The 144,179-nt window shown below is 43.7% G+C and overlaps 1 long non-coding RNA gene across 1 annotated transcript; it reads right to left on the bottom strand.

Annotated features, from left to right (window-relative positions):
- Positions 1–51,190: 51,190 nt before the first annotated feature.
- On the bottom strand, positions 51,191–141,857 carry LOC143982683 (uncharacterized). The gene is made up of 3 exons (XR_013274498.1): positions 141,781–141,857; positions 130,902–131,010; positions 51,191–51,258 (listed from the first exon to the last, which is right to left on the bottom strand). It is a non-coding gene; the product is annotated as an uncharacterized LOC143982683 (long non-coding RNA).
- Between the last annotated feature and the right edge of the window lie 2,322 nt (positions 141,858–144,179).

Here is a 144,179-nt window from a genome sequence, read left to right as displayed (position 1 = left end):
ATACCACCAGTGGGGGGGGGTTATATAGGGAGTGCACTTTTTTTTTTCCAACTCAGTTTAGTAAATAAGCATTAAATCATAAGGGTATACAATGTGGGTGCAATGGGTTTCCAAAGGTTTAACAAGTAGTCAAATAGTATATAACAATCAAGTCAATATCAGCTTACGTGGATGAAAGTTATAATAACCTTGTATTAATATAAATTAATTTTCCCTATGAACAGTATATACCACAGTTGCAATAGTGTGAGACTCACTGCGAGTAACCATGTTCGAGCAACGCTAATAGCCTTAAGTCGGGACAATTGTTGTTGGATGTCAAATATCAAATAGCTCCCCTTTTAAAGGATTACCGTGCTTTGTCTTTGATGAGTAGAGGGTCGGGGGAGGTTCAGGTTACTCATTAAGGCGGTTTATATTGTGTGGACGGGAATGGGTGTAGACAGGGGCTAAATGTACATCACACTAGGCCTGCCCAAGGACCATCCACCCCGTAAAGGATCTCACTGTGAATGGGAGGGGGCCAATGGGATGTAGGGATGTTTGTTTTGTGCAGCCGATATCGAGCCAGGCCTCAATCAACTGTTGGGTCAGGTTCGTTGACCGAGCGAGATTTGTTGCCCGTGATAGCGAGGCTTTTGATTAGTGGGTCTTTACTAAACAGGTGGGATATTGGGATTGTAATGTTAAATTCCAGTATGTCTTAAGTTGGAGAAGGAAAAGGAGACTGAAAGTGAGTGTGGTGGAGGGTTAGGAATAGTTTTCAGGAGTAACCTATCGTCAAGGGCTGATTCAACATTGTCTTTATGCTTTCGTATCAGCGGGGTCAGAGAAGCGAGGAACTATCCGTGTAGGATGGTTATGCCTAAAATCTAAAACCGGTGTGGTTGTATGCAGAAATACTTCCTTTGTTATTAGCCTAGGATGTTGGGTTGAGGAGTTGTTATGGGAGCTAGGTCAATTATCGCCAAAGGAAATGCGATAATGATGTTGCAAAAAAAACGCCAAGATAGAAAAAAGTTCCAAGGAATGTAGAAGCAGGCTGTGCAGGAGGTATGTGTTCACTAATGTAGCAACTTCCCGGTGCGTGTGACAAGTAATGATATTGCCCTCACCAGATTTCTTACCCCTGCTGGGGTGAGATAGCCTCCACAGTGTGAGCCCCTGTGTCGCTGTCTGTAGACTTCCTGGGGGGTTCGTTTGTCATCCGCCATGGGACGTCATGGCCATAGGACGCACACTCTCTGCAATCAGCTGTAACAGCCGGCAGATGTATCTTTATACTGGCGTTGTCATTTTTATGTGAGTAGGAATTTTCCTAATATAATAAAAGCCTTTTAATAAAACGGGTAGCACTATGGACATTCCTCTTTTCCAATGAGAGCCTAGTGACTTTTCCCCAGCGGATGACAAACGAACCCCCCAGGAAGTCTACAGACAGTGACACAGGGGCTCACACTTTGGAGGCTATCTCACCCCAGCAGGGGTAAAAAATCTGGTGAGGGCAATATCATTCCTTGTCACACACCCCGGGAAGTTGCTGCACAGTTCGCATTGTGCGCTATACAAGTATTTCATTCATTAGTGAACACATACCTCCTGCACAGCCTGCTTCTACATTCCTTGGAACTTTTTTCTATCTTAGCGTTTGTTTTGCAACATCATTATCGCATGTCCTTTGGCGATTTATGGACTGACTTTACCTTTCTTTTTACTATTTGGTTTTTATTAGCACTTAAGTTCAAGACTTTTTCATAGTATGGTTGTAAAGATAATATACGTACATTAATATTATATTATACTTTTTTTTTATTATTATATTAGGGGATTTTTTATTGGGGTCACACCCTTTATTTTTTCACTTTATATATTTTTTCACTTTATATATATATATATATATATATTTTATATATTTTTTAACATTTATTACCAATATTTTGTTCACTGGTTATTGATGAAATATTTTGGGTTTTTCCCCTCATAAGCAATAATATTTGGTTATATCACTATATTAAAAGGTATAGCGCCCGATCTACTTTCTTCCTTTTTTCACTAGTCTATTTTCACTCATTGGGTGATAATATTAGGTAGAGGCAGCTCATACCATTAATACATCTGTTACACCATAGAGCAATCTCTTCTTTTTATTTTGATTTTGGTGATGAGGGGATGTACTTCTTTGCAGAATGGTTGGATTATTGGACATGCCCACCATATGTGTAGGTGAGTCCCTATTTCTTCAGAGCATCACCAACACGTAGGTGGTATATTGGGATCAAACTTATGTAGTTTGGAGGGAGTTTTGTACCATTTGGCGAAAATCTTAAAACCATTTTCTTGTACTGACACCTTGGTGGATCCCTTGTGGATGCAAGTGTAAATGTTTTCCCATTCTTCCTCTGTTAGAGATACTGATAGTTCTCTTTTCCAGCTAAGTGATGCTATATTAGATTTAGGATTATGCTCTGAGAAGAGGAGAGAGTATATACTAGAGATCACATGTCTTTGTGGTTCTGTCTTGTCGCATGTCGTTTTGAACAGGATGGGATGTCTGGTGTAATTGGATTGGAGTTGGTGATGGGTCAAGAAATGCCTAATTTGAAAATAAATCCATTGCGGGAAGGGGCGTCCAGATTCTGCAAGGAATGCATCTGATTGACCGGCCGGGAAGTCCAGATTGTTACGAATTGGAGTCAGGGGGCTGTGGGTAGAAGAGATGTGCTGCGTTCGGCATGTCATTTGAACAGCTTGTAATGTACTGCTTATTAATGGGTGTTTTTTACATGCTTGGGGGACATATTTGGGGTCCATCCAGTGTAATTGCTGTGTTGGTATCGGGGGGATTGTGTTTTCTAGTTGTGCCCAGGCTTTCATGTGTGTGTGTGTGTGTGTGTGTACATTCCAATCAACTATTCTAGGTGACAGGCCCAATAGTATTTCTTAATATCCGGGAGTCCAATGCCTCCTTTCATTTTAGGCAGGGTCAGTTTGTCAAAACTGAGCCTAGGCAGTTTATCTCCCCAGAGAAAGTTGTTACAAATGCTACGATAAGAGGTAAAGAGGGGTTGAGGGAGTTTATGGGGATTGTTTGTAACACATACAATAGTCTTGGGAGGATATTAATTTTAATTATAGACGTCCTGGCAAACCAGGAGAACATTCCTGATGACCAGGCTTTGAGGTCTCTTTGAATGTTAAGGAGGAATGGGAGATGATTGTTGCAATATAAATCTTTACTATTGGAGGTTAGTTTAATTCCTAGGTACGTGATGGCTGTGCAATTCCAGCGGAACGGGAAATTAGTTTGACACAAATCTGTTTCTTTCCGTAGAGAAATATTTGGGGCTTCGGATTTGGTGAAATTAATTTGCAAGTTGGTGAGGGTGTTGAACGTGGTGAAGTCTTTAAGGAGGTTGGGTAGCGTAATATGTGGTTGGGGTGTCATCTGCAAAAGCAGATACTTTGTAGGTTGTCTTTGCTATCGACACATCTTTTATGTCCGGGTTTGCTTTCAGTCGTCTAAGGAGGGGCTCTAGGGTGAGAACACAAATCAGAGGAGATAGAGGGCATCCCTGGTGGGTCCCATTGGATATGGAGAAGGCGCTCGACAGTTGGCCATTAACCCTAACCTGGGCTGTGGGAGAGGCGTAAATGGCCATGATGTAGTTTAACATGCATCCTTGTATGCCAATATGCTTGAGAACTTCAAACATATAATCCCAGGCCACCCTGTCAAACACCTCCAAGGAGAGGAAGAATCCCTGTTGACTGGATGAAGACAACCAATTGTGTATGTTGATAGCTTTTATTGTATTGTCTCTTGCCTCTCTCCCTGGAATAAAGCCTACCCGGTCAAGCAAAAGGAGAGTGGGCAACAGAGGCAAGAGGCGGTTGGCTAGGATCTTGACGTAAACCTTTAAATCGACATTTAGCAGGGAAATAGGTTTATAGTTGGATACCAGGGATTCGTCTTTATTTGGTTTCGGAATTACCGCAATATGGGCTTTTAGTAGATTTGGCCATTGCTGGAGACAATGGGGTTGGTCCATATTCTTTAAAGAAGTTTGTTATGAGCTGAAGACAATGAGAGTTGTCTTCCTGTGGATTCTTGGGGTGTAGGTTGTATAAACCGGTATAATATTGGACGAATTGTTCAGCGATTTGATTGTTTGTTACCACCTTGTGGCCTGAAGGGTTCGTTAAGACGTGAAAAGATTTGGAGGTCTGTTGTTTGCAAAGGGCTCTGGCTAATAACTTGCCTGATTCATTACCGAATTCGTAGAAGATTTTACGAGATAGAATGTAATTTCTTGTGATTTGTTTATTCAGTAATTCTAGTAGGTCCTGTCTGGCTTGAATGAGTTCAGGAAAAGTGTCCCATGTTCGTGAGATTTTATGTGCATGCTCTAGTGTTCGAATGTGGTTGGTAAGTTGTGTGATATGAGCGTTCCTTTCTTTCTTTCGTTTGCCTGCTGCTGCAAGTTCCCCATGGACCATGCTTTTATGTTCTTCCCACAAAAGCATAGGTGAGACCTCTGGGGATTCGTTTTCTTTGAAGTATAGTGTTAGGCGGTCTTTTATTGTAGAGGCTATGATGGGATCTGTTAGGAGAGATGGGTCTAGACGCCAAATTGGGGGTTTGGATGGGTTGTCTGCGAATTTTAAAGTCATGGATATGGGGTGATAGTCTGACAGATACATGGGATCTATGGAGGCCTCGCCACAAGAGAGGTCCCTTTGTGATAGGAACAGGTAGTCTAGTCTAGAGTGTCTATTGAGTGGGGTTGAGAAGAACCTGTAGTCTTTCCCCTGTGGATGGAGTGTGCGCCATGAGTCATGAAGAGAAAGCTCTTGTAAGTGCATTTTGATAGCGCGTAATGCTTTATACGGTAAGGCAAAGGAGCCTGTAGAAGTGTCTTGCAGTGGGTTGAGGGGAACGTTAAAATCTCCGCCGAGTATAAGGAGTTCTTCTTGGAAGGAGGAAAGTTTTAGTAATGTGGAATTAAAGAATGCTACTTGCCCTGTCTTGGGGGCGTATATATTGGCAAGCGTGACACGTTTACCTAGTAATGCTCCTTTGACAAAAATGAATCGTGCATCCTTGTCGATAAGGGTGTCATCTATTTGAAGTTGGCAGTTCTTTGCCAAGAGGATCGAGACTCCTTTCGATTTTGCTTCATGGTTGGTGGCATGTAAGGCTGTGGGGAATCTGTGGTTCGAGAATTTCGGAACAGAACTGGATTTGAAGTGCGTTTCTAGGAGGAAGATAATATGGGCTTTGCTTTTATGAAGCGAAAGCAACACCTGAGAATGTTTTTCGGGGACGCTGAGTCCGCGTGTGTTTAAGGAAAGCATTGATGGATCTGTGGGTCCGGGTGGGATATTTAGGTGGCATTGTGTGAGGATAAGGGGCAGTGGACATCTTGCATTAATGTAGGGCTAGCTGGTGTAGATTGCACTTATTGACTCAGGTGTGTTAAGGACTGGAGATTGGGTTTTGTGACTATGTTGGTAGTGATCGGATATTGTGGGAAGACAGGGAGGAACTTGGACTAGGCGGAATAAAATGGGGGAGCGTATTAAAAGTCTAAAGTGTACACATTGGGGACTGTCCAAGTAGTTCAATGCAAGGTTATGTTTGTGTCTCTAATTACTATACCGAAGAAAAGCAAGAACTAGCTTGCAATTCCAGTTATTGTAAATAGGTTTGTCTGAGTAAAGCGTGTCCGGAAAATTCCAGTGGTAGGAGGAGAATTGTATGATATCTCTGAAGATTTTGCTCTGAGTCGCCACTGTGTGAGGGGGGGACTCGAGTCGGCTGGGGTGGTGAAAGATCTAAACATCTCACTACCCGCCGATCAAAGAGATACAGTGAGAAATTTATGATTGTGCACTCGAAGAGGCTGAGAGGGTTCAACCAGGCTTGACCAAGGGTATTGCGAATGGTTGAATTTGCTGGGTGAGGTTTGATAATCATGGCGTTTAAAGCCATGATCAGATGGGAAAAGTCACGTTAGGGACGAAGTGTTTACTCTCTGATGGGATAAATCTGGGACAAGTAGCCACTCGTCTATATGTATAAATATCGTTGGGGTAACTTGTAGTCTCTGGATTAGACCGACTTTGTCAGTCAAAATGGGACCCTGTGTCTGTGATATATGTCACCATTTTAACTGTAAAGTCTTGGTAAACTGAACTAAACCCAAATAAAACTGAACGGTTCAAGTTAAGGAAAAATTAGGTACTCAAGTTTACAAATGCCATGCAAAGGTTTGCTAAACTTATAGATTGAAGCGGTAGTCTGTTTAGGTCATGCTCCCCCAGTTAGGGTGTTTCTTATGTGCTTCAAGGAGAGAGTAGTTTCCTTAGTGATTGGGGCATGGGTTCTAATGGACATAGATGTCTGCCTAAGGAGGAACCAAGCTTAAGGCTGAATCCAGCCTAAGGGTGCATGGTTTCGAGAATCAGTGCTCCTGGGGTCGAATGTGTATTCATTTACTCTTTGGTACTGTAACTATTACATGACCTAAATGTCTCTAGAGAGGGGTTGAGCCTCTTTGCTTGTGTGGTTGTGTTAGTGAGAGAGAAATAGGTCATGCAATTCCAAAAAGATACCCCAGGTGGCAAATGTAACTTTAGCGTAGGACTGTTCCATATCTTCCTTGTCTTTTGGGAGTATTTTGGGGCAATTTATGGTCTAACCAGATGCTAATCCACTCAAAGAGTGTAATTTTGTCATCTCGAAGGGGGAAGAGAGTTCTATAAACCCTGGATAATGCGAGATATTATTATAGACCATAGTCTATAGTCTAGTAAAGTCTCCTGATCAAACCAGCGTGCAGTGATGTACACCCTAATACATTGGTATCAGGTATCGGTAACGGATAATCATGCTGATTTTGAGGCAATATGCTGTACATCTAAAATACATTATGTGGGTGTGTGGGCTTATCCTTATAGATCGTTCATCCGTAATGGAGGCATAGTAAGTAGGTTGCTAGGATTAATTCATGGGAAGCATAGAGACGAGGGGGGTATCTCTGCTAGGAATCGGAGTGGTTTCTAAGCCTAATTCCCTGGGGCTGATACTTTGGAGACGGATGGCAGTACTTCTATGGATCCTCAAGGATTCCTCCCCTCCCTATCCTGGTATCTTGAAGGGTCACCTCAAGTTTCAGGGGGTGGAATAGGTGGAAGTGGGATGAATGCTCATCACCCAATATGGTTTTTCATACTGAGTGTATGAAGGCTGAAGATTCCGTTCACCTAGATTGTGGGGATAGTGTGGTCGGTGTATCGGGGGTGTATAACCCCGCATGATTGGGAACTCTCTTCCATCCATTCTCCGCTGCATCCCCCCCAAGAACATGCATATAACTAATAGCAGAGATAATTAGGTGGCTATATGCCTAGGCTTTATATTGGCAATCTGAATGTACTGTGTTATGGTACTATATATCGCATTCATGGACTCACATACAGTCAAGTCTAGTAAGGATCACCACTGTCTGATAGGCTGTTGTTACCGTGTCGCCAGTGATGAAGTTCAGGGTAATGCTGGAGAGCAGGAGTGTCAAGAGTGTCACAAGAAGCACGGAATCTTACTTTTAATGTGGAGTGACCTTGTCTTTTTATAGTTCCATTATGAGACATGGGTCGTCCTGCATGGCTTAAAACGGTAACATGGGATAAAATCTGGGGTAAAACATAAGTTCTGGGTGAAAAACAAACCTTTTAGTCACATTCTTAGGCGTACCTCCTTGACCAGCGAGAATAACATAACAGGTTAGTGGGTGAGTTCAGTATATTGGGAAAACAGAGATAGAGAGCTTAAAGGTGGATAGTGGTGAAGGGAAGAGGACTTAGCTGGTGGAGGCGAACATGAAGTTGAACGCTCCGATCAACGATCGCGGCGTGCTCTCCTGGAATGTGGAGCTTTTGAAGGGCTAACTCCGTGAACTAGCCTGTGCGGAGCATGTTGAGCCCTGGGTTCAGATGGTGAGCATCGTTGTCTGGATCGGTGCTCCTGGTAATCCATTGGTTCGTTGCTGGCAGGATAGGCTCTGGACAGAGGTGGGCGAAGTTAAGCGTGCCAATCTGGCACCTCGGTATAAGGCATTTCCAGCATTTCACAGAAATGGTGCAAATCTTCTGGAACCCTAAGCAGTGCAGTTCTGCCTCTTGTGGCAATGCGACAATGCGAAGGGGAACTTCCACCGATATGGAATTCCCTTGGAGCGCAGGACTTCCAGAAGGGGGCGGATTTCTGTTCGCCGCTGTAATGTGATGGTGGACAGGTCCTGAAAGAGGTGGATTTCAGCGCTATTGTGTGTTATAGGGGTGGTGGCAGAACGTGCCCTGCGCAGTATTTCTTCTTTTAGGTTGTAGTCAAACACACAACACACCACATCCCGAGGGGGTCCGAGTATTTGCCTCTGGAGCTCCGGGAGTGGTGTATGCGCTCCATGCCTATCAGTGTGGTCTGCTGCCTTTCAAGTAGGGAGTTGAATAGGCTGGCTACTTCTGCCAATAGATGTTCAGCGTCGATCGATTCCGGTAGGCCTCGCAGGCGAATGTTATATCGCCTACCCCAGTTGTTGAGGTCTTCCATAAGACGATTGAGATCTCGCAGTTGCATTGTGTGTGTGTCCACGATCTGGCAGGACCGACGCAGTATGGAAGAGTGTGTTGCTGTGGTTTTTTCTACCTCCTGGACTCTCCCCGCGATTGCCTAAAGATCGATTTTGAGGTCTGAAATGGCAGTTGTGAGGGCTGCCATTAAAGTCTCCTTTATATCTGCCGCCACAGATCTGAGGTCTTGTAGGCTTGGTTGGAGCTGTGGGGTGAGTACAATGTCCTCTCCCATCGGGTTCCACTGTTGTGTCCCGGAATATCGGCCTGTTGATTGTGACTAGCCTCGTGAGGAGGCCATGTTGCCTGTGTGCGCTCGGAACATCTCCGGGATATTCTGGGAGAGTCTACCGGCTTCGTCCCTCAGGGACCTGGATCGAGATGCTGAGGAACTGCGGGATGAGGTTCCCATGTTTCTCGGGAGGTTTAGAGTGAGTGGAGTCTCTGTAAATAGCTGTGTATTCTCTTTGTCGGCGGCAGCTCTCAAATTATGCTGCCATCTTCAGCCGAGGTCAGTGGGAGTGCATACCAGTGTACATCACCTGAAGGTGGCCCATAACCCACATAGTAACTACTATGGCTCTGTGTCCTGTGATGTACTTCAAAGAAAATAATTTTACAGGTAAGCTGTTATAAAAATCCTATTTTTCCCCTCCTTGGGTCGAGAACTCTCCCTCACCTCTATTGATATTGAAGTGGTTCAAAAGACCTCTTGGCATGTAAATTAAATTTTTTATTACCTGCAGTGCCTTCTCGTTCCCCAGAACCATATCAATTCTAGAAAGAGTGGAGTGTGTCATGGAAAAACACGAGTACTGTCAGACCGCCGGATTCCGCGCTCTCTATATATCTATTAGTCCTGCCTCTCTTAAAAATAGGGACAATCGTTTGTCAACTGTAGCACCCTTCTGTGTCCCATGGGGAAACCTATCCACCTTCCGGTCCAAAACCGTGTTAAAATCACCAATGACAATAATTTAGTTTCAATGTAGGGCTCAATAAATTTGGTCTGTTCAAGGATCTTGACAAATTAATTTATTCGCTTACATTGAAACGACATTATGCTAGGAATGACATGATCCAAAGCAGGGACAAACCACCACCTGAAGGGGGTAATTACTCTATATCAACCCAATCTCAGGACGACATTTTGCACATTCTGGAAGATCTTTGGGCAGAAGGAAACATAGTGAGTCAAACACAGGAACCCTTTTTGGACCCTGAGGTTAGACACACTACCTTCAGACCACCTTCCACATGCAATCCCACACAATCCAAAGGTCCATACATAGAGACATTCTATCAGGCGGAATATAGGGACTTTGTGTAGCTGTGTGACACTTCGTTTAGACAGAGTTCTACCAATTTAAGTGCACCCGAGCGTTCAGCCCTTAAGGACCTTACCAGTAAAAAGGATATTATTGTAAAACAGGCGGACAAAGGGGGTAGCCTGCTGGTGCAAAACAAATCAGACTACCTTAGGGAGACCCATCGGATATTGGCTGATAACAATACCTATTTAAAACTTCCTTCTGATCCTCTTCCTGGCTATCAGTCGGAACCTGTCAAGTTACTTGAAGCTGCTTGGAATGGGGGGATACTTAACAAAAGAGAGAAATGCTTTTTGTTAATGACAATTTCCAGGACCCCCTATTTTTACCATCTTTCGAAGGTGCATAAAGCAGTAATCGATCCTCCGGGCAGACCAATTGTGGCTTGCACCAACAGCTTCACCAGTGGTTTATCGGTCTATATAGCTTTTCTGCTCCAACCCATAGTCTGTCAACTGTTATCCTATATTAGCAATTCTATTCATGTCATTGAAGTTTTAAAAGAATACTCTTGGCAGGAGGGCTATTTGTGGGCGTCTCATTATATACGTCTATACCTCATGAGGTTGGCCTTACTGCTGTCCAATATTTTCTCACAAAGAACGGACAGATGAACTCCCTACAATCCAAGTTTGTTTTAAATAGTATAGACTTTTGCCTACGGCATAACTATTTAACTTTTTTGGATCAGTTCTACCTCTAGTGTAAAGGGACAGCTATGGGAAAAAATTTTGCTACAGCATACGCCAACCTGACTATGGGCTATTGGGAGGAGTGACATGTCTGGGTTAATAATCCCTACTCAAAGCACATCGTCTTTTACGGATGCTATATTGACAACATCTTGCTCATTTGTAGTGGTGGCCAGGACCTGTTCACTTCTTTTGTTATCCACCGTAACACCAACGATCTGGGACTTTCCTTCACACATGTGTTGGATCCCACGGAGTTGGTGTTTTTGGATTTGGTTCTGTCCCATAACCAGCACAACATCATTACCTGCAATCATGCTAAACCCACTAGCGGTAACTCCACTATGACAGTTACATAGTTACATCGTTAACCAGGTTGAAAAAAGACACAAGTCCATCCAGTTCAACATTAAAAACATTAAATAAATAAAAATAAAATATCCTACAATCCAATATACCCAATTTTATCACCACAGTTAATCCAGAGGAAGGCAAAAAACCAGCAGAGCATGCTCCAATTTGCTACAGCAGGGGAAAAAAAATTCCTTCCTGATCCCCCAAGAGGCAATCGGACTTTCCCTGGATCAACTTTACCTATAAATGTTAGTAACTAGTTATATTATGTACATTCCGGAAAGTATCCAGGCTTTTTTTAAAGCAATCTACTGAGCTGGCTAGAACCACCTCTGGTGGGAGTCTATTCCACATTTTCATAGCTCTTACTGGGAAGAAACCTTTCCGAATAAGGGTATCTTTTAAGCCGCGTACACGAGCGGACTTTTCGACGAACTAGGTCCGACGGTCTTTCGGCGGAGTTCCGACTGACTTTCCGAATGAACGGACTTGGCCACACACAATCACACCAAAGTCCGACGGATTCAAATGTGATGACGTACGACCGACATACGGAAGTTCATAGCCAGTAGCCAATATAAGCCCCCAGCCAACCAACAGCCAGGGTTGTCGGGAAGAGGCCCTTGTCCTCATCAACATGGGGACAAGGTGCTTTGGGGTGGGGGGGCCGTGCACCCCCCCTTCCCCAAGGCACCCTCATATTGAGGGCACGCAGCCTGGTACGGCTCAGGAGGGGGGGGGCGCTCGCTCGCCCCTCCTTTCATGGCTGGCTGGGTAGCGTGCTCGGACAAGGGTCTGTTGTGGACTTAGGGGGGACCCCCACGCCAATTTTTTTCGGCGTTGGGGTTCCCCTTTAAGTCCATACCAGGTGGCGGGGCCAGCGGCGTCTCCTTCGCGGGCCCCGCCTACCTGGAGACGCGCTCGAAATGAGCGGACTTTCCTCCGCGTGTGTGGGCGAGTCCGTTCATTTCAAAAGTAGGGCGGATAGTACGGCGGACTTAGTACGCCGTATCAGTCCGGTGAAAAAGTGCCGTGTGTGGGCAAGTAGACCGTTCGGAAAGTCCGACGGACAGTCTGGCGGGAAGTCCGCCTGTCTAAGTCCGTCGGATAGTCGGCTACGTGTGTACGCGGCATAAGATTCACTAATCACTACTCTCTGAATTCTGTCTTTTAGCCAGTTTTCTATCCAGTTGTCATCACCCGACGTGGAAAAACAATATCCCCAATGGGTAGTTTCATAGACTAAGGAGAAACTGCACAAGGTTCGAAGATTAACATCTACAAGGTGAACATATGTAAAAAAAAAATGTTCATAGAACCAAGTCCAAGATGCTTTTCATTCCCACATTCACAAATCACCAAAAAACAAAAGTAAAGACAATTACACTAGGGACTTGGGTAACACTGTTAGATTTGTTTCTACATTCAATACTAAATATAGGACCATTTCGAAAATAATTCATAAACACTAATATTTTAACCACTAGGCGTCTGCGCTATAGCCGAAAGACGGCTGCAGAGTGGACGCCAATTCCCGGGAGGACGTCCCTGGACGTCCTCCTCTTTACTTCCGCAATGTACGCTCCCGCAGGCGCGCATCAGGGAAGTTCTGTGCTGGCTGTGTCCCTTGGACACAACCAGTCACAGATCGCTGTAAATGGCCAATCACAGCAGCCGTTTACAGCGCGATCGGCGTGTCCAATGAGAGATGATCTCATATGTAAACACATGAGATCATCTCTCATCGCCGGCTCTCCCTCCTCACACAGAGACAGCGTGTGAGAAGGGAGAGATGAACCGCTGCAGTGGTTAGTGAAAAATTTTTAAAAATAAAGTGTTATCTATCCCCACTGCCACCTGTCCCCAGTGCCACCTGTCCCCAATGCCACGTATAAGTGCCACGTGACCTCAGTGCCACATAGTGCCATCTGTCATCACTGCCAGATCAGTGCCACATATTAGTGCAATCTGTCATCAGTGCCACATATCAGTGTCACGTGCCATCTGTTATCAGTGTTACGTGTCATCAGTGCCGTGTATCAGTGCCATCTGTCAGTGTCACGTGTCATCAGTGCCACGTATTAGTGCCATCTGTCAGTGCCATGTATTAGTGCCATCTGTCATCAGTGCCACGTATTAGTGCCACGTGTCATCAGTGCCGTGTATCAGTGTCATCTGTCAGTGTCACGTGTCATCAGTGCCACGTATTAGTGCCATCTGTCAGTGCCACGTATTAGTGCCATCTGTCATCAGTGCCACGTATTAGTGTCACGTGTCATCAGTGCCACGTATAAGTGCCATCTGTCATCAGTGCCATGTGTCATCAGTGCCACATATTAGTGCCGTCTGTCATCAGTGCCACGTATTAGTGTCATCTGTCATCAGTGCCACATCAGTGTCACGTGTCATTGTCCTGGTGCTCCAGGGCCTTCAAAAGTGTAATAGGTAGTCAACAAGTTAGATGCTAGATGTTAGATGGTGATGGTGCTCCCTGCATGTTGGGCCTCTCTATGTGGCCAGGCTGTGGAAAAGTCCCACACATGTGGTATCGTAATACTCAGGAGGAGTAGCAAAATGTATTTTGGGGCATTATTTGTGGTATACAGATGCCATGTGAGAGAAATAACCTATTATAATGACAATTTTGTGGGAAAAAAATCTTCATTTTGCAAAGAATTGTGGGAAAAATTACAACATCAAAAAGCTCACCATGCCTCTTATGCCGCGTACACATGATCGCACTATCCGGTGGACTTAGTCCGGCGGACAAACCTCCGGACTTTGAAGCGGAGGTCCGCCGGACTTCAAAACAAGTGGACCTGCCCACACATGACCGGACTTTTCCGGCGGACTAGGTGCAGCGGACAAACCGCCGGACTATTGCCGGACTTTTGAAATGAAAGGACTTGCCCACACAGAGGAAAGTCCGTTAATTTTGAGCGCGGCTCCAGGTAGACGGGCCTAGCGATTGACACCTCGCCGGCCCCGTCACCTGGTATGGACTTAAAGGGGAAGCGCTACGCCAAAAAAACGGTGTGGGGGCCCCCCCAAGGTCCATATCAGACCCTTATCCGAGCACGCAGCCTGGCCAATCAGGAAAGGGGTGTGGACGAGCGAGCGCCCTGCGGCCCCCCCACCCCAAAGCACCTTGTCCCTATGTTGATAAGGACAAGGGCCTCTTCCCAACAACCCTGGCCATTGGTTGTCGGGGTCTGCGGGCGGGGGGCTTATCGGAATCCGGGAGCCCCCTTTAATAAGGGGGTCCCCAGATACCGGCCCCCCATCCTATGTGAATGAGTATGGGGTACAATGTATTCCCCGATTCCGATAAGCCCCCCGCCCGCAGACCCCGACAATGGCCAGGGTTGTCGGAAAGTGGCCCTTGTCCTCATCAACATCGGGACAAGGTGCTTTGGGGTGGGGGGGCCTCAGGGCCCCCCTTCCCCAAAGCACCCCCCATGTTGAGGGCACGCGGCCTGGTACGGCTCGGGGGCGCTCGCTCATCCCTACCCCCTTTCCTGTCCGGCCGGGCTGCGTGCTCGGATAAGGGTCTGATATGGACCTTGGGGAGGACCCCCACGCCGTTTTTTCAAGTCCGTTCATTTCAAAAGTCAGACAGACTAGCGCACAGATGGCCGGATTGTCCGCTGACTGCCGAGTCCGGTGGACAATTTTGAGTCAAAACTTCTTTCTAACTCTGCCGGACTTTTGGAGGAAAAAAGTCCGCCGGAGCCGACACACGGACAGATTGTCCGGCGGACTCTGGTCTGACGGACCAAGTCCGCCAGATAGTCCGATTGTGTGTACGCGGCATTACTAAATATCTTGGAATGTCTACTTTCAAAAAAGGGGTCATTTGGAGGGTATTTGTACGTTCCTGGCTTGGTCGGGTCACAAGAAATAAGATAGGCCACCAGTACATCAGGTGTGATCAATTTTTTATGATTTGCACCACAGCTTGTAGACTCTCCAACTTTCACAAAAACCAAATAATATCCACTAATTTGGGTGATTTTTACCAAAGATATGTAGCAGTATAAACTGTGGCCAAAATTTATGAAGAAAAAATCATTTGCAAAATGTTATCACAGAAACAAAGAGAAATGTGTTTTTTTTTTCAAAATTTCAGCCTTTTTTCATTGATAGCGCAAAAAATAAAAAACCCAGAGGTGATCAAATGCCACCAAAAGAAAGCTCTATGTGTATGATAAAAAGACAAAAAAATAATTTGGATACAGTGTTGCATGATTGAGTAATTGTCATTCAAAGTATGAGAGCGCTGAAAGCTGAAAATTGGTCTGGTCATGAGGGGGGGGGGGGGGGGTTTAAGTGCCCTGTTGTCAAGTGGTTAAACTTGGACCAAAGTTTGGCCCCTCGTTTACCTCCCATACCACAAATTACATTTAGAAAAGCATGCACCATTAAAAACATCATTGCCCCTAGTAAGTTGGAAAAACCCACAGTAGACCCCTTTCTGGCCAAAGAGGCTGCCTTACATGTAAATTTATCACTCACAGATGCTCTAAGATCGTCACAAATAAAGGTATCTCTTAGCTAGCACTTTATTACTTGCTGTACAGAATTTGTTGTTTACATCCTGCAGTGTCCAGGTAATTTACTATATGTTGGTCATACTATACGTACCCTCCGTACGAGAGTGTGCCAACATCGTAGATTTATCAATAAGGGTTTTGACAAGCATAGCGTTCCATGCCATTTTCTCAAAGCACATAACAAAGATTCTTGTTGCTTGAAAGTCTTTTTAATTGAGAGTATCCCAAAGGGTACCCTAACCGAGAACGAAAGGTTTTCACTCTTTTGCAAGAGAGAAACCTCTGGATCTATACGATGGGTTCTCTCACGCTGGGGGACCTGGAAATTCATAGCCTCATGTGACGCCCTTCATGCCCATTTTAGTACATTATAGACTAATACAGCAAACACTGGATGAGCCACACATATGGGTATAATAACTGGTTGATAGTTCTTTCCAATTGCAAATGGGCTCATCTTCTTTCATACAGGTACACCTTTCAGTATGTTGCCTCTTTTTTCCTTCATTCCAATACCACCGATTTTACAGTTCATGATATGTCTTTCTTATATTTTTATTTGAATTTGTATTTATTTTTATATTTTTGAATTGCCCTGTACGTGATTCAGTTCTGCACGCACGTCTGTCACCTTCCATTGTGGTACCGCTTGGGTGCATGAGTGCACTCAAGGTTCTTCGTAAAAGAAAAAAAAAAAAAAAAATTATATATATATATATATGTATATATATATATATGTATATATGTATATATATGTATATATATGTATATATATGTATATATATATATATATATATATATATATATATATATATATATATGAATAATTTTTGCTTGCTATATTTATTTATTTATATTTTTTTTATTGATTCATTACTTATAATTTATTATTTAAATAATTCTTTATTCATTTTCTATTTTTTTATTTACAATTTTTTTAGGATATTTATTTTATTCAATCTGTTACACATCATTTTATTATTTTTTATTACTTTCTTTGAGCATAAACAGGAGCTGTATGTGTATGTCATATAACTATCTGCAGCCTCTGTTAACATATGCCATGGGCCTGTGAGGACGAGGCGTTAACATCACTCGGTAGGTTTTTTCCCCCTCCTTTCCCCTCCCACTCCTTAGCCCAACATCCTAAAAATTACCTTCTTGTTGTTGCCTCCGTAACGTTGATAAAGCGAAGGCGTGTGAAACATGTCAGGTACGGCAACTCTTCAGCTTGTGGTCCACCTTCACTGACCAGGTTCCCTTTTGCTGGAGAAGCGCCGACATCACACACATGTCTTCACGCATTCCTCATTCCATCTGACACCTCCGTCTCTCTTGGCTCAGCTACACTGCAGTGACGGACACCCACACTCCACCAGAGTTAGGCCGCGTACACATGGGCGGACTGTTCGCCCAACCTTGTCCGCTGAACAGTGTTTGGGCGGACAGTCCGCTCGTGTGTGGGCTTTCAGCGGACAGTTTCAGCGGACAGTTGGACGGACAAAGTCTTTCGGAAATTCCGAAAAACTGTCCGCTGAAACTGTGTTTGAGCGAACAGTCCGCCCGTGTGTGGGCCTGTCCGCTGTACTTTCGAAATGAGCGGACTGTTCCCGCTCGGAAAGTCCGCCCATTTCGAGCGCGTGTACAGGTAGGCGGGGCCCGCGAAGGAGACGTCGCGGGCTCCGCCGCCTGGAATGGGCTTAAAGGGGAACCCCAACGCCGAAAAAAATCGGCGTGGGGGTTCCCCCAAAGTCCACACCAGACCCTTGTCCGAGCACGCTACCCGGCCGGCCAGGAAAGGGGGGCGAGCGAGCGCGCCCCCCCTCCTGAGCCGTACCAGGCCGCGTGCCCTCAACATGGGGGGGTGCCTTGGGGAAGGGGGGGCCGCGCGGCCCCCCCACCCCAAAGCACCTTGTCCCCATGTTGATGAGGACAAGGGCCTCTTCCCGACAACCCTGGCCGTTGGTTGTCGGGGTCTGCGGGCGGGGGGCTTATCGGAATCCGGGAGCCCCCTTTAAGAAGGGGGCCCCCGGATACCGGCCCCCCACCCTATGTGAATGAGTATGGGGTACAATGTACCCCTACCCATTCACCTGTGAAATAAAGTACAAAAAAAAACACAACACAGGGAAAAAATATTTTATTGCACAGCTCCGGGGGGTCTTCCGTCTTCGGGGGTCTTCTCGCCGGACTCCTCCGCTATCTGTGTGTAGCTCTTTTACTAGCGGAGGAGTCCGGCTTTCTTCCTCCCCGCCGCCGGCCTCTTCTCCTGACTTCGGGGGTCTTGTCCCCCTCTTCGGTTCTTCTGCCGGGCCACCGCGACTTCTTGTAGCTCTTTTACAGGCGGTGGCCCGGTCTTCTGTCGCCGCTGTCGTCGCCGCCGCCGCCTTCCGTTCTTGTTCTTCTTCTTGTTCTTCTTCTTCTTCTCCTGGAGATGTTGACTCGACGAGCTCTCCGGCCGGAATGCCAGGGCCGCGCTGTGCGGTCACTTATATAGTGACAATGGGGCGGTGTCACATGGTATATGTCACATGGGTTGGTCACATGGGTTGATGTCACATGGGGACTATGACATCGTAAGGGGGCGGGGTCACCATGTGACCAACCCATGTGACATATACCATGTGACACCGCCCCATTGTCACTATATAAGTGACCGCACAGCGCGGCCCTGGCATTCCGGCCGGAGAGCTCGTCGAGTCAACATCTCCAGGAGAAGAAGAACAAGAAGAAGAACAAGAACGGAAGGCGGCGGCGGCGACGACAGCGGCGACAGAAGACCGGGCCACCGCCTGTAAAAGAGCTACAAGAAGGCGCGGTGGCCCGGCAGAAGAACCGAAGAGGGGGACAAGACCCCCGAAGTCGGGAGAAGAGGCCGGCGGCGGGGAGGAAGAAAGCCGGACTCCTCCGCTAGTAAAAGAGCTACACACAGATAGCGGAGGAGTCCGGCGAGAAGACCCCCGAAGACGGAAGACCCCCCGGAGCTGTGCAATAAAATATTTTTTTCCTGTGTTGTGTTTTTTTTTGTACTTTATTTCACAGGTGAATGGGTAGGGGTACATTGTACCCCATACTCATTCACATAGGGTGGGGGGCCGGTATCCGGGGGCCCCCTTCTTAAAGGGGGCTCCCGGATTCCGATAAGCCCCCCGCCCGCAGACCCCGACAACCAACGGCCAGGGTTGTCGGGAAGAGGCCCTTGTCCTCATCAACATGGGGACAAGGTGCTTTGGGGTGGGGGGGCCGCGCGGCCTCCCCTTCCCCAAGGCACCCCCCCATGTTGAGGGCACGCGGCCTGGTACGGCTCAGGAGGGGGGGCGCGCTCGCTCGCCCCCCTTTCCTGGCCGGCCGGGTAGCGTGCTCGGACAAGGGTCTGGTGTGGACTTTGGGGGAACCCCCACGCCGATTTTTTTCGGCGTTGGGGTTCCCCTTTAAGCCCATTCCAGGCGGCGGAGCCCGCGACGTCTCCTTCGCGGGCCCCGCCTACCTGTACACGCGCTCGAAATGGGCGGATTTGCCTCCTCCTTACGTGGGCGAGTCCGTTCATTTCAAAAGTTGAGCGAACTGTTTGGCAAACAGTTTGCTGAAACAGTCCGCTCGTGTGTGGGCAAGTCCGCTCATGCAAATTTTGAGCGGACTGTTTGCCGAAACTGTTTGACGAACAAGGTTGGGCAAACAGTCCGCGCGTGTGTACGCGGCCTTAGACACTGTGCTTGGGGACCATAGGTGAGCTCCGACCACCACTGTGGCCAGCGGGAGTTCCCTCCACTTTCCATCTGCACACTCATCGGTCCTGTGTCAGCAGGCGGAGTTCTCTGTTACACCACACTTTCAGATTGGAGCCAGATTGTCCTACATACACCTTAGGATGACTTCTTTCCATCAATGAATGGCAAACCTCCCGAGAGCAGTTAACCCCTCTTTTTGAAGATGATATGATATGGTGGTACTGTTTTTAAAATTTTCTTTGTATAGTTATAATTTTTTTCTTCTGCTGTCCACACTAACATCTATAGCCCTATGGACATTTTTGGGCTTTAACCACTTCCCGACCGGCGCACGACCATGTACGTCGGCAGAATGGCACGTGCAGGCAAATTGGCGTACATGCAGTCCGGTCGCGGGTCCCGTGGACTCGATCGCCACGGGGATAGCCGCAATCATCTCACGGAGAGGCTGAACAGGGAGTTGCAGAAGTAAACAGCATCTCCCCTTTCTGCATAGCAACAAGTGACACTGATCTCTGCTCCCTGTGATTGGAGCAGAGATCAGTGTTCACTAACACACAGCCACACCTCCCACAGTTAGTATCACGCCCCTAGGACACACTTAACCCCTACACTGCTAATCCCTGGTTAACTCTTTCAATGCCAGTGCCATTTACACAGCAATCAGTGCATTTGTATAGCACTGATTGCTGTATGGTCCCAAAAATGTGTCAAAAATGTCCGATGTGTCTGCCATAATGTCCGCCATATTAAAATTTATTTAATATTAATAAATATTCCATAAAATTATCCCCTATTTTGTAAACGCTATAAATTTTGCGCAAACCAATCAATAATCTCTTATTGCGTTTTTTTTACCAAACATATGTAGAAGAATACGTATAGGCCTAAACTGAGGAAACATTTTTTTTTTTGATATTTTTGGGGGATATTTATTATAGCAAAAAGTAAAAAATAATGTGTTTTTTTTTCAAAATTGTTGCTTTTTTTGTTTATAGCACAAAAAATAAAAACCGCAGAGGTGATCAAATACCACCAAAAGAAAGCTCTATTTGTGGGCAAAAAAAGGACATCAATTTTGTTTGGCAGCCACATTGCACGACCGTCCAATTGTCAGTTAAAGCGATGCAGTGTTGAATCGAAAAAGTGGTCTGGTCTTAAGCCAGCAAAATGGTCCAGTCTGAAAGTGGTTAATTCAAGTGCAATAAATTGTTTTTTAATTGAATCCAAGGTGTATACAATTTAATATATTAATACATATATGGAGATATAAATAATAAAAAAAAAATAATATATATATATATATATATATATATATATATATATATATATACATATACATATACATATACAGTGCCTTGCGAAAGTATTCGGCCCCCTTGAACTTTTCAACCTTTTGCCACATTTCAGGCTTCAAACATAAAGATATAAAATTTAAATTTTTTGTGAAGAATCACCAACAAGTGGGACACAATTGTGAAGTGGAACGAAATCTATTGGATAATTTAAACTTTTTTAGCAAATAAAAAACTGAAAAGTGGTGCATGCAAAATTATTCGGCCCCATTACTTTCAATGCAGCAAACTCACTCCAGAAGTTCAGCGAGGATCTCTGAATGATCCAATGTTGTCCTAAATGACTGATGGTGATAAATAGAATCCACCTGTGTGTAATCAAGTCTCTGTATAAATGCACCTGCTCTGTGATAGTCTCAGGGTTCTGTTGAAAGCGCAGAGAGCATCATGAAGACCAAGGAACACACCAGGCAGGTCCGTAATACTGTTGTGGAAAAGTTTAAAGCCAGATATGGATACAAAAAGATTTCCCAAGCTTTAAACATCCCAAGGAGCACTGTGCAAGCGATCATTTTGAAATGGAAGGAGTATCAGACCACTGCAAATCTACTAGGACCTGGCCGTCCCTCTAAACTTTCAGCTCAGACAAGGAGAAGACTGATCAGAGATGCAGCCAAGAGGCCCATGATCACTCTGGATGAACTGCAGAGAACTACAGCTGAGGTGGGAGAGTCTGTCCATAGGACAACAATCAGTCGTACACTGCACAAATCTGGCCTTTATGGAAGAGTGGCAAGAAGAAAGCCATTTCTCAAAGATATCCATAAAAAGTCTCGTCTAAAGTTTGCCACAAGCCACCTGGGAGACACACCAAACATGTGGAAGAAGGTGCTCTGGTCAGATGAAACCAAAATCAAACTTTTTGCCCACAATGCAAAATGATATGTTTGGCGTAAAAGCAACCCAGCTTATCACCCTCAACACACCATCCCCACTGTCAAACATGATGGTGGCAGCATCATGGTTTGGGCCTGCTTTTCTTCAGCAGGGACAGGGAAGGTGGTTAAAATTGAGGGGAAGATGGATGCAGCCAAATACAGGACCATTCTGGATGAAAACCTGTTGGAGTCTGCAAAAGACCTGAAACTGGGACGGAGATTTATCTTCCAACAAGACAATGATCCCAAACATACAGCAAAATCTACAAAGGAATGGTTCACAAATAAACGTAACCAGGTGTTAGAATGGCCAAGACCTGAATCCAATCGAGAACCTGTGGAAAGAGCTGAAAACTGCTGTTCACAAACGCTCTCCATCCAACCTCACTGAGCTCGAGCTGTTTTGCAAGGAAGAATGGGCAAGAATTTCAGTCTCTCGATGTGCAAAACTGATAGAAACATACCCCAAGCGACTTGCAGCTGTAATCGCAGCAAAAGGTGGCTCTACAAAGTATTAACGCAAGGGGGCCGAATAATTTTGCACGCCCCACTTTTCATTTTTTTATTAGTTAAAAAAGTTTCAAAAATCCAATAGATTTCGTTCCACTTCACAATTGTGTCCCACTTGTTGGTGATTCTTCACAAAAAATAAAAATTTTATATCTTTATGTTTGAAGCCTGAAATGTGTCAAAAGGTTGAAAAGTTCAAGGGGGCCGAATACTTTCGCAAGGCACTGTATATATATATATATATTATTTTTTTTTAAACTTTTTCCCATAGAGTGCTGCCTTCATTTTTGTATATATGTTTTCTATTTACCAGTGGTCGGTTTTCCAAAATTGGGTCATTTGGGGATGGGGGGGGGGGGGGGGTTGTGTGCTACCCTGCCATTTTAGCACCTCAAGAAATGAGATAGGCAGTCATAAAATTCCAGAAAATGTACCCTAGTTTGTAGACGCTATAACGTTTGCGCATAAATATACGCTTATTGATATATTTTTTTTACCAAAAACATGTGGCTGAATACATTTTGGACCAAATGTATGACTAAAATTGTGTTTACTGCATTTTTTTTATAACAAAAATAATAAAATTTTATTTTTCAAAAAAAAATTCTGTTTATATCGCAAAAAATAAAAATTGCAGAGGCAAACAAATACCATCAAAAGGAAGCTCTATTTGTTGGAAAAAAGGATGCAAATTTTGTTTGGGTACAGCATAGCATGACCGTGCAAATACCAGTTAAAGCAGCCCAGTGCCAAATTGTAAAAAGTGCTCTGGTCATTCAGCAGCCAAATCTTCCAGGGCTGAATTGGTTAAAGGCAGTGTAGATTTATGCAGTTTTTCTTTTATTTTATTGTAATTAATATACAGTAAATCACTTTCCGGAGATCTGATTTCACTTTGGCTTTTTTTTTTATCAGAGTACAAAATAGTATTTTTGCACTTAACCACTACAGCTCTGGAAGGTTTAACCCCCCCCCCCTCCCCTTCCTGACCAGGCAATTTTTTGCCATACTGCACTGTGTTGCTTTAACTGACAATTGTGTGGTCGTGCAACACTGAACCCAAATAAAATGGATGTCCTTTTTTTCCCACAAGTAGAGCTTTCTTTTGGTGCCATTTGATCACCTACATGGTTTTTATTTTTTGTGCTAAAAAAACAACAGACTGACAATTTTGAAAAAATAAAAATAAAATAATATTTCTTACTTTCTGCTATAAAACAAATCCAATGAAAAAAATAAAATTTCTTTATCAATTTAGGCCAATATTATGTACTCTGAAACATATTTTTGGTAAAAAAAAATCCCAATAAGTATATATTGATTGGTTTGCACAAAAGTTATCGCGTCTACAAACTATGGAATAGATGTATGGACTTTTTATTTTTTTACTAGTAATGGTGGTAATCAGCAATTTTTAGCGGGACTGTAACATTGCGGTCGACAAATCTGAAACCAAGTGAAACTTTCTCCGGACCAATGACACCAATACAGTGATCAGTGCTAAAAAAAAACTGTCACTGTACTAATGACACTGGCAGGCAAGGGGTTAACATCAGGGGATATCAAAGGGTTAAATGTGTTCCCTGGGAGTGTTTTCTAACAGGGGGGGGACGCTTTCACTGTTTGTAAACAGATCTGTGTTTCTGCTTAGCAGAAACACAAGATCTTCTTCTTTCCCTCTGACAGAACAGCGATCTGCCTTGTTTATATAATATATATATATCAGCCCCCTCCTCACACCTGTATATATATGTCAGCCTCACTCTCCCCCCACACCTGTATATACTGTATGTCAGCCCCCTCACTCCTGTTTATATGTCAGCCCACCTCACACCTTTATATATGCCAGCCCACCTCACACCTGTATATATATCAGCCCACCTCACACCTGTGTATATATGTCAGCCCACTCTCATCTGTATATATATATATATATATATATATATATATATATATATATATATATGTGTCAGCCCCACACAAATCTGTAAACACACAAGCCTCTGGCCCCTCCCTAAAAACAAACAGCCCCCCTCCCTTTCCTTCACAGCCCCTACTTGTAAAGGAAATCTTCCTACCTAGTCCCAGCTGGTTTTTACAAAGCTGACATGTTGCTGATACAGGGGAACACAATACAGGTAGCTCACACGAGGGATGCACATGCACATAATAGCCAGAGGTGGCAGTAAAGAGCTCAATGTCTGAGCTGAATGACACAGAGAGCAGCAGAAGCTGCAAGATTGTTTCTATAGTGTACAACACTGCTCCCCTTCCCCTGTCCAACCCTCTTCTGGCCCAGGCAGGCCCCTCGGGCCCCTTACAATTGTGTTGGCTGTAGCCCACTGATGGTGGCCCTGGAGGCAGCTCATCCCCTACCTCCTCCACTTTGCCCCCATAAACAGCTCTTCTCTGTCTTTGTGACAAGCACAGCTCCTCCTCCTCTCCCTCCACCCTCTGCATAGCAGACACAGCTCCTCCTTCTCATCACCTTCCCTCCTCCTCTTGTATGAGGCAAAGTTCTTCTAACCATTCCTATCCTTCCTCACCCTCTACTGACACATGGTACTTGCAGGGCACAGTGTGTGTGACTCAGAGACATGACGTTGAACATGCTGCACTCTATTTACATCTGAAGAATAGGAATGTAGGAGATTGAAATAGGATGTAAAGAAAAACTGGTAATGACCTGGCAACTGGAGCTAAATTCCCGTATTGCTGGGTCATTTATGGCAAGTTTCCAGTTATGAAAATGTAGTATTCTTCTAAATTCATACAACTACTGTAGTAATCAGAGACTTTACTCCTGTAGGAAATAAGTTCCAATGAGAATTTATATTGTGGATATTTAAATGCTGTACTTACCAAATCATATCTAAGTTGTTTATTTTCATTCTTAGCATTCTCATTTGCCTTTGTAGTTTCCTCTAAAAATAAATCAAAATTGATAAAACATAAATGTCTCCAAAATTTTTATTAAGAATAACCTGCAAACAGCAACAGCATCACAAGAACAATGGGAGTTATAAAGTCGTAACCATTTACTGTACATAGGGAGGCCTGGTTGAAGCTACAAAGCAAAACCTCAGGTTACATGAGTATCTCATGAAACAATGTTCCTTGCCTTACACAAAGTTCTTTAAAATAACTATTGCTTTATGAGTGTGTTTGTATAATGTAAATGTGTTCTAACAGCTCTCTTTGCTTTATCTCAACGTCTACAGTTAGCACAATCACAAGAGGTAGAACCAAGAGGGCCACCACATAGAGCTAAGGAGGTGATTTCCTATTAGGATTGTATATCTGCGTTTTATTTATAATAAAACAAAAATAAAAAATAAAACATTCTATACTTTCTTCTAGTTGTCACCCAAAACCCTCCTGGCCGATGTAATGGCCACTAGGAAGACCACTTTCTGGGAAAGAGTCAACAAGGGAATTTCCCTGATGTTCTCAAACGGAGGTTGCTGAAGCGCCAATAGCACCAGGTTAAGATCCCACGGGAGCAAGGGTGGACGCTCCGGAGGGGCTACATGCAGGACCCACTAGAGTAAAACGCCAGTGGTCGTTGGAAAAAAACAGTCAAAGCTGATATTTGTCCCTTAATGGTGCTTAAAGCCAATTTCTGGTCTACTCCTCGCTGTAGGAACACCAGGATCCTGGAAACGGAATAGGTGCCACCCTTTCTCCTCACACATGGAGATGTAAGCTTTCCAGGTATAATGGTATATCTTCCAAGAAGATTTTCGTGCCCTCAACATAGTTGAAATCACAGAGTCTGACAGGCCCCGGTTCCTTAGCACCTGGCTCTCAACAGCCATGCCGTTAAAACCAGCGATGGTAAAGCAGGATGGAGAATCGGACCTTGACACAGAAGGTCTTTTTGCAACGGTAGTCGCCAGGGAGCATCCGCAACCAGGCGTACTAGGTCGGGGTACTAGGGATGCCGACGCCAATCTGGGGCAATCAGTATCATTGGAATCCCCTCGGCCTCCGCTTTGCGGAGCAGATGTGGTAACAGTTTTAGCGGAGGAAAGGCGTAGATCAGTCGGTACTGACCCCATGGATCCACCAGCACACTGACGCGTTTGCCCAAGGATCTCTTGTCCCTGGATACGAACCTTGACACCTTCCAATTGAGACAGGAGGCCAGGAGAGCCACGTCTGGTGTGCCCCACCGCAGGCACAGCAGCCTGAACACCTCCGGATGCAACACCATTCTCCTGAATCCAGCATCTGGCGACTTAGGTAGTCTGACTGCCAGTTTTCTACTCCTGGGATGCAAATGGCCGACAAGGCCGGTACATGTCACTCTGCCTACTGAAGACTGTGAGCAACCTCCTGTGCTGCAGCCGAGCTTCTTGTTCCTCCTTGATGGTTGACATATGCCATGGCGTTGTCTGACAGGATCCTGATCGGTCACCCTCTTAGTCTTGTCAACCATGTGGAGAGGCATAGACTGATCGCTCTGAGCTTGAGCACATTGATCGGCAACTTAGATTCCTCCCCTGACCAGAGGCATTGGGTCGACTGTACTCCCAGTACTTCACCCCAGCTGGCCAGACTGGTGTCCATTGCGATCACTGTCCAATGCAGAGGTAGGAACGACTTCCCGGACCGAAGTGCCGGGGACCTCAGCCACCAGAGCAGGGAGTCCCTGACTGACCGGCTCACCCGAATGTGCAGATCTAGGGATAACAGGGATTTGTCCCATTTTGGCAATATTTCCTTCTGCAAGACTCTAGTGTGAAACTGGGCGTACGGTACCACCTCGAAGGAGGCCACCATGAAGTTCAGGACTCACATGCAGAAGCGAAGCGATGACCACTTGCGGTTCATCAGCAGATTTACTGCGGTTCTGAGAGTCTGCAGTTGATCAATAGTCTGCAATTTGTCTGAAGGGAGAAAAACGTTCGCTTCCACGGAGTGCAGCAGTAAGCCTAGGTACTCCAAGCGTTGAGTCGGTATAAGCACCGATGTTTTGAGGTTCAACAGCACCTAAATTCCTGCAGGGTTTGCATGGTGATCGCCACATCCTCCTTTAATTCTGAGGCGGAAGCTGCTCTCAGGAGGAGGTTGTCTAGGTAACCTACGATTGCGATCCCACGTTGTCGCAACAATGCCAAAATTGGAGCCAATACCTTGGTAAAGACTCGGGGCGCTGATGCCAAGCCAAAAGGGAGAGCCACAAACTGGTAGTGGGCTTCCCCTTACTGCAAATCGCAGAAACCTCTGATGCCTGAGGCATATGGGTATGTACAGGTATGCACCCTGGATGTCCAAAGATGCCAGGGAATCCCCTTGATGGAGTGCAGCGGCTACTGAGCAAACTGATTCCAATCTGAACCTTTGTACTTTTACAAAGCAATTGAGGGCTTTCAGGTCCAAGATTGCAGTCCCCAAAAAGGAAGGGGTACGTCCACAGAGATTGGAGTAGAACCCCTGGAACCTTACCGAGTCCAGAAAAGGCACTATCACCCATGGCTTAGCAGTTCCCTTACTGCTGCCAATAGGGCCTCCCGGCGAGCCGGGAGTAAGGGTATGCTGGAAGGGAAGAATCTGTTTGGTGGCCAAGAGAGAAACTATCTTGTAGCCAGAGGAAATCAGTTCGAAGACCCATTGGTCGGACAACCAAGTGGCTCACCGGGCTGCAAACTGCCGAAGGCGACCCCCTACCTGAGAGACGGACGGGGGCAAACCTTCATGCGGTAGCACTTTTGCTCGCAGTCTTCTTAGGCTTGTGGTTCCAGGGACGCTTTTGTGCCTCAGAGGTCGGCCTGTTGGACTGGGAGCGTTGAGCCGAAGTCCCGGATGGACAAAAAAGCCTCTTTTGAGCGGAAAATGAGGGCCCTTGCCTGCGGCGTGGCTCTTTAGTATTCCTGGCTTGTGAGAGCAAGGTACTCTCCCCACCTGTGACATTCTTAATAATGTCATCCAACGAGGCTCCAAAGAGCTGCTCACCAAGGAAGGGTAGATCCGTCAAGGCTTTTTTAGATGCCTGGTCTGTTGACCAGCATTATAGCCTAATCAGGCGCCGCAGCACCACTGCTGACACTGAAGGCCTGGAGAGCAAAGGAAGCGTATCCAGGGCCGCTTCACAAACATACTTAAGGCCGTGCACTAACTGGTCTGCTAGTTTCACACAGATAGAAGTAGCCTGCTGCTTCTCTAAGTTGCGGTGCAAAAGTTTTGCCCATTCAGTAAGTGTCTGCGACACAAGTGCTGTGGCCAGTACTGGTCGTATTGCTGACCCCACAACCATAAACAAGGAATGGGCCACTGCCTCGGCCTTCCTTTCGTTAGGGTCCTTAAATGCAGGAATCCCTTCTACCGGGATCGTGGTTACTTTGTTTAACCTGGATACTGGGGGGTCCACGACCGGAGGAGCCAACCATTTTTTAAGAAGGCTCTCCTCAAAGGAGTGGCGCCCCTCCATTCTTTTAGGGGCCTAGAAGGTCCGTTGCAGGCTTCCCCATCCCTTGCATATGAACTTATCAAAATAAGTCAGATACGGAAACAATAGGTGTACGGGCTGGCTTACGGGACCCAAAAGGGGCTGCTGTATCCTGAATTTTCAGGGTATTACGCACAACTATGATAAGTGCTCCAACCAGCGCTTTGTCTTGCGCGGACCCGGACGGGGACTCACTGTTCAATCGGTTCTGGTCAGCATCATCTGAAAAAGAGCAGGGGCCGCCAGTCTTAGCGGGGCCCGAGTCTGCGTCAGAGCTCTCCCCAGAGGACGGAGGGGCAAGGGGTGCATTTTTATCACCTTTGTGCCCGCACACCACCTCCACCCTGGCAACAAACCAAAGGACCGCCAACAAAGCGTCCAAAGGCACTGCACTTTTTGCAGACGAGCCGGTTGCAATTGCAGGGAGTTCTGGGGAAGAAACAACAGTTTCTGAAGCCATGCTGACCCACCCTGTCTGCCACCCTTGGGGACTTAGGACAGGTGCACAATCCCACCCTCCTAGCTGCTGCAGACTGAGGGGCCCCACCGTAGGACTCACCACGCTAACTGAGTGCTGCGCCGTTCAGTTAAGGTGTCTGCATCCAGTATCAGCTCCCAGGTGTCCTGAGCAAAAAAAAAAGTGCTGTTCTGAGCAGCAGGGACAAGCGCTGAGGATAAAAACCACGCTGGGCTACATCAAAATGGCCACCGGCCACTCTTTATAAGGGACATAATCACAAAGAAAATCGCAGCTGAGCTACGGAAAAATTGCCCCTGACTAGGCTTTCCACTGAGGCACACCAAAAATGGCCGTTAAACAACTGTACACAGTGAATGAACAGAGATAATGGCAGCAGAACAGCGCTATGGTGATCAGCACATGCAGACCTCCAGACACCCAGCGGGGAGACCACAGACACCTCGGAACACAGACACCCAGCGAAGCCCCCAATCTAAGGTCAGAGCCCCCCCGGAGGACCCCTGGCTAGGTACACACACCACTCAGCAACCCGTCATGCAGCATCCCACACGGGGGGAGGGAAAATATGGACAGGGAGAGAAGAGAGGGAGGAGAGGGACCCCCTAATCGACCTCCCAGGGAATGCCCAGTTGCTCAATCCCGCCGAGGCAAGAAGAGCTGTACTTACCATCCGAAAGAGCTGGGGACATCCCATCCCAGACCCACTCCCGAGCAGTACGAGGTGGCTTCTGGCCACGGCACACTGTGACAAGTACATCAGTAGTCTGGTCATATGTGTGCCCCAGAGCATTGCACTCACCAGCCGCCCCTGGAGCCTGAGGGGCATGATGTGGCTGACCCAACACGTAGCTAGGGTCTGCACACACTTGATAGCCAGGTTGGGGAGACTACAAGGATCTAGATTATCCAGCCTGTCACCCAGCCGGCTGTTGATAGCAGATCACAGGATCTTAAAATCTTGTGCAAAAGGCAAACATTCAGCAAAAAAATCTCAGGGCCGATGGTCCCGCAGAGAGCCTAGGTCCGTCTCCTTCACTAGGCAGAACAAAACTGAGCTGCAGGAAGCGGGCTGAGGGGTTATTACCAGATGGACCGCCCCCTGGGCGGAACTGTAAAGTTCTGTTTTTTTCACATGTATTACATTATCTGCCTAGTCCTCTCCTGAAGGTGGCGTAATAACCCTACGGTCAAGATTACTGGAGCTGTGTCCGCCAATGAACGAAAGAGAACATTTCTTTTGTTTTGTTTTGTTTTTTACAAAAAATTGTCAGCCTTTTTTTTTTTATAGCGCAAAAAATCAAAACCGCAGAGGTTTTCATATACCACCAAATGAAAGCTGCATTTGTGAGAAAAAAAAGGACATACATTTTATTTGTGTACAGCATCGCACAACCACGTAATTGTCAGTTAAAATGATGCACGTAAACACATCATGATGTACTAGCCAATGCACTTTATCATGCATGTTCACATTCAATACAAAGTGCAATACAATGCGCATTAAAAATGCATGACAAATCACATTGATATGTAATTATTGATTTCAATATAAAACGAGGGGGAAAAACACATTGCTGTGAATCTAGCCAAGTCTGCAGATCCCACACTTACAGTATCCCTTTCTTGCCAACGTCAACCCAAATACAGTATCTTGTGCACCTGCATCATACTGAAATTGGATAGTCAATATATTTTTGGGCTTTTGTCTTTCACACGCAGATGGTCTTCAAAGGTTATCAGCTATACTGAGCTAGGCCTCATTCACACAGGTGCTGAGGCCAGTACACTATGAACAGGCTATTTGTTTATGAGTGCCTAGCTGGCAGGTGCTGCTTGCGTGCAACCCATTTAGGTGTTTGGCCCCAAATGCAGACAGTGTGTGTTTGAGATTACACACCCGTGTGCCTGTCGCATTAGGATGAGGAGGTGCGTACATGCAGCAGCTGCGCCCTCAGAGACATGAATAGCATTGCTGGCTAGAGACACAAACAGCCTGTTCACAAGTGTACTGGCCTCAGTGCCTGTGTGAATGAGGACTTCTACTCCACAGACTGCCTGGTTATTGTTTGAATACACTGAAACTGCAAATAGCAAAGCATGGAAACTGATACAGAAATGTTTTGTGTTAGTATATTACTCTATATCAATTTTGTTAAAAAATGTCAGTGAACTATATCTAACAATGCTGCAATTAATTTTACCAAGTTGAAGAGACTTCTTTTGTGTTTCCAGAGCTGCACGTGCCAATTCACTGACTTTTTCTTCTAATCTGAAAGAACAGATTTTTAAATTTTTTTTAACTGTAGACAAGCAAACTGAAATCTAAAATATGTACTACAATATTCATCTATATGGGAAACTATTATAGAAATAACTTTATATGGAGATAAATGTATGTGGCTAATACATGTAATTCTAGTATTCAATGTAAGAACTTGTTTTTTTATTTTTCATACCGGTTCCAGACATTGTCTATCTGCCAGTGTACCACCTAAAGCTGGCCATAAATGAATTTCAGCAGGGACCAGTTGAAATTCAATCCATATATGGGCAGGCTGTTTGTACTAAAGCCAATCCATCGATCAACTTCAGTACAACCAACCTGTCAGATTTTTGCATGCAATCACTGCCACCGGCTATAGTTATGAGCAGTGATCATTGTGTTCCTCCCCGCCAGCAGAACACAATAGTGCTGCAGGAGGGATAACTCCATCGATACTGACTGACTGATAGGTGGAAGGAAAGAAAATTGTATAATCTATGGCATGCTGCCACAACACTTCTGGTGCCCTCCAAGTGAGTGATGTATGCCACTGCTGTGGCATTGTCCAGTTGTATTCTGACCAGATGACTGGCCAGAGGGTGGTCCAGTGAAGCAATGATAGATGAGTTGCCAGTAACTTAAGCAGGTTGATTGGAAGCTTCAATTCTTTCTGAAACCAACAATCCTGAACAGACAGATGGTGCAGAACTCCAGCCAACCCATGACAATCTTCCAATGTAGGGGAAGAAAAAATCTGCCCATTAGTAAAACACCAGAAACAGAAGCCATGATTACTAAGACATCTTTGTTCAAGGATGTAACTGGATCATCTTGTCCAGAGAAAGACTGGATTTGTCCCATGCCATGGGTATACAGGTTGCAGAGTTTTGCAATAGAATTGGGCAAATGGAACCACTTTAAACAAGTTGGATACCTACATTCCCAGTACTCACATGCAGCTCAGCAGGGAAGACCGATGTTGGGACTAAAGTTGCAGAACCTGATTCTGCAGTTTTTAGAACGTCTTCTGCGGCAGGAAAACCTTGGTCTGAAAGTTATCCAAAAGACCCAAGTACTCCAAACAATGTGGTGGGATCAGAGATGACTTTTCCATGTTCAGGATCAAGTCCCTCAAGGTCCGTATTGTAATAGAATCCAAGGTCAGGGAGGTCGGCTTTCACAGCAGCAGATTGTCTAGGTATCTGATAACTAGAATAACCCTAACATAAAGATGACCCGAAGACCTAAAAGCAAGGCCAAAAGGAATGCCACAGACTGATAGTGGTTGTTGTCCACAGTAAAGCAAGGAATTCATTAATGTTAATGGATGCCAAGTCTCCACAAAAAAGGGAGGCAATAACTGACAGAATATATGTCATCTGAAACTTTTAAAGATGTACAAAAGAATTAAGAGCATTTACAACTAAAGTGGGATGAAAACCACCTTTGGGTATCAGAACTGTACACAGATTTGAGTAAAAACCTTGAAACCTTTCTGTTAGAAAAATGCAAATGATAATGCTCTTGGTCATAAATAAATGAGCGGCCGAAAGGAGGTTCATCTGAAATTGCCAAAACAAACACATAAAGCGAAGAAACAAAGAAGGATGAAGGCAAAACTATTTTGTAACCTCTTCCGTACCCATGCATTGGCTTTGCAAGCTTCCCAAATCTCCGCAAGGGCCATCACACATTCTCAACCTCTGATAGAGCTAGTTGGAGAGGGCCTTCATATGGTGGCTGATTTATCTGCAAGTTTACATTTTTTAGATTGCCAAAAATGTTTAGAACCACCTGAGCTTGAGGGAGGAGAATAACACATGTGGGCCCTGCGGAACTTGACATGGAAGAACAAAAGGAACGTTTTGATGCAGGATAGGAAGGCGCTGACCTAAATCAATCTCTGGGGAATCAAGGGAATTGTAGTCCAACAACGTATCCTCGGGAAGGACTCCGACAGAATCAGAGATATGAGGTTTTTTTGGTTTCTGCTGGAGATGGCAGCAGGTGAGAGGACAATCAAAAGGAACTATGATTTGCAACATTCTTACATAACTAGAGAATTAAAGAAAAATCTTCTACTGTTAAACAGGAAGGAGAATGAAGTCAAACCTCTGGTAGCCTCTTCAGCTAGCATACCACAAAGGGGGTTTCCCACACATACTACAGCACACCACAGGGCCTCAGTTACACATCACAACTACAGGCAGTCCCCGGGTTACAAACAAGATAAGGTCTGTAGGTTTGTTCTTCAGTTGAATTTGAATTTAAATCGGAACAGGTAAATTTTGTGTAGCTCCAGCAAAAACAATATTTTTTATGTTTTTTTAGATAGCATAGGAAAGGGTTAACACCTCTTTACATTTGTTTTGCTGTATGTACCACTGTCGAGAAGATTTCACCTCACTTTCTGTCCCTATGAAAATTTGATTTTGAAAATGGTGGGTTGTTGTGGAGACAAGGATTGTGATAAAGCTTCAGTGTAGGCACCTTTTTCCCATCATAAGTCTTACAAGAGTGAAATTCCCTTCCTAGTGGTAGATTTCCTCTCACTTCCTGTTGTCTCCCTCTGTTTGTAAGTAGGAGTTGTTTGCAAGTCAGATGTTTGTAACCCGACTGCCTGTAAAAGCCTGCTGCAGCCACTCATTGAAATGAGTCTTCAGAGATGGAGACCGTGTAAACATGGCATGACCCTGACCCCAATACTTAGCAAGGAATCCCAAGGTGTATGGGGTTGATCTTAAAGTCCTGTACTAACCAAACAACGCAGGGGTTTCATTGCAGAAAAGTACAGAACTGTAGTAGAGAGAACACCGGTATATATAGTCATATGGGAAAACCTGCACTTGTTGGCTAACTGGAGAGACTTCAAGGAATTTCAAATATGTGAATCTGAATCTAACATCAGCTGTTGATAGAAGAAAAAAATCTTTCAATTCAAGAAAAGTATAGCAGAAAGAAATAACGTATCTATTTGTCTGGGGACACTAAGCCCCAGGGGGGCTGGAAGGGGTTAAAGCCCCAAGGGGGGCTGACCTATAATTTTCTATGTGCTCAATGTCCATTTCTCCTGTTGGCCGCAGTATAACCTTTGATTATTTATTGCCAAACTGTGTCCCTCAATGGACAATAGAGAAATATAAATGATGATTTTTCTGTATTAAAGCAGCTCTGCTTGCATTAAAATTTTGAAATGCAACAAAGCCCTGCCACAAAGGAGGTTAGCACATATCTCACTCTGTTAATACATTGCACAGAGGTTTTCTACGATGATATTTAAAGTACAACTAAAGGCAAAGCGTTTTTTTCCCGTTTTGGACAGAGTGGAGATGGATTTAAACACATGTCAGTTTTTATTGCTGTCTTTGTTCCCGTTAAGGAAATACCCCCGGGGGTGTGTCCAAGATGGCGGAGCGACCAGACGCACATCCCGGAGCTCTGCTCGAAAGATCTCCTTCTCTTCCGTGTACCTGGGAGTAAAGTCGCCCTACACAGCACTGCTAGCCAGAGGATGCCGTTCAGAACACCGGGCTGAGGCAAGGGTGGTAAGAAGCTCCGTTTTCCCCCCAGTACTCCAGAGGACAGTGGCCCAGATCTGCGGCCGAGGCCTGTACCCATAACACGTGTTAATATGGCATCGCAGACTGACTCCGCTGCACAGACCCCAGCTAATCCCCCTGGGATACCGGAGGTTATGGAAGCCATCGCATCCTGTCACACTGCTATTGCCGGCTGCCAGACGGCCCTCACTAGCAAGATAGAGGCAGTGCAGTTGGACATGGGACTTATCCGACAGGACATGGATAAGGTCCGGTCCCGTCTGACTAATGCAGAGGGGAGAGTGAGTCATGTGGAGGACATGGTGGCGGAGCACGATGGGGCCCTTCGTACTCCGCAATCCAAGCTAAAAACCCTAGAATACAGAGCAGAAGATGCTGAGAATCGTTGCAGACGCAACAATATCCGCATCATAGGTCTGGTGGAGGACGCTGAGGGGAAGAATCCAACACTCTTTACTGAAGAGCTCCTGTGCTCACTCCTGCCTGAAGCCCAGCTATCCCCATACTTTACTGTGGAGAGGGCTCATTGTGTGCCGCCACAGCCTGGCCCTCAGGGAGCCCCCCCTCGCACATTCATCCTACGGCTGCTGAATTTTAGAGACCGAGATAAACTGCTCCGTGCTGCAAAACCACCGGCTCATGCTGTTTCCGGATTATTCTGTGGAGACACAAAAGCTCCGCAGGTCCTTTGATGCAGTGAAGGCCACCCTCAGAGAAAGGAGAATGAAATACAGTGTGCTTTTTCCGGCCAAACTGTGTGTCATGAATAGAGAAGCAACACACTGGCTGGAATCCCTTCCACTGCATGGCTGATTTCTCAGACTGTGAATACATCCTGACTGAGGCTCTACGTGCAGTATTTTGTTGGCCCGCTGGGCCCTTGTTTCACATGCCAAATCCATTAGTTGTAAAATGGAGGTCAGGGGGAAGTCCCTGCATATGTGGATCCTGACTGTTGATGATCCTACTATGTGCCAACAAATAGGGGAGGAGATTTTCAGAAAACCCTGGATGGATTCAGTTTCACTGATCGTAGAGGGTGGGTAACCACCCCAAGCATCGTGCCCCTGGTTTATGCCAGATGAACTACTTGACTCAGGTACCCTTTTATCCTGCTTCCAGCACCTCCTGTTGGGAACTATATTCTGCAAAACTTGCTGTTTACTTCTCAGGCCGCGTACACACGGGCGGACTATCCGTCCAACTAAGTCCGTCAGACAATCCGACAGACAGTCCGTCCTACTTTTGAATGAACGGACTTGACCACACACGACGAACAGACAGTCCGCTGAAAGCTTGCGCGGGACACGTACGACGGGACTAGAAATACGACGTCCAATACACTGCAATGCAACCTTCGGCCGTGTAAATCCTTTCTGAGCATGCGCCATACTTAGTCCGTCGAACTAGCCTACTCACGAGCGGACTGTCCGCTGAAACCAAGTTTGGACGGACAATATTACGGAAATTCCGAAAGACTTAGTCCGCCAGACTGTCCGCTGAAAAAGTCCGCTGAAGCCCACACACGAGCGGATTGTCCGCTGAAACACGTTTCAGCGGACCAAGTCCGTCAGACAGTCCGCCCGTGTGTACGCGGCCTCAGGATAACGGTACAAGAGTTGTCACTATGGATTAACTTTTACTCCATGCTTACTACACGTCTCCCAAGGGATTTGCGGGGGGGGGGGGGGGAGGCTATGAGAGTTTGTAAGTTTTGTTATTTGAGTTACTGTTCTTTTATAATGATTAATGTTCTTTTACAACATGAAGTATCTGCTTATGATAAGTCATATGTGGGAATATGGAGAGGAGGGTGTGCGGATGGCACTGGTACATCCCCTAGGTATTATGCACCTTCTCATGCTGCCCCCTGGAGTGCTGGAGATCTTGTTTGCCCTACCTCCCTGAGTAAAATCCTTTTGACACTTAAGCGATGTCTATGCACAATATAATTTCCTGGAACGTGCAGGGACTCAACTCTGCCACTAAACGATCCCTGGTCTTTAACTATCTTAAAAAATACTCCCCTCAGCTTGTAGTGCTTCAAGAGACCAACCTGGTGGGCTCTCGGATCCTGGGCCTCAAAAGAGCATGGGTGGGAGCTCACTATCATGCCACATACTCCAGAGGGGTCAGTATCCTAGTAAACAGGAAGCTTCCCTTTCAGCTCATTCCCTGATGGTCGCTTTATAATAATGCACACTCTCATTTCTAATGCTCCCTTGGTCTTGGTGGGGATGTATCTCGTATCTCGCCCCCCCCCCCCCCCCCCCCGCTGATACCTCATTACTTAATACAGTTATGCAGAGTGTGCTTACATACAGTGTTGATGATGTTTTGTTTATAGGAGACTTTAATATGACCCCTTCCTCTGATCTGGATAGACTCCCCTCTGCCTCTTGGTGGACCACTGGCTTGGCCCAGTGGATGGGCACGTTCAACCTGGTGGATGTTTGGCATCATTATCATCCTACAGACAAGGGTTTCTCTTGTCACTCAGCATTCTTCAGTTCGTTCTCACGTATTGATCTGGCCATAGCATCCAAATCCATGATGCAGCGAATATCCGAGGCTAGTATCCTCCCTAGGGGGTCTCGGATGACACTCCGCTGAGGATTGGGCTGACTGCCGGGCCGTCGGGGGTGCAGATGTGGCATCTGTCCAGATTCTGGATAGAGGACCTTGCTATACAGGAACACATTCAAGAGGAGGTCTGCCACTATTGGCTTGTTAATGCAGACTCTACATCTCCCAAGGTTGCCTGAGATGCCTTTAAAGCCTGGACCTGTGGAGCCTACATTTCCCGCATAGCTGCTGCGCAAAACATCTGCACAATCGTTAGCTGACAGGGAGAGGGAAGTTGACCTCAAAGAAGCAGCATATGTGGCCAACCCTAACCCCATTGTCTATGGGGCTTGGCAATTTTCTCTGCAGCAGCTATCCATTTTAAGGATAGACATGACACACAAATCCTGTCTACACTTAGCCCAGAGAATTTACGAATTCGGAAATAAAATGGCAAGATGCTGGCCTGGCTGGCTAAGGGCCAGTTTGCAGTAACCACTATTAGTGTGGTTAGAGATCACACTGGTAATGTGCTACACACGCCATCTGAAATTAGTGACCGTTTCTTTTCTTACTATAAGCAGCTCTATTCTACCAAAGTGTCCTATACCGCCACAGACCTACACTCCTACCTTGACAGAGTTAGCCTCCCCAGGATCGATGACAAGACTCGCACTGACCTGGACCAGGACATAACCCTGGAAGAGGTTCAGAAGGCAATGACCCAACTTAAGCCGGGAAAAACGCCTGGAGTTGACAGATTACCCGTGGAATTCTATACGCAACACCTGGACCTACTTGCCCCAAGGCTTACCTCTCTATTCAAACAATTTCTGCTTTCGGGGGAGCTTCCGGACTCCATGTCAGAGGCTCTAGTGGTGTTGGTGCCCAATTATTTAAATCAAGAAAAAGACAATCAGCGCTCACATATATAAAACAAATTATTGCAAGCTGAATACCAAAAAGGGCAATACAAAAACACCTTAATAACACACTAAATAATACAAAAGGTGCAGCGCAAAATATAAAAAATATATAAAAAAGTCCACACGGATTGGTCAAATATGACAGCAGGAGAGCATGTAGAGAGGAGACACCACGTGGGAAGACAGCTGTTTTGCTTGTATGTGACCCTCCTTCCACTAATAGGACTAAACTCTTACCAGCTTTGATGGACCTCTGATATTTCAGATGGTCGGATTCGCACTCAGGGTGTGCAGGAGCCTTATCGCTTAGTTACCAGGTATGGATGAGGCAATTTTCTAGGTCGCTTGGTCAGGTGCAGCTGACTCCAAATAAAAGCCCAGCAACTTCACTCCAGGTATAAATGGGCAGATGTACGTGCACAGGACTTTTTTTATATATTTTTTTATATTTTGCGCTGCACCTTTTGTATTATTTAGTGTTGGTGCCCAAACCTGGTCGGAATCCTGAGGATTGCTCCTCGTATAGACCAATCTATCTTCTCAATGTTGACGCCAAGATCCTGGCCAAGATATTGGCTAACCAACATCAATCTCCGACGCCTCTTTCTTAACCTCTCATGTCAACAGTAGTAGTAGGGTCATAGCCTCCCTTGACGCCGAGAAGGCTTTTGATTCCGTTGAGTGGGATTTCCTATGGGAGGTAATGGGTAGGTTTGGGTTTGGCCCACACTTCCTGCATTGGCTTAAAATGTTATACAGCTCTCCCAGGGCCAGAAAACGAATGATAGACTATCTGAATCATTCCCGTTAAAGAGAGGCACACGGCAGAGTTGCCTGCTTTCTCCTTCCCTTTTTGCCCTAGCTTTGGAACCACTGGCGATACTCATCAGGGAATCTGCACAAGTTAAGGGTCTTAGGATAGGCCCACTGGAAGAGAAGCTCTCGTTATACGCGGACGATGCTCTGCTTTATCTACAAGACGCAAATAGTTCTCTCAGGGTGGCCCTGGACCTGTTTAACGAATTTGGCCACTATTCTGAGGTGTGGCTTAACTGGGAGAAGTCGATTCTCTTCCCCCTTAACTCCAATGCACGGCCACAGCCCCAGACACCCAGCTGGTGTGGGTGGAGCAATTTAAGTACTTGGGCATCCAGGTTAGGAGAGACCCGGCCAGCTACTCTGACCTCAATATCATACCTATAGTCACCCAACTTAAGGAGAAATGTGCCACTTGGACATCCTTACCTCTGAATCTTATGGGCAGAATTAGCCTCCCTAAAATAATTTTTCTGTCCAAGTTCCTCTATGTGTTCCGGAACTGCCTCGTGTGGATGCCCAACTCCCTTTTTAAAGAGGTGGAAAAGTGTATGAACGGTTTCATTTGGGGAGGGAAGCTATCTAGAATAGCCAGGGCTACCCTGATTCTACCAGTACATTGCGGAGGCCTGGCACTCCCAGACCTGCGTGTCTACTGCTAGGCGGCAATGCTGGTCACTGTCCGATGGTGGTTCATGCGGTCTCGAACCAACGCAGCAGTTTGTCTTGAAGCAGCTATTTTGGGCTTGCTACAGGAACTGGGGAATCTAATTTACCGGGGGGCCCAAAGCATAAGTTACGTTGCCTCAGTCTACAAAATACACACTCAGGGTGTGGGCGGCGGCGAGAACAAGGTTTACCTATCATAACATGTGGTCTCCCTTTACTCCTCTGTGGGGGAACCCCAATCTCCCCATCTCTGTACCATCCCTGATCCCCAACTATGGGCCAAGTATGAGAAAAGACCCTAGGTGACATCCTAATGGCAGACAGACTACTCTCCCTGACAGAACATAAGTATCGATTCCATCTCCCCGGACGGATGGCATTTAGATATTTCCAACTCCGGCTTGCTATGCAAGCCCAGTTCCCTACCATCCCACAGCTACACATGGACCCGATAGAAGGTAGACTGGCCCTGCAACAGCTCTCTAAGCCCTTGTATACACTGTACTTTGACCTGCTAAGTTACAAATCACCCAGAATGGAACGAATATGGGAGAAGTGGAGGATGGACATACCAGACCTGGAGAGGGAAGACTGGGACTGTCTGGGAGAAAGTGCCCAAACACTAATTTCATCTAGGGATAGGCTGATCTGAGTCAAATTCCTACATACAGTTTCCTTCACACCTCAGAGGTTACACATCTACCCAGAAAGATCTGCCGACTGTACTAGATGTGGTGGGGAGGAGGGCACTTACATGCATATGTTCTGGAGCTGTCCCAAAGTGGCCCGGTTCTGGACACAGGTGGTCGGAGCTCATAAATTTCCGCCTTCAGCTGGCGTTGCCAATTAACCGTGAACTGTTGCTCCTTAGCATACACAAGGATGACCACAGGCCAAGATACACTAAAATACTCATAAGTTTATTGTTATATTATGCAAGAAGAGAAATCACTCAAGTGGAATTTCTGCCCCCCCGTGGGTTCTTGGGAACAATCCATCAACTTGGCTCTTCCTATGTATAAGCTGACCTACTTCAGCAGGAACTGCCCGGCAAAATACGAGAGGGTTTGGCAGCCCTGGACCACATAAGGGGTACAGAAATTGAATACGAGTCCGGGCACAGGATTTAGCAGAACTCCCTAGAGAGAATCCTACTACCCCTGACTGGGGGATCCATGGACACGCCAGTAGTTCTGATATACTTCTGTATTGTATATGTGACCCTTCACTGATGTCAGATACCTTGACTGAAATTTTCAAAGTTATCATACTGTACTTCATGTAATGTGTAACACCATGTTTCTTCAATAAAAGAGCATCCTGTTCATGTTAAAAAAAGGAAATACCCCCACTCTATTTCTCCTGTTTACCATGATAATTCAAAGTGAAAGTAGAAGAAAATCCCAAATATTTGGTTGTCCCCTGAAAAAGTAATAGAAGGGGTATCTACCAATAAGAACACCAGTTGTGTTGACCTAGGGGTCCCCAAAAGATTCCCATAATTTGCAGGGATTTCCTTTCACTTCCTGTTTTAGCTATGGGACGGGAAGTGAAGGTAAATCTCCCCAATGGGACACAAAGAAAAAAAAACTGACAGGGGTTCTAATCCATCTCTAAACTATGCAAAATGGGAAAAAAAAGTTTGCCTACAGTTCTACTTTAATACATGTTAGCAACTATAAAATAATTCTTGATTAAAAGCACATACTTCTTTTGTTCAGATACAAGCATCTCTTTTAAAGTTTGAACTTCAGATTGAAGAACAGAAAACTGCAAAGCATGCTGATCCTGTGTTTCTTGAAGTTCTTTTTCTCTTATTTCTCTTTCTTTGGAAACTTCAATCAGCTTTGTTTCTGCACTGTGTAACAGATTTTCTTTAATGCTCAGTGCATCCTACACAAAAAGAGAGTTTTTAGCAAACATGCAATTCAATATTAACAATAAGCAATTGTTAAGTATGAGGCTGGGTACACACTGATGAGGCCGCAGGTCCCAGCACCGGGTCCGGTACTCCCTGTACAGCGATTCAGGTGTGAATCAGATCTGAATTTTTGCCTGTATTTGGACCTGAAACTTAGCCAAACATGCACAGGACCCTTTTCCAATGCAGAATTCCAGTGCATACCTCCAGATGCCCCAGAGGTATGTGAACTGGCTCCATTGAGAGTCAATTAGAATCTCCTGTCATGCATATTGGATGCGGAGAAACCTGCATTCCATTTGCATAAGTGTGAACCCAGCCTGACATGGAAAATGTGAATTCACCATATATTCATCACACTGAATAATGTCAAGACCAAGTAACCAAAAATGGTTATACTTCCAAAATGTCTTGGTTTTTCTGGATATAATAAGTGAGGAACGACCTAATAAACTAACTATTCCTTTTATTTGGTGTGTTTTTCAATAAAAGCTCACAATATTAGTAAGTTGATATTGAAATGTGTCAGTATTCTTCAAAATATGTGTAACCTACTTTAGGATTTTTTTGGGGGATTTTATATCTGACGATTAAGCTGCATAAAGTGGTCTCTGCAGCACAGACATACTATATGTCATGTCTATTTAAGCAAAAAAGTAAAACTTTTTTAACCACTTGAGATTCGCGCTATAGCCGAATGACGGCTACAGCGTGGACCTGCTTTGCCAGGACGACGTCTATTGACGTCGTCCCATGCACGAGAGGCCTGCGCGCCCCCGAGGGGTGCGCGCGGCACGCTCTGTGATCAGCGAGTCTATGAGACTCGCCTGATCTCAGATCGGAGCAAGGGGTCGATCCCGACCCCTTACTACGTGATCAGCTGTCAGCCAATGACAGCTGATCATGTGATCACAACAGAGCCGGTAATCGGCTATTTTTCCTCCTCGCGCTGACAGCACGAGGAGAAAAAAAAGCCGATCATTGGCGGCCGTGAGAGGGACTTCAGTCCCGATCACGGCGAGCTGAGGCCAGCGCATCAGTGCCCACCTGCCAGTGCCACCTAAAGTATGGGAAAAGTGCCATCCATCAGTGCCACCAATTAGTGCCCATAGTGCCACCCATCAGTGCCCACAGTGCCACCCATCAGTGCCCACAGCCGACCCCTTACTACGTGATCAGCTGTCAGCCAATGACAGCTGATCATGTGATCACAACAGAGCCGGTAATCGGCTATTTTTCCTCCTCGCGCTGACAGCATGAGGAGAAAAAAAAAGCCGACCATTGGCGGCCGTGAGAGGGACTTCAGTCTCGATCATGGCGAGCTGAGGCCAGCGCATCAGTGCCCACCTGCCAGTGCCACCTAAAGTATGGGAAAAGTGCCACCAATTAGTGCCCATAGTGCCACCCATCAGTGCCCATAGTGCCACCCATCAGTGCTCACAGTGCCACCCATCAGTGCCCACAGTGCCACCTATCAGTACCCACAATCTGCCTCAACAACAGTGCTGCACCTCAGTGCCACATATCCGTGCCCATCAGTGTCATCTACCAATGCCCATCAGTGACGCCCATCAGTGCCCAGCAGTGTCACCTATCATTGGCCATCAGTCCCATCTATCAGTGGTACCTATCAGTGCCCATCCGTGCCACCCATCCGTGCCATCTTATCTGTGCCCATCTTTGCCCATCAGTGCCGCCTTATCTGTGACCATCAGTACTGCCTTATTTGTGCCTATCGGTGCAACCTTATCTGTGCCTATCAGTGCCCACCAGTGCAGCCTATCAGTGCCCACCAGCGCCGCCTCATTAGCGCATTTCAATGAAGGAGAAAAATTACCTGTTTGCAAAATTTTATAACAAACTATTAAACATTATTTTATTTTTTTTTGCATATTTTTTTGTTTGTTTAGCAAAAAATAAAACTCCCAGCTGTAATTAAATATCACCAAAAGAAAGCTCTATTTGTGGGAAAAAAATGATAATTTGGGTACAGTGTTGTATGGCCGCAGAACTGTCATTCAAAGTGCATCAGAGCTGAAAGCTGAAAATTGGTCTGGGCAGGAGGGGGGTTTAAGTGCCCAGTAAGCAAGTGGTTAAATTTGAACATTTAAAACATTTTAAAAGCTTCTGTAAAATCAGGAACGTTATCGGTGCTTTCTTTGGTAGGTAATGCAGGCAGCGCTTACCATGGCTCCTGACAACAACTCATGTAGCTGTATTAAAGCAGAAGTAAACCCTAAAGGGGACATTATGCTTTATGCCCTATTTGGAGGGGAGGAGAGTGAGTACATGTACCTGCTCCCACTTCCTGACGGATCCACCGGAAGTTACATTCTCTCCCCCCATACACACACACACCATTTTTGGACACATCACAAGTCCCAAAGGCTGCAGGACCATTCACAGAGCACAGCACCACTCACACAGGAGCAGTGGGCAGCCGACTGTGAATCTGCAAGAAATTGCAGCTGGCTGCCCATATATAAAAATGCTGGTGTCGGGACCCATAGACCGATGAAGAAGTGAGCATGGCCCTGCTCCCCTGGACAGATGAGTTTCCTTTATTACAGTATTTGTAGCTGCTGCCTTTTTTTTTTTTAAAGCCTGAAGAACCACTTTAATTTAAGACTCTCTCTTCAGGACAAATCTCTTACCTTTATCCACTTGACAACAAACACTCATATGGCATAGGAATAGAAAGAAAAGCTGGATGGCCACAATCCAATGCAATCTATTTTATTGTTGAATAACCATAATAACAGAGGTAAACTACAAGGATAAGCTGACGTGTTTCACACCTTCTGTATATCTGGTGCTTAATCAGAACTCATATGACAGTTCTGCTATGCAGTATATAAATAAAGCACTGCAATATGCTTTATTAATTTGCTTACCACTTCACCAGCTTTGGTGCTATTACAATGAATGAGCATGAAAGGAAAACAGTTTCCTAATTGCACAAAATTATCTCTTGGTGGACCTGAATCTGTATTAACTTTGTCAAGCTTCCTGTTGAAAGTGCAGTGTGGAGAGAGATTTGAACAGCTGTCAGTTTTTATTGCTGTCTGTATACGTTTTTGTGGTTATTTTGTAGTCTGCATAAGCCTGCCTAATTTGATAACGAAATAGCCGGCTATTAATATATAAGTTGAGAACAGGAACTGATTAAACAAAGTATTTTAATCTGAACTGATGTCAGCGTATTACTTCACAGCATGCATGCTTTATATTCAATCTGATCAGGGGTAGTTACAATAATATCTGATTTTTGTTCTGATCCAAAACACCACGACCAAAGGCCCTGGGCCGACTGTACTCCCAGCACTCACCCCAACCAGTCAGGCTAGCGTCCGTTGTGATCACCGTCCAATTGAGAGGAAGGAACAATCTTCCGGACCGAAGAGCCGGAGACCTCAGCCACCAGAGAAGGGAATCCCTGCCTAACTGGCTCACCCGAATTTGACAATCCAGGGATAATGGAGATTTGTTCAATTTTGACAAAATCTCCTTCTGCAAGACTCGAATGTGAAATTGAGAGTACTGTACTGCCTCGAAAGTGGCTACCATGAGGCCCAGAACTCGCATGCAGAAGGGCAGCTACGACCACATGCCGTTCATCAACAACTTCACTGCAGCTTGTAGAGTCTGCAGCTTGTCTGAAGGGAGAAAAACCCTCGCTTCTGAGGAGTCCAACAGCAAGCCCAGGTACTCCAGGTGTTGAGTCGGCACTAACACCGACTTCTTTAGGTTCAGCACCCAATCAAACTTCAGAGAGTCTGCATGGTGATCACTATATTCTCCCTTAATTCTGAGGCAGAAGCTGCTCTCAGAAGGAGGTTGTCTAGGTAACCCACGATTGCAATCCCACGTTGCCTTAACAGCGCCAAGAATTGGAGCTAACACTTTGGTAAAGGCTCGGGCGCTGACACCAGGTCAAAAGGGAGAGCCACAAACTTATAGTGCTCTTTTCTGACTGCAAATTGCAGAAACCTCTGATGCCTGAGGCATATGGGTACATGTAAATACGTGTCCTGGATATCCAGGGACGCCAGGAAGTCCCCTGATGGAGTGCAGTGACCACGGAGCAACCTGATTTCATCCTGAACCTTTGCACCCTGATAAAGCTGTTGAGGGCTTTCAAGCCCTTCCTTTCTGGGGACTACAAACAGATTGGAGTAGAATCCCTGAAACCTTTCCAGCGTCGGTACATGTACTATCCGTCCGGAAGCAGAGGTAGGTTGGAGGGATAAAATCTGTTTGGTGGACAAGAAAGAAACTCTAACTTGTATCCCGATGAAACCAGTTCGCAAACCCACTGGTCGGACAGTAGAGAGGTCCACCAGGCTGTAAACTCCCGAAGGCGATCCCTCGATAGCTGGGCTGGGGCAAACCTTTATGTGGTAACATTTTTGTTCGCAAACTTGTTTGGCTTGCAAAACCAGGGACGCTTTTGTCCTTCAGCAGGCGCCCTGTCGGACTGGGAATGCTTACCTGCCAACCCGGGCGGATAAAAAAGGCATTTCTGAGCAGAAAAAGAGGGCCCTTGTCTACGGCGTGGCTCCTTACCCTTCCTGGGCTGTGGGAGCAACATGCTCTTCCCACCGGTAATATTTTTGATAATGTCATCCAGCAAAGCTCCAAAAAAACTTTCACCTTGGAAGGGTAGATCTGCCAGAGCTTTTTTAGATGCCTGGTCCGCAGACCAGCATTTCAGCCAAATCAGGTGCGTTAGCACCACTGCCGATACTGATGCTCTAGAGAGCAGGGGGACCGTATCAAGGGGCGCATCTGACATACTTAAGGCCATGCACCAACTGGTTTGCCAGCTCTATGTAGACCGGGGGAGACTGTTGCTTGTCCAATCCACAGTGGAACAGCTTTGTCCAATCAGTAAACGTCTGCGACACCAAGGCAGTGGCCAGCACAGGTCGTAACACTGACCCCACTACCGTAAACATGGACCGGGCCACTGCTTCGGCCCTCCTGTCTGCAGGGTCCTTGAAGGCAGGAGGAATCGTGGTTACTTTATTTAACCTGGATACCTTGGGGTCAACGACCGGAGGAGACATCCATTTTTTCAGGAGGCTCTCCTCAAAGGGGTAACGCACCGACAATCATCTTGGGACTGAAAAGGCCTGCCGCTTTCTCTTCTTCCTTAAGATGTTGACTCAACGCTCTCTCTGGCCGCAGTGACAGGGTCGCGTTGTGCGGCGACTTATATAGGGACAAGGGGCGGGATCACCGGGTGACGTCACATGTCCCGGAGGAAGAGAAGAGATTGCAGCAACAGAAGACCAGGCCACCGCTAGTAAAAGAGGTGGAAGAAGAAAGCAGAGACCCAGCAAGAAGAACCGAAGAGAGGGGGACAAGACCCCCCGAAGAGGGGGACAAGACCCCTGAAGTCGGAAGACGACAGAAGACCGGGCCACCGCTAGCAAAAGAGCTATAAGAAGATAGCGGAGGCCCGGCAAGAAGAACCGAAGAGGGGGACAAGACCCCCGAAGTCAGAAGAAAACCCCCAGACGGCGGAGGCAGCGACGAAGAAGAAAGCCGGGCTCCTCCGCTAGTAAAAGAGCTAGTAAAAGAGCAGAAGATAGCGGAGGAGTCCGGCGAGAAGACCCACCCAAGAAGGAAGAAGAGAAGATCACCGGAGCTGTCCAATAAATTATTAATAAAAACTTGTGTTTTTTATTTACACTTTTTTCATCAGGTGAATGGGTAGAGGTACATGATACCCCATACTCATTCACATAGGGTGGGGACTGGTATCTGGGGACCCCGGATTCCGATAAGCCCCCTGCCCGCAGACCCTGACAACCAACGGCCAGGGTTGTCGGGAAGAGGCCCTTGTCCTCACCAACATGAGGACAAGGTGCTTTGGGCCTGCGGCCCCCCTTCCCCACAGCAACCCCCCATGTTGGCAGCATGCGGCCTGGTACGGTTCAGGAGGGGGGCGCCCGCTAGTTCCCACCCCCTTTTCCGACCGGCCAGGCTACATGCTCGGATAAGGGTCTGATATGGACTTGGAGGGACCCCCACGCCGTTTTTTCGGTGTAGGGCTTCCCCTTTAAGTCCATATCAGGTGACGGGGCTAGCGAGGTGTCAATCTCGCAGATGGAGGCGGCGACATTGACTTCCTGCGTTAGTCCCATTACTTGGAGCCTCGTTAAAAATGAACGGACTTTTCACTGTGTGTGGGCAAGTCCGTTCATTTCAAAAGTTCGGCGGATTGTCTGCCGCAAAAGTCCGGTCGTATGTGGCAGGTCCGCTCGTTTGGAAAGTCCAGTCGTCTGTATGCGGCATTACAATTCCACTACTCTTCCTTTTTCCATCGGGGTCCCCCAAGGTTCTGTTCTTGGACCTCTCCTATTTTCGATCTACACCTCCTCCCTGGGTCAGTTGATTGCGTCCCATGGCTACCAATACCCCTTCTATGCTAATGACACCCAAATCTATCTCTCTATCCCTCAACATCGGTCTATTCACACATCACTAATTTAGTCAAAGACATATCACACCACTTCTTAAAACTTAATCTATCCAAAACTGAGCTCATATTTCCTCCCCTGGTGCTCCTTCCCCTGACTTCTCTGTCAAGATCTATGGCGCAACTATCAACCCATTGTGCTAGGGTGTTATCCTAGACTCTGAACAATCCTTTTGGCCCCACATCCAATCATTGTCCAAAGCTTGCCGCCTGAACCTCCACAACATCTCCAAAATATACTCCTTACTAACCAATGACACCATTAAGCTTCTTATTCACTCCTTAGTAATCTCACACCTTGACTACTGCAACACCCTCCTCATTGGAATATCTTTACAAAAACTATCCCCCCCTTCAGTCCATCGTGAATGCTGCTGACAGACTCATCCACGTTACAAACCAATCAGTGTCTACTAACCCTCTCTGCCAATCCCTCTATTGGCTTCCACTTACCCCAAAAAATAAATGTAAAATACTAACAAGTTACAAAGTATCCACAACTCTGCCCCCAGCTACATCACTATTCCCAAAATAGTCCCAAAATACTAACCAAATTGTTCTCTTCTTTCCTCTCAAGAACTCCTGCTCTCTAGCTCCCTTGTGACCTCCTCCCATCTCAACTCCAGGACTTCTACTGAACTTCTCCCATCCTATGGAACTCCCAACCCCAATCTGCCGGACTAACTCCTATTCCACCCACTTTTAGGCTATCCCTGAAAACCCTGCTCTTCAGAGAAGTCTATATCCCACCTCCACTTAGCAAGTGAATTTTCACTTTCTCCATCAGCTCATCCCCCAGAGTTATTACCCTTTGTATCACTTGGCCCTCCCTTTTAGACTGTAAGCTCTACAGAGCAGGGCCCTCTGATTCCTCCTGTACTGAATTGTATTGTAGTTGTACTGTCTGCCCTCATGTTGTAAAGCCCTGTGCAAACTGTTGGCACTATATAAAAGGCACTATATAAAACCTGTATTAGAATAATGATTTGCAGGGCTCTGCCCGCTGTCCTAAAAAGAAAGAATACACCTCTTATTTGTAACAGAATAAGCCGGGCACACTTGCTACTTCTGTAAGTTGGTGAGAATAACAGTCCATTTGAGATGTTGATACACCTTTGATCAAAGACTTAAAGGCTAAATTCACCTATGGAACATATTACATGTTCCACCCGTATTTAGGGTAGAACGTGTAACATGTTCAAGCTCCTGCCTTCTCTCCCCCTGATCCCCTCCCCCCTCCCTTTAACAGTGGGCAGGGGCTCGCTGCCAGGGCATGAAAGAACATCCATCCCAGCATGGTAAATTTGCGTCTTTGTATTCTACTTGGGAGCACAACCTGCCTGTACTCCACTGGTCAGACATGTGCTGACAAGCCCTCCTGCGTGGCTTTTCACTGGGAAGATCGGTGCTAGACTGTTTCTCTGCCTCTTGCTGATGCTATCCCCTCCCCCAGCTCTTTACAATGCATTTTTGTTTCTGCATTTTACACAGGACTATATATTTGCTTTGCCCCCACCCCTTCCCACGATCAAAAGGAGTTCCTACCCAACCTCTCTAAGCCTCTTATGTCATGTGACAAGGTATTTAAAAATATTATATTAATATTAAATAATATATACATAACATATATACATATTGTGACGATATGAAAGGCGAACTGAACGATGGACGTTATGTTTCACCTCGCATGCGCTCAATTGCAGGGAACTAGGGTTTGTTCCAGACTAGATTTTACAGTCCCCTTGTGTCAACCAGCAGGTGGTATAAATGAAGCGGCACTGGAGAAAAAAGATTGATCTTGGCCTGGGACTCAGGAAGCCAAAACCTGATGGTAAGTTTGCTTTGTGAGGTGAATTAGGAACCTGATATGTCTAGTTAGTGCCTGGATGGCAAAGATTTATTTTCAGTTTTGTTTATTTGATATTCATAAAACTGGCTACAAGTCAGATTTTAAGAAAAAACTCCAGTTTGGACTAGGTAAGGTGATCCCTATTGAGCTAACCCCTTACAATATTCAGTATCTCACAAAAGTGAGTAAACCCCTTACCGTGCTGCAGCTCAGTTTCAGGGTCTTAGCAAACTTCTTATAACCTTGCCCATCTTTATGTAGAGCAACAATTCTTTTTTTCAGATCCACAGAGAGTTATTTGCCATGAGGTGCCATGTTGAACTTTCAGTGACAAGTATGAGAGAGTGAGAGCAATAACACTAAATTTAACACATCTGCTCCCCATTCACACCTGAGACATTGTAACACCGAGTCACATGAGGGAGGGAAAATGGCTAATTGGGCCCAATTTGGACATTTTCACATAGGGGTGTACTCACTTTTGTTGCCAGTGGTTTAGACATTAATGGCTGTGTGTTGAGTTATTTTGAGGGGACAGCAAATTTACACTGTTATACAAACTGTACACTCACCACTTTACATTGTAGAAAAGTGTAATTTCTTCAGTGTTGTCACATGAAAAGATATTATAAAATATTTACAAAAATGTGAGGGGTGTACTCACTTTTGTGAGATACTGTATATATACAAACATTTGACTTTTCTATTTTAAATTTTATTTTGCATTTCTATTTTAAACTGAATGGGTTGTAAAGGTTCACATATACTTTAAGAAAACAGACAAGCAGGGGGAAGATGTAAAGTCCCATATACACTATCAGATTTTCTGCTGATTTTTTCGTTGGATTTACCAAAACCATGTAGTGCAAGGGCCTGCCTGATTGCATACAAATTGAAACTCCTAAGGTTTGACCTCATATTATATGGTTTTGGTAAATCTGAAGACAAAAACCAGCAGAAAATCTGATAGTGTGTATGGGGCTTTACTCAGACTAGAGGATTGCCAATTTCTGCCTAGCATATAGCAAACTGAGTGACCAACTGCTCATTTTTAATTAGACCTTTAGGAACTATGTTTTGTAATTAAATGCTTTCAACAGCTTTAAAAATAATAACAAATGTAATGGATTGTGACATCTTTACCTTAGTATTCTGTAACAACATATTAGCATCTTCTAGTTGCTGGGTGATTTCTTCAGTTTTATGTTGGTAGTCTTCTAATTTAGAATAATAATTCTCTATTGAATTAATTAAAAGTAAACAGACAGACCAAATTATATTACAGGTTTTGGTAAATACAAAAGAGTTGCATCATCCACAAGCTTCTTTTATATCTTGATGACTTTCACCATGAGATTTCCCCACTATGGTTTTTGGAACTACCTTCTCCCTGAAGTCTCACAATTCCTGCTACACCAGAGGGAGGTTTTACTCCCACAGTATTCTACATAATATTGATAAATAAAAATATAAAAAAAACAGCATAAAAAAACCTCATAATCCTGCCATTCAGTGACCACAAATCTTCCTAGAAATTGGTGGGTGATTTCACTTTTCAGAATCTGAGAAAAACCTAAGCATCAATTTTTTAGTTATGTGGCATGTTACATATTTCTTTACATTCATTTCTCAATAGATTTAGTGGAAGAGCAACATAAATAAGATAAAAAAAAAGAAAACTGAGCAATAAACATGGTAGAGTTTTGTAAATGCTTGTTGTACACAAAGCAACCTGCTGCTTTACACATTATGTGCGCCAAATAAACTGATCTGAAATATGGCCCAAGTGAATGCAACAGCTCCAAAGAAAGGTGTATGCAAGCAGAAGCAAGGCTGTATGTCACGATCAATGTTTTAATAGTGTGGCTTCTAATAAGATCTATGTATTACAGCATACAGTCTAATAAGATAAAATAGCAATAAACAAATTAAGCAGCATTGATAACCTTGTTCATGTTTAGTATAGTGTTTGAAAAAACTTAGGCTTAGCTTTAGAACCCAATGCAAAATAGCAAATCTGATGTATGATCTGAAAGCCTTTTAATCGGTAGACCTTGGTGTAAATATCTATGTGCAAATATGTAAAGGATGGATTGCAAAATATTAATGGAAAATAGATATTTAACATTTTTTTAACTATTTCTAATTAAAGTGTTTAACCCAACCCCAAAACAATAATATGAATCCAGCTCCTTTAAAGCATTTTATATAGCACAGTGCTTGTGCTGTGTAATTTGGACCCCTGTAACACCTAAAAAACCTGGCTGATCCTGCATGTTTCTCCCCTCCCCTATGGAAACTGACCATGATAATCATGGCTGCTGAGCTCTGACACCGTGGTCAGTTTACATGCCTCTGTCATCCAGAGCTTGTCTCTGTCTCCTCTGTCCTCTCCAATCTCTGTGTGTCATCCAGTGACAGTACCACCCCATCCCCTTCCTGCTGCCGGAATAACCAATATATCTGTATACTATCTGTTTTGTCTCCTAATACAGTGCCCCTGTGTCTCTGTTTTATTAAAAAAATACCTCCTTTACCGTATCTCACGGCGGCTCCCGGCAGCGTGTCCTATTTACTCACAACCCGCTGACGTCAGCGGGGGAATTTCGGCCCCATCCGCTGCTTCTGTCAGACGGGCAGAGAGGAGACACGGCCGGGAACCAGTGCAAGACACGGTAAAGGAGGAACTTTTTTAATAAAACACAGAGGGGGGGGGCACTGTATTAGGAGACAAAACGGAGTATGTGAACATGTGAAAGTGGGTTAACAACTTCTTTAAAGCCACGACAATAAAAATATATATACACAAATCTGCAAACAGATTAAAAAAACGCATTATAAAATGATTTAGAGTAGACTACAAGAGTTAAAAGGTGTGCAACTGGGACCGCTCCAGAGCGCAAAAAAAACAAAACACAGGGTAGGGGGTATAGGGAGAGAAAGTGCTGGGGACTAGATGTTAAACACGAAAACATACAATAAAAAGCACCCACTGGCAAGCATGGTGCCAACAAAATCTAAAAAACCTTAGAATTTTCAGGCATGAAAATGACATTTTCATCACATACTACTTAAGGCAGTGGTTCTCAACTCCAGTCCTCAGGACCAACCAACAGGCCAGATTTTAAGTATTATATTGGGGAGATGCAGACTAGAATACGGCAATCAATGAGCAGAAAATGATATCCCGTGATGTATTTCCGTTATCTTGTAAACCTGACCTGTAAGGCCGCGTACACACGGGCGGACTGTTCGCCCAACTTTGTCCGCTGAACAGTGTTTCAGCGGACAGTCCGCTCGTGTGTGGGCTTCAGCGGACAGTTTCAGCGGACAGTCTGACGAACAAAGTTTTTTGGAATTCCCGTAAGACAGTCCGCTGAAACTTGGTTTGAGCGGACAGTCCGCTCGTGTGTAGGCTTGTTCGTCAAACTAAGTTCCGCGCATGCTCAGAAAGGATTTACACGCCGAAGGTTGCATTGCAGTGTATAGGACGTCGTTTTTCTAGTCCCGTCGTACGTGCTGTTCACGTCATCGCGCACGCTTTCAGCGGACTGTTCGTTCATCGTGTGTGGTCAAGTCCGCTCATGCAAATTTTGAGCGGACTGTTTGTCAGATTGTTTGACAAACTAAGTTGGGCGAACAGTCCGCCCGTGTGTACGCGGCCCAAGGCTTCATGTACACGGGATGTTTTTACAACCTTTCCTGAACGATTTAACTTGACAGATAGTAACCAACGTTTAAAACGTCTGTTTTGCCGCATTAACATGCCGCGTTTGTGTTTAGAAAAAAAATATTTAATTTTTTTCAAAATAGCCAAAAATGAAAAATGCCTGTAAACGAAACGCGGCTAAACGCGAGTTGCCACGTTTAGAAGCATTTGGCGCTTGAAATGCCTCTAAACTCAGCGTCAAAACTCATTATTATTTCCAAAAAAAGGCCTCTAAACTCAACTGCCTAAAAACAACTTTAAATGAACCCGTGTACACGTACACATAAGATTACATTGGATGAGTTCAGGGGCAGCTGAAAAAAGCATCCAACTGCCTCTGAACGTCTGTTTACCAGCAGCAATGTATATGAGGCCTAATGCCACGTACACACAACCATTTTTTCCGTCAGAATAAACTGACGGTTCTTCCGATGGAGTTCCGCTGAAACGGACTTGCCTACGCACGATCACACCAAAGTCTGATCGTTTAGAACGCGGTGACGTACAACACGTACGACGGGACTAGAAAAATTAAGTTCAATAGCCAATAGCTGCTCTTGCGTAGTTTTTGGTCCGTCGGAACAGCATACAGACGAACGGTTTTCCCGATAGAAATTGATTCTGTCGGAAAGATTTAAAACATGTTCTATTTCTAGGTCCGTCAGAATTTTCCGAAAAAAAAGTCAGCTGAAGCCCACACACGATCGAAATAGCCAATGAAATGATTACGTCAGACTTTTTCTGACGGAAAGTCCGACCGTGTGTACACGGCATTAGTCTGTCCTGAGGAAAGGTGTTCAGAACCACTGGCTTAGGGGGTTTATCAGCAGGAATACATTACATTTTTTTTCTGTGAGAGATCTTTGTGATCTCAATTTATATTCTAGTGATAATATTCTGAATGGCACAACACACTTTGGTGCAACACGTAGCATCATACTAGCGTACATTGGAGTGTGGTTTGCTGCCAAAAATGTGCATGGCCAATTTCTGGGACACTGAAGAGCATTTATTTTCAAGGGGCTGTCAAATACAGTACGTTAACATGTGTAAAACTTCATGTGCTTTAAATTAAAACGAAAGGCAAAATATTTTTTTTTTTTTTTTTTTTAGTTTTGGATAGAATAGAACGCCTGTAGTTTTTGATGCTGTCTGTGTCTCCATTACTGAGATTCACCCTCTCCATTTCTCCCGTTTATCATTATCATTGAAAGTGAAAGTAAAAGAGAATCCCAAATTTTGGGTTGTCCCCAGAAAAGGAATAGAGGGAAATCTTCCAAAGAAAACTAGTGGGGGTGACTTAATTTGCAGGGATTTCCTCTTACTTCTTGGTTAGCTATGGGACAGGAAGTGAAATGGGCCACAGATAGTGACAAAAGAAAAACTGACTGCCTATAGTTCTACTTTAATGCACTGCCACTCAGTGGTTAAGTCTGAACCTAGCCTTAGGGTCCAATCATGGCTCATTGTTTTAAATTTTTATGTTGTGCAGCTCTGAATTGTCATGCCACGTACACATGATCGTAATTTCCGACAACAAATGTTCGATGGGAGCTTGTTGTCGAAAATTCCGACCGTGTGTAGGTTCCTTTGGAAATTTTGAGAGCTGGTTCTCAAATTTTCTGACAACAAAATCCGTTGTCATAAATTCCAAGCGTGTACACAATTCCGACGCACAAAATTCCACGCTTGCTCTGAATCAATTATGAGACGGAAACGCTCGGAAACGCTAGCGTCCGTAAAGGAGATAGCACATTTGTCACGCTGCACATTTTTAAATCTTTTAACGCAGCATATTTTCTTCTTCTTTATAATTCTAGAATTATGAAGTTGTTTTGCTGCTGATATTCACACCGAGTTTTGACAAACTGATTTCTTTATTATTTCTTGTGATCTCATGAATAATATTTTATTTTTTTCACCAGATCTCCAGAATAATGTTTATAATTTTTGTTTATAGTGATCTCCTTTTATTTTTTTTTAAATCAAGATCTCATGTTCTTTTTTCTAGTGATCTCCATAATATTTTTTTTTTGTTTTGTGTGTCAAGTTACCACAACACCATTATTATCTTGTATTTTTTAATCTCAAAGAGGTTGGTTGGTGTTGGTGGCCCTTGTTAATTTGACATTGTATTTTTGAAATGTACCTGCCTACTCACAAACAAACTGTCCTTTTTTAATTATAACACATAGCCAATGATTTAAGAAAAAAAAAAGACATTTATTAAGGGGTCATAACTGTGAGTACTAGAGTCCCTTTAGGACCCAGCACAACTCACCTGACACAGCCTGTGTCTGGGAAACAACAGTGATTGGACATCTCACGTTTAAATCACCTGTATCAGCATTCAGTCAGTGCTCGTGTAAGAGTTCACTTGTGTTTGATCCAGCTGATATTTGCTCTGTCTTTCGTGTTTGACCCGGCTTGTTTGACCCTCCTTGCTTGCTTCTGATTCGGTACCGTTTGGACTCTGATCTACCTGTGTATGACCCAGCTTGCCTAGACTACTCTTTTCCTGATTCTACTAGTACCCTCATCTGCAGCAGGGAACCACAAGATCCAGCAATCATCTATCCTCATCTACAGCAGTGAACTACAAGGTCCAGCAATCATCTATCCTCATCTACAGCAGTGAACTACAAGGTCCAGCAATCATCTACCTTCGTCTGCAGCGGTGTACTACAAGTCCCAGCTGACCTGCTCTGCTTAGACCTGCTCATGGTATGTGCTTTGAACTCTTTGTATAATCAGCACACCTGAACTGTTACTTGTTATCTGCTCCTAGCCTGACAATAACAAAAAAGAGGAAGGCAACACTGGATAAACTGGTGAAATTAGCAAAGCCTTTGTACCCCAGGGCACACATCAACTATTTGACATGCAAAATTGGGAGCCTGAGGAGTCCATTTAATAGGGAACACAATCCAGTCCAGGAGACCAAGAGATCAGGAACAGCAGCAGGTGACATACATGTCCCCAGGCTGTGGGATTATAACAGCCTGCGTCTTTTGTCAGACCAGACTGAACCCAGGCCATGACACTCTTGTCTTCCTTCCATGCTTGCTTCCAGGCTGTGGCTGTGGTGTTGGAGTTGTAGCAGGAGGTGGAGGAGGATGGTCCAACTCACACAGGTGGGATTTGCTTGTGAGTTCACCCCTCAACCCCTTATTTAGGGCCATATATATCACTTCCCCACAAAAGAGGCATTGGCCCACCTCAATTTCCGGCATTTTGTCGGCAGCTATGCAGGCACAGACCTCAGGATGACTGGGGGGAAGGGGTTCTGAGGGCCTCAGAAGCCTGCCGAATTAACACAAATGCTGACTCCTCCATGCTCCTCACCTTCCTTCGCCTTTTGTGTTGAAGGTGGAGGGGATGGACCTGGGATTCGGTCAGGCTCCTGGGCCCAGCCTCCTCCTGGCTGCCACCTCTTGGCTGCCAAAATCCACAGCCTCCACCTGGCTGAGGCTTTCCTGTGTATGAAAAAGGGACAAAGTTTTAGTTTATTGTTCATCAATCACACACAATTTTGAGAAATATGTTGAACAATGCTATAGCTGACTAAAGCTGGGCTCCTCCACATCTTCTTCCTGGGTGGAAGGCCAAGGTTTGATGTCGGAAGGCTCAGCTGGGGTGGAAGGAAGAGTGGAAGTAGGATTAAGAGTGATGGCCTGAGTTCAGTCTGGTCTGACAGAAATTGCAGTCATAGTACCAGAGCCTGGGGACATAAATGTCATCTGCTGCTGCTCCTGATCTCAGGGAATCCTGGACCTTCTTGCGCTCCCTATTATATGTGCTTCTCAGGCCATCAATTTTGGCCTTCAAATAGTTGATGTCTGCATGGGGATCTGTGGCTTCACAAATTCCATTAACTTATCCAGTGCTGCCTTCCTCTTTAGTCTATTTGTTAAAATTTGGCGTTTTGTCTGCCACAGACAGGGCAGCTCTCTGTACAAATCAATAAATTGGGGTAGGAAATCATGATTGTTTAATCGATCCATTTTATCTGCAGGACACAACACAAGACAAACCCTAATGTCAGGCTAAACTCGTCTAATATTGTCCCAATATAGGCCTCAATCTATAAGCAGTATAGGCCACTGATGCCCCAAGTTAAATTTGTACCTTTGTTAGAACGATCGGCGCTTCTGATACTCCTACCTCTGCTCCCACATCGTACGTACGATGCACTTGTGTTCTGCTTTATATACACTGCGCATGCGTTAAAACGCCCCCCCCCCCCCCGCCCCTAACCTTCTTTCTAGTCTATTCCCTGCCCTTTCTCTTTCGGCGCAGTGGTAGAGAACATGGCGGAGAAAGAACCAGTGCATGAAGACAGCAGCAGCAACGACAAAAGCCCAGAGCCACGAATGTCCCGCTCCCGGAGGAGATTTAAGGCCTCAAATATGTCCTTTGTAGAGATGGTGGACATCTTGAAGAGGGCCGACTATGATGGGAAGCATGAGCCTTACCCAAACCCAAATGTGAGAAAGGCCAAGATCATGGCTAAAGTTGCGAAAAGTCTGCAGAAGAATTTGGGGTTACGACGATCCAAGGATCAACCGAGGAAACAATAGTCAGACCTCAAATTGAGGGCACAGGATCAGTACAGAAGGATCAAGAGTGTTCTGTAAAACCGTAAGTAGTTGTTCTGTGTTCCTATTATTATTATTACTTTTGTGCTATTACTTTCCATTACTTTCGTGGGCACAGTAATCGTTCGTAGTAAACATTGTTTATTCGCCCACTAATACAATGTTTTTGGCAGATGCAGGTTAACTACATTTGGTCATGCCTATTTGTATTCAAAGAAGTTTAGTACATTGTTGTCTAGATGGGTTTGTAACTAGAATGAAATGTAAACTTGATTCAGTATAAGGAGAGGACGCTGTGACATTGGGGTGTTTAGCTCAAGTGGTTAGATGCATTTTCAGTCCACATCAGGCAGGCATTTATAGCTAAGGGCCTGGTAGCCCACGTTTATTAAAGGAAAAACAAAACAGTAGTCCATCTAGGAATCCCACGCAGGGGTTTAACTTCATTCAGCACACAAATGAAAACATACCAAGCCACCTGGCTCTCAATTGTCAGCAGTTCCTCTGCTTGCTTCCAACAGATTTATCGATTCTTTCCAGCCCCCTGGACTCACTGGCTTCCTTAGTCTTCCTGACTCTCAAGGCTGTCAGCCTTTGCCAGTCCCTTACACGGACTACAGTCTCCCACATGGCAGACCACTCTCCAAACACAGGCTTGTCTTCAAACAGCAGCAGCAAGCTGCTCACACTCCACGATACTCCACACTCTACTCCCAACAGCCCCTCGTTATATGGGCTGTGTGCAGCTGGGCACACACCCTGCTCGCTATCATCAAGACCCGGACACAGGGTTGGAGATCCCGTCCCACCCATGACTCTCAGGGATCTCCAAACTACAGAATCCCATTTGGAGCTAGCAAAACCTGGAGAAAAATGACAGAGCAGTTTTCTCCATTTAAACGCTACACTCTGTAGTCTTGCAGTCCGCAGATATGCAAACTCTGTGTCTCTTTTTCCTCCAATTTCATAAGGACAGAGCCTCGCTCTATCACAACGCTTAAAGGCTGTTTTTTTTGTGGATTAAATGGCCACCAAAGACCCCTTTATTAATTCCAAACACCATATTATATAAAATAACTTTAATTTTTTTTTTTTATTATTCAATTCCTTTTTTTTTATTTGAGTTAAGAAGTAGACAACCACAAAATATACAAATGTTTCCCAAAACATACATCAATAACTCCCTTTATGTGTACCCTCCTTCCCTTTTAAACAATTATACCCCCATTACACCCAACAGGAGACAATAAATACAGAACCTGTCAAGAAAGAGAGGAAAAAAATAACACCCCTATCATTACAATAAAAAATTAAGCAGTCACTTCTTTCATTATTCCCTCCCTCTCCCCTCCACCCCCCTCCCCCCCCCATTCCCACTTCCTACCATCCTTTCACCATTCATCCCTACCACCCTGCACATACTTATATCCCCTCTCACACCAATTTTTCCATATCCTTTCATATTTCCTTTAATTACCTCTTTTTCTATATATATATTCCTCTTTCTTTATCGTATCTTTTACTGTTTCCATCCATTCTTTTACTGTAGGTGCTTCTTTCCTCTGCCATTTATAAGCGATCAACTTTCTCCTTTGAAAAAGACATCTAGTTACTGCTGTATGGGTGTCTCCCAACACTCCTTCCTCTTCTATCAAACCCAGAATACAGATTTTGGCCTCTGCTTCTAATGATGTCCTAAACACCTGATTTATTTTTCCTATTACTTTTTTCCAATATCTGTATAACCTTGGACATTGCCATAACATGTATATCAGATCCCCTATTCTATCTCCACATCTTTGGCATTCTGCATCGTGTCTTCTCCCAAACCTAAACAGCTTAAGGGAAGTGTAATATGACCTATGTATCAAATACAATTGAGATATCATTTGCGAGGGGGATAATGAGAATTTAGTCTCCAGTGCCATAACCCATCCCCATTGTTCATCCGACATTGGACCCACATCTCTCTCCCACTTTACCCTTTTCTCACTCTCTATCTCTCCCTCTTGTTCTGCTCCCTTTATATAACCGTAAATATTGGAAATTACCCCTTTAGATGTCTTATTATTTTCCTAAGTGCAGGCATCTTACTCCACTCCAATTTCTTTCCTCTGAATTGTACCTCCAATGCATGTTTAATTTGCATATAATTAAAAAATGAGCGGCCGGGTACTTCATATTCTTCCCTTAATTCCTGAAATGTTTTCAACCTCCCTTCCTTATACAGTTGTGGTAAGAAGCGAAGGCCCCTCCGATCCCATTCTTCTATTTTCCCCATTTTTCTAATTTCCACTAGATTTTTATTTTCCCAAACTGGGAAAAATTTGGAATATACGCTATATCCCAACATAGCCTTTACCGACTCCCAGCATTTTACCATCAATTGCACTGTTGGACACCTGGACCTAAACGAATCGGCCTCCACAACTGTATTATGCAGAGTATCATTCAGTATAAACTTATTTCCTGCCTCCTCTTCTACCATTAAATTACTTCCTTTCATATACTGTAATTGAGCTGCCAAAAAATAATATCTCATATTTGGTAGCGCAAGCCTCCCAGTTCCCTTGATCTTTGCAGCACCTGTAAGCGAATTCTTGCCACCCCATTCTTCCATATTACTTCTCTAAACATACTTTGTATTTTTTTAAACCAATGTTTCAGAATCCAGACTGGGGAGTTATGTATCACATATAATATTTGGGGGATCCACACCATTTTAATTAGGTTACACCTACCAGCTACTGAAAGGGGGAGATTTTTCCATACTCTAATTTTACGCCTCAGCTTTGTCATAAGTGGGACTAAATTCCCTGTTATGTACTGCCCTGGGTCTCTTGTCATGTTCACTCCTAAATATTTCATTTGATTAACTATTTTAAATTTGAGATACCTGTTTTGGCAATGGTTCTTTTAAGGGATCCACTGGCAGGAGTACAGTGCCTTGCGAAAGTATTTGGCCCCCTTGAACTTTTTAACCTTTTGCCACATTTCAGGCTTCAAACATAAAGATTTAAATTTTAATTTTTTGTGAAGAATCACCAACAAGTGGGACACAATTGTGAAGTGGAACGAAATCTATTGGATAATTTAAACTTTTTTAGCAAATAAAAAACTGAAAAGTGGTGCGTGCAAAATTATTTGGCCCCTTTACTTTCAGTGCAGCAAACTCACTCCAGAAGTTCAGCGAGGATCTCTGAATGATCCAATGTTGTCCTAAATGACTGATGGTGATAAATAGAATCCACCTGTGTGTAATCAAGTCTCTGTATAAATGCACCTGCTCTGTGATAGTTGCAGGGTTCTGTTGAAAGCGCAGAGAGCATCATGAAGACCAAGGAACACACCAGGCAGGTCCGTAATACTGTTGTGGAGAAGTTTAAAGCCGGATTTGGATACAAAAAGATTTCCCAAGCTTTAAACATCCCAAGGAGCACTGTGCAAGCGATCATTTTGAAATGGAAGGCGTATCAGACCACTGCAAATCTACCAAGACCTGGCCGTCCCTCTAAACTTTCAGCTCAGACAAGGAGAAGACTGATCAGAGATGCAGCCAAGAGGCCCATGATAACTCTGGATGAACTGCAGAGAACTACAGCTGAGGTGGGAGAGTCTGTCCATAGGACAACAATCAGTCGTACACTGCACAAATCTGGCCTTTATGGAAGTGTGGCAAGAAGAAAGCCATTTCTCAAAGATATCCATAAAAAGTCTCGTCTAAAGTTTGCCACAAGCCACCTGGGAGACACACCAAACATGTGGAAGAAGGTGCTCTGGTCAGATGAAACCAAAATCGAACTTTTTGCCCACAATGCAAAACGATATGTTTGGCGTAAAAGCAACACAGCTCATCACCCTCAACACACCATCCCCACTGTCAAATATGGTGGTGGCAGCATCATGGTTTGGGCCTGCTTTTCTTCAGCAGGGACAGGGAAGATGGTTAAAATTGAGGGGAAGATGGATGCAGCCAAATACAGGACCATTCTGGATGAAAACCTGTTGGAGTCTGCAAAAGACCTAAAACTGGGATGGAGATTTATCTTCCAACAAGACAATGATCCTAAACATACAGCAAAATCTACAAAGGAATGGTTCACAAATAAACGTATCCAGGTGTTAGAATGGCCAAGTCAAAGTCCAGACCTGAATCCAATCGAGAATTTGTGGAAAGAGCTGAAAACTGCTGTTCACAAACGCTCTCCATCCAACCTCACTGAGCTCGAGCTGTTTTGCAAGGAAGAATGGGCAAGAATTTCAGTCTCTCGATGTGCAAAACTGATAGAAACATACCCCAAGCGACTTGCAGCTGTAATCACAGCAAAAGGTGGCTCTACAAAGTATTAACGCAAGGGGGCCGAATAATTTTGCACGCCCCACTTTTCATTTTTTTATTAGTTAAAAAAGTTTCAAAAATCCAATAGATTTCGGTCCACTTCACAATTGTAATGAAAACAAAGGGATAGGGTGCGCTATGGAATCTGTTATACAGAGAGTATGTAGTGTAATATAGGTAAGAGCAGCCTCTATTATGTTTCCATCCAGATGGATGGAACAGTGAAATAGGTGAGAGAAAGAGAATAGATATGGCGCTATACCTTATTAAACTCACTAAAAAAAAAAAAAAAAAAAAAATTGTACAAATTTTCCAGCTTGCTGGCTAATATTTTTTTTAAACCAGAGATAGACCTTGATGGACTGAATAATAAAATCAATAAATGATGAAGTGCTGGGGGTCAATCCTTATTAAATAGTGAATGCAAAGTGAATATAAATTTTCCAGCGTGCTGGTTAGTAAAATGAAATAAAACTGTACGGTCCACAAAAAATTAGATAAAGATGAATAAATAAATATTTAGATAAATAATTAGTAAAACTACCATGAATCAATCAATATTCGATAGTGAAAACTACTCAAGGTGCTTGTGACTGTGATTGTGGCACCACCAAATGAATGGCCACAAGGGAAACAATCAAAAAATATACAAACGTGAATACTGGTGGAATAGTGGGTGTGATCACACTGTGTCAAATCTCAGAACATGCCAAAAAATTTTTACAATATAAAAATAGAAAAAATAGAAAAATAAATAAAGATAAAAAATTAAGTCCAGAAAGTAAAAAAATCTTGCGGTGACAAGTCAAATGTGAAAGTCCAATTGAATAAAGTTTAAAATTTAATATTTAAACATGAAACGAATATTTGATGGTGAAAAAGGTAAGTGAAGAGAGTGACTTCGATATTCGTTCGCAGTGAACGTTTGCAGTGAACGTTTATGGATTTTGCTCTCACCAGAGATATGACCCCGTCCGGGGTGGATCAGCCTCCACAGTATAAGCCACTGTGTCGCTTCTTGGGCTGTCTCTGCTGTGATGCTGGGGAGATCCCTCGTTCTTCCGTGGGGATGTTGTACCTCGTTTACATGTGATAGAAAAGAGGACTGCCCATGGTGTAGTATGTTTGAAACTCAGTTTATTTGAAAACAACCTTAAAAATACTCACATTTAGTACGAAAAAACACGTATTGTATTAAAAGCGTTCGGAACATCCACTCGGCTGACACGCCGTTTGTGCTGAAGGTGTACGTATCTGGCCATGCCCTACGCGTTTCGTCATTCAGACGTCATCTGGAGCGGCCATCTTCATACACCTTTCCACTTTTATAGGGTATAGTTACCAATCGCGCATGTGCGGGACCCAGCCGCCATATTTGCTAAGGGAATTATCAATGTTAAGCCTATTGTTATGCCGGCCCAGCCGCCATGTTGGCTGAGGGAATTGTCAATGCTAAGCCTATTATTATGCCGGCCCAGCAGGAAGTATATCATTGTGCCTGCTGCTAGTGTAATGTTGTTAAACGCAGATTGGGCACTATTCCTATATAAGTGGAATATATGTTATTATAACACCTTTATGCACACACATAAATCGATGTAACCATAAAAATAATATAAATAAATTATATAGTAATTACAGTAGTTTGACAGTATTTTGTAAAATTACAGTAGTTTGGCAATATTTATAAAAAATTAAAAAATGAAAAAATTTAAAGTTGGTTTGACAGTATCTAAAAAAATGAAAAATTACCATTAAAATCTATAAAAAGAAAAACTAAAAATTGAAGGAGAAATTTGAAGGAAGGAGAAATACTAAAAGGTGAACCAATCTATGTGTATGTGCCTTATAATGGAACATGAAGGTAAATTAAATCGGTAATGCCTGAATTAAAATTAAAATTAAATTTATGTTAGACTTCATCTCAAATGTGAAGGAGGCTAATTGGGTTCCAGAAATGTTTGGATAGAAAATTTATATTTGACAGACATTGACTCTAATCTGGTATATTACTTTTAAAATATTAGACTATATGCTGTGTTACCCAAGGACTGGAATGCTTGATTCATTTAGAGGAAGAGAAAGAATAACTTTCGACCTCAGTTGTGATGGCAAAGGTACAATAAGGAAATATGTACAAAATTTATATACCAAGTATAAAAATATGTACGTAAATAGCGATATATGAAATATATGAAATATGCGTATGTAAAATTGTATGTAAAAAATATATATAATAAAAAAAAAAAAACATATCCATATATAAACCATATATATTAAAAAACATATATATTAAAAACATATATATTAAAAAACTTATATATTAAAAAGGGGACACTGAAATGGTAGGATAGAATGTGGTTAACAATAAAGATAGGAATGTTACTATTTTTGCGTTGGGTAGGAGAATTAAGATATTTGGGACATTAGAATAATGGAACATAAGTTTTTCGTTAAAGACCTTGTTGATTGTGTTGCATTCGATCTCCATACGATGTATTAGGACGGAAATCAGTTAAAAATTGGTTAAAAAGCAATTGAGGTCCAAGTCTATGTTCATTCCATCAGGTTGCAATGTTTCCATATTAAAGATCCATCTGGTTTCATTTTGGGAAATTTTCTTGGTCATATCTTCTCCCCTCCAATGTCCTTTGATTTTATCAATTGCATAAAAAATCATCTGTTTAGGATCTTGATTGTGAAAGTCTCTAAAATGACGTGAGACACTGTGTTTGTCATATCCTTTCCTGATGTTCTTAATATGTTCTTTAATTCTTACATGCAATTCTCTTGTGGTTCTACCCACGTATTGTTTATGACAAGGACATTCTATAATGTACGTAACATGCGTACTTTTGCATGAAATAAGTTCCTTAATGTTAAATTCTCTCCCATTGGTAGTTGAAGTAAATTTAGTAATTTTTCTACTGGTCTTTTTACTTTTACGGCAGGGAAGACATTGGCCACATTTAAAAAAGCCTTTAAGATGTTCGGCAATTTTAATTTGTCGTGGGGGGTCAATCGTGTTTTTCACTAAATTATTTCTTAAGTTGGGAGCTTTTTTGTATATGAAAGAGGGATTATTGGGCAAGATTTGTTTTAGTACGTCATCTGTATTTAGACTCGGCCACCGTTTTTTGATAATCCTTTCTATCTCTTTGTGTTGCCTATTGAAACCTGTCAGGAAGGCGGTTTCCATATTCCTGGTCTTCTTGTTATTTGTTTTGCTCTCTAGCAATTGTTTCCTGTCCATTTTTATTACATTTTCTTTGAGAGCCCTTAGTTGGGTTTCTTTGTATCCTTTGCTTATGAACCTATTAATGATGACCTCGGCCTGTTTGTTAAAATCTTCTTTTTTTGTGCAATTCCTATACAGTCTTACAAGTTGTCCTCTTGGAATGTTACTAATCCATCTTGGGTGGTGGCAGCTTGAGGTAGGAATGTAGCCCTTTCTATCCGTGGCCTTAAAAAAGGTTCTGGTGCCCAAGGATCCATCCATTTTAAAAATCTGTAAGTCCAGATAGTCTACGCTCTGGTTGTCCCAACTTCCTGTGAACGTAATGTCATAAATATTCTGATTTATCTCCTCTAAAAATTGCTGTAATTCCAAGTTGGTGCCTCCCCAGATAATTAAAATATCATCTATGTACCTTTTGTACATCTTGATATTTTTTCTAGTGACTCCATATATTTGTTCTTCCTCCCAATGGTCCAGGAAGAGGTTTGCCACGCTGGGTGCGTATTTAGCCCCCATTGCTACTCCTTTAGTTTGGACATAGTGTTTACCTTTATACCAAAAATGGTTGTGGGACATAGCCAGCTCTAATCCTTCAAGTATATAGTCAATTTGTTCTTGTTTTAATTTGGATCTATTATGGAGGGCCCACTTTACTCCATTTAGTCCATCTTTCTGTTTAATGTTTGTGTAGAGAGAATTTACGTCAATTGTTACTAGTATGTCATTTTCTTCTATGTTGATATCCTGGAGTTCCTTTAGGAGCTGTCTGCTGTCCTTCAAATATGACTTGCCTTCCACTACCAGTGGTTGTAGGAATCCATCTACATAGGCCCCCAGTCTTGAAAATAAGGAGTCTATCCCACTTACTATGGGTCTTCCTGGGGGCTGTGTTTGATTTTTATGTATCTTCGGTACATAATATATCACTGGAATTTTCGGTGCCTTGGGTATGAGATATCTCGATTCCTTCTTATTGAGTATCCCTTTGTTTAAACCCTTATTGACGTAATCTGTTAATTTTTTGTTATGTTCTTCTTTTGGGTTTTTCTTCAATTGTTTGTAGGTGTTTGGAATACTAAGGAGCTTAGTCATTTCTTCCTCATAGGCGATTTTGTCCAATATCACCAATCCTCCTCCCTTGTCTGCTGGTCTAATCACTATATCTTTTTTCTTTTCTAATTGTTTAATGGTCTTCCATATGCCCTTTCTTTTTGAAGGTTTGATTGTTAACTCTCTGATATCCTTTTCTACCATTTTTTTGAAAACTTTGATGCCTTCATTTTGTTGTTGGTTAGGGTTGAAAACAGAATTGTTTCTTAGTTGGAAATGTTTGTATTGTGTCTCTTCCCTATCTATATTTATAAAATTCTTATTAGCATAAAATTTCTTAATATTTAATTTTCTTATGAACTTTTGTAAGTCTATGAAGGTCTCGAACTTGTCCAGGTTCTTGTCTGGTGCAAATTTTAGGCCTAGGTCTAATATTTTTAGTTCTTCCTCATTGAAGGTGGCCCGGCTAAGATTATAGATGCCTTTCCCTAGTGTTCTCTCCTTCTTTTTCTTGTGGCCTCCTCTCTTTCCCCTCTTTCGTCCTTGTCCTTGTCATAAACAATACGTGGGTAGAACCACAAGAGAATTGCATGTAAGAATTAAAGAACATATTAAGAACATCAGGAAAGGATATGACAAACACAGTGTCTCACGTCATTTTAGAGACTTTCACAATCAAGATCCTAAACAGATGATTTTTTATGCAATTGATAAAATCAAAGGACATTGGAGGGGAGAAGATATGACCAAGAAAATTTCCCAAAATGAAACCAGATGGATCTTTAATATGGAAACATTGCAACCTGATGGAATGAACATAGACTTGGACCTCAATTGCTTTTTAACCAATTTTTAACTGATTTCCGTCCTAATACATCGTATGGAGATCGAATGCAACACAATCAACAAGGTCTTTAACGAAAAACTTATGTTCCATTATTCTAATGTCCCAAATATCTTAATTCTCCTACCCAACGCAAAAATAGTAACATTCCTATCTTTATTGTTAACCACATTCTATCCTACCATTTCAGTGTCCCCTTTTTAATATATAAGTTTTTTAATATATATGTTTTTAATATATATGTTTTTTTAATATATATGGTTTATATATGGATATGTTTTTTTTTTTATTATATATATTTTTTACATACAATTTTACATACGCATATTTCATATATTTCATATATCCCTATTTACGTACATATTTTTATACTTGGTATATAAATTTTGTACATATTTCCTTATTGTACCTTTGCCATCACAACTGAGGTCGAAAGTTATTCTTTCTCTTCCTCTAAATGAATCAAGCATTCCAGTCCTTGGGTAACACAGCATATAGTCTAATATTTTAAAAGTAATATACCAGATTAGAGTCAATGTCTGTCAAATATAAATTTTCTATCCAAACATTTCTGGAACCCAATTAGCCTCCTTCACATTTGAGATGAAGTCTAACATAAATTTAATTTTAATTTTAATTCAGGCATTACCGATTTAATTTACCTTCATGTTCCATTATAAGGCACATACACATAGATTGGTTCACCTTTTAGTATTTCTCCTTCCTTCAAATTTCTCCTTCAATTTTTAGTTTTTCTTTTTATAGATTTTAATGGTAATTTTTCATTTTTTTAGATACTGTCAAACCAACTTTAAATTTTTTCATTTTTTATAAATATTGCCAAACTACTGTAATTTTACAAAATACTGTCAAACTACTGTAATTGCTATATAATTTATTTATATTATTTTTATGGTTACATCGATTTATGTGTGTGCATAAAGGTGTTATAATAACATATATTCCACTTATATAGGAATAGTGCCCAATCTGCGTTTAACAACATTACACTAGCAGCAGGCACAATGATATACTTCCTGCTGGGCCGGCATAATAATAGGCTTAGCATTGACAATTCCCTCAGCCAACATGGCGGCTGGGCCGGCATAACAATAGGCTTAACATTGATAATTCCCTTAGCAAATATGGCGGCTGGGTCCCGCACATGCGCGATTGGTAACTATACCCTATAAAAGTGGAAAGGTGTATGAAGATGGCCGCTCCAGATGACGTCTGAATGACGAAACGCGTAGGGCGTGGCCAGATACGTACACCTTCAGCACAAACGGCGTGTCAGCCGAGTGGATGTTCCGAACGCTTTTAATACAATACGTGTTTTTTCGTACTAAATGTGAGTATTTTTAAGGTTGTTTTCAAATAAACTGAGTTTCAAACATACTACACCATGGGCAGTCCTCTTTTCTATCACATGTAAACGAGGTACAACATCCCCACGGAAGAACGAGGGATCTCCCCAGCATCACAGCAGAGACAGCCCAAGAAGCGACACAGTGGCTTATACTGTGGAGGCTGATCCACCCCGGACGGGGTCATATCTCTGGTGAGAGCAAAATCCATAAACGTTCAGTGCAAACGTTCACTGCGAACGAATATCGAAGTCACTCTCTTCACTTACCTTTTTCACCATCAAATATTCGTTTCATGTTTAAATATTAAATTTTAAACTTTATTCAATTGGACTTTCACATTTGACTTGTCACCGCAAGATTTTTTTACTTTCTGGACTTAATTTTTTATCTTTATTTATTTTTCTATTTTTTCTATTTTTATATTGTAAAAATTTTTGGCATGTTCTGAGATTTGACACAGTGTGATCACACCCACTATTCCACCAGTATTCACGTTTGTATATTTTTTGATTGTTCCCCTTGTGGCCATTCATTTGGTGGTGCCACAATCACAGTCACAAGCACCTTGAGTAGTTTTCACTATCGAATATTGATTGATTCATGGTAGTTTTACTAATTATTTATCTAAATATTTATTTATTCATCTTTATCTAATTTTTTGTGGACCGTACAGTTTTATTTCATTTTACTAACCAGCACGCTGGAAAATTTATATTCACTTTGCATTCACTATTTAATAAGGATTGACCCCCAGCACTTCATCATTTATTGATTTTATTATTCAGTCCATCAAGGTCTATCTCTGGTTTTAAAAAAATATTAGCCAGCAAGCTGGAAAATTTGTACAATTTTTTTTTTATTTTTTTTTAGTGAGCACTTCACAATTGTGTCCCACTTGTTGGTGATTCTTCACAAAAAATTAAAATTGTATATCTTTATGTTTGAAGCCTGAAATGTGGCAAAAGGTTGAAAAGTTCAAGGGGGCCGAATACTTTCGCAAGGTACTGTACTGTTTTTTCTCAATTAATTTCAAGTCCAGAGAAATATCCAAATTCTTTAATCATTCTCGTAGCTGCCACCAATGAGGGCCCCGTATCCCCCAGGAATAGCAACACATCGTCCACGTACATAGCGAACTTTTCCTCTTCTTGACCCCTTTTAAATCCCTGTATCTCCTGAGTTTCTCTCAGGGCAATGGCTAATGGCTCCATTGCAAGGGCGAAAAGCAGGGGTGACAATGGGCACCCCTGTCTTGTCCCCCTCCTCAACTGGAACCATTCTGAACACTCTCCATTTATCCTCACTTTTGCCCTTGGTCCTGTATACAGCAGTCTTATCCATTGCACAAACCTCGGCCCGAACTGAAACTCTGCTAACACCTTCCATAGATAGTGCCACTCCAGGCTGTCAAAAGCCTTTGTCGCATCAAGGGACAAGACCGCTCTATTTCCTTCATTTTCTGATGGAATTTGCATATTTAAATACGCTTGTCTTACATTCGTACTTGTAGATCTATCTGGGATAAAGCCCGTCTGGTCTAAATGCACCAATGGCGATTATTTTATTTACTCTTGTTGCTAATACTTTTGCCAAGATTTTTACATCTGAGCACAGTAGTGAAATAGGCCTATATGACGCGGTCTCCAGCTGATTTTTCCCTTCTTTTGTCAAAACCACTATTGTGGCCTCAGTCATTGATAACGGTAACTTCCCATCTTCAAAGGCTCCATTGAACACCTGCAGGAGGTTAGGTAATAATATTTCCCCAAATTTTTTCTAAATCTCTATTGGCAGACCATCCGGTCCTGGAGCTTTCTGATTTGCCATTTCTGCTGTTACTTTTTGCAGCTCCTCTAGTGATAATGGAGCCTCCAATCCTTCCCTATCTTCCTCCGATAATTTTGGGATTTGAGACTTTATATAGTTCCTCATAATGTATTTTAAATTCTTTCGCTATCTCAGAGGTTGATTTCCTTATACTACCCTCCCTATCCAGGATCGACGGCATAATAGGAGATGAACTATTTACCTTAGCTATTAATGTTTCTCCCCACCTGTTCCCCCTCTCCAAAAAAGCTCTGCCTCTGAAATAGCCTTTTCTTCTCCTCTTTCTCCCATATAAGTCTGTTATATTCTGCTTGATTCTCCACCCACTCCCTATAACTGTCCCCCGATGGTGCCCTCAAGTACCTTTCTTCTGCCCACCTTACGTTCTCTTTCGATGCTATTTCTTTGGCTATCGACTTTCTCCTAACCTGAGATATTTTTTTAATCAGTACCCCCCTAAGAAAGGCTTTCAAGGTATCCCACATTATTCCCCATGACGTGGATCCTACATTTATGCTAAAAAATTCCTTCAAACTAACTTTAACCTCCTCTACATTCTCCATTAACTCTAACCAGAAAGGATTTACCTTCCACTCCTTTCTACTGCAACTTCTCCCCATTTTTATTGAAAAAGTTACCGGTGAGTGGTCTGAGATTCCCCTTGGTTCGTACTCCACCTTCTCCATTATCTCCAGTGCCTCTTCATTACATAGCACCAGGTCAATCCTGGACAAGGAGGAGTGCGTCCTAGAGTGACAAGAATACTGTTTTGTCATGGAATTCCACCTCCTCCATATATCTACAAATCCTGCTTCCTCACAAAATTGAAATAACGGCCCACTGAGTCCCTCCCTTCTAACTACCTTTTGTGGGAACCTATCTATGTTTTGATCCATTGTTATATTAAAGTGCCCTGCCATTATGACTGGGACCCCTGGCTTATCCATAATAAACCTCATCAGCTCACATAATATTTCTGCATTAAATGGCGGAGGAATATACACATTAGCAATCACACATACTTTATCTTCCATCCCACAAAAAAGAAAAACATATCTACCTTTATCATCTACCATGCTTTGTCTGCAGGATAGACCCATCCCAGGATCTATCAGGATACTCACCCCTCTTGAATAAGGGGTATACGTAGAGTGATATTGTATCCTATATTTCCTATGTTTTAAGATACTAGTTGTGTCTTTTTCAAGATGTGTTTCCTGCCAGCAAAGCATCCACATAACCACCTGTGCTACCCATGGAAAAAATTGCCTGTCTCTTCACTTGGTCTTTCACCCCCCGTACGTTCCATGAACAAATTGTAACTCTTTTAGTGAAATTTACCACTTTACTTCTCAGTTTCATATTTCGTCTCAATTTATCAATATCCATTTATTAACAACAGATGTAATTCTTGTTTCTATTCCGTGCATCATCTTTGTGTACTATAGTGTTCTCTCCCCCCTTCTGTTTTCCTGTGCTTCCTATCAGGTTTATTTAATATTTTAACCTTCTGTGTATCCTGCAAACCTTTACCATGCATTCCTTTACCTACCCTAATCCTCTCAAGCCCCTCCTCCACCTTTCTCTCACTTTCATTCTTACATTCATCCTCCCTTTCACCCCTACATTCACCCCCCGCCCCTTTTTTCTTTCCCTTCTCCCACCCCACCCCACTTGGGGCTCATCTAGGGAGCTTCCAAAGTGACCATTTTTTCCTCCCAGGGTGATATATCCTTCCCACCTGCCCTCCCTCCCCTCCCACTCCCATTACTTCATAAACATATACATTTTCCACTTGCGGCGAGAAAAAAAAAAGGAAAAGAAAGGGGGAAAGGAGTAAGGAGAAGCTATACTCAAAAAACCCTCATCATAGTCCCTTCTCTTAACCAGGATTTCTTAAGAAGGAGGGGGAAGAGGGGAACCCTCCCCTTCAGTCAAATCCACAGTCTATATCCAATTTCAGCTTCCTTCCTATCTTCTTCATATCTTCTCCCCCTGTTGAGTCTCACATTCATTTTTATCCAACCATGATGACACTTCTTCTGGGTTAATAAAGTTAACTATAAAGATAAAGTGACATTGATGCGTAAGGCGAGGGAGATGGGGAACATCTCCTATAAAGGCACAAAGATCTCACTTTATCCAGACTATTCTCTTGAACTGCAGAGACGTAGGGCGGAATTCCATGTAATTAAATCCACCCTGCAGCTACATAAAGTAACATACGCACTTTTATATCCAGCAAGACTGCGTGTGATGGCCCCGGGTGGGACTCAGATTTTTGATTCCACAGCTGGGGTATTACAATGGTTGGAAGCCAATAAGGAGACCATACAGAGAAGCCAGGGGGAAAGGGAGGGAATTTAGAAAGTGAGGGGGTGAGGTTATAAGTTGGTAGATAAAAAAATAGTAGGAATTGGAAGATATGCTGAGGTAGGATGGTAGGGAGACAGTGGGGTGGCACATGTGAGTTTGGGAAAAAGGTGGGGTATGGATGGTATGGTCACGTTAAACTCCCCTAGGGAGCACCTTGATAGGTGGAGGGAGGGGAGGGAAGGGTGGGTTGGTGGGGTAGGGGGGAGGGAAGGGGGGGACAGGGGGGAGGTGGGTGGTTGGAGGGGGGTGGGAGGGAAAATTGTACAAAAAATTTCACGTGAAGATAAAATTTGAATACTGCACGATAAATGAACAGGAAAATAAGATAAATAATAGTAAGCACTCTAATAAGGTAATATATATAATGGTTAAAATTAATTCACAAGTAAATAAAGTACGGAAAAATCAACGGGTGGTGAAATATTTATGGGAGCACTTTTGAATATGGGGGTACCTGTAGGGTTTGAATACCATAAGTATTATGTATATTTGCTCCATGTACTTGTGCTGTTTCTTCTCTTTTTGCCTTGCTGGTTCTCTTTTTTCGCTATAACAGATGGCACAGGTTAAAACTCTTAATATTGGGTCCTCTAATGTGAGGGGGCTAGGCAGTACGATTAAAAAGGTGACAGTCTTTGCCATGTTGGAGAGATTTGACGTTGGACTGGCCTGCCTGCAGGAGACTCATTTAACAAATATGTCTAAATTACAATTAAAAAATAGGAAATATCAACAGCAGTATCACTCAGTATATACTTCTTATTCAAGAGGGGTGAGCGTGATAATAAAAGACGGGGTGAGTTTCTCCTGCAGACAGGTCAGTATTGACGAATTGGGCGGATATGTTTTTTTGTATGGTGTATTGGAGGGTAGATGTTGTATTTTGGCAAATATATATATACCCCCACCGTTTAAAATGGAGGTTGTGTGTAAATTAATGGAATTCATCGGGGACAAAGAAAATGTCCCGGTCATTGCGTTAGGAGACTTCAATGAAGTTCTTGATGAAGAGATTGACAGGCTCCCCCCTAGGGTGCGGCTCAGGAATATGGGTGAAACTAGGCTGCGTTGCTTTTTGGAGGAAATAGGGTTAATGGATCTGTGGCGAGAGAGAAATCCGAAAGTTAAACAATATTTTTGCTTTTCAGGATCCTATGCTACCCTTTCTAGAATAGATCTGGTCCTGGGGAATGTAGAAATGGCACAAAATATAAGGGACATAGTATACATGCCCAGAGGGATCTCAGAACACTCATTGATAAGGTTGGTACTAAACACGGAGGAGAAGAGAACCCAAGTGGGTTGGAAGTTTAGCCCATTTTGGCTTGAACTAATAAAGGATGTAGAAGAGGTCACGTTGAAACTACAAGAGTTCATAAGTTTCAATGTGGGTACCGCCCCAACTAGTGTAACTTGGGATGCCCTAAAGGCTTTCCTTAGGGGCATCCTGATCCAGCAGGTAGCAAGAATTAAGCGAAAATCTAGGATGTGGGAGGAGAGTATTAGGAAGGAATTGATAGAGGCTGAAAATAATTATATAAAAGACCCAACCCCAGAAAAACAAAAAATATGGTTAAATAAACAAGGGTATAAGATAGCAATTAAAAAGAAAGAAGAGAGCAAATGAATATTCCAGAAACAGCGCTACTTTGGGGAAGGGGAAGGGGTGGGCAGATTGCTGGCTCAGCTGGTAAAATCAAATTCCCCTCCGTCTGCCATCTCTAGCATCAGAACTCCGAATGGGGCATTGTCCCTAAGAGGGGAGGAGATAGTAGAAACCTTTGGAGACTACTATAGAGAGTTGTATTGTTCACAAGGAGTGGGGGAGGAAGGGGAAATGGATAGATTTTTGGAGGGTTTAGAGATGGTGACTCTCACTCAGGAGGAGAGGGAAGAATTAGATGCCCCGATAACCCTTTGGTGAATTACAACAAGCAGTGGTCGGGATGGCTAATTAAAAGGCCCCAGGACCAGACGGGCTTCCGGTAGAGATATATAAATATTATGGAGAGACGCTGCTTCCAGAGTTGTATAAGACATTAAGAGGGGCAGTGGAAAAGGGGAAATTGCCCATCTCGATGACAGAAGCAACTATTATTGTGATTCCCAAAGCAGAAAAGGACCCATTAGAGGTGGCCTCATACAGGCCAATCTCATTATTGAACTCGGATGAAAAAATTTTAGCCAAGGTATTATCAAATAGGCTGAATCAATTTATCACAAAGTTAGTACATCCAGACCAAACGGGATTTATTCTGGGAAGATCCACCAGTATGAACATTAGAAGGACTATTTAAATATGCAGACACCATCAGAGAACATGGGGGCAAGAGCCATAATGTCCTTGGATGTAACTAAGGCTTTTGATAGCCTAGAGTGGAAGTATCTCTGGTGTGTGCTGGAGAAAATAGGATTTGGCCCCTCCTTTACTGGATGGATCAAAATGATGTACAATGCCCCTAGTGCCAGGGTAAGGGTCAATGGCAAGTATTCTGAAAAGATTGAAATGAGCAGAGGGACAAGGCAAGGTTGCCCATTGTCACCTCTGCTCTTTGCACTTGCTATGGAGCCATTGGCAATCGCTATTAGGGCAAACTTGGGGATAAAAGGATTCCAAAGGAAGGGGGAGAGACAGGAAAAGATCGCTTTATATGCGGATGATGTCCTCCTCTTCTTGGGGGATACTGGTCCGTCTCTGGAACAGGCAGTCAGTCTGGTAGAAGGCTTTGGAAGGTTTACAGGGTTGGTTATAAACTGGGGGAAGTCTGAGCTGCTCCGGGTCGACCCCCTGGATGCTGCGGTTGCGCCGGGGGCGCCACAGGTGAAGGTGGTAGATGTTATGAAAATATCTCGGTATATATTTGACAGCAAACCCCGATCAGTATATTAATAAAAACTTAATGCCACTTCTAAATAAATTTAAGCGAAAATGTGACGTCTGGAGCAGGCTTCCGTTATCGGTGATGGGTCATTGCAGTTTGATTAAGATGATATGGATGCCCCAATTGCTATACGTCCTACATAATGCACCAGTATGGATATGCAAAAAATAGTTTAAAAAGCTTGAATCCCTCTTCCGGGAGCTTATCTGGAGGAAGGGTACGGCTAGGATCCGGCTCCAGACCTTGCAGCTACCAACAGATAGAGGGGGCCTGGCGGTGCCACACCCCAGGAATTATTATTTGGCGGCGCAGCTGCAGCATTTGGCGGGTTGTGACTCGGAGCATGGAAGAAACCTAAAAGGAGGGATTATGATGATAGGAGCCCTACATGAATCCATAGCTGAGGTCTTGGAGGCAGACTCCTTCCAGTATAATAACTCTGTAACTAGGATGGTGGGTAAAGTATGGAAAATGGTAAAATTGATAATGGGGTACTCAGGGTTGCCAGAATTTACGCCTTTATGGGATAACAAAAACTTACCGGAATTACTTTTAATTGGGAAGGTTAAAATATGGGAAAGGCAGGGCATAACTAAATTGATCCAACTATATGACGGTAATGTCTTAAAGACATTCCTGGACCTAAAAAAGGAATATGATATACCACAACAATCATTTTTTAGATATCTACAGTTGAGACACGCTTTAGCAGCACAGTTTGGGGTACATATGCCACTGTGGGATAAAACACCTCTACTTTGGAAGGTAATTACAATGGATAAGGTCAGCGGGTGTATATCAGTAGTTTATAATCAGCTATGTATGAATCTTAATCAGGAAATTGATCACCCGAACCTAAAGAGGAGGTGGGAAGAGGATATTGGGGAAATATCAGATGGGCAGTGGAGGAGAATAATGGAACTGGGGCCAATGACATCGGTTTCTCCCTCACAAAAAATCTCACATCTGATGCTAGTACACAGGGCTTATTATACACCTAAGAGATTATATTTGTTTGGTGGGAAAGCCGATGACAGTTGCCCTAGATGCCGGAGACAGGGAGACCTTATGCACATGGTGTGGTGATGCCCAAAGTTGTTTCGGTATTGGAGAGGGGTGGTGGAAACCATTAATAAAATCTTTGAGGTAGAATTGGAAATGGACCCGATACTTTGTGTGCTGGGCTATAGGAAGGAGCCGGGAGAACAAAAATGTACTACGGTGGCAGTTATACGCTGTCTATTCCAAGCGCGTAGAATAATTGCTCAAAGATGGCAGGCGGAAAGGGCCCCTTTGGTGAGTGAATGGACACAAGCCATTAGCCAATTAATATGGAAAGAGAAGACAGTATATGTAAAAAGGGGTAATTTTAGAGAGTTTAAAAAAATATGGTGGCCTTGGGTAAAGTAGATGGGATACCCCATGGATTAGAAAGGAGCAGGAGAGAGAAAAGCTTAAATTTAAATAAGGGAAGGTAGACTTCAACCTAAGCCATTAGTAAATATCTTAAAAGCAGGAAAAGAAAAAGTGTAGTAGAATTGCAATGTTAAAGAGAGAAGGTGGGTTTTTGAGAAGGGAGGGGGTGGAGGGAGGGGAGAGGGATAAATTGACGATAAGGAAGATAACACAGAATATAGAGGATAAGAATTATTGTAATGTGATATAAGTTTTGTAATGGTGATTTACTATTGCCTCTTTTTTTTTTCCTGTTAAAGAAAATGTTGTTAATGTGTATCGAGTATTACAATGTTTTATAAATGTGAAGGAAAACGGAATAAAGAATATTAAAACAAAGTACCTGGTTTCCCCCGTGCTATTACTCTCAAACGCGCCGGATAAAGTAATGCATAATTCACTATAAGGTATTGCAGTCTACGTTTACATTCTATAAATTTAGCTCTCTGTCTTTGCAGCTCAGGGGAAAAATCCGGATATAGTGAAACCTTTACATCTTTATATTCTAAATTACTCAGTCTTCTTGCTTTCTGAAGGATGACTGTCTTGTCCCTATAGCACAGGAATTTGATAATTAGAGGTCTTGGCTGGTTTCTTCCGGCCGCAATCCTAAAGGGGATTCTATGTACTCTTTCAATCGCAAAAAATCTCGATAATATCTCTCCCCCAAATTTATCTTTTATCCATGTTTCCATAAATTCTATGGGGTTATTTCCTTCACTTTTCTCGGGGAGGCCTAGTACCCTAATATTTTTCCTGCGTAGCCTATTTTCCATATTGTCCATTTTATCCATGCACATATTCAATTGTCCCCTCATCACATGCATCTCCTGAAACAATGGGTATAAATCATCCTCCGCCTGACTGACTCTCCCCTCAAGAACTGTGGTGCGGGTAACAACATTTATCTGCTTTAATTGGTCTGATAAATCATTCAAAGATAACTTGCAGGTATTAATCACAGATAAAATGTCTTTTAAGGATGGTTCTCTTTCTCTTACAATGAAAACCGCCTCTGCACCCATATTTAGATCTTGTCCACTTTCCATTTCTGTGGGTGACCTTATCACTGGTTCCTGTGCCTCCACAATTTCTCTTACTGCCGCTGTAGTGGCTACTGGTGCTACTATTTTTGTCGTTTTGGTTGTAGATTTCCCAGGTATTTCTGTCACCAGGCCCGGACTTTTCCTCCCCGTCATTTGTACTACCGTTGTGACCTGCTGCTGCCCTTCTCCCATTTGAGCACATTTTTTTGGTGTCTGGTTTGGAGTATGAGCATACCGCTCTAACTTGGAGGCGGCAGCAGCAGCAGCCTGCCCGGATACCTGGCCTGTCTTCTCTTTAGAGCTGCGCAGCATCTGCGTTCCATTTTGTGTAACAGCCTCCTCGGTCACCCTTTTCCTGGTTATACCTGTAATCTGAAGTCTCTTTAACCAGGGGGGTACAGCTCTATCCCGCCTCCGCCGCCGGTCCCTCTCTCACCGGGCTGCCTTTTCGGCGTTCGATTGTTCCCTGCGGGAGAGCTGTTGGAGGCTTCCTCACTCTCCACCACCGTCCCTCTGCTGCTTGGCTCTCCACCGAACAGCCGTTTCGCTGTATCGTGGCGTCATGGCTTCTCCGCGTCTCCTTCCCCTTCCTTCCTCCTCCTCCTCACCAAATCAGCCGCTGGAGCGGGCAGAAGGCCTGAGCGCACCTCAACCTCTCACCCTGACATTCGGTCACACCCCCGCCAGCAGCTGTTTACACATCTGGACGCAGGAGCACTAGTGTGGGACACCAGAACAAACTTTTTAGGGTGTCACACACAGGTGCTCCAGTGGATACTAGGGGTGTCTTTACCAAAACAGGTAAGTATTCCAGCTTTAGGAAAGGGAAAAAATGATGTCTTCAGCTTGGAACAATGCCAAAACAGACAATTGTATTACACTTCAAGCAATGTTTCATATTCCTATTTCTGGCCTCAAATATCTGTGTGCTAGAAAACACTCGGGACGTCTGAGGTCACCAGGGACCGCCCAACCTCCTAAAGAAGGGGAAATCCCAAAATCACAACCTCAGGATGTGGAGGAAGGAGAGGTTTATGAAGTGGGCGAAATAGTGACCACAACAGGTGAGTGTCTGAGACCACAGCTTCAAGTAATAGATGTATGCCTGCATATGTATAATACATGATAAGTTTTTTTATTTTAGGTGAGGTGGATGTTGTGGAAGAAGAAACACATTTCACAAGTGCAAGTGCACAGATCCTCATCGGGGAGATCATGGTGTGCAATCCGGATTTACAGAAGATCACGGAAGACATTAATCATGTGGAAAAAAGACTCAAAAACATCATTGATGTTTTAGGCAGAATATAAAACACACCAAAATTTTTGTAATTGTTTTTATTTTTCAAACTTTTCTAAAAATCTTTGAAAGACAAATTTTCAAGATGCACACAGTGTGTCAACATGTGCTATCTGCCATCATGGGATATCAATGTATGCGTTTTGTGGGTGCAACCCCTTCCTTGCAACTCTAGTAGGTGAGAGAAAGGGGTTGCACCCCCAAAACACATCCATTGATCCCCCATGATGGGAGCTAGCACATGTTGACCTTAGGCATGGGATCAGGAGGGAAATCTCCATTTTGACTCTCAGTTTGTGTGTATCTTCAAAATTTGGCTTTCACGGGGGTGACATCACCCCATCTGATGAAGGCAATAGCAACACAGTTTGGACATACTAATGTCTGATATTGCCCTCAATTTATAAAGTTGAACTGTGTAAGTTCCTGAGTTGTGTATTGTTTTATGGTTGATATTTCTACTGTACAAAAAAAAATGTATTCCAAAAATATGTTGGTTTGTTCAAAAACCCTTTTCTAAACCCATGTGTAAATGTGCACAGACAATAGAAAGAAGGATTCACCGCTCCAGGCTGATCCACCAGAAATCTGGCCGCTCCAAACAGATAGGGGTCCCAGGTGCAGGCTGATTGCACTAGCCAAGTGAAAGAACCGAAAAAACTCTGGATAGCTGCACTCCGGATCAGGTAAAATAGATTGTGCCTTTATTGTTTCCACTAAAAGACCTTCACATCATAAGAATCACAACAGCAAAGGGAATGTAGAACAGGGAATACTGACGCGTTTCACACTGAAATTAGCGCTTACTCATAGCTACCCATCTGATGAAGGCAATAGCAACACAGTTTGGACATACTAATGTCTGATATTGCCCTCAATTTATTAAGTTGAACTGTATAAGTTCCTGAGTTGTATATTGTTTTATGGTTGATATTTCTACTGTACAAAAAAAAATGTATTCCAAAAATATGTTGGTTTATTCAAATCCCTTTTCTAAACGCACGTGTAAATGTGCACAGAGTAAACATTTTTCTACTCAACAATGTGTGGATTCTTCTTTCAATGCTCTTTTTTGCTTAAGTTGGTGTTTACAGTGGCAATGGGGGTTATTTACTAAAGGCAAATCCACTTTGCACATTTGCAGTGCACTTGTAGTGCAAAGTGGATTTTCCTTTGGTAAATAACACCCACAGTGCTTTATAATTTGCATCAATCAGGCCATTTTCATCAAAAAATAATTCATATGATGAATATATTTATCATTAATGCATTATATACATTAACCTCCCTGGCGGTATCTCCGAGCGTGACTCGGGTTTGGTTTGTTCTTGTAGAAGCGGTAATCCTGAGTCACTCTCGGGGTAACATTGCAGAGCGGCCAGCGGAGATCTTACCTTTTCCTGGCGCTCCAGCGATGTTCTCCGCTGTCCTCCCCTGTGATCGCCGACGCGAGATCACGGCATCTCACTTCCTGGTTCCGTTCCCTGCGAGCAGCAGCGGCGCACGGGAGTGGAACTGGGCAGGAATTTCAAAAAGTGAAACACAAACACATAAATAGTGGTGATACGCTGTAATCTGAGAGGATTACACTGTATCATCTCTATCTGACTGATAACTGTACAGTGCCCCTTGCCTCCAATAAAATAAAATCTAACATGGCATCAAAAAAGCGCCACTTCGCTACAAAATCGCCTTTGGACCAGCTGAGTGACAGTGGCAGTGACATGGAGTTGCTCGCAGAAATTAGCAATAGTGAGTCGTGGGGAGAATTGTCGTCTGACACTGACACGGATCTGACAAGTGACAGTGATGATGATCCTGCACCTGACCTCAGAGATGTGCGCAATTGGTGCCCTATCGACTGCGATAAAGACCAGGTAGCACCGCCAAGATTCCCCTTCACTGGATCACCTGGAATGAAGGTAGATGTCGAGCGTGACAACCCTCTAGCATACCTAATTAACCACTTGCTTACTGGGCACTTAAACCCCCCTCAGTCCCAGACCAATTTTCAGCTTTCAGCGCTGATGCACTTTGAATGACAATTGCGCGGGCATACAACACTGTACCCAAATGAAATTTTTATCATTTTTTTCCCACAAATAGAGCTTTCTTTTGGTGGTATTTAGTTACAGCTCGGAGTTTTATTTTTTGCTAAACAAACAAAAAAAAATGCAAAAAAAATAAAAAATCATGTTTTAATAGTTTGTTATAAAATTTTGCAAACGGGTCATTTTTCTCCTTCATTGAAGTGCGCTGATTAGGTGGCACTGATAGGCTGCACTGGTGGGCACTGATGGGCTGCATTGGTGGGCACTGATAGGCTGCATTAGTGGGCACTGATAGGCATAGTTAAGGCGGCACTAATAGGCACAGATAAGGCGGCACCGATGGGCACAGATAAGGCGGCACTGATGGGCAAAGATGGGCACAGATAAGATGGCACGGATAGGTGGCACGGATGGGCACTGATAGGTACCACTGATAGATGGGACTGATGGGCACCGATAGGTGGCACTGCTGGGCACTGATGGGCGGCACTGCTGGGCACTGGTAGATGACACTGATGGGCACGGATATGTGGCACTGGGGTGCAGCACCTTTGAGGCAGATTGTGGGCACTGTGGGTGGCACTGCTGGGTGGCACTGTGGGCACTGCTGGGTGGCACTATGGGCACTGCTGGGTGGCACTGACGGGGGCACTTACTTTTAATAAGTGTGGCACTGCAGGGGGCAGGTGGGCGCTAGCAGGGCTGGCCGTGATCGGGACTGATGTCCCGATCACGGCCGCCGGTGATCGGCTTTTTTTTTCTCGTCGCGCTGTCAGCGCGAGGAGGAATAATAGCCGATTACCGGCTCCGTTATATCACATGATCAGCTGTCATTGGCTGACAGCTGATCACGTGATAAGGGGTCGGGATCGACCCCTTGCACGGATCGGTGATCAGGCGAGTCTCATGGACTCGCCGATCACAGAGCGCGCCCCTCAGGGGGCGCGCAGGCCGCTCGTACACGGGACGACGTCAATAGACGTAGTCCCATGTACGAGCGGCCTGCGCGCCCCCTGAGGAAAAGGAGATCCGCGCTGTAGCCGTCATTTGGCTATAGCGCGGATCTCAAGTGGTTAAAAAAATTGTCACAGAGACAAATCGCTACCAAGAACAGAAATCCACTACGCTGCATGCCAGGTTTTCCCGAAACAGAAAATGGGAACCAGTGACCAAAGAGGACATCTGGCAGTTCCTGGGACTCATTATTCTTCAGGGGGTGGTGGGGAAACCGCTCCAGAAATGGTACTGGACCACCAATAAATTACTGGTCACTCCGTTTTTTGGCGCCGTGATGTCCGAATACCAGTTTTCCCTCATCATGAAATATTTCCACTTCACAAACAATGAAGAGTTTGATGAGGCCACGCATCCTACACCCAAACTAAAAAAAATTTGGGAGGTATGCCAAATTATCGTGACCAATTTCCAGCGGACCTACGTGCCAGAAAGGGACGTCTGCGTGGATGAAAGCTTGATGGCCTACAAGGGACGCCTGAGCTGGATACAATTTATTGCATCCAAAAGAGCACGGTTTGGAATAAAATCCTACATGCTCTGCGAGTCATCCATGGGTACATATGGAATTCGGTCATTTACACCAGTAAAGGCACGAAGTTCAACCCCAGGTACGGCGGCTATGGGATGGCCACATCATCAGTCCTTACACTGCTGGAGCCATTGCTGAATCAGGGATATTGTGTGACCATGGACAATTTCTATACGTCTCTGGAACTTTTTGAGGTTTTGCTACAAAACAAGACCGATGCGTATGGTACTATTAGGCCTAACCGACGTGACATGCCATCTATGTTCTCCAGGAAAATGCTAAAAACTGGAGAAATGGTTGCCTGGCAGAAGGGTAAGATGATGGCAATGCGATGGAGAGACAAGAAGGACGTGTGTCTCATGAGCACGGTGCACAATACCTCCACTGCCATGGTCCACAACAAACGTGGGAAAGATATACTGAAGCCGCAAGTCGTGATACTCGTCGTCGTGAGACTATAATTGCACTATGGGAGGTGTCGACAGAGCCGATCAGGCAATGACATTTTATCCGGCTATGTGCAAACAGCAAAAAAATATTATAAAAAGATTTTCCGGCATCTTCTGGAACAATGCCTTTGGAATGCATATGTTCTATACAGAGCACAGAGTGACAAGCCTCTTATTCCTGCCGATTTTACCTGGAAGGTGGCTGAGTAGATTTTCATCAAACACCAGACACCATCAGGAGCTGCGATCAGACCTGGACGACATGCTGTTGATGTTGTCAACCCAGAATGCCTAACAGGTCGTCACTTTGTGGACTACATACCACCAACCGCAAAAAAGGCAGCACCTACCAGGATGTGTGTGGTTTGCTGTTCAAAGAGAGATAGCAGTGGAAAAAAAGTCAGAAAAGAAAGCCGGTTCTATTGTCCGGATTGTGATGTTGGACTGTGTGCTGTACCTTGTTTCAAAATGTATCACACTCAGGATGTTTACTGAATTTTCTTTGACAAATTTCATTATTTCGCATTACATTATTGAATAAAAATTATTTATTAGATTATAATTCATGATTTTGTGTTTCAAACTTTATCACATCTGGGATGTCTACTAGAGTCTTGTTTGGTCAGGTTTTAGTAAGTAATTACTAAGAATTGCAGGCCTATAATACATAACACCAAATTTCCATGCAAAAGAATTGTACCGCTTTTGGTATAAAATTCCTGACAGAATCATACCGCCAGGGAGGTTAATAACAAAAACAAGGTGTGTGTAGCAAACCCACACCATAATAGTTATCTTAAGAAGAGATTGTCACCTCATGTATCAAAGAAATTACGTTTTCACTAGAAAATTAACAAAATTTGTAGAAAATGGCCCAAAAAAAAAAGCCCACTGGATAAACTAGGAGAAAGCTAAAATAAACATGAGCAGTAAATCAAAGGAAATATTTTTTAGTTTAAAATAAAAATGTATTTAAAATATACATTTAAATACATATATTGTGATATTAAAGGAGAAAACTTACCTTAATATAGTCCTTCTGCAGGACCTGAATGATGGCAGAACAGGTCTCCGTAATAATTATCCCCAGAGCCTGGGGGAAGATGCCTGTCAAGAACTTGATGTCCTGCAGACTTCTCCCAGTCGCCAAGTACTGAAAGGTGGCGACTGGGAGATGACTTGCCGCATGCAGGTGTCCTGCTTCATAATATAAGGGGAAAGCAAAGCCTACAGATGGTGAAAAACGGGGTCCGTCCTCCGGAAATAATTCCTGAAATCATCAGGATTATTCTCCCGGATCTCCCGCAACAAAGGCATATGAGAGAATTGGTCACGCTGGAGCAACCAATTCTTCGTCCATGAACTCCTCCTCGCCCTGTTCATGGACTGGGCTTGGGTCAAAGTAAGAACCCCAACACCAAGCCCCTGCACAGCACGAACTATATGACAAGTATGTACCCGCAACATGGCTTCAAAACGGTCGGCTGGTCAGAACGATCTAACAGAATGCACAGAAAATCAGAAAGGCGTGAGAGGAGCGAGCTGAAATTCAGAAACAAGCGGACAAGAGCGCACTGAAAATCAAATACATAATCTAAAAATACGCACTGAAAACCAGATACGAACTGACTACACGCACTGAAAACCAGATATGAAACCAAAAGCACAAACTGAAGAGCAGTAACAATGTGAAAAGCACGAGGCTGAAAAGCACGAATCGTCTCTCACCAAACTTCCACTAACACAAGATTAGCAAAGGGTGGTACACTGGCTATTGAACTTCCTCTTTATAGTGCCGTCATATGTGTTGTACGTCAGCGTGTTCTTGACGATCAGAATTTCCGACAACATTTGTGTGACCGTGTGTATGCAAGACAAGCATGAGCCAACATCCGTCGGAAATAAATCCCCGGATTTCATTGTCGGAAAGGTTTGATCATATGTACGCGGCATTACTTTTACACACACCATAATCTCTATGAAAGATGCACTTGCCTTAAACAAAAGCAAGCACAATTTTTTATGAACATTCATGAATATTAACTATGCCTAAGACAGACCCTAACACGTAACCCATGTCTAAACTTACCCTTAGTCCTAAAAATTTATTCTTACACAAATCCCGAAATGTAACCTTCAGGGCTCGCTCGTTTTTCTGCACAAGAAATCTGCAGATCCCTGCAATGCACACAGGAAACAATGGTTTTATATGTGTCTCATTCACAACAAAATGCAGGTACTGTGTCTGTTGCTGAGCTATGCAAGGTTATGCAGCACGGTGCAGTTTTTCTCACAGTTCCGCAATGGACAGCACCACTCTACATTCACCCTGTGTGACAGGAAGTGGGAGAGATAGATAAGGAGTAGATAATGGAGGTGGACACTGATGATGGGGGACAGATAAGGTGGCGCTAATGGTGTGGGGCAGATGAGTGGTCACTAATGGTGGGGGGCAGACAAGGGGGACACTAATGAAAGGAGACTGACCAGGAGGAGACAGGTTGTGGGGGACAGATGAGGGGGGTCCCTAATGAGGATTCTCTGATGAGGGAGAATCTGATGTGGGGGGCTCTGATGAAGAGTTTCTGAGGTGAGGGGGTCACTGATGAGAGAGTCTATGATGGGGGGGGGGGTAATACGATTGATGAGGAGAAACAAATAAGGGGGTGATGACACAGCATATGAAGTTAGGCTGAATTCACACCTATGCCGTTTTAGTGCTTTTTGCATTTTGCGGATTTGTACTACAGTCAATTTAACATGGTTTCCTATGGAACATGTTCTGTAGTGCAAATCTGCAAAATGCACTAAAACTGAATAGGTGTGAATCCAGCCTTACAGGATGTGATATTTGCACATAAAAAAGACGTGCAATAAGACTGACTGAAATGCGCATTAAAACCAATGTAAACTTGTGTCTCTGCAAGTGAAATCTGTGCGTTTTTACCATTCGTTTTTCTGTACGTATGGTGCGAAGGAGCCCTCAAAGTAAAACTGTCGGCTAATTTTATCTTGTAAGATGTCACCAGTTCCTTTATCTTCAAAATCAATAGCTCCAAAATCTGGGCTGTATATTACAGAAGTATCACAGCCACAGTTTCCTAGGTCAATATTTGGTCTCCATCCTGCTGCACCCATGCCCTTCTACTGACCAGTTAGACCACCAATCACATTTGCTGTCTAAACAGAAGGAGCAGGGCTGTGGCCCTTCAACATCCACTGGTGTTGATGTAAGCAAAGCTTTAAGTGGTTAACAGTTTGTTTCTTAGGCTGGATTCACGCCTATGCATTTTTAGTGCTTTTTGCATTTTGCAGATTTGCACTACAGTCCATTTAACATGTATTTTTATGGAACATGTTCTGTAGTGCAAATCTGCAAAAATGCAAAAAGCACTAAAACTGCATAGGTGTGAATCCAGCCTTATATAGGTTTGGGGATAACTAGGTTCTCTGAAGGTAATACAGACAAGAGAATAGGATCCAAAAGGCGCTTGTTCTATGGACCTGGGGACCTTCTTACAAAGAAGGGTCCACCTACATCTGTGTGGTGGATTTTGTCACACGTTAATGCATTGCATTAAGGCAGACCATATATTTGAAAGAGAGAACATACAAAAAAAAAAAAAAAAAAAAAAGGTACATATACCATTTTTAGCAACAAGAGAAACGCAGTTTTGTGTCACCTTGCGGTTCGATGCATTCTAACAAATAGCACTGCAACAGTAATGCAACAGTTAAAACAGCATCGCAGCTCAGCAACGTGCCTTGCAGTAATGCAATAGTTAACCTGACCAAAGCCATTTTTCCTAACACTAACCTTATTGCTTAACTATTTGACCTCCGTGATTTACCCTCCTTCATGACTAGGCCATTTTTTTTTACTTTCTGCTATAAAACATATCCAATAAAAAAAATGTTGAATTTCTCAATAAGCATATATTGATTTGTTTGTGCAAATGTTTTAGCATCTACAAACTGTGATATTTTTATTTATTATTTTACTAGTAATGGCAGTGATCAGTGACCTATAGGGTAACTGCTTTATTGCGCCAGACATGCTGACACTAACTCACACTTTTTGCAGGCCTGTGACCATAACACAGTGATCAGTGCTAAAAAATATGCACTGTCACTGCACTAATGACACTGTCTGGGAAGAGGTTAACATCAGGGACGATCAAAGGTTTAACTTTGTGCATATGGTGGTGATCAGCGACCTATAGCATGACTGCTTTATTGCAGGGGACATTCTGGCACTGACACTTTTTTGGGGACCAGTGACACTAATACAGTGATCAGTGGTAAAAAATGCACTGTCACTGTACTTATGACACTGGCTGGGAAGGGGTTAACGTCGGGGACAATCAAAGGTTTAACTGTGTGCCTAGCCTTTGTATTAGTATAATGTGGGAGGTGCTTTTACTAAGAGAAGACAACGTTTCCCCGGGGGTTTTTTAGCAGTAGAGAATTTGTATAAAAATGGTTGATGTAAAAAAAAAAAATTCTATTTAACAGACAATAATAATTTCAAATGAACAATGATAAATCATTCATATAGGTAGTGTGACACAAAAACAAACACGGAACATCACTCATAGCAAAAAACACTGTATGTACAAGCATGGTTTTCCACTTGTATTTGTAACATATGTATCCACATGCCTACAGCTGCCAAGCATATACATATATATATATATATATATATATATATATATATATATATATATATATATATATATATATATATTACACATACATACATACATATATCTCCATACACAGAGGTGTAGTTAACAATGGGTGGATGAAGACATGAGGATGTATCACACAAACCATCATTGTAGCCGTCCAGTGATCCCATCTCTACCGCATGTCCCCCCACGTCCTCTGGGTGGATGCACAGTCCACAAGCTTGCAGGGGGCCACGTTCTGGGACCCAGAGAGGAGGATGGGGGATAAAACACCTGCAAAAACTTTTTGTAAGTCCTCATTAAACAATGTTGGAGGAGTATATATATATATATATATATATGCTTGGCAGCTGTAGGCATGTGGATACATATTTTACATATACAATTGGCAAACCATGCTTGTACATAGAACATAGAGTGTTTTTTGCTATGAGTGATGTTCCATGTTTGTTTTTGTGTCGCACTACCTATATGGATGATTTATCATTGTTCATTTGAAATTATTATTGTCTGTTAAATAAATAATTTTTTTTTTTTTAGATCAACCGTTTTTATACAAATTCTCTGCTGTTAAAAAAAACCCTGGGGAAACTTCCTGTGTTTCTTGTATACCTTTGGGTTATGCAGCTTTGGGGGCTCCCTTATTGTGTTTTTCCTTTTGACATGGACAAATAGAGCATTCTTTTGGTGGTATTTGATCACCTCAGTTTAGGCCGATATGAATTCTTTTACATGTATTTGGTAAAAAAAGTGCAAAAAGCATATATTGATTAGTTTGTGCAAAAGTTATAGCGTCTACAAAATAGGGTATAATTTATGAGGTTTTTTTTTGGGGGGGGGGGGGGGGGGGGGGGGTCTGTGATATTGTGGCAGGCAGATCAAAAACTTGACACATTTTTGGGACCAGTGACAATTATACAGCGATCAGTGCTATAAATATGTAATCATTACTGTATAAATGTCACTGCCAGGGAAGGGGTTAACATTAGGGGGCGATCAAGGAATTAACTGTGTGTCAATAGGTGTGTTTTAACTGTTGGGGGGAATGGGACTGACTAGGAGGAGAGAGATCGGTGTTCATACTTAGTATGAACACACGATCTGTCTCACCTCTGAGAGGGCACTTGCATCGGCTCCGGCGGCGAGCCGTGGGCGTGTGCACCCCCTAGTGTTCAAAAGGTGAACTGACGTAAGGTAAAATAATTTCGCCCACCTGTGCCATTCTGCCGCAGCAAAACTGCAGCGGCTGGTCGGGAACCAGTTAATCATCAACCATATGAGTTGCTAAATGTTGTACCTTCATTAAATGTAACCATATTGCTACACTTAGAGGCGCATCTCTTCTCTTTTATACTCAGTTGTGACATGGCAATCTCAAGACATCGCTTGCATATCAAGTCAAAATTCACAACAACAAAAAAAATTTTGCTCGTCTTGCAAAACGCTCTTAAACCAAGTTACTCTCAAATCAAGGTTTTACTCTATATGGTTAGGGGTCAAAATCTCTAATCCGCTCTGTGAATAACAGACAGAAGAGATATACAGTATATACTATTAGTTAAATATGGTAATTATCATCAGACTCAGAGTTCAAATGTTTTATTTAACCACTTGCCGACCATCCGCCGCAGCTGTACTGGGCTGGACGAAACAACGTTATATAATGTCGCTTTTCCCTGTGGCCACTAGGGAACCAGCGTGTGCGTGTACCCCCCAAGCCGATGCGAGTTCCCGGCGGTCACTATCACTGCCGGGCTCCAGTGGTTGCTCGGAGCACAGGGAAAACCTGGATTTGTGTGTGTAAACATGCAGTTTCCGGTTCTCTGAGGGGAGGACAGAAAGATCGTCTCTTCATACAGAGTATGAACAGCGATCTGTCAACTCCTCTCCACAGTCCCACCCCCCTTCAGTTAGAACACAAACTAGGGAACAAATTAACCCCTTGATTGCCCCCTAGTGTTAACCCCTTCATTGCCAGTGAAATTTTTACAGTAATCAATGCATTTTCTATAGCATTGATCGCTGTATTAATCCCAATGGTCCCAAAAATTCCCCCCCCCAAAAAAAAAAAAAACGCAGATCGCCGCCTTTACTAATAAAAAAATAAAATAATAAAAATGCCGTAAAACTATTCCCTATTTTGTAAACGCTATAACTTTTGTGCAAACCAATCAATATACGCTTATTGAGTTTTTTTTCACCAAACATATGTAGAAGAATACATATCGGTCCAAACTGAGGGGGAAAAACTGGATTTTTGTACACACTGTAAAATCCTTTTCTCTGAAGTACATTGACAGACACAGCTCCTTTAAATCTTGACCTAAGGCCGCGTACACACGCGGGGACTGTTCGCTCAACTTTGTCCGCTGAACAGTGTTTCAGCGGACAGTCCGCTCGTGTGTGGGCTTCAGCGGACAGTTTCAGCGGACAGTTTGACGAACAAAGTTTTTCGGAAATCCCGAAAAACTGTCCGCTGAAACTTGGTTTGAGCGGACAGTCCGCTCGTGTGTAGGCTTGTTCGTCAAACTAAGTTCCGCACATACTCAGAAAGGATTTACAGGGCGGAAGCGCTCGGTCTTGTAAAACTAGTGTTCGTATTGAAGCTAGCATATTCATCATGAGCGCATATAGTTGTTCGTATATGTGGGCGTAAATAGCATGAATTTGTGTATGGTGTAAATTTATCTGGTGTTGGATTAGATTTTAATTAGTTATTATTTTTTTTGTATTGTTCATGATCAACTGAATTGTCACGCTCAGTTTATAGGAAATAAATTTTTACTAAAGTTTCATAAATTTATTCAGTGCAATGTAGACTCAATTTAAAAAATGAGATAGATAGATAAAATGCTGGTTCAACATCTGGACTAGGAAACTTTTATAAGTGTAGTTTGGGCCATCATAGAACATTTTTGACATAATCACACACAGGTACTCCAGGCGATGATTAGAGTGTGTCCGTCTGTGAAACTTGGACAAAAGATATACAGTATCACAGTTTGGTTAAAGGCTAGGTTAACATTGCTGCAATGTACGAGATCAAATGTGATTTGCACCGCACTGCAGTGCAAATCACATGTGATCTCTGTGTGATGCGATTTCAGCCATGCATATAGTATGGCTGAATTTGCATCGCATCCGGACCAAACTTGTACATGGCCCTTTTTTTAGTCCACAGCCGAATCGGATCACATGGGTGTTCACACCATGTGGTCCGATTCCTGTCCGAGTTTAAAGATTGCACTGTGAAATGAGAACTAATTTGGAGGTGTCAATAAAACTTTACACTGATACTCCCAGCAGGTCACATAGGGCAGTGCGAACTGCGCATGAGATGCGTGAAACCACAGTAGATTTGCAGCGTTCACACATCGCAGCAGTCTGAACACAGCCTAACTAAAAAAAAGTCATTTTAAGGATGTATTGAACTAGGATCTTGTAATAACCAGCTAATAATTTTACACCACTTCAAACCAATGTTTCATATTCAAATTTCTGAACTCAAATATCACTATGCTTAAAAGTATTTTTTTTTTTTTTTTCATTCTCATAGGGGAACAAAGACTCAGACAAGAGGCGGAGCAGCCCAGGACCCCCCGACCTCGCCAGCCTGATTGGGCACTTAGCCCCAGCCCCGCATCAGTATTGGAGCTGCCCAGCCCAGTGTCCGAGAGGGAGCAGCCAAGCTCGGTATCCTCCGCTGGACCAAGCTCCGTAGCTCCACTGGATGAGCCCAGCCCAGGGCTAGATGTGGAGGAGGAAGAGCAGGTGGAGTTACACACCCCACAAAGTGAAAGTGAGTGTCTGACAACCCAGCTTAAGGTAAACAATTAATGGCTGTATATTTTAACCAATTTTTTATCTACACATGTTTTTAGGTGATGATCTGGTTGTGGTAGGAGAAGCCGCGGAGCCATTTTCAGCAGACAGTGCCCAGAGGCTGATAGGGCAGATCATGGCCTGGAATGCCAGGATCGATTTAATGGAGAGCAACATCCAGGCCATGTAACAACAAATCCTGGCCATACAACAACAAATCCTGGCCATACAACAGCAGCAGGTCCCTATGAGGCAGGAAATGAAGAACATGATCGATGTTTTAGGGAGAATCTAAGCCCCTTTTCCCCTAAAACACAATCGATCATGTTCTTCATTTCCTTGCCAAAAAGTTTTTAATGTTTTTACAAGATTTTTAGAGGCCAAATTTTGAAGATGCACACGGTGTGTCAACATGTGCTATGTGCCATCAGAGGATCGCAATGGACGCATTTGGTGTTTGCAAACCCTTCCTCATTCTAGTATGTGAGAGGAAGGGATTGCACACACCAAACACGTCCATTGATCACTCATGATGGTACATAGCACATGTTGACATTACCAATTTTTGGTGTGCATCTTCAAAATTTGGCTTTACCCCTTGTTTTATGTAAATAGTTAAAAATCTGATTTTATTTTTTTTATTTTTGTGATAATTGTATTTTTGATATATATAAGTTTAAAAAAAACAATTTCCCAAAAAAAAATAATAATAATAATTTAGAAAAAAAAAAAGACACAAAAAACAAAAAAAGATCTAAATAAGAGGCACTGGTTGGAATGTGCACTATAAAAAAAAAAAAAAAAAAAAAGATGTGTGTGTGTGTGTCTACTTCTTTCAATACTCAATACCAGTTTGGGAAGTCATTTTGTGTTTTCTGTCACAAAGGGCCTTATTTCCTATTGTCAAAAACCACTTTGCTATACAAATGCACTAGGACAGGAATATGCAATTAGTGGAAATCCAGCTGTTGCAGAACTACAAGTCCCATGAAGCATAGCAAGACTGACAGCCACAAGCATGAGACCCAGAGGCATGATTGACTTGTAGTTTTGCAACAGCCGGAGGTTGGCCAATTGCATATCCCTGAATTAGGACAATGTAGGATACAAGCAACGTGAAAAGCAAACAAGAACCAAACTTCAAAATTTGAACAGACAAGACATATTTCAAGAAAAATACATTTTTATTGGTCAGCTGGCATTGGAATAGCCCCCCTACCATTAAAATAGCTGACATAGCGGTCACGCACCTCACGTGCTGTTTGGGGGGCTAAGCCAGGAAGGGCATGATCCAGCCCTGTCAGTTCTGGAAGCCTGAGTCCGGCCTCAGGCCCAATAGGCTGCAGGTACTGGTTACCTGAAAATTTCCTTAGAAAATTGTGCAGAATGCAGCAGCACAGAATAACATAGTTCAGTTTATATTCTGCCAGGTTGATGGCTGTCAGTAACAGACGGAACCAGCTGGCCATAATGCCAAAGGCACTCTCCACAACCCTTCTTGCTCTGGCCAGCAGGTAATTAAAAATCCTCCTCTCCGGGGTGAGGGTCCTTTGGGGGAAGGGTCTCATAAGATGTTCACTCAGACCGAACGCTTCATCAGCCAGAAAAACAAACGGGAGCCCCTCCACATTCTCGGCATCTGGTGGCAAGTCCAGGCCACCAGTGGTAAGACGGTGGCAGAACTCGGTCTGCCTAAAGACTCCTCCGTCAGACATCCGGTCGTTCTTCCCCACATCCACATAAAGAAAGTCACATTGTGCCGACACCACCGCCATTAGCACCACACTATGGAACCCCTTATAATTCCAATAGTAGGACCCCGAATGGGGTGGGGGCACAATCCTCACATGTTTCCCGTCGATGGCCCCTCCGCAGTTGGGGAAGTCCCAACGGGCAGCGAACTGGGAAGCCACAGTCTGCCATTCCTGTGGCGTGGAAGGAAGCTGGGGAGTCAAACACATGAAACAAAAAAAAATTAGTCATTAAATAAAAACAATTCATAACAAATAAAATTCAAAAACATTTTGGAACAACAGTTAAACATAAATATTGCAAATTAGTTTTCTGCCAAAAAAAAAAAAAAAATATATATAAAAAACCCATTTAAAAAAAAAAAAAAAAAAAATGCATGCATTCATATAAAGGGGACATTCACATCATATTCCTGTCATGGATATTAAAAGTCATGATGAAATGAATACAAACATACAATGCATATAATGCATATAATGCAATATTAAAAGAACAAACTTACCTTCATATATTCCTTCTGCAGGACCCGAATAATGGCAGAACAGGTCTCTGGAATAATGATCCCCAGAGCCTGGGGGGAGATGCCTGTCGAGAACTTGAGGTCCTGAAGGCTTCTCCCTGTCGCCAAGTAGCGCAACGTGGCGACGAGCCTCTGCTCCGGAGTGATGGCTTGCCGCATGCAGGTATCCTGCCTGCTGATATAAGGGGTCAGCAAAGCCAGCAGACGGTGAAAAACGGGGTCCGTCATCCTGAGATAATTCCTGAAATCATCAGGATTATTCTCACGGATCTCACGGAGTAAAGACATATGCGAGAATTGGTCACGCTGGCGCAACCAATTCTTTGTCCATGAACTCCTCCTCACCCTGTTCACAGACTGGGCTCGGGTCAAAGTATTAACCCCAACACCAAGCCCCAATATAGCACGAACTCGTTCCCGAGTACGTCCACACTCCATGGCTTTGAAACGGTCAGCTGGACAGACAAGCTCAACTGAACGCACTGAAGAACAGCCAGACCTATGAAGAACGACCTGAAACCCAGAAACGAGCGGACCAGAAGCGCCTAATAACAGGTACAACTGATCCACGCGTACCGAAAGACAGATACAAACCTCACAGGTAGACTGCGCCGCAGCGAACGGACAAATTAAGCTGAAGTCTGAAAAGCGCGAATCGTCTCTAACCAAACTTCTACTAACGCAAAGTCAGCAGAAGGAGCCCAAAGGGTGCTTTGCTGTGTCTTGGATTTCCTATTTCTAGTCCCGTCGTACGTGACGTACGTCATCGCGCACGGTTTCAGCGGACTGTTCGTTCGTCGTGTGTGGCCAAGTCCGTCCATGCTAATTTTGAGCGGACTGTCCGCTGAAACTGTTTGACGAACAAAGTTGAGCGAACAGTCCCCGCGTGTGTACGCGGCCTTAGGGTTATCATGGCACCTTCAGGAGAGGACTAGGCAGAACATGTAAAAACAGCAAGACTGCACAGCACCGCCCAGGGGGTGGTCCCACCGACTATAACCCCTCGCCCTGCTTCCTGCAGCTCAGTTTGTCAAAAAGCAATACAAACAAAAACTAGGAGGGGTAGGTGCTGTCTGTGCCCTGTTAGGGATAGTCACCCTCTCTATTTGTCCTGTTCACTGATATCCTCAGAAGTGAAAATAAAAGAAAATGCCAAATTTTGGGCTGACACCAAAACAGTAATAGAGGGGAATTTTTCAATGGGGACACTAGTTCTGGTGACTCTGCTGACACACTGGGACTCCCTCACTTTGGAAGGATTTCCTCTCACCCCCTGCTTTGGCTATGGGTCAGGAAGTGAAGGGAAATCTCCCCTATGGGAAACAGATAAAAAGAAAAACTGACAGGACATATAACCCTCCCTTACTCTATCCAACATAAAAAAAAAAGGGGGGGGGGGGGTTTTGTACTCACCGTAAAATCATTTTCCCTGAAGTTCATTGACGGACACAGCTCCTTTAATTCTTGACATTAGGGTTATCACGGCGCCTTCAGGAGAGCACTAGGCAGAACATATAGCACATGTAAAGAAAGCAAGATTGCACAGCACCGCCCAGGGGCGGTCCCTCTGGCTATAACCCCTCACCTTGCTTCCTGCAGCTCAGTTCGTCAAAAAGCAGTACAAACATAAATAGGAGGAGTGGGTGCTGTGTCCGTCAATGCACTTCAGAGAAAAGGATTTTGTGAGTACAAAAATCCTTTAAATCTTGACTGCTTAGGGACGTCCCTAAGCAGTGTAAAAAAAACGAGGGGTGGAAACAGCAAGAAATAACTTCACCCACAACAAGAGGAACTCCTAAAACAGATAAGTTGCCACCTTAAACGGCCGCCATAAAAACCTGTGGCCAACTTATGCATCTAAAGATGCGTTTACAACAAACTTGTAACTTAATAAAAGTGTGAATTGCAACCTTACACCACCTCCTGAAAAACCTTGTGGCCAAAGCAAGCATCCGAAGATGCGCTTACGTCAACTTTGTAGGATTTAGTGAAAGTGTGAACGGACGACCAAGTCGCCGCCTTATACACTTGGGACGCTTGATGTCGGATAGCCCAGGAGGTTCCAATTGCCCTGGTGGAATGAGCCGTGACAGAAAAAGAGGGCACCCGCCTCTTTAAGGCATAGGCTCTGGATCTGTCTGATCCACTGAGAGATGGTGGTCGACGAGATCGGCAGACCTTTCTTCGGACCAGTCACCGAGACAAACAGAGAGTCTGACCTCCGGAAAGGAGCCATAGCAGATACCCGTAGAGCCCGGACCACATCTGGGGAATGTAAAGCAACTTCTTTCGGATTTGTCAGCTTAGGACAAAGGGATGGTAACAGGATGTCCTCATTTTGATAAAAGGCCGAAACCACTTTTGGAAGAAAAAGAGGGCTGCGGACGTAGCACCGCCTTATCCTTGTGGAGGACCAAGTAGGCAGACTTGCATGACAAGGCCGCCAACTCAGAAACCCTCCCGGCAGATGTAATAGCCACTAGAATGACTACTTTCTGAGAAAGAGTCAAAAAGGGAATCTCCCTAATATTTTCAAACAGAGGTTTCTGAAAAACGGATAGCCTCGGATTCAAATCCCACGGAGGTAGTGGTGGTCGAACCGGAGGGGCTACGTGTTGAACCCCTTGCACAAATGTACTCACCAATGAGTGAGTCACCAAGTAACATTGGAAAAAGACAGCCAAGGCTGATATCTGCCCCTTGATGGTGCTTAAGGAAAAACCCCATCTCCTCACAAATGCAGATGTAAGCCTTCCACGTACAATGGTAAATCTTCAGAGAAGATGACTTTTGTGCCCTCAGCATAATGGAAATTATCGAGTCCGACAGACCTGGTTCCCTTAGTACCTGGCTTTCAACAGCCATGCCATTAAAAACAGCGACGGTATAGCGGGGTGAAGTATCAGACCTTGCGATAGAAGGTCCTTTAGCATCAGCAGCCACCAGTCGTACTAGGTCGGTGTACAAAGGACGCCGAGGCCAATCTGGGGCAATCAGAATTACTGGAATCCCCTCAGCCTCCACTCTACGTAGCAGCCATAGCAGGAGCTTTAGCGGGGGGAAGGCATAAATCAGCCGATAACGCCCCCATGGAGCCACCAACGCGTCCGCCCAAGGGTCTCTTGTCCTGGACACAAACATCCGGATGCAATGACCATTCCCCTTGGTCCAGCATCTGACAACTTAGGTAGTCCGCCTGCCAATTTTCTATGCCTACAATGTATAAGGCCAACAGGGGTCTGCACGTTCCGCTCTGCCCACTGTAGGATGTGACTGATCCTGACTGGACGCCCCTGCAGCCTCCATGACCATGTGGAGAGGCGACGCCTGATCGCCTGAAGCTCGAGCACATTAATCAGCAGTTGAGATTCTTCTCATGTCTAAAGGCCCTGTGCCGACTGTAAGCCCAAACCCCCCCCCCCCCCAAACCAGTCAGGCTGGCGTCTGTTGTGATCACCGTCCATGACTAGCTGGCTCACCCAAATTTGACAATCCATTTTGGCAAAATCTCTTTTTGCAAGACTTGAGTGTGAAATTGAGCGTACGGTACTGTTTGAAAGTGGCTACCATGAGGCCCAGGACTCGCATGCAGAAGCGAAGTGACGACAACCTGCACCAACAACTTCACCGCAGCTTGAAGAGTCTGCAGCTTGTCTGAAAGGAGAAAAACTCTCGCTTCCAAAGAGTCCAGCAGTAAACCCAGGTACTCCAGGCGTTGAGTCAGCATTAACACCGACATTTTTAGGTTCAGTAACCAACCAAACTCCCGGAGAGTCTGTATGGTGACATCCTCCCTTAATTCTGAGGTGGAAGCTGCCCTCAGAAGGTCGTCTAGGTAACCCAGGATCGCAATCCCATGTTGCCTCAACAACACCAGAAAAAAAAGGGAGAGTGAGAGACCCCCTAGTCGACCTCCCAGGGAATGCCCAGCTGCTCCATCCTGCCGAGACAGGTGGAACCATATTTATACCCCCTGCAAGGACTGCTGGATGCATTCCACAGGCAGACCCATCACCTGAGCAGTATGGGATGGCTGCCGGCCACGGCACACTGTGACACAGACAGCAGTAGCCCGGTCATATGTATGCCCTGGAGCATATAGCTTACGGGCCGCCCCTGGATCAGACGGAGCATGTCGTGGTCGACCTAGTGCGTAGCTAGGACCTGCTCACGCTCGATGGCCAGGCTGGGGAGACTACCAGAATCTATATTATCCAGCCAGTCACCCAGCCCGGCTGTTGATTGTAGATCTCAGGAATCAAAAATGCAAAAAAAAGAAAAAAATTCCCAGGACTAATGGTCCCCACAGGGAGACAGGTCCTTCTCCTACACTAGGCAGAAAAAAAACTGAGCTTCTGGAGGCAATGTGAGGGGCTATAGCCAGTAGGACCGCTCCCTGGGCGGTACTGCGCAAGTGTTGCTGTTTTTAACACTTTCTGCCTAGTCCTCTCCTAAAGGGGCGATATAACCCTAAGGTCATGATGAAGATGCTGTTTCCATCAATGAATGAAAGAGAAAAATAGGATTATTGTACTCACCGTAAAATCCTTTTATCTGTAATTCACAGACTGACACAGCTCCTCTCTTTAGACCACTGGGTTGTTGCGCCGCCTTTAGGAGAGGACTAGGCATAACATGTTAACATGTAATATAAAACTCAGAATTTTCTAATTCCGTCCAAGGGGCGGTCCCTTAGTTAACAACCCCTTTGCCTGCCTTGCAGCTTCAGTACGTCAATAAGCAGTATAACGTAAAGAAAAATAGGAGGGGCAGGTGCTTTGTCAGTCGGTGAATTACAGAGAAAAGGATTTTACGGTGAGTACAAAAAATACTTTTTTCTCTTATATTCACCGACTGACACAGCTCCTCTCTTTAGACCATTGGGATGTCCCCAAGCAGTGCTAAAACGAGGGGTAGGAAAAACAGCATAAAACATCATCCACCATGGCATGTGGGAACTAGTATAAACTTGCCAACAAAAAACGACAGTGTGTGGGAATAACTAAACTTTTTTACCCACAAAAAAAAAACAGGGTATTGCTCAACAGAGAAGCACTACCCTCAAACCACACCAGAACTGTGGTAACAAATGCAACAGTGCATTCACTTAAAAGTACTGAGTTTTTACCCCAAAAAAAAAAACAGGAAAAAAATGTATGTGCAATTGCAATTATACAGCCGCCTGCAAAACTTTGCGGCCAAAGCAGGCATCAGCACCTACCTTGTAGAATTTTGTAAAAGTGTGAGCAGACGACCAAGTCGCCACTTTACAAACTTGAGTGTCAGACGCTTTATGTCGGAAGGCCCAAGACGTTCCGATTGCCCTTATGGAGTGGGCCGTGACTAGAAAGGGGGTCACCTGTCCCTTCAAGACCTAAGGCCTGTACTACAATCTGTCTGATCCACCTGAAAATGGTGGCCGACGAGACCACCATGCCTTTTTTCAGACCAGCCACAGAAATAAACAGGGAACCTTCCAAAATGGAGCCGTGGCAGACAAATACACCCTCAGATCCCGAACCACCTCCACGGCATGGAGGTGGTTCGGGGTGACATTCATAGGTGACATTCGGGGAGGTCAGAGGAGACTCATGAGGCAGAAAATTAACAAGTGCTGCCTCACACTTACAGCAGTATGGCACTGAACCCCCCCCCCCCCCCCCCTCTGAGGGGAGGCACAGTGAGGAGAACAAACAGAACAAACAGACAGCCCCTTCTGCTGCTTTACATAAAGATGTTCTCTCATTAAATGCACATAGTCTCTATAACCAAATACCTAAGAAAAATATGTCAGTTCTGGACAATTTAGAACTTTCCACACAAAAAGACTTATCCCCTCCTGTAACGCTGAAACAAATAGAAAATCTGCTTCAAAAATCACTAAAATCCACTGCAGATCACAATCACCACAAATCTTACTAAAGAAATTAGAGAACTTGGTCAGCATACATCAGCACTGGAAATTAGAGCAGACGATCTGGAAAATTATACATATAACATTGCCTCAGAAATAGATCTTCTTAAAGAGGAAAATTACATACAGTGGTGTGAAAAAATGTTTGCCCCCTTCCTCATTTCCTGTTCCTTTGCATGTTTGTCACACTTAAGTGTTTCGGAACATCAAACCAATTTAAACAATAGTCAAGGACAACACAAGTAAACACAAAATGCAATTTGTAAATGAAGGTGTTTATTATTAAAGGTGAAAAAAAATCCAAACCATCATGGCCCTGTGTGAAAAAGTGATTGCCCCCCTTGTTAAAACATACTATAACTGTGGTTGTCCACACCTGAGTTCAATTTCTCTAGCCACACCCAGGCCTGATTATTGCCACACCTGTTCACAATCAAGGCATCACTTAAATAGGAGCTGCTTGACACAGTAAGGTCCACCAGAAGATCCTTAAAAGCTACACATCATGCCGAGACCCAAAGAAATTCAGGAACAATTGAGAAAGAAAGTAATTGAGATCTATCAGTCTGGAAAGGGTTATTTCCAGAGCTTTGGGAATCCAGCGAACCACAGTGAGAGCCATTATCCACAAATGGCGAAGACATGGAACAGTGGTGAACCTTCCCAGGAGTGGCCGGCCGCCCAAAATTACCCCAAGAGCGCAGCGACGACTGATCCAAGAGGTCACAAAAGACCCCACAACAACGTCCAAGGAACTGCAGGCCTCACTTGCCTCAGTTAAGGTCAGCGTTCATGCCTCCACCATCAGGAAAAGACTGGGCAAAAATGGCCTGCATGGCAGAGTTCTAAGGAGAAAACCACTGCTGAGCAAAAAGAACATCAAAGCTCGTCTCAATTTCTCCACAACACATCTTGATGATCCCCAAGACTTTTGGGACAACATTCTGTGGACCGATGAGACAAAAGTGGAACTCTTTGGAAGGTGTGTGTCCAAGTATATCTGGCGTAGAAGGAAAACTGCATTTCATAGAAAGAACATTATACCAACAGTAAAATATGGTGGTGGTAGTGTGATGGTCTGGGGCTGTTTTGCTGCTTCAGGACCTGGAAGACTTGCCGTGATAAAAGGAACTATGAATTCTGCTGTCTACCAAGAGATCCTGAAGGAGAATGTCCGACCATCTGTTCGTGTACTCAAGCTGAAACGAACTTGGGTTCTGCAGCAGGACAATGATCCTAAACACACCAGCAAGTCCACCACCGAATGGCTGAAGAAAAACAAAATGAAGACTTTGGAGTGGCCTAGCCAAAGTCCTGACCTGAATCCTATTGAGATGTTGTGGTATGACCTTAAAAAGGCCGTTCATGCTCGAAAACCCTCTAATGTAACTGAATTAGGACAATTCTGCAAAGATGAGTGGGCCAAAATTCCTCCAGGACGCTGTAAAAGCCTCATTGCACGTTATCGCAAACGCTTGGTTGCAGTTGTTGCTGCTAAGGGTGGCCCAACCAGTTATTAGGTTTAGGGGGCAATCACTTTTTCACACAGGGCCATGATGGTTTGGATTTTTTTTCACCTTTAATAATAAACACCTTCATTTACAAATTGCATTTTGTGTTTACTTGTGTTGTCCTTGACTATTGTTTAAATTGGTTTGATGTTCCGAAACACTTAAGTGTGACAAACATGCAAATGAAAAGGAAATGAGGAAGGGTGCAAACACTTTTTCACACCACTGTATTACAATTGGATTATTTCAAAAATCGTGCAAGACGCTCCAATATACGTATTAGAGGAATATCCAAATCTGTGACTGATTTAAACGGTGCTATTACTTCACTTTTTCAAGAATTACAACCAGCTATCTTACTAGAGCGTCTTGAAATGGACCGGGTTCATAGAGCCCTAGCACCAAAGAAAACAGATGGTCCTCCCCGTGACATTATCGCAAAATTGCATTTCTACCGCACTAAGGAACTACTACTAAATACAGCTAGAAATAAAGATCCCCTAATTTTCCAGGGTCATAAATATCAATTATTCACAGACCTCTCACAAATTACAATCAACAAAAGAAGAATCCTGAAACCACTACTGCAAATATTACAGCGAAATTACATATTCTACCAATGGGGCTTTCCTTTCTCAGTGTGTTTTACTTTCCAAAGTCGCAAATATATGTGCCGAAACAGCTAAGGACCTGCAAACTACTTTACAGAAACTAGGGATGATAAACACATCAAGAGATGCTGCGGACACTCGCCAAAAATCATCCTCATATGCTGATAATCCTTCCTCTGCTTCTAGAAGAGAAGAAGACTACAATCCACAGAAAAAAAGTCGCATACAATCTCCACCTCCGGATCCAGATCTGGCTGACACTATGGACTGATAAACACCTCTACTGAGGCTACTATCTTCCCTTTTCAACAGAATGGCTACTGCCAAGTTTTTTTCTCTGACTTCCAATCAATATTTTTATCATAATCTTATTTAAGAAATGTTCCTAATAATTTAGGCACCTTATTATAACTGTTTTTTTCTCTTTCTTCACTTCTTTGTCTATGAGGTTGCCTTAATCTTAAATTTTTATTTTTATCTTGAAAAATGAAATTATATGATTGGCTCTTGGTGTTCTGCAGGGAAGTTCCTTGCACTCTCTTTTGCTACCCTCAGCAGCTCGGTGTACACCGGGCAGTTGACAGTGGCTCATGTACCCTTGGAGGGAGAGTTTTTCTCCTCCCAACGGACACATTAAGAACATAGATATGTTAAGATATATTTCAATATTGTATATTAATTGTATTTTCTTTTTCAGTCATTATCTCCTTTCCCCTCCCTCCCTCCACCCCTATACTCTGGAGACAAATAATTTCTTATATGACACACATTCTAACATAAACACCAACATATATTCACTTTTCCCAACTCCATGGCCCCATTAAACATCATATCATTAAATACTCAGGGACTAAACGTTCCACACAAATGCACTAAAAGCCTTCCGCACATTTTCATCCAAAAAAACACATATAGTTTGCCTCCAAGAGACTCATTTTGCGTCACAATCCACTCCCAAATTTTTCAGTAAAGACTACCCCCAAGTATACACAGCTTCGGCCTCCTCTAAAAAACGAGGCGTGCTTATAGCTTTCCATCGCAATACACCATTTTCACTAATGAAGGAAATCAAGGATCCAGAAGGTCGTTACTTGATTCTTAAAGGACACCTACTTGATACCGCTATCACCATTACATTATACTACGCTCCTAACAAAAATCCTATTTCTTTTCTTTCTCATTTATTTCAAACTATAGAACACCATAAAATAGGTACTACAATTCTATGTGGAGATTCTAATCAGACCATATTTCCATTTTTGGATAAATCACCAATCCCGCAGTCACATACAGCAGACAAAAAACTCTTATCAAAACTAATTACAAAACATAACCTAGTAGATACTTGGAGAGAATTAAATCCAACCAAGAGACAATACACACATTACCCGTTCCCTCATCGCTCATTCTCTAGGATAGACCATATATTTATGTCCATAGGGCTAATTCCAGAAATAATATCTACAAAAATTATTCCCATCCCATGGTCCGACCATAGTGCACGTTACATTACTGTTGCCTCTATAATTCCCCAAAAAAAAGATCCAACATGGATATTAAGAGATTTCCTACTCAAAAATCCAGCTCACAAAAATAATATTGAAATTGCGCTCAATGATTATATAAAATATAACTCCACATCTGACGTCTCTCCGACTATATTATGGGAAGCACACAAACCTGTTCTCCGTGGCATATGTCTACAGCAAGCAAACATATTCAACAGAGAGCGGAAAATCCTTTGTCAGACTTTAGAAACAAATTTCAATAAATGTCACACAGCATTCCAAAATAACCCTTCTTCTTTATCTAAAATAAATCTTGACAAAGCTAAATTGGAATTTGATCTATTCCTTACTGAAGCAGCGGATAAAACCATCAAGAGATCACAACACAATTTCTATATCAATGCGAATAAACCTCACACACTATTAGTCAGGGCATTAAAATCCTGCCAGAAACCAACGAAACTGATACGTCTGAAAATCTCTAGGGGGGTATACACAAATAATCCTTTAAAAATATTCCAAAAATTCAAAACACAATTAACCACTTTCAGACCGGACCAATTTGCTGGTCAAAGACCAGACCACTTTTTGCGATTCGGCACTGCGTCGCTTTAACTGACAATTGCGCGATCGTGCGACGTGGCTCCCAAACAAAATTGACGTCCTTTTTTTCCAACAAATAGAGCTTTCTTTTGGTGGTATTTGATCACCCCTGCGGTTTTTATTTTTTGCGCTATAAACAAAAATAGAGCGACAATTTTGAAAAAAACGCATTATTTTTTACTTTGTTATAATAAATATCCCCCAAAAATATATATAAAAAAAAAATTTTCCCTCAGTTTAGGCCGATAGGTATTCTACATATTTTTGGTAAAAAAAAAAAATCGCAATAAGCGATTATTGATTGGTTTTCGCAAAAGTTATAGCGTTTACAAAATAGGGATAGTTTTATAGCATTTTTATTAATAATTTTTTATTATTTATTTTTTTACTAGTAATGGCGGCGATCAGCGATTTTTATTGTGACTGCGACATTGTGGGGGACCCATCGGACATTTTTGACACATTTTTGGGACCATTGTCATTTATACAGTAATCACTGCTATATAAATGCAGTGATTCCTGTGTAAATGACACTGGCAGTGAAGGGGTTAACCAGTGGGTGGCAGTGTAGGGGTTAAGTGTGCCTAGGGGTGTGTTACTAACTGTGGGGGGGTTGGGCTTTAATTTAGTGAACACTGACCTCTGCTCCAATCACATGGAGCAGAGATCAGCGTCACTAGTTGCTAGGCAGAATGGAAAAATGCTGTTTACTCGGCATTTCCTCCATTCGGCCGCTCCGTGAGACGATCGCGGGGATGCCCGCGGCGATCGAGTCCGCGGGTCCCGGGACCGGACTCACGGGTGTCCCGACCAGCGCGGGAGCGCGCCGCCGGCGGCGCGCTCCCGATGGCAGGGCGGCATTGAATATTGAACGTACCTGTACGCCAATATGCCTGCCCGTGCCATTCTGTCGACGTACATCGTCGTGCGCTGGTCGGGAAGTGGTTAAAAAAGTTATTCTTCTAATAATGAGTTGGACCCTTCTAGAGCGAATGATTTTTTTCTCTCATATATCTCTACCGACACTATCTAAAACACAAATGCAAATCATGGAGGAACCAGTGTCAATTATAGAGGTATCTGAAGTTATCAAAAATCTGAAACTAAATAAGAGGCCAGGTCCTGATGTTTTTTCTGCGCTGTATTACAAAACGTTTGTAGACACCCTATCTCCAGTCTTGACAAACACTTTTAATTCCCTTTTGGAAGGTCATTCTTTTAGAAGAGAAACCCTGACTGCAATTATCTGTATGCTCCCTAAACCTCACACAGACGATTCAATATGGTCTAATTATCGCCCTATTTCGTTACTAAATTTGGACATAAAAATTTTAACAAAAATTCTAGCTAACAGATTAAATACTATTATAGGCAATCTTATACAACGTTATCAAGTGGGCTTCATTCTTTTACGTCAAGCAGGAGATAATATTAGACGTGCAACACTCCTGTCACATTCCGCTAAAAAAAGACGTATTCCCACTTGTTTTCTTTCTTTAGATATTATGAAAGCTTTTGACACAGTATCATGGTCATATATGAACTATACCCTTTCCAAATGGGGATTCAGCCCATTTGGATCTCTAATTTGTATCAAGATCCCAAAGCCTACAGGAAAACCAAGCTGTCCTGATAAGGGGGAGGAGACTCGAGAGGGAGCGTGTCCACACCTAGACGTACAGGTGAGGATCGGTTCCCCCCTGTACGGCTGCGATACATGCCTGGCCTCGGCAGCCTCGCACTAGGCTCTCCCCGCTCTCCCTACGTGGCCTACTCTGCAGAGCCCGCTTGCAACGCCCCTTACCTCCGCTGTCGCTGTCTCCCGGGGCTCCGTGCGAGAGCAGGAAACGCTGCCACGGGGACGACCTGACGGAGCGGAGACAAGCAGAGCCGAGTCTGGTTCGGTGTCTCGGCTGGGGGGATCGGTGTCCTGAGCGGCGTCTCGGACGAATTCCCGGAGGAGCGGCGCCGGGCGCCCTCTGGTGGCGAAAGATGGGAACTGCGGAAAGAGGAGTTTCGTTCTGCTGACAATAAAATGGTTAAGATGGAGAGGCTAAATCTACACGAGAAGGTATGAAGCTATAACCACATACAGTTGAAAGAACTTAACAGAGAGAAATCTCAGAGAGAGGAAGAGAGAGAGTGAAGATGTGGTATGTGGACTATACTATAAGCTATTGAAACACTGGAGAAATTTTTTTTTCCGATAGATGGATAAATGGTTACTAGTACTCTCTCTAAGTGCTTTAAAGGAGAATATATGCAGAAGTTGATACCGCTAATAACTTGTGCTGAAAATCATGTAGCGATTGAACTGAAAAAAAAATAGTGCTATCTGTTTTATGCTAATATAGCAAATAAGAGAGACTCTGAGTGTGATAAAGTGACTCTAAATTGGTGTTTTTTAATAGACCCTTTTTATTTTTATTTTTTCCCGTTTGTATTGGACTCTCCCTGCAAGTGACGGTAGCAACCTGTATAACACGAGAATGTGTGCAAACGAGTCTAATGTAATGCAAAGGAGTAGATGGTTCGTAAGCATGGGAAAAGTCTAATGAGTGTTGATACTGAGTGTTTGGTACTTGTTGGCCTAGTCCTATACTACAGAAATATACACAAATCAAGCTACAGCAAGGTCAAACCGTTACGTTAAGGCGTCCCCTTATGACAAACGAGGAATGAGCTTGGGTCTGAAGTTATATGTAATAAATTTAAACTGAAATCATAATAATAAAACATTTTTTTTTTAAATAACAGAGACTATACGGTGACAAATAGTGGCACAAGTGTGACATTTTACTTCTTGGGACTGAGCAGATACTTAGATAATGAAGGGAAAGACATCTAAGAAAGGAGCAATTCCTAAATCCCCCCGGCGGAGCCTGGTTGTGAGTCTCGGCTCCATGAATAAATTTGTTACTCAAACGGGGGGTTCAGAGAAACAACAACTAGAGAAGCAATTGCAAACAAGAAGTTCCCAAGCAGAAAATAAAGACAAAAAGGATAAAAAAAAAAGAAAAAAAAAAGGACAAGGAAAAGAGGGGAAAAAAAAAGACAACAAGCTCAAAACAACTCCCTACAGGCCCAAGAGTGTACGCCGGAGGTTGAGACTGATCAATCAGCTGATTTAGATCACGAAATAGAGGATACACAGTCTCACTCGCTGCAGCTTGAAAATCCCTTAGCATTGCCTGCAAAAAAATAAATAATTTCTGTTTGCAGCATTGGAAAATTCCATGAAAAAGGAAATGGATAGAGTACATAAGAATCTTGCTCATGTACTGGAACGGGTAGAAGAAATGGAAAAAAAAGTGGAAAAAGAAGCAAACATAATAAAGAAATTAGAAGCCAAAGTAATTTCTTTAAAAAAAGTTCAACAAGAGCAAGCATATAAAGTAGAGGACCAAGAAAATAGGGATAGAAGGAAAAATATAAGAATACGAGGTGTTCCGGATACTGTACAGCAAGAAGATTTAACAGAAATAATAAAAAAAGATATGTAACCCATTGATGAATAAAGAAATAACAAATCCAATAAACATCGAAAGGGTGCATCGCTTAAGGAAACCTAAAGAATTGTCGCAGGGTATCCCACGGGACATAATAGTGCGTTTCCAGCAGGAAGAAGATAAAAAATCAAATATGAAAAAACATAAGAGTAAAAGATATACAGATATTCCAGGATCTATCTCCAGATACCTTGAAAAGAAGAAGAGCAATAAAACAGCTATTAGCAGTCTTGATTGAGAACGGGGTGCAGTATAACTGGGGGTTTTCTGCATGCCTAATAGGCAGAAAGAACGGACGGACTGGGAGACTGAGACATATTGAAGATGTAACAGAATTTTGTAAAAAACGTAATATTCCAGTCCCAAGGATCGGGGCGTAGGGTGGTGGCGGAGGGGAGACGGCCGGGGAGGAGTGAACCCCCCCTCTCCTGTAATAGGAGGGGGGGGGGATAAGTGATAGCAGCCGACAGGCTGGACTGCATGTTCCTTTTGCAAACCCCCGGGGTTGTCTCCCCTCCTGTCCCCCCCTCCCTCCCCCCTCCCTCTAAAGTGGGGGGGGATGGGGAGGGGGTGACTGAGATCCTCTGGGCATGTCTAGTATTCATCTCGCAAGTAATAGGCGAGATGGATGGCGACACGGCCGAACAGAATTCCACCCTAGGATATAGGGACATAAGGAACAAGTAGGTTCCGGAGAAATTATCCCAGACCAAGGGGTCAAAATGACATCAAATGACGGGTCGGGAATGGGGAGGGGGGGTGGGGAGGGAGGGAAAGTGGGTTGGCCCGAACCCAATAAGAGAAATAGGAAAGATTTTAGAAGTACTGGATGGCAGAACTTAAGATAGTAACATACAATGTGAGAGGAATGAATTCTCCAAGGAAAAGGTTTAATATTTTTGAAGAACTGGAAGGCTATTTTGCGGATATTGTTTTTTTTTACAGGAGACACATCTAGCCCTGGATTCCAATACTCGGATAGATACGGGAAAATATCCAACTTGGTATTATGCTGATTCCCCGATTAAGGGATCTAGGGGGGTCGCTATTGGGTTTGCAAAAGCTGTTGGGTGGAAGTTAGATGAGATGAAGGTGGACCCGGAAGGGAGGTTTTTACTCTTAAAGAGTAATATACTAAGGCAAAAATACACACTAATTAACATTTACTGCCCCAATAAGGCCCCAAAAAAATACCTAAATGGGATATTGAAAATAATAGAGAAATATAAACAAGGCCATGTGATCATAGCAGGGGACTTGAATTTTACCATGAAGCCCGAAATAGACAGTACATCAGTTATTCCCCTCCAAGAAATTAAACAACACAGAATACAAAAAATTTTTTTTTACATACAACAGCTTGTGGATGCATGGAGAGCATGTAACCCGGTGGAAAAGGATTATACATATTACTCTCCGGTTCACGATACTTATGCAAGACTGGGCTATATAATCTTAGAGCATGAAACATTAGAAAAGCTGGTAAATGTCCAGATAGGTAACATTACGGTATCGGACCATGCCCCGGTGATAGCTAAAATTAGGCAGTGGGAAAAAGAGCCCAGAAAGGGGACTTGGAGACTTAATGAGGCGCTGATTGAGAACGAGGAAGTTGAGAGTAATATAAAAACAGAGATAGAACAATACTTTAAAATAAATGACACCATAGAAGTCTCCAAAGCCACCTTATGGGAAGAGCATAAAGCCCTAATTCGAGGGAAGTTAATCAGTATAGGCTCTGGTAAAAAAAAAAGAAAGCGAAGCAAGATACGATAACTTAAAAAAAAGCGCTTTACGAGTTAGAACAAAAACATAAGAGACATCTAGATAAAAAGATATACAAGGAGATCATCCAAAAACGTACACAATTAAATGATTTGATAGAGCAAAAACATAGAAGTGTGTATAAAAATGTAGCTAAAGAAAGATATCTGTGGGCGAATAAGACGGGGAAAAATCTGGCAAGAATAGCATGGGACAAAAAAGATTTACCTAAAATATCAGAAGAAAGGGCCAAAAGTTTAGAGGAGTCAATTAGGCCAGAAGAAATATATAAAGCAATAAAAGAAACACCGAATGGGAAAAGTCCAGGCCCTGACGGTTTCACAATCAGGTATTATAAGAAATTTAAACATCAATTGGTCCCTGAATTATGCAAATATTGGAATAGATTGGGTGAAGATGAGAGTATGAGGAAAGAGACCTTATTGGCAAATATAACAGTTATTCCGAAACCAGGTAAGGATGAATCCATCTGCTCCAACTACCGGCCAATAGCTTTGTTGAATGCTGATACAAAGTTATACGCGAAGGTATTAGAAACAAGAATAAAAATCTTGATGCCGGAATTAATAAATGGGGACCAGGTAGGATTCATCCCAGGAAGGGAGGGAAGAGATAATAGTTTGAGGACTCTGCTTCTTATAGGTAAAGATAGGGAAAATAAACCCCCAATGGTATTGATTTTTATCGATGCCGAAAAGGCATTCGATAGAATTGACTGGTGTTTTATAATAGAAACTCTCCGGAACATAGGCTTAGGCCCAAAGATGCTGAAGTGGATCAATAATCTATATACACAACCAACAGCTAGAGTGGGAGTAAATGGGAGTATGTCGTCCACGTTTGAAATGCTAAATGGGACAAGGCAGGGTTGCCCACTTTCGCCCCTGCTATACGTGATTGCCCTGGAACCATTTTTGGCAAAGATTCTAAATAACGTAAATATAAGTGGGGTTAAATGGGGGGAAGAAGACCATAAAGTGGCAGCTTACGTGGACGACATACTCCTATATATAACCAAACCAAGATTGTCCTTACCTAGCTTAATAAAATAAATAAAAGAATATGGTGCTCTTTCAAATTTTAAAATAAATCCTATAAAAACAGTTATATTGAACATAGGATTGGATAATGAGGAAGAGATGTTATTACAACAAGAATACCCCTTTACATGGGAAAAAAAAAGAAATAACATACCTAGGCATAAAAATAACAAAGACGGTCCAGGAACTATACCAAGCAAATTATATCCCATTAGTAAATGAAATCAAAACAGTGTTAAGGAATATAAGAAAGGGATCAATTTCTTGGACGGGTAGAATTAACATCTTGAAAATGGTGGTTCTACCTAAAATCACCTATAAACTCCAAATGCTTCCAATTAATATTCCAAATAGCTTCTTTAACCACTTGGAGACCGGACCATTTTGCTGGTCAAAGACCAGACCACTTTTTGCGATTCGGCACTGCGTCGCTTTAACTGACAATTGCGCGGTCGTGCGACGTGGCTCCCAAACAAAATTGACGTCCTTTTTTTCCCACAAATAGAGCTTTCTTTTGGTGGTATTTGATCACCCCTGCGGTTTTTATTTTTTGCGCTATAAACAAAAATAGAGCAACAATTTTGAAAAAATCACATTATTTTTTACTTTTTGTTATAATAAATATCCCCCAAAAATATCTAAAAAAAATATTTTTCCCTCAGTTTAGGCTGATACGTATTCTTCTACATATTTTTGGTAAAAAAAAAAATCGCAATAAGCGATTATTGATTGGTTTGCGCAAAAGTTATAGCGTTTACAAAATAGGGATACTTTTATAGCATTTTTATTAATAATTTTTTTTTTTTACTAGTAATGGCGGCGATCAGCGATTTTTATTGTGACTGCGACATTGTGGGGGACCCATCAGACATTTTTGACACATTTTTGGGACCATTGTCATTGATACAGTAATCACTGCTATATAAATGCAGTGATTCCTGTGTAAATGACACTGGCAGTGAAGGGGTTAACCAGTGGGTGGCAGTGTAGGGGTTAAGTGTGCCTAGGGGTGTGTTACTAACTGTGGGGGGGTTGGGCTTTCATTTAGTGAACACTGATCTCTGCTCCAATCACATGGAGCAGAGATCAGCGTCACTAGTTGCTAGGCAGAATGGAGAAATGTTGTTTACACAGCATTTCCTCCATTCGGCCGCTCCGTGAGACGATCGCGGGGATGCCCGGGGCGATCGAGTCCGCGGGTCCCGCGACCGGACTCACGGGGGTCCCGACAAGCATGGCGGCATTGAATATTGGACGTACCTGTATGCCAATATGCCTGCCCGTGCCATTCTGTCAACGTACATCGTCGTGCGCTGGTCGGGAAGTGGTTAAAATAATAAAAACATTTTTTTTTTAATTTATATGGCAAAATAAAAAATCGAGGATTACAATATATTAACCCTTTCATGACTAAGCCTATTTTTGGAATTTGGTGTTTACAAGTTAAAATCCATATTTTTTGCTAGAAAATTACTTGGAACCCCCAAACATTATATATATTTTTTTAGCATAGACTCTAGAGAATAAAACGGCGATTGTTGCAATATTTTATGTCACACGGTATTTGCGCAGCGGTGTTTTAAACACAACTTTTTGGGAAAAGGGACACTTTCATGAATAAAAAAAAAAAAAAAAACAATAAAATTAGCCCAATTTTTTTGCGTAATGTGAAAGATAATGTTACGCCGAGTAAATAGATACCAAACATGTCACACTTTATAATTGTGTGCACTTGTGGATTGATGACAAAGTACGTATCTAAAAATCTCAATAGGCGACGCTTTAATTTTTTTTTACGGTTACCAGGTTAGTGTTACAGAGGAGTTCTAGTGCTAGAATTATTGCTCTCGCTCTGACGATCGCGGTGATACCTCACATGTGTGATTTGAACACCGTTTACATACGCGGGCGCGACTTCCGTATGCGTTTTCTTTGCTTCGTGAGCTCGCGGGGACGGCAGGCGCTTTAAAAAAATTTTTTTTTTTTTTTATTTATTTAAAAATGACTAAATTGTTTTTAAAAAAAATAAAAAATTTGATCACTTTTATTGCTGTCACAGGGAATGTCAACATCCCTTGTGACAGTAATAGGTGGTGACAGGTACTCTTTATGGAGGGATCAGGGGTCTAAAAGACCCCCCACCCCTCCTTTACACTTCAATGTATTCAGATCGCCGACAACGGCGATTCTGAATACCATATATCTTTTTAAAACCGGCGCCATTGGCAGCCGAGTAAACGGGAAGTGACGTCATGACGTCGCTTCCGTGTTTACTATGAGGAGACTAGAACGAAGCCGATTACTGCTTCGTTCCAGTTCCTCCCCAGCAGCCGGAGGCAGCGCAACTTGAATCGGTGCTCCCGATCGAGCGGGAGCACCGGTAACAGCGGCGGGAGGGGGGACGTCCCCTCCCGCTCCTCCGGCATAACAGCCGAGCGGCTTTTAGCCGCATCGGTTGTTATGCCTGGATAGCCAATCGCCTGCTGAAAAAAATGGTACCGGGATGATGCCTGCAGGTGCGGGCATCATCCTGGTATACCCCCCGGAAGCCGAGTACGCATATCTGCGTACGCTCGGCGGGAAGGGGTTAATTAGGAAAAAAATGGCGGGATGGCTACAGCGCAATCACGTTGGCGAGAATGGTGGAATGGGCAAATGTGGACACAGAAAAAAAATTGGGTAAAAATGGAAGAGTCACTAACAGGCATACAATTTAAAAAAATTATCTGGATCCCGTCAAAATTTAGACTTAAAATAGGTATTAATAAGGCACATGAAATCACGATAATAACATTAAAAATATGGGATTCACTACACCGGAGAAATAAATGGGTTTATAATTCTCCATTAATTCCACTAGAGGGCACAGATTTTTTTTATTCCAGGAAAGGGCACTCAATTAGGTAAACAAATGGAAAATATACAATTAAAAGATATTACTTTAGGCGGTGATTTGATGTTAAAACAAGATATACTTAAGAAGTATGGTTGGCAAAATCTAAAGGAATAGGAGTATGTACAGATTCAACATTTTGTTAGTTCAATTCCAAAACCCATAAGAGATGAGAATACTTTAACACCCATAGAAAAATTATGTAATTCTAAAGTAAAAGTAAAGCACTGTATGTCAAGAGTGTATGAATTTCTGTCGGAAATTGAGGCACAAGACGGTATACCAGCTATAGTAAAATGGGAAGTGGACATGGGTATCAAAATAGAGGAGAGGCAGATAATGGAGTCAGTATATAGGCAGGTGTCAGACACAACATCTAGAGAGGTTAATTACAAGTGTATGATGAGATTGCAGTTAACTCCGGTTAGACTGCATAAAATAGATCCCTCTAGATCTATGTACTGTTGGAGGGAGTGTAAATCACCTGGAACAGCATTTCACATTTGGTGGGAATGTCCAGAGATAAAGCTATATTGGCAGGAGATTTTAGCCTATATAGAAATAATAACCGGAGAAAAAATACCATGCTGCCCGTTGAAATGTTTGTTCTATGGAGTAGAGGAAATGAGTAGTAATTCACAAACGAAAATTAAAAAGGAAAAAAAAATTAATACGCTGGTAGCTTTTTTGCTTAATGCGGCAAAAGCCCTGATACCGGTAAATTGGTCACAAGTTAAAAAACCCACTATCAGAGAATGGGTGCAGAGAATTGAACATATTAACAATATGGAATATTTAATTAAAATGGAGAATAACCAAATGAACAAATATTGGGCAGTATGGAAAAAATGGAGATCATTCAAAAGGACTGAATTTTACATCCAGGTATTAGTAGAATAAACAGAGGAGGAAGGGCCAACAAACATAGGGGAGGTTGGGTGGGGGGTTAGGGTATATTCTGGGAAAGCGGTGGGGAGGGAAGATAGGAAATATAAGGAAAGTAAGCAAGTAAGATAAAAGGCCATGGATCGTATTGTAAAGAACATTTGTTTTGTTCGATTGTTTTCTTTTCATTCATTGTATTGGTGGCCTGTTTTATTTTATTTTCCTTTTTGTTACTCTCCCTGCTTGTTTTTAATTGTAAAAATCAATAACATTTAAATTATAAAAAAAAAAAGATCCCAAAGCTTATATCAGATATGCAGGGTACAAATTGGACGAGTTTAATATACTGAGGGGGACTCGTCAAGAATGTCCACTTTCGCCATTATTATTTGCTTTACTCATTGAACCTTTAGGACAAAGAATTAGGATGGAACCCACTATAAAGCCTTGTACACACGATCAGAGAATCCGTCGGAATGTGTCCTATCGGACCGTGTTGTTGGATAATCCGACTGTGTGTGATATGCATCGGAATGTTTCCGTCTGAATATTTGTCGGACCCAAATTTTCAACTTGTTGGAAATATTTCCCGACCAACTGGTTCGATCGGACATACTCCGATCATGTGTAGAGAATTTTGATCGGACCAAGTGCCACGCATGCTCAGATCAAATTCCTACATCAAAGCTATTGGCTACTAGCCTGAATGTAGTCCCATCGAAACGAAATTACGTCATCACGTTCTGAAAGATCGGATTTTTTGACAACTTAGTCCGACCGTGTGTATGCAACAGTTTCGGACAAGATCCGACGGACAAAATCCGACGGATTTGGTTGTCTAAATCTCCGACCGTGTGTACAGGGGCTAACAGGTATTGAAATGAGTGGCTTTCATCATAAGCTCTGTTTATTCGCAGATGATATTCTCCTTTTTCTATCTTCTCCACATGTTTTGGCCCCAAATCTTATGGTTATACTACAAGAATTCTCATTTATTTCGGGCCTTAAGGTCAATATTCAAAAATCTTCAGTATTAAACATTTAACTTGTCGAGAAAGATAAACAATCTTTACAAAATTCACTACCCTTTAAGTGGGTAGATCATAGCCTCCCATATCTGGGTGTCCAGTTTACTCATAACCCCTCCGATTTATTTGCAGCTAATTACCCAGCTCTATTAAAAAATATTACAAGGTCGTTATCTAATTGGTCATCAATGCCGATATCATGGTTTGGGAAAATCAATATCATAAAAATGTCTGTTCTTCCGAAATTTTTATATTTATTCAGAACTCTCCCGATTCATATTCCTGCATATTTTCTTAGGCTGATTCAAACGAAATTTACTTGGGGGAAAATAAAACCCAGACTTCACAAAAAAACACTTGTTCTCCCCAAAGCTTTGGGTGGTTTGGGATTTCCAGACTTTAACATATATTATAAGGCAGCTCAATTATCTCAATTAACAAAATATTACACTTCTACAGAGATTCCTTTATGGGTCCTCATTGAAGCTGTAGACTGTGATCCTCTTCCTATAAACAATATATTATGGTTACAACCTGAGGATCGTAAGTCTATAAATAACCCCATTTCTAAGCACTCTCTATCTATATGGGATAGGTATAGAAATTCACATGGTCTGCAATCTCCACAAAATCCGCTATTATTTTTTCACAAGAATCCGACTTTTTACCCAGCCTGGAAATATCCCAAAACCTTTAAAGCTTTGTCTAAGGCTGGTATCACTTGTCTATATAATTTAACTTCAACTACATCAATAAAATCTTTTACAGATCTATGTGAATTATACAAGCTTCCACAATCAGAAATATTCAGATATCTCCAAATCAAAATTTTTTATACTCCTCTTCTCAATTTAAATGTAAACTTACATAATATTTCTCAATTTGAAAGATTTTGTCTCAAGGAACCACATGCCAAAGGTCATATTACATTGTATACACAGTTGATATCTAATTCTAATACTGTTATACCTAAATATGTGGCCAAGTGGGAAAAAGATTTGGATCGTACGATCGATTCTAGGTCTTGGTCACAAAATCTTCCTCTATAAATATATTGGCGTCTGAATTACCATATAAAGTTCTCACACGCTGGTATATGGTTCCTGCGAGAATCGCCAAATTCTCAACAGACAACACTGGCCTCTGCTTGCGTGGCTGTCCAGAAAAAGGTACCTATATACTTACCTGGTGGCAATGCCCAATTGTACAATCATTTTGGAAAAAGATCTTTCTGATAATTACAAAATTTTCTGATCGTCCAATTTTTCCAGACCCAATTATAGCTCTCCTTAATTTAAAACCAGCCTTTCTGAATCAGAAACAATTCAAATTAGTTCTTACACTCCTGATAGCCGCAAAGCAGACTATAGCCAATGCATGGAAAACAGATGTGGTGAATATTGCAGAAACCAAACGTAGAATGAATCAATCTTTCATCCATGCTAAAATGGACGCTATAGATAAAAACCAGATGACAAAGTTTGATATCATATGGAAACCCTGGATTAAATATTATACGTCAGATAATATTGATAACCGAGTTTTATTGTTATGGTGATTACGTTTTATAGAATTACAACATTAGCTGATATATAAAATCTCCTCCGGAGAATTATTCCCTCCCCTTCCCCTCCTATATACCTTTTATGTTCTTCCCTTACTATATAATACTTACTATAAACATACTTTAGAAGTTATGGTCAAAACTTTAAAATCATATATTTTCTTTTGAATAAGAAAGTGATTTCCATATAGGTTCCGTTCCCAAACACAGTCCTTCAAAGGCGTTGGTTGTCTCCGAAAACTTGCCACCTCTGGACGGCATTTGAGGTAATGGGTGTGTTGCATTAACCTCCAGCACCCCAGGGAGGAAGAACTCAAATCAGGATAAATGTTGGAAGGGTCGCGCCACCCTGAAATGCCCAAAAATTAGGAGGCTCTGATTAAGTTCTGGTCCTGTTGGAGCCAGAATGCTTTATTTATATCACCATGATCGGCTTTATTTATTATGCTTATTATTATGAATTACCCCCTTGGGGATTGTGACATTCAATTTGTGTTTGTTGTTTATTCTATATATCATCATACAAACCAACATGCCTCATGTAAAGTCCTAACCTCCATTTTGTTTTCGCACATTTAAGGATGGAGTCATGCTGATTTTGTTGCTCCAGGCTGAGACAGGTCACATTTATTTCTAGTTTTCTACCTTTGGGTAAAGCTACAGTGCCATGAAAAAGTATTTATATCCCTTGAAATTTTCCAAATTTTGTTATGTTACAACCAAAATATGAAAAGGTATTTTTATTGGGATTTTATGTGATAGAAAAACACAAAAGTTGCGCATAATTGAGAAGTGGAAGGAAATAAATGAAAAGTGTGGCATTCATTTGTATTCAGCCCCCTTTACTCTAACCCCAACTAAAATCTAGTGGAACCAATTGCCTTCAGAAGTCACTTAATTGTTATAGTCAACCTGTGTGCAATTTAATCTCAATATAAATACAGCTGTTTTGTGAAGCCCTCAGAGGTTTGATAGAGAATCTTAATTTGCAAACAGCATCATAAAGGCCAAGGAACACAACAGACAGACCAGGGATAAAGTTGTGGAGAAGTTTAAAGCAGGGTTAGGCTATAAAAAAAAAATATCTCAAGTTTTGAACATCTCACACGGTTCAATCCATCATCTGAAAATGGAAAGAGTATGGCACAACTGCAAACCTACCAAGACACGACCGTCCACCTAAACTGACAGGCTGGGCAATGAGAGCATTAATCAGAGAAGCATCCAAAACGTACATAGTAACTATGCAGAGATCCACAGTTCATGTGGGATAATCTGTCCACAGGACAACTATTACGCCACATACACACGACCAAACTTTTCAACAGACTAGGTCCGATGGTCTTCCCAACAGACTCTCGGCGGAGTTCAGACGGACTTTCCGAATGAACGGACTTGGCCACACACAAGTACACCAAAGTCCGATGGATTAGAATGTGATGACGTACGACCGGACTAGAATAAGGAAGTTCATAGCCAGTAGCAAATAGCTGTCCTAGCATGAGGTTTCGTCCGTCGGACTAGCATTCAGACTAACTGATTTTTCGACCAGACTCGATTCCATCGGAAAGATTTTAAACATGTTTTAAATCTAAAGTCCATCAGATTTTTTATTTTTTTTTGAAAAAAAAACGAGTTTATTGGTAAATGGCACAGTAGACAAAAAAGGGAATTACAGTTTATGGTACATTCGGCAATTAAAAATATGAACAATCGGGAGCGGCACCTGCACTTCGAAAAATACAGGACCGATCCATTAAAACGATGTCGTCATACATGGGTAAGTACTACAGCTGTGCTGCATATCAAATAGAGAAGCAGGAGAAGAACTCCTGTCACATGAAAATACATCAATCGCATAGAGCGCCCATGAGGGTCTCAGCACGTCAATAGATCAATTCCCACAAGTATCTGGGTCATTAAGCCAACGGTCCCAGATCTTATTAAATTTGTTTGGGCACCCCCTGTGTGCATATATGACCTTCTTCAACGGCAAAGTTGAATTAACCTCAGCCACCCAAGCCCTAAGTGTCAGGGTTTCCGACCGCATCCATAACCGGGCAATTAACTTCCTAGCACTGAACAGTGTTTCTTGGATGAAAATAACACTTGAGGGTTCCGCCGGGACGCCCAGCTCCAGGCCTAATAAACAAGTTTTGGGGTCCACCTGAAGGGGGGAGCCCATATGGTCATGGAGGAATTGAATCACTTGCAGCCAGAAGGCCTGGACGTCTGGACAGGACCACATCAAATGGTAAAAGGAGCATGGGATACTCCCACAATGTGGACACCCCGGTTCTAGGGAGGGTTTGTATTTGTGAATTCTGGCAGGTGTAAGATAGGATTTGTGTAGGATGTACAGTTGAGTCAGTCTGTCAGTTATCCTAGGGGAAACTTGCTTAACCCTATCTAAGATCTCCTCCCACTCCTCCCCCCCAAGCGGGCCCACGTCCTCCTCCCACCTGTATCTTGCCACCTCTGTAAGTCCAGCTACAGCACGTCTTCTAAGGGAGTCGTATAGTGTCGATATTAGTTTCGTGGGCTCCTCTCAAATTATAATACCTATAACCGATAGTTCTTGAGGATCCGGGAACCCCCCCTCAAATTGAGCCCGAAGGGCATGGGATAGCTGCGCAAAACGAAAAATCATATGCGGGGGGATCCCGAACTCCCTCTGCAGCGTCTGGAAATTACGTACCCCCAACGGGGTGACGACCTGGTACAGGTATACCACCCCTCTGGAGGCCCAGAGACCCGCACCCGGTAGCTCCCGAAGTTCCCGCAACTGAGAGTTGTACCACAGGGGTGTATGGGAGTGCACCCAACATCTTTTGTGCAATGCCCCATATCCGTCTATGCTGAACCAGCAAGGGGGCATAACTCTTCACTCTCCTGTCAGACTCCTTCCCCCTAAACAGAACCTGAAGGGGAGAATGGGCACAGCTATTAGGCATTCCACATAGCAGTGCTTGATATCTGGAAGCATCCGCTTTGTGCAGGTGAAAGAAGTGGGAGAGCTGGGCCGCAATGTAAAAGGCGTGGAAGTCGGGGAGTGCAGCTCCCCCCATATTGGTAGGATTCTTAAGCGTATTCCAGGCCAACTTACGTCTACCGGAGCCCCAGACAAAAGGAATTAAGAATAGTATCTATGGTTTTAAAATATTTAAGGGGGATAAGAGTAGAAGCCTGCCAGAATTTGTAGAGGAACTTGGGGAGAAGAATCATTTTAATTAAATTTATCCTTCCCATTACACCAAGGGGGAGTCTAGCCCAGGATTGAGTTTTAGATTTCAAATACGATATCAGGGGTTCGATATTATGAACTATATAATCGGAGGGATCCCTAGTAATCTGGACTCCTAGATACTGAATGGAGGCCACCCTGCGCAACGGAAGGGAGGTCTCGTCCCGCCCCGGCGGAGAGAGGTCAATGGGGAGAATTTGCGACTTTGCCCAATTAATAGTAAGGCCCGAGTGTTTACCAAAGTCTTCGATAGTATTAAGAGCTGCTCTTAGGGATGGCCCCTCATCCTCGAGGTACAGGAGCATATCGTCCGCGTACATGCTCACCGTCTCTATGATGGACCCTACTCTAAGGCCACTAATATGTGCGTTGGATCTGAGGGAGATAGCCTGCATTTCCACCGCCAGGGTGTATAAGAGCGGGGACAGGGGGCACCCCTGTCTGGTCCCCCGCCCTAGGGGAAACGGCCCCGACAGGCATCCGTTTACCGCCACACGTGCCTCCGGTGAGAAATATAATATCTGAACCCACTTTAAAAAAATTTGCCCGAACCCAAATAATCGAAGGCATTCCCATAGATATCCCCACTCCACCGAATCAAATGCCTTGGCCGCGTCTAACGCCACTACGGACCTAGTTCCTCCATTTTCATGAAAGGCTTGTAGGTTCATATGGAGTCTGCGGATGTTCATCGCCGTGTTTTTACCGGGCATGAAACCAGTCTGGTCTGGGTGAATAAGGGACAAGATATGGGGGCATAACCGGGCCGCTAGTACTTTGGCTAAGATTTTTATGTCCACCTGTAACAATGAAATTGGGCGATATGAATCAGGGCGATGTGGATCTTTACCTGGCTTGGGGATAACTATAATTGTCGCTTGTCGTAAAGTATCTGGGAGGGAGTCGGATTCAAAAAGGTATTTGTATAAATTTAGTAACTCAGGGGCCAAAACTTCAGAATACGCTGTGTAAAAATCTAATGGTAAACCATCATGCCCTGGGGCCTTGGCCGGTGCTAAGGAGGACAGCGCCAGTTCAACCTCCTCAAGCGAAATCGGAGCTTCCAAATCTGTGATCTGGGCCACCGATAGCTGAGGGAAGAGAACATTCAGTAGAAACGCCCGGGTCTCCTGAGGCGTGACCTCCACACGAGAGGTGTAGAGGTCAGCATAGTAAGACCGGAACATCTCGGCGACGCTCCCCGGGTCAGAGACAAGAGCTCCGCTCTCTACCACTACCGGCGGCCTCGCATCCTGATGGGCAAGGTATGCCAACAGTTTACCAGCTCTCTCACCCTGCTCAAATATCCGCTGCCGCGTAAAAAAATGTTTACGTTTGGCCTGTTCAAAGTGCAGTTGGTCTAAAACACGGGTTTGGAGCTTGAGAGCCGAGACGCTCTCCTCACTGGGGTGCATTGCGAATTCTCGGGTGACAACCTCCAGCTGCTCCTCCGCCTGACTGATCAGCATTTTAGAGGAACATTTTAATCTATTAATCCGCCTTATTATAATGGATCGTGCATGAATTTTGAATGCCTCCCAGACACTGCCACCCGCTGCTGTCCCCCTATTAGTGGCAAAAAAGTGACTCCACTCCTCAGCCAGGTCATCCCGCTCCCCTAGCGCCTTCAGCCAAAAAGGATTAAGGCGCCATACCCGAGGTCCCGCCTGCTGTGTCAGCAAAAGGGTAGCCCAACAGGGAGCATGATCTGACAGGGATCTCGCATGAAACCCCGCATCCTCCAGCTGAGGAAGGAGGACGTTTTATGCCAAAACATAATCTATGCGAGACATAGTAGAGTGTGTAGCTGAGAAGCATGTGTAAGCCCGGGTCGTGGGGTACCTATGCCGCCAGACATCAGTCAGCGAGAACTCCCTAAGGGTGCGACACAGTCTAGACCCTATCTGGGTCGCAGGGGCGGAGCCACCCTGCAGCCTGTCCATGTGCGGGTTGAGGGCGACGTTAAAGTCCCCGAGCCATATGGCAGGGGTATCAGGGTAGTGGGTCATATAGGAAAGTCCCTCAGACACAACACTGGCAGAGTAAGGAGGCGGTATGTACACAGCCAAGAGTAAATATCGCCTGCCTTGGATAGTGCAGTGTAGAAAGACAAACCGGCCCTGGGGATCAGTCCGCAAGTCAAGCAGGTGGAATTGTAATGTCTTAGCTATCAGCAGGGATACACCTCGAGAATAGGGGGTGTGGGTTGCGTGGTATGTCCACCCAACCCACGGTCTTCGGAGCGCCAACTGGAGGTGGCCCGTTACATGAGTTTCTACCAACACTATAACATCTGCTCTGTAGGATTTAAGGCACGTGAAGACAGCCGTGCGTTTGAGCTTATCCCTAATGCCCCGGACGTTCCACGTCAGAAATTTAACCGGAGCCATATAACAGTAGCTTTCAATCTATGCACCTGGCAGGGCGGGCCGATCCCCAATGCAGAATCCGTCTCATCCCCCCCAGCTCCCATCCACCATCCCGTCAGTACATACTGGAGCACATTTCTATATACCATAAACTCGAAAAATAACCAAAAAACCAACACAAACCCAATTCCAAACCCCCACCCCCCTCCCCCCACCCAGCTCTCAGCCCCTCCAACTGAGCCGGAGCATACACCTCCAACTCGCCAAACTTTTGCCCGTACCCCCTGCAGCCAATGTATCCAGCAGACCCTCCCCCTACTGCCTGGATTATACAAGTCTACAGGGGGATAAACCGGGCATTGAACTATATACGAGGCAGTCACTCGCTGCATAAGGCGCAAAGAGCAGCCCACCGGGCTAAGCCGCGAAACAAGGGTCACGGCCCCCGGTATCAATGAAGAACGCATTCCAAACAGCACTACATGGTTAACAGTTGTGACAGTAATAAAATTAAAGGTAGGAAAAAGAAGAGAGGAAGGGCAGATAGACGGGACAAAAGAAATAAGAGAAGAGAAGGAGAGCACATGCCCGAACATGGTGTATTCATATTGCAGGGGCTGCTGGCCATGTGAGAGCATAGAGATCTATTATAATAAGTCCCAAGCCTACGCCAGTCACAGAGAGAAAAACAAAAAAAGGGGATCGCGGTCAGGCTGCATCTCAGGAAGTCGCGCTGGAACAGTCCCAGTTCATCGGTGGAAATCTGGCGAATCTAGTGAAGTTGCGGGCAGCGAGGGACAGAGCCTGAAGTACCATCAGTCATCATCAAGGCAGTGCATGGTAATAAGTAGAATAGCCCACTCACCCACTGATAATAGCCTACCTCCAGCGGTAAGAAAACAGTAAGGGGGGGAAATCCCAGGAACAATGGCACATAGCAGATAGAGCAGTCCATTCATTATGCCCGACGATTTGTCAGCTTCCCTTCGCTCCAGCCATTCCATCGAAGAAGTGTGCTCGGTCTTCACCCAGGACACGGAGCCTCGCCGGGTACATCATGGCATATTTAATGTGGCTAATTCGCAGCCGCTTCTTCACCTCAACGAAGCGGGCCCGCTGCTTCTGCACTTCCGCGGAGAAATCCGGGAAGGCCATAATATGACCAGCCTCAAAGGGAATGTTGCCCTTCTCTCTGCTCAAGCGCAGAACGGTATCCCTGTCTCGAAAGTTGAGCAGTTTTGCAATGAAAGTGCGAGGCGGCGCGCCTTTCCGGCGGGCGCCTCGCAGGCATACGATGCGCCCGTTCCACTATAAATGTGGTGGAGAATGCTTCCCAGCCATAGGTTTTGATCAGCAGATTCTCAAGAAAGGTAGGTGGATCGGAGCCCTCTGCACCCTCCGGTTAACCAATAAAGCGAAGGTTCGACCTACGCGATCTGTTTTCAAGGTCGTCCTGTTTTTGGGCAAGAAGATGGAGTTGGCGCTTCACCTCCTCGTGGGAGTGTTGGAGCGGATGCAGCACATCCTCCGCCTGGCCGAGCCTGTCCTCCGTCTCCTTCACACGGTCTTTGAGCTTAGACATGTCCTGTCTTATAAGAGAAATGTCCACTCTGATCTCCTCAATTTTAGTGGTGAGGGAGGATTGGCAGGCGGAAATAGCCTCCAGCACTTTGTCTGTATCATTCGCCGCTGGATGAGCTGTGGAGGGCGAGGGGACGCCATCTTGGGCCGACTTCCTATCCTGCCTGCGGAACTTTTCCAGGGAGGCTGCCGCCGAGCCGTGTTTTTTTGTAGGAGACATGTCGGGATGAGTAGCGGGGTCCCAATCCACCGATTCCCCTCAGTCTTAGGCTGCCACCGAAGCACAGGATAGCTGTTCAGGATAAACCGGGAGCGGAGCTCAACTCACTTGCGACCTACTCCATCGCCGTCCAGGCCACGCCCCCCGTCCATCTGATTTTTAAACAACAAAGGTCCGATGAAGCCGACACATGATCAAATTGTCCGGTGGTCGTGTGTACGCGGTATTAGTCATACACCCCACAAATCTGCCCTTTATGGAAGAGTGGCAAGAAGAAAGTAATTGTTAAAGGAAAGCCATAAGAAGTTCCACTTCCAGTTTGCGAGAAACCATGTGGGGAACACGCCAAACATGTGGAAAAAGGTGCTCTGGTCAGATGAGACCAAAATTTACCTTTTTGGCCTAAAAGCAAACCGCTATGTGTTGTGAAAATCTAACACTGCACATCACCCTGAACACACCATCCCCACTGTGAAACATGGTGGTAGCAGCATCATGTTGTGGGGATGCAGGTAAGAAATGATGGGAAGATGGATAGAGCCAAATACAGGGCAATCTTAAAAGAAAACCTGTAAGAGTCTGCAAAAGACTTGAGACGGGGCGGACATTCACTTTCCAGCAGGACAATGACCATAAACATACAGCCAGAGCTACAATTGAATGGTTTAGATTAAGGCATATTCATATGTTAGAATGGCCCAGCCAAAGTCCAGACCAAAATCCAATTGGGAATCTGTAGCATGACTTGAAAAATTTGATTTTTTGTACTCACTGTAAAATCCTTTTCTCTGTAATTCACAGACTGACACAGTTCCTCTCTTAGACCATTGGGTTGATACGCCACCTTCAAGCAAGGACTAGGCATGATATGTTAACATGTAATATAAAAACTAGAACTTTCCAGTTCCGCCCAAGGGGCGGTCCCTTAGGCAACAACCCCTCAGCCTGCCTTGCAGCTTCAGTACGTCAACAAGCAGTATAACGTAGAGAAAAATAGGAGGGACGGGTGCTGTGTCAATCGGTGAATTACAGAGAAAAGGATTTTATGGTGAGTACAAAAAATCCTATTTTCTCTTATATTCACCGACTGACACAGCTCCCCTCCATTGAGACGTCCCCAAGCAGTGCCAAAACGTGGGGAGGGAAAACAGCATAAAAAAACTTCACCCACCATGGCATGTGGGAACTAGTATAAACTTTACCCACAAAAACGACAGTGTGTGTGAATAACTAAAAACTTTTTTACCCACAAAAAAACAGGGTGCTCCTCAACTGAGAGGCACTACCTTCAAACTGCACCAGAACTGCGGTAACAAATGCTACAGTGCATTTAGTTAAAAGTACTGCGTTTTTACCAAAACAAAAACAGGAAAAAATGTATATTCAATTGCAATCATAAAGCCGCCTGCAAAACTTTGCGGCCAAAGCAGGTATCAGCCGATGCACTGACATCTACCTTGTAGAATTTTGTAAATGTGTGAACAGACGACCAAGTTGCTGCTTTACACACTTGACCGAAAGACGCTTGATGTCAGAAGGCCCAAGACCTTCCGATTGCCCTTGTGGAGTGGGCCGTGACCGGAAAGAGGGGCATCTGCCCCTTCAAGGCCTAGGCCTGTACTACAATCTGTCTGATCCACCAGGAAATGGTGGTCGACGAGGCCGCCATGCCTTTTTTCGGACCAGCCACCAAAACAAACAAGGAATCTGACTTCCGAATGGGAGCCATAGCAGACAAATACACCCTCAGAGCCTGAACCACGTCCAGGGAATGGAGGGCCACCTTCTTAGGATGTGTCGGTTTAGGACACAGAGATGGTAACACAATGTCTTCATTGATGTGGAACGCCAAAACCACTTTCGGCAGAAAAGAAGGTTGCAGACGCAACACCACCTTATCCCTGTGGATAACCAGATAGGGTGACTTGCAAGACAAGGCCGCCAGTTCCGAAACCCTCCCGGCAGAAGTAATGGCCACTAGAAAGACCACCTTCTGGGAAAGAGTCAATAGAGGGATCTATCTGATATTTTCAAATGGCGGTTTTTGAACCAGATAACACCAGATTCAGATCCCACGGGGGTAATGGTGGGCGCTGATACTTGTCATTTGATGGTGCTTAAAGCCAATTTCTGGTCTACTCCTTGCTATAGAGACAGCAGACTCCTGGATATAGAAAAGGAGCGCGGGCGCCATCCTTTCTCCTCACACATGGAGATGTGGTGGAGAAAGGTACGATGATATATCCAGGTACGATGATATATCTTCCGAGAAGATTTCCGTGCTCTCAGCATAGTTGGAATCGCTGAGTCCGAAAGGCCCTGGTTCCTCAACACATGGCTCTCAATAGCCATGCAGTTAAAACCAGCGATGGTAAAGCAGGATGGAGAATCGGACCTTGAGACAGAAGGTCCTCTCGTAACGGCAGTCACCAAGGGGCGTCCACCACCAGCCACACTAAGTCTGCGTGCCCCCCCGCTCCCCCCCCATCCTCTGGGGAGAGCTCTGATGCAATCCGGCCCTGTCGACCATTTGTTGGCCTGTCTGCGTCATGGATTTCCCCGGAGGACAGGGGGGGGGGGTACGTAGACTTAGTGTGGAGCAATCAGTATTACTGGGATCCCCTCAGCCTCCACTCTGCGGAGCAGACGTGGCAACAGTTTTGGCAGAGGAAACGCATAGACCAGCTGGTACTGATCCCACAGAGCCACCAGCGCGTCTGAGGCATCTGCCCAAGGATTTCTTGTCCTCCTCTAACTCTGAGGTGGAAGATACTTTTAGGAGGAGATCGTCTAGGTATCCCACGATCGCGATCCCACGTTGCAGCAGCAACGCCAAAACAGGAGCCAATACCTTGGTAAAGTCTCAGGGGGCTGATGCCAAACCAAAAAAGGGAGAGCCACAAACTGGTAGTGGGCTTCCCTGACTGTAAAACGCAGAAACCTCTGATGCCAAAGGCATATGGGTATGTGCAGATACGAATCCAGGATGTCTAAGGATGCCAGGGAGTCCCCTTGATGGAGTGCAGCGACTAGTGAGCGAACCGATTCCATTCTGAACCTCTGTACTTTTACAAAGTAATTGAGGGATTTCAGGTCCAAGATTGGACGTACCCTTTCCTTCTTGGGGACTACAAACAGGTTTGAGTAGAACCCCTGGAAACGCTCCGATTCCGGAACAGGTACTATCACCCCGCGACTCAGCAGGTCCCTTACTGCCCCCAATAGGGCCTCCCAGCTTGCCGGGAGTACGGGTATGCTGGAGTGGAAGAATCTGTTTTGCGGCCAAGAGAGGAACTCTATCTGTAGCCTGAGGAAATCAAATCACAGACCCATTGGTCGGACAGCCGATAGGCCCACCGGGTTGCAAACTCCCGAAGGTGACTCCCTACCTGTGTTGGGGGGCAAACCTTCATGCGGTAGCACTTTTACTCGAAGGCTTGTTAGGCTTGTGGTTCCAGGTACACTTTGGTCCTTCAGAGGTCATCCTGCCGGGCTGGGGACGCTTGGTCGAAGCCCCAGGCGGACGAAAAAGCCATTTGTGAGCAGAGAATGCTTACGGCATGGCTCCTTAGCACCACCTGTGGTATTTTTAATAATGTCATTCAATGAGGCTCCAAAGAGCCAGTTGCCAAGGAAGGGAAGATTCGTCAGGGCTTTCTTGGATGCCTAGTCAGCAGACCAGCATTTTAGCCAAATCAGGCACCTCAGCACCACTGCTGACACTGAAGCCCTGGATAACAGAGGAAGGGTATCCAGGGCTGCGTCACAAATGTACTTCAGGCCTTGCACTAGTTGGTCTGTTAGTACCACGCAGACAGGAGAAGCCTGTTGCTCTCCCAATTCGCGGTGCAAAAGTTTTGCCCATTCGGTCAGTGTCTGAGACATAAGTGCGGATGCCAGTACTGGTCGTATAGTTGACCCCACAACCGTAAACAAGAAACGAGCCACTGCCTCGGCCTTCCTGTCCGTGGGGTCCTTAAAAGCAGGAGTCCCCTCTACCGAGATTGTGGTTACTTTGTTTAACCTGGATACTGGGGGATCCACGACCGGAGGAGCCGACCACTTTTTGACAAGGCTCTCCTCAAAGGGGTAACGCACCGCCATGTATTTGGGGACCGAAAAGGTCAGTTGCAGTCGACCCCATTCCCTGCAAATGTCAAAATAAGTCAGATACAGGAACACCTTAGGTGAACGGGTTGGCTTATGGGACCCAAAAGGGACCTCTACATCAGCAGAGGGATTTGCTGGTTCCTTCAGGGCATCATGCATAGCTGTGCTCCAACAAGCACTTTGTCGCGGACGGACCCAGACGGGGACTCATCCTCACTGTCAGCGTCATCTGGAACGACAGAGCAGGGGTCACCAGCCTCAGCAGGGCCCAAGTCTGCTTCAGAGCTCTCCCCGGAGCACGGGGGCAGGGGCCGTTTTTTACCACCTTTGCGCCCACGCACCGCCTCCATATTGGCAACGAACGAATTGAGGACCACTGACAAAGCGTCCAGAGGCACTGCACTGTCTGCAGGCGAACCGGATGCAATTGCCTGGATTTTGGGGGAAGAAACACCAGTTTTTGAAGCCATGCTGACCCTACCCTGTCTGCCACCTGATGGGGACTTAGGACAGCAATGGTCCCACCCTCCTAACTGCTGCTGGCTGAGGGGCTCTTTCCCGCAGGACTCTGGTTCTGCGCTGTCCAGCTAGTAGTGCCTGTGTCCTATGTCAGCTCCCAGATGCATAGGAGACCACACTGTGCTGTGCAGAGCTGCTCTAAATGGCACTGAAACTGACCAAAAACATGTTCAGGCTTCAAGAAAATGGCTGCCGAGCATCCAGTATAAAGGACATAATCACAGGGAAAATGGCCGCCAAACTACAGGGAAATGGTTCAGAAAGCATGCTGTTCTTTGCCCCACCAAAAATGGCCACCGAGCACTGTATACCATTAGGGACAGTGAACAAAACAGGCAGATAAATGGCGGTGAATATCGGTACAGCTATCAACAGACAGCCTTCAGACACCTCCAGGGAGAGACCTACACCCATCCAGGGCACAGCCAGTGCAGTCCCTCCAGATGAGAGCCCCCCCCCCGCAGGGTTCCTAGGTCCTTCTTCACTAGGCAGAAAAAAACTGAAGCTGCAAGGCAGGCTGTGGGGTTGTTACCTAAGGGAGCGCCCCTTGGGCGGAACTAGAAAGTTCTAGTTTTTATATTACATGTTAACATGTCATGCCTAGTCCTCTCCTTAAGGTGGCGTAACAACCCAATGGTCTAAGAGAGGAGCTGTGTCAGTCAGTGAACATAAGAGAAATTGCTTTTTAAAAATGCTCTCCATCCAATCTGACAGAGCCTGAGCTATTTTGCAAAGGAGAATGGCCAAAAATGTCATGCTCTAGATGTGCAAAGCTGGTAGTGGCATACCCAAAAAGACTTGCAGCTGTAATTGCAGCAAAAGGTGATTCTACAAACTATTGACTCAGGGAGGCTGAATACAAATGTACTCCACAATTTTCAGATATTTATTTGTAAAAAATGTTGAAAACCATTTATCATTTTTCTTCCATTTCACAATTGTGCCACTTTGTGTTGGTCTATCACATAAAATCCCAATAAAATGCATTTATGTTTTTGGTTGTAATATGACATTTGGAAAATTTCAAAGGGTATGAATACTTTTTCACAGCACTGTATTTGCTAATAATTCATAATTGTCTGCATAAAGATATGAACTAATAACATCTTAAGCTTTTCCTACTTGATGCTTCTTCTAGCTGGTCAATTTTGTTCGCTGATTCACACAACTGAAGTTTTAATTCTGACAGCTTGCTACCAAGGTCTTCTTTTTCTTTAGTTAATTCCAATACCTGGTAAAATCCAGAGGTTAAACCAAAATGATAACAATTACATCAATTTTAGTAAGCAATAATATACATGAAAAACTAATCAAGAATGAGGTTGGCAAAGTGAAGTATATTTATTGGACATGCATCTTTGTAAAAACCTTCTGGACCAATGTGGTTTATTTTTTATATATCATCCACCTTACTTTACATGCATATCCAGAGAAATCCATGGTTTACTCCATTACAAGACCAAACAAATACAGTCATAAATATTATTGCAAGCTAGCTGCCTTTACCCTTATGGTGTCAATAAACAGCTGTCTCTATCTGGAAGAAATAAACTACTCATTTCCACAAAGTCAAGACTATATCATTCATGATTACTGAGAAGCTTTCAAGTATTCTAGATGACACCATGCTATTTTCCTGAGGATTTGGTTCAGATGGGTTTTGTAAAAACTTACTACAATAGACCTAACCTCACTCACCCAATTATAACGATAATTATGGAATTTTGTGCCTCAGACAGAGATCACCAACTAATCCTTTCCCTCACCCCCACTTTTCCCCTCTTTCCCTCTATAACCATACCCCACTTACTTCTTATACTACTTTCGCTTTTTTTTCCTTCTTCTCTACATTTATGACATGGTTTTATTTTCAAACACTTCTATACTTCCCCACCTGCTGCTTTAACCTACTTGAAACAGGTGGTCTACCTAACCCTTGATTTTATCTCTACAAAGTCAACCATTTATGACATCTTCACGCCCAAGATGTACACACACTATTCCACTTAGCTATATTGGTATAGTGTACTTTCTACAAAAACATACCTAGTGACCACCACAAGGCTAAATTGCCACAGTTTCCTGTGTGTTATTCATGTGGCTTTTATGACTGTAATATGTATCATTATTGTACTGTTTATACTGAAATCTTAACATCTCCGAAATAGAAAAACTATAACAAAGGCCAACACACATTTCAAAATTAATATTTTAATGATATATAAAGATAAGGTATGTGAGAGTGAAATTAAGAAGTGATATACTGTAAATTGCCATAAGCATAATTTAAATATATGTATATAATGTAATATAGAGTGGTATTCAGTATGTTAATGTATTGAAGGTAATAGATTTCACTATGTACTACACAAATTAAAATTTGTTCTACATATAAATGGAAAGCCACTATTGAAGGTACATGCCAGTCCAGCCTTATTTCTTCTACCAGAGAAACACTTGAAATTGATTTTAGGTTACAGGAAACACAATAAACATTATTATATCTACAGCTCCTGGTATGTTGGGGTGTCTACATAAGGGTGACTGGCAAGTTATAAAAATAATAATACATAAAACAGTAAGAATATAGCCATATTGTATATCTGATACTAAGAATGGTCTATGTTTTAACATACACACCTCCCCAGAAATAATAATCATGAGATTTAACAAAACAAAACATTGTTGATCAGTGCTATAGGATCCCCTTGCATTGGTGGTCAATCGAGAAATGCCCCTTCGTATTGGTGATCAGTACCCTTATGTTTCTGGTGAGTGGGAGAATCGCCCCATTTCACTAGTGCTAAATGGATGAAGGGCTCCCTTACACTGTTGGTCCATGGGAATAATGTCCCCTTACAGACAGCTCAGACAGCTCTCATTGATGTCAGTAGTTACTTTCCTAAGAAATTTAATTAGTGGCCCCACTGGTTCCATGGCCCTGGCTCATCTAAGTGATATTTGTGCTAAAACTGTGCAGGCTCCTGCAGTCTGGAGATCAATCTGGAACTACTAATGGTACTCTTAAAGAAAACAGCTGCGCTAAAACTTATAAAAACAGAATTATATAGTGACATAATCTTTCCTATTTTTTGCAAAAATCTCAAAGGTTGCAAAATAGTGCAAAAAAGTTCAGTGAAACGATAATTTTCAAATATATAAAACAGTCCGAAGAAGATGAAAGATGGATAAGATGATGAATCTCAGTCCCTTTTCAGTGACTACAAAATCACCCTTCACGCATGTAGCAGGTGCACCCAGAGGAGAAAGGTTTATCCACCACCAAATTCAGTGAGGCTTACCAGCTGCCAAGATCTTTTTAAGGAGATCATATGAGCTTGCAAATGGCACGTTCCTGGTCCCCTTATTAGGCTCTGCTGATATCTCCAACTTTCATGCTCCCTTCTTATAGCGTCTCCCGTTCCGCCACAATCATTTAGCAAAACAAGAAAAGAGAGGCTCCCATAGCATAACTCCGTAAAATTTTAATAAAAGACAATAAGGTAAAATAACAACTCACGAATTTCCAGCAGAGTATAAGCGTATATCAAAAAACACGAGCCGGCCAGCTCTCTCCTGTTTACACTGCCCGCCCTTCCTGGTTAACGTGGAAATGCGGTGACGTCAGCACGCCGCTCACCCTACGTCGCTTCGTCAAAAGTGACTTCTTCCTGGGGTACAGGAAGGCTCAATACTCTCCTCCTTTTGCCCAGTTACCACAGATGAAGTTGATAAACTCCTCTCCATGGCCCACCTCAGTAACCAGTCCCCTGGACCCTGTCCCCTCTAAATTACTGCAACCACCTTCCCACTCTAAACTCACTAACCCACATCTTCGACCTCTCCTCCGGCACCTTTCCTTCCCTGCTCAAACATGCACTGGTTATCCCCATACTCAAAAAACCCTCACTAGACCCCACTTGTTTGAATAACTTAAGACCCCTCTCCCTGCTCCCTTTTGCCTCCAAGTTCATCAAAGGCCTTGTCCATGGCTGAATGAGTTACTACCTCACAGACAACAACCTTCTTGAACCCCTACAGTCTGATCACTAGAGGTGATCAAGGGGTTAAATGTGTTCCCTGGGAGGTACAGACGATCTCTCTCTACTCCCCTGTCAGAACGGGAAGGTTTGTTTACATTGACAGATCCCCGTTCTGGCTCTCTGTAGATCGATCGCAGGTGGTCGATGGAAATCGCGGGCGGCGGTCACGCGCATCTGCTCCACCGCTGTACGCACACTCACTGTATCTATTGTATCTTGGCCTCCATGATTCTGCTTTATCCTGGTTCTCCTCCTACCTATCTCAGCGCACTTTAAGTGTCACAACTCCATCTCCTCCACTCCCCTTCCTCTTTGTTGGGGTACCCCAAGGCTTCATCTTTGGGCCTCTCCTATTCCCACTCTATACCTCTTCCCTGGGCCAGCTGATAACCTCCCATGGCTTCCACTACTACCTCTATGCCGACGACACCCAAATCTATCTCTCCACTCCTCAATTCACCCCCTTGATCTCTTACTGAATGACATAACGATATGGATGTCACACCACTTCCTCAAACTCATTCTTTCTAAAACTGAGCTTGTTATATTTCCTCCTTCACGCCCCCCCCCTGTGACTTCACCGTTAAATATCAACAACCCAACCATTGGTCCCTTTACACATGCCAGGGTCCTGGGTGTAATCCTCGGCTCTGACCTCTCCTTCCTCCCCCATATCCAATCACTGGCTAAATCCTGCTGCCTTAACCTTCGCACCATCTCCAGAATTCGACCCTTCCTGACTAATGACACCACAAAGAAACATATTCACTCCTTGATTATTTCCAGCCTTGACTACTGCAACTCTCTCCTTAATGGCCTACCCTTAAGCAGACTCTCCCCCTTCAGAATATTATGAATTTCGCTGCTAGACTAATACACCTCACTAACCGATCAATGACTGCTGCTCCTCTCTGCCAATCCCTTCACTGGCTCCCCCTACCGCACCATGTAAAATTCAAAATGCTAACCATAACATACAAGGCCATTCACAACATCGCCCCCATCTATATCACCAACCTCATCTGCAGATTTCCCCCAAATCGTCCCCTCCGCTCCTCCCAGGACCTCCTGCAATCTAGCTCCCTTATGACCTCCTCCCATGCTTGCCTTCAAGACTTCTACAGAGCATCTCCCATCCTCTGGAACTCCCCTGCCCCAGTATATCTGATCAGCCCCTACCCAGTCAACCTTTAGGAGATCCCACCTGTCCTTGAGCCACCCCTATCAAATTCATTCTCTGCAACTATTACCTTTTGTACCACCCCCTCCCTTTAGAATGTAAGCTCTACGAGCAGGGCCCTCCTATTGTATTGAACTGTACTGTAATTGTGTTGTCCCCCATACATTAAAAAGCGTGACTTAAACTGTTGGCGCTATATAAATCCTGTATAATAATAATACTGGATGTTTTTGTTCACCTCACTTCCTAGTTTAGTATATCAAGCCCATTGCGTTGCTGTGAGCTGCTCCCTAGTCAACACTGGTTTAGGTTTTTGTTGCTGACAGCACAATATTAAAGTGGTTGTAAACCCTATAATTAGGCTTACCTGTAGCTACACTGGATATCTCCTAAACCGGCATGGTTTAGGAGATATCCCTATATTTGCATGTGTCCCGACATCATCAGCACATGAGCACTTAAGTAAACTGAAGCAATGGCACACACTTGTCGTTGCTTCGGTTGTAATGTGCAGTAACTGGCGGCTGCAACGCACATGCCGTCATCGCGGCTCCGGCCAACCACAGTGCTGGAGCTGCGATAATCGGAAGAAACCCCCGAAGAGATGTCGGCTGCCGGAGCGGTGAACAAGGACCGCTGCGGGGGCTTCGATCTCAAGTAAGTAATTCATAATGAGCTAGAATGCTATGCATACTAGCTCATTATGCCTCTGTCGTGCAGGGTTTTTTTGGGAAATTTTTTAAAAGGTTTACAACTACTTTAAAGGAGAATCATTGTGCCGGAGCCGCAATAATCAGAAGAAACCCCTCGAAGAGATGTCGGCTGCCGGAGCGGTGAACAAGGACCGCTGCGGGGGCATCGATCTCAAGTAAGTAATTCATAATAAGCTAGCATGCTATGCATACTTGCTCATTATGCCTCTGCCGTGCAGGTTTTTTTTTGTTTGGAATTTTTTTAAAGGGTTTACAACCACTTTAAAGGAGAAGCATAGCCAAATACGAGTGCAGTTCGTTCTGCACTGCTGTGACCCATTTTCAGCTAAACAAAACAGGAGTGAAAATTTTGAAAAAAAAGATAACATTTTTTACTTCTTTTTTTAAAATAAAAATCCTCCAAAAAAATATAAAAAATAAATAAAATTTCTTCCTCACTTTAAGCCAATATGTATTCTTCTACATATTGTTGGAAAAAAAACCGCAATAAGCTTATATTGATTGGTTTGCGCAAAAGTTATAGCGTCTCCAAAATAGGGGATAGATTTATGGCATTTTTATTTTATATATGTTTATATATTAAATATATATTTATATATTAAATATATATATATTTTTTTTTTTTTACAAGTAATGGCAGTGATCAGTGGGACTGCGACTGTGTGGCTGACAGATCAGACACTTTTTTTGGAACCAGTGACATTTATACAGCGATCAGAGCTATAAAATTGCACTGATTACAGTATAAATGACACTGGCAATGAAGGGGTTAACACTAGAGGTGATCAAGGGGTTAAATGTGTTCCCTGGGAGGTGTTTCTAAACTGTGGGGGGTTGTACTGACTGGAGGAGGAGAGAGATCGCTGTTCCTGATCACTAGGAACAGACGATCTCTCACTACTCCCCTGTCAGAATGGGGATGTTTGTTTACATTGACAGATCCCCGTTCTGGCTCTCTGTTGAGCGATCGCAGGTAACCAGCGGAAATCGCGTCCACCGGTCACGCGCATCTGCTCCAGCGCTGTGCGCACTCACTGTATCTATACGATCTGATGTACAGCTACGGCGATTCGCACAAAAGAGCCAACTTGCCGCAGTATAATCACGGGGGCTGGACGGCAAGTGGTTAATAAGGAAGAAATAGAAAGTCGATTTTTAAAAAGTATAATAAATTCATAGGAATTGAAAGTACTAGAGATGAAAAAAATTCCAAAAGAATTGGGGCTGTGTGCAAGATCATACCTTGGGCTCTCCTGTCTGAAAAAAGTAAGCATGGAGCACACATTGCGCGCTGGCGCAAAATTTAGGTGTGGTTCTTATTGCGCTGAATCTTGGAAGTGGCTTAAAAGGATTCAGAGTGCAGGGTTTAGTAGTAAGTGGGTCAGGAGTAAGAAATTACATACAGTCAACCATCAAGTGGAAAAAAAGAAACATTCTACCACAATGCAGTGTGTGCCAGATATCATCTGCTACAGATATCATCAAGAGTATTATTATTATTTTTAGTTGTGCATGCTCAACAGTGAACAGATAATCAATTAGTAAATGTATTCTGTTAGAAGTTGTGTAGTTCCATCTACAATGAAGGCAGCAGTAGATAGGCTATTTAAAGACAGCAATCATGTGAGCAAACCTGCTCTGATGTAGAGGGTCTGCCCTTGAAACCGCTGAGCGATTATTGCATACTAGAGACAATGGCTGAATGCTCTCTAACAGGATCCACTACAGGGATTTCTTTTGTGCAGTATGGGTTGAACATGTCTATTCCTGGATGCCATTTTATGTGATCTAGCAGGTCTAGAAAGAACATTTGTGAGTACTAAATTTCATAATTTTATTAATAAAGGTTGTCACACTTTGCGTATGCATCAGGAGTAAGTGATGCGGAGTTCAAAAATCAGTAGTGGATAATGAGTCAGGAGTAAGCGGGGCAGAGTCCAGAGGTCAGGAATAAGTGACGCAAAGTTCAGGGATAAGTAGTAGATGACACCGATTTGCGTACTATATGACGCAGAGTTCAGGGGTCAGGAGTAAGTGAAGGATAGTTCATGGGTCAAGCGTAAGTTATGCACAGTTCAGGAGTAAGTAACACAGAGTTGGTCAGAAGTAAGTGGCACAGAGTACAGAGGTTAGGAGTCAGTGGCGAACAGTTCAGCAGTAAGTGATGCCGCATTCAGAAGTCGGTAGTAAGTGACCCTCAATCCCACATTACAGCCACACAGCCCTTCCCTGTACAGCTTACAACCATTCTCCCTGGACATAGTGGTTCCTTCTGTTCTTAGTGCCAAGCTCTCTTCCTTCCTTAACAGTGGACAACCATAGTCCCCCTCCTAATGGAAACAGGGACCCACCTCCGAACCCTCCCCCCTCCCCAGGAGTTCTCTACTCCCCCGTCAGAACGGGGATGTTTGTTTACATTGACAGATCCCGTGCATCTGCTCTGGCACTGTGCGGACGCTCACTGTATCTATTGCACGATCTGAGGTACAGCTATGGCTAGTCCCCCTCCTAATGGAAACAGAGACCCTCACCCCCCCAGACCAGAACCGGATATCCTCTCCATACACAATCTTTGCTGCAGCTGTGAGTGACATAGTAAAGCAGACATAGAACGGAATAGATTTACCCCATGTTGTACACAGTGGGCCCTCTTACCTTGGGGCCTGTGTGCACACATTGCACCCACAGAGGATCCAACACTGATGCTAAACTTGAAGGTGGTAGTGGGGATGAGCAGTTGGGGTATGCAACTAAGGAAACAGTTTGCATTCACAGAAAAGAGCTGGAGTTGAATCTTTTCAGGGCAGAAAAAATAATATATACAGTATCTCACAAAAGTAAACCCCTCACATTTATGTATTTTATTATATCTTTTCATGTGACAACACAGACAAGCTGTACACTCACTACTTTACATTGTAGCAAAGTGTAATTTTTTCAAACAGTGTAAATTTGCTGTCCCCTCAAAATAACTCAACACACAGCCATTAATGTCTAAACCGCTGGCAACAAAAGTTAGTACACCCCTAAGTGAAAATATCCAAATTATCAATATTTTGTGTGGCCACCATTATTTTCCTGAACTGCCTTAACCCTCTTGGGCATGGAGTTCACCAGAGCTTCACAGGTTTTTATTGGGACCCTCTTCTACTCCTCCACGATGACATCAAGAAGCTGGTGGATGTGAGAGACCTTGGTCTCCTCCACCTTTTCATTTGAGGATGCCCCACAGATGCTCAATAAGGTTTAGGTCTGGAGACATGCTTGGTCAGTCCATAACCTTTACCCTTAGCTTATTTAGCAAGGCAGTGGTCCTCTTGGAGGTGTGTTTGGGGTCGTCTCAGAAGGGAAGGGATCATGCTCTGCTTCAGTATGTCACAGTACATGTTGGCATTCATGGTTCCCTCAGTGAACTGTAGCTCCCCAGTGCCGGCAGCACTCATGCAGCCCCAGACCCTGACAGTTCCACCACCATGCTTGACTCACACTTGTCTTTGTACTTCTCACCTGGTTGCCGCCACACACTCTAGACACCATCTGAAGCAATTACGTTTATCTTGGTCTCATCAGACCACAGGACATGGTTTCAGGTCTTCAGCAAACTGTTTGCGGGCTTTTTTTGTGCATCATCTTTAGAATAGGTTTCCTTCTGGGACGAGCCATGCAGACCAATTTGATGCAGTGTGCGGCGTATGGTCTGAGCCCTGACAGGCTGACCACCCACCCCTTCAACTTCTGCAGTAATTTTGGCAGCACTCATACGTCTATTTCCCAAAGACAACCTCTGCATATGACGCTGAGAATGTGTGCACTCAACTTCTTTGGTCGACCATGGCGAGGCCTGTTCTGAGGGGAACCTGTCCTGTTAAACTGCTGCATGGACTTGACCACCGTGCTGCAGCTCAGTTTCAGGGTCTGGGCAGTCTTCTTATAGCCTAGGCCATCTTTATGTAGAGCAACAATTCTTTTTTTTCTGATCCTCAGAAAGTTCTTTGCCATGAGGTGCCATGTTGAACTTCCAGTTACCAATATGAGAGAGTGAGAGCGATAACACCAAATTTAAAACACCTGCTCCCCATTTACACCAGAGACATTGTAACACTAATGAGTTACATGACACTGGGGAGGGAACATTTTCACTTATGGATATGCTCACTTTTCTTGCCAGAGGTTTAGACATTAATGGCTGTTTGTTGAGTTATTTTGAGAGGGCAGAAAATTCACACAGTTATACAAGCTGGACACTCTCTACTTTACATTGTACCAAAAATGTGAGGGATGTACTCACTTTGGTGAGATACTGTGTGTGTGTGTATGTGTATATACAGTGCCTTGCGAAAGTATTCAGCCCCCTTGAACTTTTCAACCTTTTGCCACATTTCAGGCTTCAAACAAAGATAAAAAATAATTTTTTTGTGAAGAATCACCAACAAGTGGGACACAATTGTGAAGTGGAACGAAATCTATTGGATAATTTAAACTTTTTTGGCAAATAAAAAACTGAAAAGTGGTGCGTGCAAAATTATTCAGCCCCTTTACTTTCAGTGCAGCAAAATCACTCCAGAAGTTCAGCGAGGATCTCTGAATGATCCAATGTTGTCCTAAATGACTGATGGTGATAAATAGAATCCACCTGTGTGTAATCAAGTCTCTGTATAAATGCACCTGCTCTGTGATAGTCTCAGGGTTCTGTTGAAAGTGCAGAGAGCATCATGAAGACCAGGCAGGTCTGTAATACTGTTGTGGAGAAGTTTAAAGCCAGATTTGCATACAAAAAGATTTCCCAAGCTTTACACATCCCAAGGAGCACTGTGCAAGTGATCATTTTGAAATGGAAGGAGTATCAGACCACTGCAAATCTACCAAGACCTGGCCGTCCCTCTAAACTTTCAGCTCAGACAAGGAGAAGACTGATCAGAGATGCAGCCAAGATGCCCATGATCACTCTGGATGAACTGCAGAGAACTACAGCTGAGGTGGGAGAGTCTGTCCATAGGACAACAATCAGTCGTACACTGCACAAATCTGGCCTTTATGGAAGAGTGGCAAGAAGAAAGCCATTTCTCAAAGATATCCATAAAAAGTCTCGTCTAAAGTTTGCCACAAGCCACCTGGGAGACGCACCAAACATGTGGAAGAAGGTGCTCTGGTCAGATGAAACCAAAATCCAACTTTTTGCCCACAATGCAAAACGATATGTTTTGCGTAAAAGCAACACAGCTCATCACCCTCAACACACCATCCCCACTGTCAAACACGGTGGTGGCAGCATCATGGTTTGGGCCTGCTTTTCTTCAGCAGGGACAGGGAAGATGGTTAAAATTGAGGGGAAGATGGATGCAGCCAAATACAGGACCATTCTGGATGAAAACCTGTTGGAGTCTGCAAAAGACCTGAAACTGGGACGGAGATTTATCTTCCAACAAGACAATGATCCCAAACATACAGCAAAATCTACAAAGGAATGGTTCACAAATAAACGTAACCAGGTGTTAGAATGGCCAAGTCAAAGTCCAGACCTGAATCCAATCGAGAATCTGTGGAAAGAGCTGAAAACTGCTGTTTACAAACGCTCTCCATCCAACCTTACTGAGCTTGAGCTGTTTTGCAAGGAAGAATGGGCAAGAATTTCAGTCTCTCGATGTGCAAAACTGATAGAGACATACCCCAAGCGACTTGCAGCTGTAATAGCAGCAAAAGGTGGCTCTACAAAGTATTAACGCAAGGGGGCCAAATAATTTTGCATGCCCCACTTTTCATTTTTTTATTAGTTAAAAAAGTTTCAAAAATCCAATAGATTTCGTTCCACTTCACAATTGTGTCCCACTTGTTGGTGATTCTTCAAAAAAATAAAAGTTTTATATCTTTATGTTTGAAGCCTGAAATGTGGCAAAAGGTTGAAAAGTTCAAGGGGGCCGAATACTTTCGCAAGGCACTGTGTATGTATGTATGTATGTATGTATGTATGTATGTATGTATGTATGTATGTATGTATGTATGTATGTATATATTTTTTTTTTGCCAATGTATGTGCAACAGATTAAATATGGTTGTATAAAACCTACCTTCCTAGTATTTTTGGCCAATTCAAGGTTGTATTCCTTCTGCATCTCTTGTCTTTTTTCAGCTTCATATTTTACTTAAAAGAGAAACAGTCACCTGCATAGGTTTGTCATTTATTTCAAGCAACAAATTAAATGAATATTTAGATCTCCAATCCAATGATAACATATGTATACACAACAACATCAAACTACACTGAGAGCAGATTCACACAGGGGCAACACGACTTCCGGCGCGACTTGTGGAGGCAACTTGGACTCGACTTGAGTATGAATAACAGCGCGACTTGGAGCGACTTCAACACGACTTTAAGTCACCCCAGGCCAGGCGACTTTGGCTGTGGCCAATCAGAGAATAATCAGCTCTCAGGGGGGGAACTCCACGCCAAAATTTTAAACAAAAAACCGGCATGGGTTTCCCCCTCCAGGAGCATACCAGGCCCTTGGGTCTGGTATGGAATTTAAGGGGAACCCCTTACGCCGAAAAAACGGCATGGGGGTCCCCCCAAAATCCATACCAGACCCTTATCCGAGCACGCAGCCCAGCCGGTCAGGAAAGGGGGTGGGGACGAGCGAGTGCCCCCCCTCCTGAACCATACCAGGCCACATGCCCTCAACATGGGGGGGTGGGTGCTTTGAGGAAGGGGGGGTGCCCTGCGGCCCTCTCACCCCAAAGCACCTTGTCCCTATGTTGATGGGGACAAGGGCCTCTTCCTGACAACCCTGGCCGTTGGTTGTCAGGGTCTGCGGGCAGGGAGTTTATTGGAATCCGGGAGCCCTCTTTAATAAGGGGGCCCCCAGATCCTGACCCCTCACCCTATGTGAATGAGTATGGGGTACAATGTACCCCTACCCATTCACCTGGCAAAAAAAAGTGTCAATAAAAAAAAAAAACACAACACAGGTTTTTAAAGTAATTTAATAATCAGCTCCGGGGAACTTCTTCCGACTTCTCTGTTCGGCCTCTTCTCCCGGTGTCCGACCTCTTCTCCCGCTCTCCGGTTCTTCTGCCGACTCCTCCGCTATCTTCTTCCAGCTATTTTATTAGCGGAGGAGCCTGGTCTTCTCCATCCTTCTTCCCTCTTCTTCCGATGTTGACACAAATCTCTCTTCCACTGTAATGGCTTGTGCGACATGCGCAGTGACTTTTTTTTTTATAGGTATGGGGCGTGGTCACCGGGTGATGTCACACGGAGACCCCATCACTTATGACGTCACAGTCCCAGCATGCTCCGGGACTTGATGTCATAAGGGGTGGGGTCACCGTGTGACATCACCCGGTGACCACGCCCCATGCCTATAAGTCGCCGCACAAGCCATTACAGCTGAAAAGTGTGTTGTGTCAACATCGGAAGAATAAAGAAGAAAGAAGAGAGAAGAGGGAAGGACGGAGGAGACCGGGCTCCTCCGCTAGTAAAAGAGCTGGAAGAAGAGGAGCCGGCAGAAGAACCGGAGATCGGGAGACGACGCTGAAGAGCGGGAGAAGAGGCCCGACACCGGGAGAAGAGGCCGAACAGAGAGGAGAAGTCGGAACCAGACAACCAAAGTCGGAAGAAGACCCCCGCAGCTGATTAATAAATTACTTTAAAAACCTTGTGTTTTTTTTTATTGACACTTTTTTCCACAGGTGAATGGGTAGGGGTACAATGTACCCCATACTCATTCACATAGGGTGGGGGGCCTTGATCTGGGGGCCCCCTTATTAAAGGGGGCTCCCGGATTCCGATAAGCCCCCCGCCTGCAGACCCCGACAACCAACGGCCAGGGTTGTCGGGAAGAGGCCCTTGTCCTCATCAACATGGGGACAAAGTGCTTTGTGGTGGGTGGGGGGGGGTGGGGGTCGCAGGGCGCTCCCCTTCCCCAAAGCACCCCCCATGTTGAGGGCTTGCGGCCTGGTACAGTACAGGAGGGGGGGAGGGGGGGAACTCGCTCGTCCCTTAAAATCCATACCAGACCTAAGGGCCTGGTATGCTCGTGGAGGGGGAACCCATGCCCGTTTTTAATTTAAAATTTGGTGTGGAGTTCCCCCTCGAGAGCTGATTATTCTGTGAGAGAGGGACATTGTCGCTTCAATATAGATGGAGATCCGACTTGGGGACGACTTCCATTCAAATCAATGGGTACAAGTCGGCTAGAAGTCGGATTGAAGTAGTACATAGGGGTTGATTTCCCAAACAAACACATTTTTTCAGGATTCACTTCCCTATTCATGGTCTCTATGTCTGCTCCATTATTGGATCAGGTCAGTTCACATATGTTTCTATGCAAATAATTATATAACTTGTTTACTCTGCTTATTTAGGCTTGATTCACACCTATGCATTTTAAGTGCTTTTTGCATTTTGGAGATTAGCTCTACAGCCCATTTAACATAGATTCCTATGGAACACGTTCTGTAGAGC

Source organism: Lithobates pipiens, unplaced genomic scaffold (genome assembly GCF_037356315.1).
Source record: "Lithobates pipiens isolate NorthernLeopardFrog02 unplaced genomic scaffold, aLitPip1_a1.2 Scaffold_16, whole genome shotgun sequence".
NCBI lineage: Eukaryota > Metazoa > Chordata > Amphibia > Anura > Ranidae > Lithobates > Lithobates pipiens.
This window is presented reverse-complemented; position numbering and strand designations above follow the sequence as displayed.